This window comes from Ananas comosus, linkage group 1 (genome assembly GCF_001540865.1).
Source record: "Ananas comosus cultivar F153 linkage group 1, ASM154086v1, whole genome shotgun sequence".
Lineage (NCBI taxonomy): Eukaryota > Viridiplantae > Streptophyta > Magnoliopsida > Poales > Bromeliaceae > Ananas > Ananas comosus.
In genome coordinates, this window is record NC_033621.1 from 22125640 (window position 1) to 22236211 (window position 110572).

Genomic DNA, 110572 nt, shown 5'->3' on the forward strand with positions numbered 1-110572 from the left:
ATCCTAAAACATGATAGCATTCAAATTCTCAAATCCCTAATTTTTTTCTCCCCTCTCTCTCTCTCTCTCTCTCTCTCTCACTCTCTCTCTCTCTCAGACCCTCACCCAGTCAGGCAGTCACCCTAGCTCACATTTCTTGCAATTATTTTGTATTTTGAACTATTGGACATGTTGCATCAAATTATAGGTAATGTTCTATAAAAATTAAACTATTGATTATATAATGTCGAGAATTTCAATCGGCTCGTTTAGAGCTCGAGCTCGGCTCGACTCGAAATTAGGCTCGCTCGAGCTCGGCTCGAATTAATTTCAAGCCGAGCTTGAGCCTAGATTTAGGCTCAAAATTAATTTCAAGCCGAATTTGAGCTGACGTAAGCTCGCTCGAGCTCGGCTCGTTTCCACCCCTAGTGAGGGCAAGGGCGAGGGCGAGAGCATAAGGGTGAGAGGCGAGGCGGACCGTTTTCGCCTCCGCCTCTCCTTTCGCTGCTTTCTTCGGTGAGAGAAAAAAAAATGAACGAGAGAAAAGAAGAGAAGAGAGAAAGAGGAGAGAGAAAAAGTAATAAGGGTATTTTGGTCAGTTTGCTGAAAATTCGGACCGAATCTGCAAAAACGAAAAAAGGTGGCCCACTTTTGCAAATGCCCAATATTAGTGAATTGTTTATGCAAATTGGCCTTTAATTTAATTGATTAGATAATAACTTACCAGTAAGAATATAATAATGATGTGATATTTTATTTTTAAATTATTATAGTATTATAAGTCATAATATAGCCGTCAACAGTCATATTTCTTGTATAGATAATTTAGAATAGATAACCCTAGAATCTGGGAGTATGAAATGCCCACCTAAAAATACATTAGTCATTACATCCTGAAATTAATGAGGCACGTGGGATTTTAGTTCTCGAACTTTAATTTGTTATAATAATAATAATAATAATAATAATTTTTGACTATTTTTTTTTGAATTATTCTAATCAAATCTTGCAATCCAAATTGGCTAAATTGCTATAGAAGTGATGTGTAAGTGTTGTCATTGATGATACAATGGTAATTAAGATGCTATATTATTTTTACATTAATAATTTATCAATATTTAGCTAACTAAATTATATTTTGAGAACTGTTTGAAACAATTTAAAATATTTAAATTAAAGTTTGAGGACGAAATTATCAAACTCTCATAATTTGAGGACTAAAAGTGTAATTTACCCACCGTCACTGTGTAGTTGTTATTATGTTCATATTATGTGTGCACCGGGTCCATGCACCAATCTCTCGTCACACCCAAAACCGGTGCCTCGGTTCACAGTTCGAAACGCATAAATACTCGGCCCGTTACAACTCAAAACCCCGCCGCATAATTAAAAAAAAAAAAACGAAAAAAAATATTATGCGCCCCTCCCGCACCGTTGCAAACACTTCCTCGCTCCGCCGCTTCTTCTCCTCGGCCTCCCCGATCCGGGATAACCAATCCCGGAATAATAAGAAAAAGTTATCCCGGAATAAGAAGCGGAGCTCCGTCGCCGACGCCGAGGTGGTGCGATGGAACAAGGCGATCACCTCGCACATGCGCAGCGGCCGCTGCGGCGCCGCGGAGCTCCTCTTCCGCCGCATGCCGCGGCGCAGCGTCGTCTCCTACAACGCCATGCTCTCCGGGTACGTCTCCAATGGCCTCCTCCCCCTCGCCCTCCGCCTCTTCCGCGCCATGCCCCGCCGCGACGCCACCTCGTGGAACACCATCCTCCACGGCCACGTCCTCCACCGCGACCTCGCCGCCGCACGCCGAGTGTTCGACGAGATGCCCCAGAGAGACCCCGTCTCCTGGAACATCATGATCTCCGCGTGCGCCAACAACGGGCTCGTCGAGCTCGCCAGGGACTTCTTCGAGCGCGCCCCGGCGAAGAACGCCGTGTCCTGGAACGGGGTCCTCGCCGCGTACGCCCGGAACGGGCGCTTGGAGGCCGCGCGGGAGCTGTTCGACTCGAACCCTAGCTGGGAGATCGTCTCCTGGAACGCCATGATCGCCGGATACGCCCAAAGGAAGCGGATGGCCGATGCGCGGGAGCTGTTCGATCGAATGCCCGAGCGGGACGCGGTGTCGTGGAACACTGTGATCTCCGGCTACGCGCAATGCGGCGACATGGTGGAGGCAAAACGCCTTTTTGACACTTCGCCGCACCGAGACGTTTTCACTTGGACCGCTATGGTATCTGGGTACGCACAAAATGGGATGTTGGATAATGCGAGGAAAGTGTTCGATGTAATGCCTGAGAGAAATCAGGTCTCATGGAACGCGATGATTGCCGCGTACATACAGCACAAAATGATGGACAAAGCGAAGGATCTGTTCGATCAGATGCCGTGCAGGAATGTCTCGTCGTGGAACACGATGATCACAGGTTACGCGCAGGTGGGAAATATTGAAGAGGCCCGGTCGCTGTTTGACACGATGGCCGAACGAGATTCGGTCTCGTGGGCTGCAATGATCGCCGGGTACTCACAGAGTGGGTTCGGCGAGGAGGCGCTGAAGCTGTTTATAGAGATGGGGAGGAGCGGTGAGAGGATGAATAGGTCGGCGTTTACCTGTGCTTTAAGCACGTGTGCGGACATTGCCGTATTGGAATGCGGGATGCAGGTACACGGTAGGCTTATGAAGGCTGGATACGGGATGGGTTGTTTTGTGGGCAACGCGCTGATCGCGATGTATTTTAAGTGTGGTAGTATAAAGGAAGCTTTAGAAGCATTTGAAGTGATGGAGGAGAGGGATGTGGTTTCGTGGAATACCATGATCATGGGTTATGCGAGGCACGGACTTGGAAAGGAATCTCTCGGAGTTTTCGATACAATGATGAGGACCACAAACACTAAGCCGGATGATATTACCATGGTAAGAATAGACTCGATTTCCTATCGATATCATGAAACAGTTCAAGTTGCGGTGTTTTTACTACAATCGAGAATCGGTCAAGTCTTGAGTTTTTCCCTCTTTATATATATTAATCTAATGCAATGTACTATTGCCTCCTAAATATTTGTTCATTTTATTTTCTTTTTTATTAGGTTGGAGTCTTATCAGCTTGTAGCCATGCTGGATTGGTGGAAAAGGGCATTTCCTACTTCTACTCGATGCATCGAGATTTCGGTGTAACAGCAAAACCCGAGCACTACACTTGCATGATCGATCTCCTTGGCCGGGCTGGGCGCTTGGAAGAAGCCCTAGATCTAATGGCAAAAATGCCCTCCGAACCCGATTCAACTATGTGGGGCGCTTTATTAGGTGCGAGTAGAATTCATCGAAACACCGAATTAGGTGAGAAGGCCGCAAAAATGATCTTTGAGATGGAACCTGATAATGCCGGAATGTATGTTTTGCTTTCGAATATATATGCTGCTTCTGGAAAATGGAATTATGTAGATAAAATGAGGGTTTTGATGCATGAGAGAGGTGTAAGGAAGGTGCCTGGATTTAGCTGGATTGAAGTTAAGAATAAGGTCCACACTTTTTCAGTTGGGGACTCTATTCATCCCGAGAAGGAGAAGATTTATGAATTTCTTGAAGAATTGGATAAGAAAATGAAAAAGGCAGGCTATGTATCGGCGACTGAGATAATTCTGCATGATGTGGAGGAGGAAGAGAAAGAGCACATGCTTAAGTACCACAGTGAGAAGCTCGCTGTTGCATTTGGGATATTGAATGTGCCTATCGGAAGGCCGATTCGGGTGATTAAGAACCTTAGAGTGTGCAAGGACTGTCATAATGCGATCAAGTATGTGTCTGCGATCGAGAATAGGCTGATTATTTTAAGGGATTCTAATCGGTTTCACCATTTCAGTGGTGGGTCTTGCTCATGTGGCGATTATTGGTAGAGTATTTCAGTCCAAAAATCTTCTGACTTTAAGATTATGTCCTGTCAGCGGAGAGCATAAAACGAACACAAAAGGTGGCGTGTAAATGAGAAAGATCGAGTTGGAAATTCCATAGCAGTGAGAAAAGTAGTGTTTCAGAGCTGCATCAACAATGCTGGCTTGATGTGGTTTTCACAAAGTTCATCTAGATGGATATGTTACTATTGATAAGAGAGGGTTTTTATGGTTAATTTCCTCTCTATTCTGACCGGGGATTGTACTATGTAATGCATGGCAATGAACAACTTAAAGAGGGCCAAACTGATAATAAACAGTTCCGAATCAGACTGAGCTACTGGAATCGCCTCGAATTCATTTCCTTCAAAGCATATTTTCATGCTTTGTCCCAGCTGATGTATTTTACAAAGTTGAAGCTGCAATTGAGCAATTTTGCTATATGAAGTACATGCTTTTTACCTGGCAGGTATGTTTTTTGTAAGAGAAAATCTTACAGAGACAATTTTAGGCTAAATTGCAAAAATTACCCTCGAAGATTGCACCATTTGCACTTTGCTTTGTTGAAAGTTGAAACCTTTAGCACTTAACCTAACCCTATTGAAGCAACATTTTATGTTCAGGAATTATTATTAGGTAGTCTTAGAATATGATAATGAAATACCCATTATACCATTTGTACTGTGAGCAAATAATCATATTTCATTATTGAACTGAAAATGTGTCAGGCAGAGAGTTTAGTGCTAATAGTCTAAACAAAAGGCGCTAATTATAGGCTTTCATATCTCAAAGAGGGGAAGTACAAATGGTGTTATTTCCGAGAGGATTCTCTGTATATGAAACATGCAGCAGCTTATCGTTAATTTTTGTATGTTTTCAGACACTCCAGACTGAGACTGCAGATATTCGGAAGCTTTTCGAGCAATTTGTATCATAGGTATGGTAAATATCAGTTTTCTGCAATCTGTAGTCTGAAAGAATCATGAAAGCATGTCATGTCTACAGTGTGTTTGTTCGGAATGTGTGTGAGATAAAGAAAAGTATCCATATCACAAATTCATTGTAGTTTGTTTTGTTAAATCTTTCAGCTTGAAATCTCCTCGCTGTCCTATGCTCCCGCTGCCATGAGCAGGGTTTCAATTTTTGCTGCTACTCTCCATCCGAGATCAAGCTGCACTAAAGGCCAGGTCTGTTCCCCCTCGCACCAAACCTCCAAGGGTGGGTCCTTTTTACGAAATAATGGTCGCAGAAAGTGTTTTTTTAGCTGAAAGTAGAGCCTTCTCCGAAAGAAATTTAGTGAACTAGCCTTTATATTGGTGACGTGTGCGAGCTGTCCTACATCCTCCTTGCCACCGTGCCGCCGTCCTCCTCTCTTACGTCCTGTGTTGCTGTACTCCGCCATGCCTGCTTCGTCAACCATCTCATCCCTTGCTGCAAATTGCAGTTGTACCGTTCACCGCCTTCAATGCACACTCACTTCATCTGCATTCTCAACCCCTCTGCGACAAGCAGGATTTGTGCCAACCCTAAGTTGGGGCCACAAACTTTAGTTTATAGGTGTAGATATAGAAGTATGGATGAGTGATGGGGCGACGTGGCCTAGCCATATGTCGAAGTCTCTACAGAAGTGTTGTTTGAATACATTTGTTCAATGAATTGTTAGCGGTTATCTCATTATTATTGCTTGGATTTTGGAGCAGATAAAGTTGTTCTCAAGGCCAAAACAAACAAGCACTTTATCCACTGAAAGAGCTACCTAATTTGCACAATTAATCATTTTAATGGCCATAAGTTGATTGTTTCAAACGAATTATGATAGGATGGTCATCATATGATTATAATAAACATCTCCAAACTCATAATTTGGCTAAGTTAGAACATTTGGTACAGTCTAGTTCGAATTTGGACTAATGAGACCAACACGTAATACAAAAGTATAATGAGGTCTTTTTTTTAATCCTTGAAATAATATGATTAAAGGGAAATGAGCAAAAGAAGAGGACCAAAAAAAAAAGATAGAATGAGCACACAAAATTTTATTCTAATAATTTAGTTTCTGCACAATGAAGGAAAAGTAGAGAGGGGAGAATATACAAACAAAGGTGCTAATTGCTATAAAATCAAAAGCTGCACAATATTAAATTATTTCTAAAACTAGTGGATTTATTCGAAAAAGGTGAAATTGGACAGGGAAAAATGTCAAGGAAAAAAAAAAAAACTTGCAGCTAATGACAGTTAAAACAATTGTGTTACTTTTTATTGCCGAATTTCCCCGCAATAATGGGTCGAACGTCCTCGGCATTAACGAGGGTCTCCAGGAAGGGAAGTAGTTGAAGCAATTCGGTGTCGGACGGGTCGTCGTACCAACTCTTTATAGGAATGCCATTATTCACTTGCAAATGAAAAACCTGAAATTCATACAGAAAGATAAGATTTAATCACTACTTTTCTGATGCTTTTGGATTATTTTTGTACTTTCAAACAAGTAATAGTTACATGCTACATACTTATTTTATCTTGGGTGTTTTTAGTAGGTTAAAAATGTACCTAGAAATGAGGGAACAATACAGGAAAAGGGTAAACTGCAATGCTGAGTCCTTAACCTTCTAGCTAGAGACAATTTGATCCTCAACTAGGTTCAATTTCCATTAAACTCCTCAGTTAAAATTGACAAAGATGTCCGCATATAATCAGCATGTAACACTGAATACACGACTTTTGCTCTTCTTATTTGTGGGGTAGTTTCGACTTGGCATAGATGGCGCTTACGTAACTGTGCTTATGTGGTCATCTCTGTTTAATTTAACAGATAAATTTAATACAAAGTGCATGATTGCAGATGAATGTTAAGTTTCGGGACCCAATCCTTAAACTAGAAAAGTTCGAGGATCAAACTGAAACTGTGATAAAGGTTGAGGACCGCGGTGAAATTTGTCCTCTAGGTAAACATTCTAGTAAAAATTTAAACTTGATCAAAATTTGACAGTGCACGGGAGGAAAACAGCTGCATGGTTATACATGTGCATCTTGGAAAGGTGCATAATGCAACTACAAGAGAAAAAAAGCAAAAGAATAATTTGAGGAACTTTGAGATGGTACCTGTGGGGAATTATCAATTATGGCAACTTTTGCGAGGTCGACCCCCAAAATCGATAGGTCTTTTGTACAGCAACCGTCAGTAAATATGCATGATTCACGAGAAAAGCACCGAGAAACTAATTTTCCAGCTGGGTCCAATCTGCTGAGTACATTTTCTGCATAGGTTCTTTGGCTCGCGGTAAAAATAACAATCTCAAACATCTCAGCCACCCTCTCAAGGAACATTAGCAAGTAAGGCCTCTTTTTTACATACACTGGAGTTGGCTTCATGTCTGAGAAAACTGGAAATGTGAAGTCTGCACCGTCGCAATGCTTCAGAGTAGAATGAACCAGAGTTTCTGCAGAAAAAAATATAAAAAATAAAAAATAAGGTGGCTTTTTACAAAAAATGAAGAGAGACAACAAGGATGGAACAAAAACAACAGAAAGGGGAATTTGTGAAATCATCTATTTGCATATATACACTTGTAAAAACTGAATTTTCACGCGCACCTCTTGGAAGTACAGATTCTTACAAAATATCCACATTTAAGTTGCAGAGCTTTATAAAAAAGGATCATCTAAGTACGAATGCAAATGCACAAATAATTTAAGTTTCGGAAGGGTACAAACATAAATCTAGATTTTTGCTAGAATATAAGGTCTATTGATAAGTATTTCAGTATGGAAAAAGTAGGTTTTGCATATGACGGCGCGCAATGTGTTCATTGGTATGACAAGCACAATGTGCACACTGGCATGGTCAGAAACAATATAATGTTCCAATAATTCATATGCATAGTTCTTACCACAAAATGTTTCGAGCATTTAAACCTTGGACAGCTCAAAAAGGATTGCTATTTATATGTACAGGATAACATGAAGAAAATTCTCATCGACATACCATCTAAATCGAGTACAAGTGTGATAGGCTTCTTTCTTTCTTGCGATTTTGGCAGCTCAATAGGAGAAATTGGTGAATTTGTCTCCAACAAATCAGGCAATTCATCCAACATTAAATGCGGATTAAAGCATCCAATCCCGCCCAAATCTCCAGAATGCCAGCTTACTTCAAATGCTCCCCCAAAGAAAAGGGGTATGCTCGGGTCGATCATTATGTCTAAATTTTCACATTTATCACAAAAATAATTGATTTCATTTGAGAATTCCATCAAACTGTCAAAGGGTAAAGCGGAAATGTTATCGGACATGCAATAGTCCATCAGATCACAATGTTGGAGATCAGTTAAATCACAATTTCCATCATCTCCATCGTCGGCCGTCAGTTGAGACAACTTCAAAATTTCCTTGGCATCTGCAAAAGGAAAAAACACGAAATGGCTAACAATCCAAGAAATTAAAGTGAATTGAGGAGAAACTATTGCATGGAACTAGGCCACCACATCAGCAGTGAAACTCCCGTCCCTTTTCCACCCAGTTAGTTAGCCTTTTCTTGATTTATGAATAATTTTCTTAGAAAGCAAGTTGGTTGTTGCATTGAATGCATAACAGTAAGATAGAGGACGATCGGACGGATGGTTCACAGCTTATGTACTGGTTCAGATCCAGGCAAATATTTCTGGAAAGGAAGATTTTGTTCATCCATGTCAAAGACCAAAAAACTACAAAAGTGGATTATACCTGCATTGATGTAAGTTGTTATTGGTTTTGACTCGGGACCACATTGAGTAAGATCAGGTAATGCTGGATCCTGCAGATTTTATTATGTATTTAGTAGAAGAAAGCATTCGCAAATTTTTTGCATAATAGAAACATAGGAAAAAAGGCAAAACTTCAAATAAAGATGAATTTGCAAAAGAAAATGGTATAATAAAAATAAAGGATTAAGGTGCCAATCAGCACTAATCATAGCCACCATGCCGTGGCAATAAGGTATTGGCACAGTATATGACCCTCATGCCGATGGCATAATTCAAGAACCTCTTTCTCCACAGAGTAGAAAGGATAATGAAATTTTCATGCCAAAGTGTGTCGGCACATAGGTATTGTGTCAAAGCTCAACGGTACATATTGGCATGACAGAACATCATGTTGTACCATGCTGACAAGTGCTCGGGACGACTGGGTGCCTCAGTATTTAAATCCTTGAATCAAACATCAACACGACAAGGATTCGAACAGAGCAAATATGCTAACACTTCTGCCCAAACTTTCGTAGTTAATTTGCTGAAAAGCCTTACTTCAGATTTATATGTTCCATAAGGATGATCTCAATCTATAATTAGGGCACGTTTGGTTCGCCTATTTTAGACTATGGAATCGGAATGGAATTCATTGATTCCAGTAGTTGCCGTTTGTTTTATAGGAATCGGAGCGGAATGGGAATGGCCAAATCTATTTATGATCCAATCCGGCTTTGAATCCCGGATTGGCTCATTCCATAGTAAACTATTCAAAATCCTCTTTCACCAACATCTACCTCCTCTCCCTTCATCACTTTCCTCTCTCTTAATCAAAACCCTCTCTCAAAAATTTTAAATTTTCATTCCGATTTTCATTCCAATAATGAACCTAACAATTTTAGATGATTCGTCATTCCATTTCTCATTCCAAAACAATCCAATTCCATTTCCCATTCCTATTCCAATCATGAACCAAACATGCCCTTAGAGTGTATGAAGGACAAGGTATATCAGTTGACCTGATCTTAGGCAAAAAAGGTAGCCTGATGGTGACCATATTGACATCTTAAAATGGCCAGGAAAGGGAAATATTTAAGCCTCTTTAGTTTAATGGTCAAACTGGTCTAGAGGGACATATGTAAATAGAAGAAAATAAAGAGAACATTGACAACCCAAAAGTAATGAAACTAAATGTAGCATTGAAGCCTCATTAGAGGAGGGAAAAAAAAGAGAGAAAAAGATAGGAAAATGAAAATAATTAAAGAGAAAAAGCACAAACAACCATTGCTGCAAAGGATATAGGATCAGATGATAACTGTGACACCCTCAGCCTTTTAGCAGATTCTTCGTTAAAAATATCTTGGAAGTTGTTGGATTCAGAGATTCCCATGTTGTGTTCTGAACAAACTGTACAAACAAAAATATAGATTTCAAAGTCAAGCCTAAATCAGGAACAATCGGCTTCTAAATATCATAAAGACATATACTAAGCATACTACTTTTGAGCTCGTCTCTGAAAAACTTGTTTAAACTGATTTCATACAACTCCTATAATATTTCAGAACTCAAACAATAAGGCAATCATGAGATTTTTTGAAATATGATCTTTCCTCCTTTTTCTTTTTTTAACTCATTTCCTGAAATAGGAAAAGGCAAATGTGAGAGCCAAGCTTCATAAAGATCAGAGCTCTTAGGAAACTCATTAATGTATGAGTTCTAACAGTAAAAGAAGTGTTTTAATTGAATACAAATTACAAAAGAACAAGGAACTATCTTGAGAGGTTTAACACTGAAGGATAAAGAGCATTTAAACCTCCAAAAATGTTCTGGAAAAAGAATTCGGAAATCTATTAGGGATTTAACATTTGAAATATAATCATAAAGCAAACAAGTCCCGATAAAATGGATCTCACTAAGCTCACTTTGGTCAAGAAAAGAACATTCGATGACTTACCATTATGAAATATTTCTTGAGTCAAAGAGTTCAGCTGTGGATTTTGTTGATACGTATCAGTTGGACAGTTTGAAACTTTTTGCTTTTCATTGGATTTAGGGCATTCATGGAGTTCATTTCCAATACAACATTCTGCGAGTAATCTGCACTTCATCCTTACTGCTGGCATGTGCGGAAAGCATGTGATATTTAATACAGTCCCACTTGAGAAACGTATACTGCAACATAGTTCCATATAGAGTTCATTAAGACCTATTAAACGACAAAATCAATAAATCCATATATACATGAAAACACACCATAATCAATAAAGAAGAGATCTCTATAACAACTTCCAATACAGTATGGAAGAGGACTCTCAAAGTGTTTGCTAACTTGGCTAATTCAAGGATCTGGTTTAAAAAAATATAAAAGATCACTGATCAAAACCCTAGTGTAAACTAAACAGTTGTTTAGTACACACCATAATCAATAAAAACAGATCCTATAACAACTTTCAGTACAATATGGAAGAGGATCTCTATAACAACTTTCAAAGTGTTTGCTAACTTGGCATATTCAAAGATCTGTTTTCACAAATATAGCAGATCACTGATCAAACCCTAGGTAAACTAAATAGTTGTTTCAACCATTCAAAGTATGCGGCAAATTTGCAGCTGTAACTAAATATATTGCATAAAGATCTAATTTTGCCATTAATTAGGATCTAGAGAAAATGAGATCTTAGTTAATTCAATACTCTGAGCTACTGATAGTCAGTCCACAAAAACTAAACTCTGTAGCTTAAGAACAAACAAAATATTCAGGACATTTTTGGAGAAAATGAGATCTTGATAATTTTTATTTGCACCAATTTGATTTTTCGTATGCATGCTACATAACTGGAATTGCTTCTCTAGGTCACTATTTCATTACCTGATGAATAATTAACAAGAAGAACTGTTTATGACTTGCTATTAATGAGGCATATTTTAACCTAAAAGGACATACATATATTTTAAAAAAGGGGATAAACAGTAAGAATCTCATTATTGACCAAAGGGTCCAACAAACACCCCTAAATAGTAAGCATCATTTCATTATCTCTTCTAGAAAGTTAAAAATGAGAAAAAGAAATTTTGTGAAACCTACACGAACAAAGCAAAATTGGGCAAAAACCCAATACGCCAAATAACAGGAACGAACATAAAATCCATAGAATTGGAAACCAAATAGAAACCCTAAAAGATTAGGTAACACGTTAACCATCAAAACAAGCTATTTTATCCTTCTCAACTCAATTCTCCCAAATTAAAACATAAAATGATAAAAAAAAATCAAAATTTGATGAATCTAGAAAACAAAACAACCATGAACGAACACATAATAGAAGAAACCGACCTATAATTACTACAAAAAGCCGTTCGAAATTATCAGGAGAAAAACAAAACCTACACAAAATTCAAAATTTAAAATTAAATACCCACACCATTTTTGCAGCAACCAAAATAAAAGCCAAAATTTGGCGAATCCCATTAACAAAACAATCATCAATACAAGCACCCACCAATACCTCTTCACAGAAAACAGTTAAATTTAATCCCCCCCCAACACACACCTCCCCCCAAAACACAGCGAAACCCACAAACCCAATCCCCGAACAAAAGCCCAATTAAAAACCACCCAAAACTCAAAATCAGAAAAAACAAACAAAAAACAACAACACATCGAAGAAGTTCAGCGATCGAAGCATCTTAAGTACCGAAACCCCAAGTTATCACAGAAGAAGAAGAAGAAGAAGAAGAGGACGTACCCACAATTAACCACAGGTCCTCCTCTCTCCCTCTCTCTCTCCCCTTCGTAGCACTCTCCCTCTCTCTCTCTCTCTCTCTCTCTCTCTCTCTCTCTAGGGAGGTGGAAGAAGAAGAGGAAGTGGAGCACAAGCACACAACAAAGAGAGAGAGAGAGAGAGGGAGAGAGAGAGAGAAAAGGGGCGAAAACAAAAACAAAAATGAAAACGAAGATCCCGTAGAACAGCGTCTCCTCCCTGTAGACCTTGTTCGTGTGTTATACAAGGAATGGGACGAGGCGGAGTTGTTCCATGAACCCCGTCCACCACGTCATCCCTCAGACCTCGCCAGCGTCAAAGTGCTCCTTGGGATTTTTCTTTTTCGTTAAAATTACCTCCCTTAATTTTCAAAAAAATTTTGATTTATACTTACTTTACTTGTTAATCGTTTAATTTAATTTATTTTATTAGTAGTTTTAAAATTTTGTTAGAATTTGACACGGCTCTTATTTTGATTTTTAACAAAAGAAGCGAAATTAAATAACTAATAAATAGAAGAGGTGTAAATTAAATTAAAAAAAAAGTTTGGGGGGTCAATGTCTAAGGGACAGTGTCTATACATTTTAGTCTTTTTTTTTTCACTTGTTGGAACTTATACCATAAACAATTAGTGATTAATTCAGTTGATTAGCTATTACTCTAAGGGACTGTTTGATTGCATGTATTTTCAACTGCATTGCAGTTGAAAATGCATGAATCTATTAAATTTTTATTTGGTTTGGTGTAATTAGGCTCAACTGCTGTAGTTGTATCTGCACGAGAAGGCCCAACTGCAGCGGTTGTTCTGGAGTTGACTCACCAACTAAAAAATAAATAAAGTGTGATTTTTTTTTGTACGCTTCTTTTTTTTGTTTTTTTTTTTCAAAAATACCTCTTCATGAAATCTGCTAGGGTTTAATAATGTCTATTAGGATCAATAATTTTTTTTTCATATGCTTTTTTTTCAATCTGCTAGTTTAATAATGTCTTTATTTTTGTTTTCACCAAATCTATAATATATTTGTATTTAAAATTCATTAAATTCATACATAATTTTATAATATATAAATTATATATAGATATAAAAGTCTTAATTAATAATTAAAATATGATTACATTATATTCAGAAAAGGTAATCTCATCTTTCTATCTAAAAATTGACAAAATTTATAAATACAAATTTCAACTATAGGCTATCAAACAGAAGAAATATAACTATAGCAGTTGTAACTGTATAAAACCAAACAGACGAGGTATAATTGTAACTACAGTATTTGTAATTCCATATACTTCTAATTACACTGTTTTTGTAACTATATTCAACCAAATTGTCTCTAAAAGAATTTTGGAAAGTAGAATATACAAAAGGAGGTTTAAGGCACGGGGCCTCTAGAAAAAAAAAATTTAAAAAAAGGAAAGGTATATCAGATGTTTAAACCATTTATTTACTAAAAATGCATTAGCAGAGAATTTAAACCATTGGCCTTGAATATTTTAGATTAATAATTACATGCATCGGCAGCATCGCTAGCCCTAGTTTGTCCAAACTTAAGTTTGAAAATTACTTTTGTCAATTTTATTTTTCGTATTTTTATAAACAATGGATTTAATGGTTAGACTCATGTTTATTTATTTGGATATTATCAACATAATATTCATCCATATCTTATTCTTTGAAGATGCTGAGAAGAGTACCCCATGTGAACATTTTTTATTTTATAAAAGGTCAAAATATGAATTTTTAAATGACAAAAAAAAAATTACAAAACGAATATTTATAGGAGAGTCTTATATAATTTAGCCCTTTTTTTAACTTTGGAATATCATAAGCAATTATTATTACTTTGGTTGCTGCAAAGTTTTGTGGCGCGGTCTACTAAACCTGGTCCAGGAGATCTATTAAGTGTGAACGGACCACTCGCTGAGCGACACATGGCCACCGCCGTCCTAGTCAGCAGCCTCGGGTACGTTTCTCACGTGCGGGCAATCATAGGGTCGCACGCTTCGATACGACACGTCGCGCCATTGGCTCGTCGACACGTGTCGCTTCACTGGCCAAAGCGGCACGACTTTCAAAGGACACGTGTAGGTATATGTTTTGTGTATTTTGAATAAACTATTTACATTAATTTACCTATATTTATTTCTCTATCATTAGGAATCTGGTTTAATTTGATAATGACATGATTCGCCCTAATTATAGTGTTACAATCCATACTCTCATTTTAATATGAACAAAAAAAAAAAATTTAAAAAAAATCAGTTGAACTCAGTATTCATGAAAAACTATGGATTTGATTATTTTTAATAGGGAAAACTTCAAAAACCCCTCCTATCGTTTCGCACTTTTTCATTTTAGTATCCTGTGATTTAAAGTATATCAAGCTAACACCTTGTGATTTCGCATTTTCTCACTTTGGTACCTTGTGATTTAAAGTGTATTAAGTTAGTACTCTGTGGTTTTATTTTTGTATCAAGTTATTACCCCGTGGTTTTATTTTTGTATCAAGTTAGTATTCCGTGGTTTTATTTTTGTATTAAATTAGTACCCTGTGGTTTTATTTTTCTCTTAATGAAATATTAAACCACAGGGTACTAAAGTGAGAAAGTGCGAAACCACAGAGTACTAACTTGATACACTTTAAACCACAGGATACGAAAGTGAGAAAATGCGAAACCACATAGTACTAACTTGATACACTTTAAACTATATGGTACTAAAGTGGGAAAGCGTGAAACCACAAGGGGGTATTTGAAGTTTTCCCTTTTTAATATAAATTTGATTATTTTTCGGATTCCGTTAAATCTTTCTCATAGTAATTTTCTCCATTATTTTTGGCAAAAAAGAAATGGCACAAAATGCGAAAAGCCATTAAGCTACTATTTATTTTCCTTTAATCACAAAAAATATAATAATAGAAGTAAAGCCACATTTTATTCATACATTAAAAGATGATAGATAGTGTTTTCAATTTCTGACAATTTTATTCAAACATCAATTTTCAGAAATTTCCGCCTAGCCAAATAAATTTCTAAATCCTGTGAAAAATGATTTGAGCGCCATGCTGAGGATGCAGAGTTATAGCAGTGTAAGGAGCATGAGCATAAGAAGGCGAAAGCTCGAAGGAGAATTGTTGGAGAATTCTCGATAGCGCCATCTTCGCTTCGAGCAAAGCGAAACCTTGGCCAATGCAAATCCGAGGGCCTCGGCCGAATGGGAAGAAGACGCCCTGAACCTTCGACGCCTTCGAGATCCCCTCGCCAAACCGATCGGGCCTGAACTCGGTCGAGTCAGGCCCCCAGAATTCTGCGTCGTGATGCATCGACAGTATCGGCAACACGAGGTGCACCCCCGCCGGAAAGGTGATATTTCCGACCTGCATTTCCTTTGTAGTTTCTCTTATCAACATGCTTGCCGGAGGGTATAGTCTAAGAACCTCATGCAACACCATTGTCACCTGTTACATTGAATTGGAAGAGTTTAGGATTCATCTTATTCCAATTTTTGATTTGTATAATCGAAGATTTTGAAAACATTGAACTGATTTTAGCTTAAATATTTCGGAAAAATTCGATTGAATTAATTAAATTATCATGCTTGGACACAAAAAACAAAGTTTTGTAACAGGAAAAATTTTGATTCTGCTATCAAAATTCAAAATCCAACTGTGCAATTAAAGTAAGATTTAAAAGCATGAGCACTACAAATTGCTCTTGAAAACTAACATGCTACTCACATCTTTTAGCCTGTTTAATCCCTCGTAATCCGGCTTATTTTTCCCAAACACTTGCGAGACCTCGTCCCTGGCGCGCGCTTGCCAGTCGGGATGCATGCTAAGCGCGATGATCGTCCACGTGAGAAGGACCGACGTCGTCTCTTGCCCCGCGAAGTAGAATAGCTTACACTCTTCGATCACTTCTTCGATGGTCATATTGTTTCTGTATCCTCTAGTATCTGGATAGTCCGTCATATTCGATTCTAGTAATAAGCCCAATAGATCATTGTTTTTGGCTTCTCCCTTTCTTGTGGCTTGCACTCTTTGCTCAATCATGCTTCTTAGTATATCTCCAACCTCTTTGCTTATTGCCATCATTTTCTTATTCTTCTTGGTTGGTAAGTATCTACATGCACATGTAAAAGTGGGATTGGAAAAATATATATATTAGTTTTCTTTTTTGTGAAATTTATTACTATAGAAATTAACTTTATTTGATTAAAATCAAGGGAAAACTTCAAGTATCACTCCGTGGTTTCACACTTTTTAACTTTACTACTATATAGTTTAAAGTGTATCAATTTGGTCCTCTATAGGTAATGGTTTCGCACATTCTCACTTTAGTACCATGTGGTTTAAAGTGCATCAATTAGTACCCTGTGATTTTATTTTTCTCTTTTCGTCGGCTCCTCTATTAATATTTCATTAAATTATATACAAAAAAACTTCAGATATCCTATCTAGGTTTATCAAATATTTACTTTAGTATGATTTAGTTTTAACTTTTTCACTGATTTTTTTTTCCTCCGTTAATATTTCGTTAAATTATATACAAAAAACTTCAGATACCATATCTAAGTTTATCGAATATTCATTTTAGTACCTTTTAATTTTAACTTTGTTACTGATTTAACGAAAAAAATTAGTAAAATAGATAATAAAAAGAGAAAAATGAAACCACAGTGTACTAACTTGATACACTTTAAACCACAGAGTACTAAAATGAGAAAGTGTGAAACCACGGGGGCTAACTTGATACACTTTAAACCACAGAATATTAAAGTGAGAACGTGTGAAACCACAAGAGGGTATTTGAAGTTTACCTTAAAATCAAAGAGCTTCTACATGTAATATACAAACTCATTAGGAGACTCAAAAATGTGAGGTTATATTTTTGAATTATTTTTGACACCTCGTTATTGAGCACAAGAGAAAATCAATAGATGGAGATAATTTAAAGAGTATAGTGTTAGCAAACAACGGGACTTATGTAACTTCTATTACGGCGAGAATCTGAAATGAAATTCTGAGTTCCAAAAGTAAAAAGTTTCTAACTCTATTCAGAGTTTTCGCTTACGGTGCTTCTTTTAAAAGCACTATTAAGACAATGTTTCATTGAAAATTCAGAACCTGTAGCCAGGGATGTATAGGCTTTGAAGCACTTCCATGACAAGCGGAGCTTGCTCTTCCTGCAGTTCGAAAATGCGCCGCCCCTCGCGGTAGCTGCTCCCAAACGCAGCTCGGGAAATCACGTCTCCGGTGAAGCTCTGCAGCTCGGGCCACACGTCTACTTCGCCCGACCCTCTACCACCGATGAGCCCGTCCCACCTATCGATCAGCTCGTCGCAGCAGAGCGAAAATGCGGCCATCATGTGCTTGGAGAATTTTAGAAAAAGAGGTTAATTACAAATTCACTTAACTAAAGTAAAATTTATATAGGGTGTCTAAATAAAAAAGAAATAATAAAAGTAAAAGGAGCATTTTCAGAATTACCTATACTTGAGGGGGGGTTTCCATACATAATTACCTTCAAAAAAAAAAAAAAAAAATTTGTGGGTGCATATATAATACCTTCAGTTTTTCCAAGTGAAAAGCAGGATTGATGATTCTTCTGTGTTTGGTCCACTTCTGACCTTCATAAGCTGCGAGTCCGGATGCCAGAAGCCTCGCCAGGGGATTTCTGGGCTTCTGCAAGCAGCCGGATTTATCCGACAGCACTTCTCGCACCAGCTCCGGATCCATTAGAGTCACTCTCGGGTGCGGCCCGAACCAAGTGAACGATGTTTTACCTGTATATATATACATATACACATGCATTTTCTGTTGGATGTGGCCCACATAATATATTCAAGGCGATCCATAAAGATACAGTCAATCTATTTAAGTTGATCTATAAAGATATTTTAGATCTTACGGTTAGGATGTATCTGGACACGTCCTTGATGGACGGACGTGATTTAACATCTATAAATATGTAACATACGGGAGTCTCGGTCTAACCATAATCCAATTGTCTGTGACGGCTCCATCTCCGGTGATAAGAAAATTAGACTCGAAACGTCCCGTCTTCTTGCAGATCACGAACGAGGACGAACCACGAGTAAGGATCGCAGTTTACAAATTGGATATAGAAATCGAAATCATGGCAGAAGGTACGATCTAGTTTCTTATAAAGTTTCTAACATTTCCCAGAATTAAGAATTTAAGATACACATGCAATAATCGACCGTCTCTGACGCAAGTGGCAAAGAGTTCAGTAGTTGATAGCCGAGATCTTAAGTTCAAATCCTAATTGATTCACATTTCCAGCTAAATTTATTTCTAAATGAAATGAATAGCATGCTATCTATCTCTAAAAAAAAAATACACACAATAATTCGCGAATCTAACTTTTCTTTATTTATATTTTTTTCGTGTACGTCAAACTGCATTTTGTGGACAAAAGTTTGTTTGCTTCAAACCAAACTTTGTACACAATTTTTTTTTTTTTTTGAGAGATAGGTAGCATGCTATCCATTTCATTTATTTCATTTAGAAATCAATTAGGATTCGAACTCAGGACCTCGGATATCAACTACAAAATCTTTTGTCACTTGCGCTACCGACAGTCGATTTTGTACACAAATTTTAAAGAGAGAGAGAGAGAGAGTAGATTTAGCCTAGATTTTTTTGACTAAAATATCAGATAATCCTCTTGAATATATTACTTTGCTATTTAACCATACCGATTAATTAAAATAATATGAAAAAAAAAAATTTTCTACAAAACACAAAAGCAAGCTACAAATACTTGTCATCATAAAACCAAATGAGCTGGTCACCGTATCGCGCCATGGCGCGGTCGACGAACGGCGTGACGCGGGGGACGATGCGGTGGTGGAGCGGGGCCGGCTTCGACCGGGCAGCCCTGTTGAGCCGGTCGTTGTCGTTGACGTCGCCGGAGATCGGCCGGTAGGGCGAGCCCTTCAGGCCCTGAGCCCGGAGGGTCCGCTCGATCCTCTTGGGCCTCCACAGGGCCCAATTCAACGCTCTTATGGCCCATATCACCACCACCACCACCACCATCACCACTTCCGCAACGTAAACTAAGCTCACAATGCTCTCACTCCTCATCGTCATCATCATTTTTATCATTTATTATTATTACTATTTCCCTTAGCTTTAGCTTAGAGACACACTTTGGTGTTGTGCATATATATCCATATATAGAAACAGTAAGAAAGAGAGAGAGAGAGAGTAAATACGTAGTAGAGGACGTAGGAGTTTTTGGAAGTTTACGTACCGATCGTTGTGAACGAGAGGGGAAAGAAAGAGAGAGAGAGAGAGAGAGAGAGAGAGAGCCACCGAAAAGAGGGACCGCCGAGGCTCCGAATGGGGATAAAAACGAGGAAAAACTCTAGAATGCAACGGATGTATTGGTGACGTGGCGTAATAAATCAATCAAATATTTTTTTTTAGAAATATATGTCCCATCAAGATTGTAAAAATATATTTTTATTATACTTTTGGTTGAAAAGAAGGAATATGATTGGCTTAATATTGATAACGTGATGCAAGTGTGATAGTGTAGAATTTCTCCAAAACGAAAGAAAAATAGGGTAAAAATTTATGGAGAGTCCCTCAACTATAGGATTTTCTGAAATGGCCCCTCCAGTTATTTCTTTATAGGTGCTTTTTTTTGCTTTTGTGCTCATTATTATTATGGGAAAACTTCAAATACTCCCTTGTGGTTTCACTTTTTTTCACTTTAGTATTCTCTAGTTTAAAGTGTATCAAATTAGTACCATGTGATTTTGCACTTTTTCATTTTAGTACCCTGTGATTTAAAGTGTATTAAGTTAATACCCTGTGGTTTCGCACTTTATCACTTTAGTACCTTGTGGTTTCGCACTGTATTACTTTAGTACCCTGTGGTTTCGCACTTTATCACTTTAGTACCCTGTGGTTTAAAAAAACTACAGAATACTAACTTGATACAAAAATAAAACCACAGGGTACTAACTTGATACAAAAATAAAATCATAGAGTACTAACTGGACACACTTTAAACCACAGGGTATTAAAGAGATAAAGTGAGAAACCACAGGGTACCAACTTGATACATTAACTGGACACACTTTAAACCNTTAAAGAGATAAAGTGAGAAACCACAGGGTACCAACTTGATACATTAACTGGACACACTTTAAACCACAGGGTATTAAAGAGATAAAGTGAGAAACCAAAAGGTACCAACTTGATACATTTTAAACTACAGAATACTAAAATGAAAAAGTACGAAATCACATGGAGGTTTTGAAGTTTTCTCTATTATTGTTGAAATTTTTTGAATTTAAAAGTGGGACCGCCGACGCTCCGAATGGGGATAAAAACGAGGGAAAAATAGGGTAAAAATTTATGGAGAGTCCCTCAACTATTGGAAGTTCTGAAATGGCCCCTTCAGTTATTTATTTCTAGGTGCTTTTTTTTTTTTTGCTTTTGTGCTCATTATTTTTATTGAAAATTTTTGAATTTGCCCCCTCAATATCTAAAATATCCTTACAAAATCTGACCTCATTAGTAAACCCTAGAGAGAAAGGGGATATTTGAAGAAATTTTAAAAATCAATAGAGTATTTTGATCGTCTAGGAATAAATAAAATATTTTCGAAGTTTTGAAGGGCATATTAGATATTATCCCTTTTTTTTTAGATAAACATATACGGTACTTACCTGAACTATAAACTATTTTGAATCAGCTATTCAACATTTCAAAATTTTAATTTATTTTTCAATCTTTCAATTTATTTGATTTAAGTCAATCAACGATATTTTGATTTTAAAATTTAAGCTAATTATTATATATTTTAATGAATTTATAGTTGTTAAAATTTTATAAAATAAACTAACTAAATCTATAAAAATAAACAACGTATTAGAATTTTGAAATCAAACTATCGTCGACCGACTCAAACTAAACAAACTGAAAGATTAAATAGTAAAATCAAAATTTTGAAAAGTTGGTAGTTAATTCAAAATTGTCCATAATTCAGGTAGGTTCTATACATTTTTACCTTCTTTTTAAAGTCCTCAACTTTTATTTTAATTTTTTTATTTTAGTTTTCATGCTTGGTTAAATTAAAATTCTATTAAATTTAGTGGCCCCTGCTAGTTATTAAATAGTTAATTAATTTAGTTTTGTACTACTGAAAATTATTTAAAATTAATAAATTTGGTGATTTTTTTTACTAAAATTAGTTAATTCTAAAAAAAGAGGAGTTGAGACTTGAGAGGGCCTCAAACCAAAAAACAGAGAGAAAAAATAGTTGAGGGGCCTCTTTCAGAAGTTATTATAGTTGAGGGGTCATCATACAATTTTATCCCCAAACAAAGTGAAATCTTTTTTCTTCTTTTTTAACTTGGTAAATATAAAAATGTTTAAACAACCGTTGTACTCTAAAACGGTTGTTTCACAAAGTATCAGAGTAGGAGGTCCTGACTTCGAGTCACGCCAGGCTCCTAGCATATTATAAATAAGCTCAAGTCATGAGCTGACTAAAAAAAGTCTCGAGCCTATACATGAGGGAGAGTGTTAAATATAAAAATATTTAAATACCGTTCTCTAACGGTTTAAGTTTTTAGAATACAACGGTTGTTTCACGTAACTTTTTTTTAAGTTTTTTTTTTTTAAATTTATTTTTTTGTTTAGACAACCTTCACCACGCCATCCGTGGATATCTCCCCTTCATAAAATGGATGCAGTAACTCCCTTGTGCCGTTGTGCGGTCGCAATTCAAGCTGAGACACTGCATATGGTCATATGGATGCAATTGGTCATTTATGTGGTTCGTAATAATGATCCTGTCCTAAACAAGGACTAATTAAGGACTAGGCTGTCGAGTGACGATTGGCCGACGGGTATTGTAAGTGAGGCACACAGTGTTTTTAAAAAATCAACGACAGTGGGCAGACTGTTGTACTTTAGCATGTCTATAAAACACCAAAGACATTGTTTGTTTTACCGAAAATGAAGAAGAAAAAAGTGATATTCTACTGTAAAAATTCACTCTCATTGTTTGGTTCATAATAACTTCATCTACCGACCGTCCCTTGCGCAAGTGGCAAAAAATTTAGTGGTTGATACTCGAGGTCCCAAGTTCGAATCCTAGTTGATTCATATTTCCAGCTAAGTTTATTTCTAAATGAAATAAACGAAGCGGGTAGCGTGCTACCTATCTCTCAAAAAAAAAAAAAACTTCATCTCTAATCGAAACTCAAATTCTCCGAAATAGCGTCTGGTCGAAATTAATTACGAAAAAAAATGAGAAAAAAATAAAATATTAACCCATCATTCACACCTCCAGGTTTTACGCCGTTCATTTCCTATCAACTAAACAGTAAAATCGGTGAAACTTTAGTTCTACAACTGTATAAATAAATAGCTGATAAAAATAATTTTTGCCTGACTTTTAGTTTATCTGAAAGTCTATTTCAATCCGAACTTTGCTTTCGATAAAACAAATATGCTCACCTATCATACTCACTACTATTACTAATATATGATGCGTACATCACTAGCTCGTCATTAGTTTTCTTTCTTTCAAGCCTGGCAACCTCAATATTGATTCTTCAATGCAGAATAATTCAAGACTCCTGATGAGTGTATTTTTATCTGATACAGTACAACGAGGGTAGTTTTAAATTTGATTATACTTTCTTCAAAATAAGAAAATTAAAAATAAAAAATAATAAACAAAAAAGAAAAAGAGAGAGGGAAAAAAGAAAACAAAAATGTTTGTTTGACCAGGTCTACAAACCAGGAGCAGGCAATGACTTGTAGGTGGTTGTGGGTTTTCATGCAATTTAGATTTGATTTGCATTGACTCCCTTTGACTTTCTAGAAGCTTTTGTAAGGAATTAGTCAATGTAGGCAACATAGGCTAGCTAATAATGATAAAATTTCAAGGTATGTAAAATAAATAGAAAATAAATACATACCAAGATTCAGGATCATAATAAAATAAAACAACTCACAGAACGCCATAGAAAAGAAATTCTTGATCAATCTTGCGGAAGCATGAAGTCCGGCTATTATCTGAAAGTCACGAACCGAACTTGGGTGATTTGATTTCTCCTTCTATCTCAGGCACTCTACCGTATGGTGTGGAACCGATGGTAATTCTTCACCAGAATGCGTATAAGAAGGTGGCAGGACCAATACCCCTTTATGTCCAGATCGACTTCCCATCAAAGTCTGATTAGGATGCTATTTAAACTTTGAAATAGATGGGATAGGGATAAAATATACCATATCAAGTAGTTCTATATCTGTTAGGATTGACCTTTATCTATAGCAAATCCTAATTTAAATATGATTAATTGGGCCACAAAATATGGAAATCCTAACAATCTCCTACTTGGCTCATATTAATCATATTCCATTAACGGATTTTCTATATTCCAAACTTTATTGCGCATTATTGAAAACTTTATGGTCAAATACCTTAGAACTCACTTGATCTTTAGCTCAAACTAAAAGACTACAATGATAGGAACTATGGCGGTCCACCTCTTCATAACGAAATTTTCCTTCCATAATTACCGTATCATCTTCACCTCCTAGCCGAGTACTTTATATGGCATAACTTTATGAATGAACTTAAACTGTATGTTCATTCGTTAATAGACAAAATTTTATGTCTATTAAATGGGCCAACACAGCTGCATTAAACTTTAACGAAAAAAAAAGATAGATGTTACAATTTTATACATCAAAAGAACTAATCAAACCCATACTTTTAACACAATCTGTGTAAGGTACCAGACTTCTAAAACTATGAAGTTACGGCGTACACTGGTTTAGAGAGCAATTGGAATGGTCCCGGTGAGGTCCGGAAGCATTCGGGCGTTTCGGTGCGCGTAGGCGCTAAAACGGACCCCGCAAGGTCATGTTGGGCCGTGAGCTAAATCCGGCATTAGCGTGGATGGAAAGATGATGAAAACATGCTCGAAAACATATTTGGAGAGTTTCAGTTCGATTTGAAATGAATCGGAGGTCAAACGAGCGAAAACGGACGAAAACGGGCGAAAATGCTGAAAATTTGACTAAGTCCTTGAGGCTGGCTGAAATGCATACGGGGACGGGTCCCTCAGCTAGGGACCGGTCTCTCAGGGACCGGTCCCTCATCCAAGGACCGGTCCCCGTAGCCCGAAAATGCCCAGTTCGGGCTGTTGCAAGAGAGGCATTGTTGAGGGACTTATATGCAATTGTGGCATGGGTTAAGTGTATAGAGAGGGTTAGAACACCTCTCTCTCTCTTTCCCTCACCGTTTCATCCCTCTCTCTCTCTCTCTAAACGAAAGAAGAAGAAGAAGAGAAGAAGAAGAGGAAGGAGGAAGAAAAGAAGAAGAAAAAGAAGGAGAAGAAGATCAAGGAAGAGGTTTTCATTACCTCCATCTTCTTCCTCACTTTGGAGCAAGCTTTGGAGAGGTAAGCATCTTAACCTCTCATGGTAGATCCCTAGATAAATGGTTTTGATCTCTAAAATTGGTTTAATTGGATTCCTAGCAAGCTTAATACATGTTTAATGCTAGAATCTAGAGATTTAAAGGTAGGTTTTTATCTAATTGGAATCTAGGGCTCCGAAATGGAGTTTTGGCAAATATGAGGGTTTGATCTCATTTGACCCTCTGTAAACCTAATTGCTAGGTCTACGAACGCGTTGGCGAAGTCGGTTCGGTGATCCGTTGAGCCGTTACAAAGATATTGAAGAAACGGACGCTTGGAGCTTCGTTTCCGCCTGGAGGGCCGAGGCGACGTCCATAAATCGTGAAATCAGATCCCGAGCACCGTAGCAGCAAGGCGAAGACCTTTAACTCTTGAAACGGCGAAGCGACGCGGTCTTGGGAGCAACTGTGAGATCGGGCCCAAACGGGTGCCGAGTGCCGCGGAAGCCGATTGCAAGTGTCGACAAGCAATCGGAACGCGTGTTAAGGTGGGTTGTGCTTACCGAAGCGACTAGGTCGCTTTTATGTCTAAGATGATTAAGAATCCATATTGATGCATATAAATATAAATAAAGCACGTGGATGATACATGTAGCTAATCCTAAGTAATGCATGTTAATAATATGATGCAAATGCTAAGTAGGTGCATAGAAATGATATAGAGATCATAGAATGCATGCTATGTAATGCTAGATAACTGCATAAATACATGAGTAGCATTGTGAGGATATGCATGTGAAGGGAATTGATAATCTAGAATGAGTAGAGAACTCGACAACGGAAAATGGTAATGTCGAATGCTTGATTGGACAATTACAATGTGAACTAGATCGAGTGGCATCTAACCTAGTGTTAGTAAACATAGGTTGAACAGGAATGATATCGAACCTAGTGTTAATAAACATAGGTCGGACATAGGGATGTTGAACCTAGTGTCAGTGAACATAGGTTGAACCAGTGAACTGTAATACACTGGATCTTAGCAAATCGCAAGATTCGAGTGTTTGATCTGTGTTTGGAGCTTTTCCACAGTTTTTGGAGGGTTGTTGATAGTGTTCCGACCCCCGGCACGCATCCCGAGGATGTTGGAGTGAGACTTGGCACCAAAATTCCAAAATCGGAATTTTTGGACAGCTCTCGGGTAGCCTGCAGCGGGCTTGTACCGGAACAAGACTGGCCTTGTACCGGTACAAGGGTTGATGGTTGTACCGGTACAGCCATCGGGCTTGTACCGGTACAGAGCCGCAGACCGAGCAACCCGAGCCTCGGGTTTGCATTTTCGTCGGCCTTGTACCGGTACAAGAACCCGTGTACCGGTACAAGGAGGCAGATTTCGTGCAGTTTGGACTGCAAGGGGTTTTTCGCGATTGTAGCCTATCTATTAGTAACCCCACGCCCCTAGGGCATCTCCTGAGCTTGGAACCTGCAGGGAGAAAGGTGAGGAAGCCCTCCACACCTTCCTTTGTGATTTCTTTGATTTTGGTTGGGGTTTTAAGAGATTAAACCTTCCTTTTTGCTCCTTTTTGCTTGTTGGAAGTTTTTCCACCATTGGAGCTTGATCTTGGAGCTTGGTGGAGGGAAGATCTTGGGACTTGGATAGTTTAGAGCTTGGATTGAAGCTTCTAAGAGGTAAGCAACTTGTTCTCTCCCTCTAGATTCGAGTTTTATTGGATTTCATGAGATGAAACCCTAGATTTAGGTTTTAGGGTTAATATTGGGCATTTTGAATCTAGGGCTTTTGAAGCTAGATTGATTGGATTAGAGGCTTCCATTAGGTTGGATTGGATGAGCCCTAGCTTCATTTTGGAGCTTTAGAGAAGATTTTTGCACTAGAGGTGAGTTCTTCTCACCTATACTTGTCTAGCTTAATGACTGAGCTATCGATGGTTCGTTTCGTTCGTGTGACGTTTGTTCTTGTACCTCTAGGGTACTAGGAGACTAGAGGACACCCTCGTTGGAGCGCACGAGGAGTTTCGTTGCCATCGGTGGGTTTGGCTTCCTTGAAATTGGAGGAGATTCCTCCTAAGTGGTTAAATGCTTTCATGCTCCTTAAATTCATGCATATTCATGTTTAGTAGCATTTATGAGAGTTTTTGAATGCTTAGAACTCATATGTAGTGCATCAAGAAAATTTACTCTATGTAGTAGAGAGAGAAAGACAATGTGCTTTGTTAATATGCATGCGAAGAATATTCCATGAGATGATAGGAAATCAAGATTCATGCTTCGATTTTGACTAGAACTATAAGTTCTTGAACTTAGCATCCATGTTGGGACAAAATGAGCCATAGTGTCATAAAGAGGCACTTGGACTAGAGAATTATTAAACTGCAACATAGAGACTTGATAATAGGCCACATTGACATCAAACTAATATTTCCATATTGAATGATAATGAATGAAATAATTGACTTGGCACGGAGGACATTTACTAATATATACCCAATGTTATTAGACATCGAGCCTGGTAACTTGCGACAGATCCGTTTGACTTACGTTGCACATTGTGCTCATTCGGCACATGCTGTGAGAGGTCGCTCCCTAAAAGCCGCACTCCGGAAATGCCATCGCGATAACATATTCGCGCGTGCGTGATTGGGCCGCCGAAGTGGATTGCCCGTGGGACGGCTCATCCTAAGGTGGGATGAGATACTACGGGGCCATTAGGCTCGGCCCAGGGGCCAGAACAGTCCCTACGGGTGGTCTCAGGGCTAACACCTTCGGCGTGGGTCCTTCAGATTTGACTTCGAGTATTCATGATGACTTAGAGTATTACTTATGACCACTTGACTCAATAAGTAAACACGGCATTTTACTATACTGCGCATTGTGAACCATTATGATAGTTGGAGACTATTTAACTTCAGCATAGTTGCTTTCGTACTTGCTACCTTTATGCAAGTGCAGACTTTCTGCTATAGTAATTATATTTTACCCTTACCGTCTTAATTATTAATTACACTATGTTAGTTACACTCAGCCTCTTTTGTAGCTTTGGCCTTGTGGTGGGCATTCACTGAGTCAAGTATATGGCCCACTGGGGAACTATTTCTTGATAGTTTCTCAACGCCCCCATGTTGTTAATGGTTTCCTTTTTCAGAGCCTTCGGCATTCCGCGGCGGAGGTACGGATCGCGCAAGGATCGCTGTAGCTAGCTAGCGAGGACGTTCTTACTTAGGTGGTTCTGCTCATTCTTGTATTTTGAGAGCAGTGTTGAGATTTTTGGTATCCATGTATAGAGACCACCTATGTAACCACACCTATAGCAACGTGTATTTGGGATTTCCTGATTGTATCGCTTATGTTTTATTTAGTGGATTTACATGTTTCATGCCTTATCCTTGTTGTAACATTATACAATTTATTATCCTCTGATACTCCCTAGAACCTCTTGTTACTAGCTTTATTATGTGTTGTTTTTCTAGACGGCCTTATATGTTGTAGACATATGGCGGTCTGGGCACGCCGGACGGGCTTCCGCTGGTCCGGGCGTTGACATGACCTAAGAAGCTGAGACTGAAGTGTATGGATAATAGAACTTAGAGTTTTTGGTAACTCTAGTGTTGTGATATAGTAAACCTAGAGTAAGGCTTTGAAACCTACGTTTGTGAGAATAAGTTAGCGAACCACTAGGATGTTCTAGGTCGACAGCAAGGGTTGGTGTAGAAGCCATCGACCTGTGGAATGGATTCGCGAATCCCGGAATCTTTGATAACCTTGGTTATCAAGGCTAGGCGGTGTTTGGCACGATTTCGCCGCACGAAGGTTGATACCAAGGATTGATGGGAGGTGAGTGCACCGAGATCACCGCCCGGGCTGAACCAATAGTCGTGGCGTGTGCGACGATTTTCGCCGGCGCAGATGGTTAAGCCCAGTGTAGTGGGATTCATGCCGTGCTTGATCGACTTGAGCCATTGTTGGGTGAGGTGCGATTCGTTCGCCGCCAGATGGCCAAGTCGAGGGACTTGAATAGATGGCCAAGTCGAGGGACTTGAACCAGTGTTCGGCGTGTGCAACGACTTCGCCGCCGGCTGGTTAAGTCTTAGAGGGCAGCCAGTGCGCGGACTATCCGCGGATGATTGACTCGAGGCCGAGTCGGGTGGTTAGCTTGATTAGGTTAATAGAAACCTTGAAAGCCAGTGATAAAGGTAAGAACTAAGGTAATAGAGACCTTAGAGGCAAAGTGAACTTGAGTTGTGAACTGAGGTAATAGAAACCTTAGAGTAAAGAAATGTGAGCTAAGGTAGCTAAGTAAAAGTAGAATTCAAATGATCTACTAGATATTGCATAGAGTTGCATGACTTGCATATTGCATATTGTTAGGCCTAACATGTATTTCAATTGAATATATTTGTATTGTATATTGTTGAACTAACATATTGCAGGGCCTACTTAGACCTAATGGTCGAGTTTTTTCCTTGGGTGGCCGTACTCACTGGGAACCATGGAGTTGGTTCTCACCCCACGTTGTTTTGAGGTGTTTACAGGTTCGCACGTGAGCGGCACGGCGGCGCGAGGAAAGGGCGTAGCTCCGTAGATAGCGCCCTACCCCAGAGACCAGAGCTAACAGTACCCCGTCGACATAGCTTAGGGGTATAGGCAATGAAAGCAAGCAAATGTATCAAACTTGTAATAAGTAAATATTGTAGTAACTTAGATTGTAATTGGAAGTCAAATGTTAAAGAATGGAAATTGGGATGTAAAAGCTATGGATGTGAATGTATGTAATAACATAGGATGTGTTTATGTTGTATGATACCTTCCTTTTGCAATCTTGATTGATATCTGTTCCTGGTTGGAACTCTGTACATTGTATTGATTACGATGCCTTGAATGTACAGGGAAGACTCTGTCCGTAGTACAGGGGAAATCCTGTCCATTCGGCCCTGTCGGCACCGCGACCTCGGCCAAATAGGCGGGTGGTCGCGGGCTGTGACAATCTGTATATGACCCAGGTGCCGGCCGCTTGGTCATTGGGTTTGCAATCATACACTTGGTACTGATGTACTCAATTGCAACATAACTTTTCTCTATTTTCTCTCTCACAACAAGATATTTGGTGTCCAAGTGCTTACATTCTGCTGTAATCTTGTTGTTATTGGCAAAGGAAATCGCAGCTGAACTATCACAGAAAATCTTTATTGGATAAACACCGGAGTCGACAATTCTTAAGTCTGTGATAAAATTTCTAAGCCAAAAAGCCTGTGACGTGGTATCGTAACATGCAATATGATCCAAAATTTCCTTCATATACTTCATAACCTTCTTAGTAGCCTTCCAATACTTCATATCTGGATTACTTTGATACCTGCTAAGTAATCCAACAACAAAAGCAATATCCGGACATGTGCACGTCTGTGCATACATAAGACTACCAACTGCAGAGCCATAGGGTATGCTTTTCATCTGTTTAATTTCTAATTGGTTCATGGGATACTGAAAAGTATTAAGCTTATCCCCTTTCCGGACAGGAGCAATACTGGGCTTATATGCAATAGCCCAAGATCATTACTGGCAAGCAAAATATCATCAACATAAAGGACTAAGAAAATTATTTTACTCCCACTAACCTTTAGATAAATATATTGATCAACAATATTTTCCTTAAAACCAAAGGTCAAAATAGTTTGTTTAAATTTTAAATACCATTGTCGGAAGGCCTGCTTTAGTCCATATATTGATTTTTTTTTAATTTCCATACCAAATGGTCCTTTCCCTTTTGCGAGAATCCTTCAGGTTGATTCATATACACCTCTTCATAGAGATCCCCATTTAAAAAAGCAGTTTTGACATCCATCTGGTGTAGCTCGAGATCAAAATGAGCAACCAGAGCCATAATAATACGGAAAGATTCCTTTCTAGATACTGGAGAGAAAGTCTCTTTATAGTCAATACCTTCTTTCTGAGTGAATCCTTTTGCCACAAGTCGGGCCTTGTATCTCTCTATGTTACCTTTGGAGTCCCATTTGATTTTATAAATCCATTTGCATCCTACGGGTTTAACTCCTATAGGTAACTCAACAAGATCCCACACCTTATTGTGGTTCATGAATTTAATCTCATCCTTCATGGTATTGTACCATTCCGTAAAATTATTACTATTTATGGCTTCGGAAAAACTAAGAGGATCATCTAAACTCTGGCCAATCTCATAAAGATAGACGATATAATCATTGGATATAGCCGGTCTTTTCTGTCTTGAGGATCTTCTTAAATCTATCTGATTATCCACTTGTACATCTTGATGTGGATTATCAATGATAGGTTCATAATCACTTTGTGGTTCCAAAACGACTTCTTGTTCTACTGGAATAAGAACCATCAAATCGTGAGAGATAATAGTGGGTCTGTCATGTACAGAATCCGAATGCTCTTGAATTTCCTCAAATTCAATGAATCGAGGTTCAGAGCTCCCACTAATTGCACTATCCTCAATAAACCGAGTTGTTTTAGTTTCTGCAATCTTTATAGGAAGTGATGGACAGTAAAACATATACCCCTTGGATCTTTCTGAATAACCAATAAAATATCCTGATATGGTTCTAGGATCTAATTTCTTTATTTGTGGATCATACAATTTGGCCTCAGCTTGACAACCCCATGCATGAAAATATCTTAAGCTGGGTTTCCGACCTGTCCAAAGCTCAAAAGGAGTCTTAGTAACAGCCTTAGTAGGGACCCGATTAAGAATATACAGGGCAGTTTTGAGTGCCTCACTTCACAATGATATCGGAAGGGTAGAATTACTGATCATACTCCTGAGCATATCAATTAATGTGCGGTTCCTTCTTTCAGCAACACCATTCTAATCAGGTGTCCCTGGCATAGTGTACTGTGGAACAATTCCGCACTGCTCCAGAAACTTAGCAAAAGGCCCAGAAATTTGGCCTTTATCTGTTTTTTTACCAAAATATTCACCACCCCTATCTGATCTGATTACTTTTATCCTTTTCTCGAGTTGATTCTCTACTTCAGCCTTATATGCCTTAAAGGCATCTAATGCTTCAGATTTTTCTTTAAGTAAGTAGAGATAGCCATATCGAGAGTAGTCATCAGTAAATGTGATAAAATATTTATGGCCAGTAATTGAAATAGGAAGAGGTCCACATATAACAGTATGAATTAACTCTAATGTTCTATCAGATCTTTTAGTACCTTAGAAAAGGTTTTGGTCTGCTTTTCCTTTATGCAGTCCACACATATTCCAAAGTCACAGAAGTTTAAAATCATTTAAAATGTCTTCTCTTATTAATCTTTGGATTCTCTGTTTCGAGATGTGTCCTAACCTCTTATGCCATAACATGGATGACCTTTCATTATTAATGCCACGTTTTGATCCAATATTTTCGTGCATGGTAAGAAGGATTTCACTATATGAATCATCCAAAAATAATTTATATAGATTATTTTCCAAAACACCAGAGCCAACTATATGAGATTTATTAGGATAAAGAAAAACTTTATTATTAAAACTGAAACTATATCCCAATCCAACAAGTTTCGAAATAGAAATTAAATTCTTAGAAAAATTTGGAACATAAAATATATCAACTAAATCCAAAATGTAACCAGTAAAAAGAACTAATCTAAATGTTCCTACAAATTCTACTTTAGTTGGATTTCCTTCAGCTGTATAGATAGTCGCTTCATCTTTACTGAGTTTTCTCCGATTTTGAAATCCCTGCACGGAATTTGCCACGTGGCATGTGGCACCAGAGTCAATCCACCAAGTATTAGACGGAACTGAAACTAAATGCAACTCATGCATCAAAACCAGAAATTTACCTTTCTTCTGGAGCCATTTCTGATACTTTTGGCAGTCCTTCTTTATATGACCCTTTTTCTTACAAAAAACGCACTTGGGAGTCCAATTACTTGATTGGCCTTGTGAACCAGATGGAACTTCCTTGTTCTTTCTTTTTGAGTCATTCTTGCCCTTGCCATTCTTTGGACGCTTTATTTGTCTCTTTTGAGAAATAAAGTTGACTGCATTTTGTTTCTCTTGTATTAATCTGCCTTCCTCTTACACACACATGGTCAGCAATTCATTAATTGACCATTTATCTTTATGTGTGTTATAAGAGATCTAAAATGGTCCATATTCAGATGGCAAAGAGTTCAAAATAAAGTGCACTAAGAATGAATCAGAGATGGTTAGTTCAAGTGCGGTGAGTTGCGCTGCAATATCTCGCATTTCCATAATATGCTCGCGAATCGAGCCATTTCCAGAGTACTTCATGGAAGACAGTTTATTCATTAAGGTGCTCGCCAAGGCTTTATTGGAGCTGACAAATTGCTCCTCAATGGCCTTTAGATAATCCTTGACTTTATCACATTCTGGGATTGATCCCCTTATGCTGTTTGATACCCTTGACTTTATGAGCATCAAACTTAAGCGGTTGGATCGCTCCCACTTTTTCTGCGCGGATTCCTGCAGTGGAGTCATTGGCCTCACTACCTTAGGCGGTTGTTCAACGCGCAGAGCCAAATCTAAATCCATATAGCCCAAAATGAACATAATCTGTTCTTTCCACTCCGAATAATTAGAACCATTAAGTATAGAAATAGATTCACCAATAGGAACAGAAAATGGATTCATAGCTGAAAAATAAAATGCATGTTTTATCAATAAAATACGACATCAAAATTACCACACACCAAAAATTAGAAAAATACACTTTATATGACATCACAACCCCTCCTTTGGGAGCAGAATTATGAGCATAAGTATTTTTCGTTCTTTATGCATATGCTTTATATGACATCACAACCCTTCCTTTGGGAGCAGAGTTATGAGCATAAATATGCAATTATTCCTAATGCATATACTTTATATGACATCACAACCCCTCCTTTGGGAGCAGAGTTGTGAGCATAAATATTTTTCGTTCCTTATGCATATACTTTATATGACATCACAACCCCTCCTTTGGGAGCAGAGTTGTGAGCATAAATATGCAATCTCTTTATCAGAGATTAATTTAAACTTTTTGCAGATCGTGATAATTTCAAATTTCCCATAAGAAGAAATTGTCAGCTTTGGCCAGGCAAATTTCTCCAAACAAGTTATAAGAAAATTACCATCCTGCACCACCCATGTACCTTCATGTCTAGACCTCCTTTGGGAGCAGACTAAACATAATATCAGGGTGCAATTTTCGCAAGCATTTCTTTAAAGCAATTAATTTATCTTTTCTTCCGGTCGGGACCGCTTTGGCTTGCACCCGAACAGTTGAAGCAATAAATTAATCTGACTTAGTGCTGCATAACTAACATGAAAATTATCCGGAAGCACTACTTTAAAGTAAATTAAACCATTATTTCTTTTAATTAGGACCGCTTTGGCTTGCACCTAACCAATCAAAATAATAAATTAATTTAACTTAGCGCCAAACATTAAATAATCGAAAACAAATATGATTATTTAATTTTCATGTTCATCTGGTCAAAATAAGAATATAGATATGATAATTTAAAGCATAATATCGCAATCAAATTTAAACTTTATATATTCTAATTTGACCAGAAATAAGATAAATAAATTTATAATAAATTAATATTATATGCAAGATTAAAACTTTATGTGAACGAATTCTTGATGTTCACGAACGCATTATAAAAGATAAAGACTCCAAGGATCGAATTATGAAGAATTTAAGTGCGTTGGGCTTAAAATCGGACACCTACCTAGTACTGATTGGTAAAGGGAACCCAATAGATTAATAACAGGTTCAATCTAAATAGGTTCAACTTTCGTCTATATCTTAATTAAGCAATCCATCACACAGAATAAATCAAAATAATATCATAGCCAGGTTCAAAACAAGAAACAAGTTCTAATTTAATGCAACATCAAGATAATGCATATAATTAAAGCCGATTTGTAATTGGCTAATATTAATCTGAAAAGAAGTCAGGTAATAAATCCACAAAACATGTTTGACCACAATGCATGTACAAAACCACATGCAGTCGAATGCCGCACCTTACAATCAACCCAATTTTCATAGGATTAACGACAGCCGTACATGCACATGTCACCGCCACGCCTCATGTGATCAAAGGATGCTATCAAATTTAATTGTCCCACAAAATTAAGATCGCGTAACTTGTAATATTTTAATTGCCGACTCCGGTCGCAGGCGAGACCGTGGCACTTCCTCTTGCCGTACGGATGTGCACTTGGGGCGCCTTAATCGATCAATTAGCCTTACGGTATGCTAACTAATTAAGCCTTCATGCGCCCCCTGCTGCTGTCGTACATCCTCAAGACCCGGTATATAATTAATCCAAAATTCATCACAATTCGATCTAACTATTTAATGCATATAATATCAACTTATCGCTTGGCTCTGATACCAATTGATAGAATTTCAAGGTATGTAAAATAAATAGAAAATAAATACATACCAAGATTCAGGATCATAATAAAATAAAACAACTCACAGAACGCCACAGAGAAGAAATTCTTGATCAATCTTGCGGAAGCATGAAGTCCGGCTATGATCTGAAAGTCACGAACTGAACTTGGGTGATTTGGTTTCTCCTCCTATCTCAGGCACTCTGCCGTATGGTGTGGAACCGATGGTAATTCTTCACCAGAATGCGTATGAGAAGGTGGCAGGACCAATACCCCGTTATATAGAGTCCAGATCGACTTCCCATCAAAGTCTGATTAGGATTCTATTTAAACTTTGAAATAGATGGGATAGGGATAAAATATACCATATCAAGTAGTTCTATATCTGTTAGGATTGGCCTTTATCTATAGCAAATCCTAATTTAAATATGATTAATTGGGCCACAAAATATGGAAATCCTAACAAATAAATCACAATGTTGATACACATCTTTTTGTTTGTATTTGGTAAGGGAAAATACTGGGTTTCTTGTGATGAAGAAATACTCACAATTGATTCTATCTATGATAATGATTTAGATTATATATAATTAATTACTGTCATTCATCTCATCTCAACTTTCAATTCAATCTGACAACTGCAAATTTATTATCTAAACTCTTTCATATTATCACTTGCAATCGTGCTACTTGTTTACCGCTCTCCTTCCAACAATTTTAAAATTTTTGATATTTAAAACAATTATATTTTGAAAACGGGGGAGAGATTTAAAACAGATGACGATTAAAATATTTATGTAGTGATAAACATTATAGCTAGAAAGTTGAGAAAATAGGCATATTCCTACATTCAAGGAAACTTCTAAGTTAAAATATGACTATAATGATTTGGCCACTTAAAACAGTTCTAGAATAATTTATTTATTTTAATGTAGGAATTTTTCATATTCAAACTTTAGTATTTTCCTCACAAATTGTACCCTTTTTTTTTTTGGTAGGAACCGTCATTTTTGTATTATAGTTTTTCATCTCAGCGTGCATATGAACTAATGTAAAATTTGTAAGTAAGAATAGCATTACTCAATAGATTAACGCGATGATAGCATAGTGGGTGCCGATTCATGAGGTCAAATATTTGAAGGATTTTTTTTGCATTTGGTTCTCTGAAAAAAAATTATTTTAAAAATAGCCCCAGTAAATCTATATTTATAAAAATGATCATAATCCTGTCACGCAGACGTCACGTCAGCACCATGTGAGCGGGATTGAGACAAGTTGGTTAATTCACCGTGTTCAACTTAACACCCCTCCAGCTTGCGTGGCGCTGATGTGGCGCATGCATGGCGGGGATATGGTCAAATTTGTAACTATAAATTTGATGGAACTATCTATAAAAATATTTTTTTTGAGAGGGTCAAATGCAAAAAAAAGCCCATATTTGAATCTCTGCTTTTCGGCTCTTCTTTATGTAAAAAAAAATAAAAAATATATATAAAAAAAATCATAAGCTATTTTGTTTCGTCCATATCAGACAAAGGTTATTTTAGGCCGTAGATGTTACTAGGCCCAATTAAATGGGCGGACCGGTTTTTGTAAAAGTGTCTAACCGGAGCCGGTTTCGTATCGGACCTGATATTAAGCCCGTTTATCCGAACCGGCATTGATCCGAAGCGGATGATTTTGTTATCGGGTCGGATTATAAAAGTCCGGAATCCGCGAACTCTCCCCAACACCGCCTCCTCTCCACTCGTTGACTCTGACTCCTCCCCCCCAAAATTTCCATCGGAAACCCATCGCGACGCCACCGCTCTCTCTCTCTTCTCTCTCCTCTCTCTTCTCTCTCTCTCTCTCTTGAGGACGAAGTCGAAGAACTAGGAGAGAGGAAACCCTAATTGCCAACGAAACCCTAGTCGCGAGGTGCGTCTCGAACCGTACCGATCGGTTCCTTCTCGAATCCACGGCCTCTTTGATCCATCACGGAGGCGACACGCGGAGGGGACGGGGTGGAGAGAGGGGGCGATCTACTAGTATGCCCTGATCGGTTCTCCGAGGGCTCGGCGGCGTGGAGATGGCGCGTTCCGCCGCCGGTGGTGGCGGCGGACGCCGTTCTCGCCGTCGTCGACGGGGCCATCGCGATCGTAGCCTTCTTACAGGTTGGGCCCTTAAACTTGGATCTTGATATGATCGTATTATATTTTTTATATGTATCAATCTTATCATCTATCTTTTATTTGTGGATTTGATTTCTGTTTATTTTTGACGAGTAAATATTAGGTAAAAATGTATAAAACTTATGTCAAAATTTTAGTACATAACCTTCAAAATTAGTTTATTTAATTTGAGCCAATTAGTGACTCTTTAACTTATTTTTACGAATTTAATTAGTATATTTTATACAATTTACATAACTATAAATTTATTAAAATAAATAATTAGCTTAAATTCTGTATCCAAAGAGCCATCAAATTACTTAACGAACAAGTTGAAAGGTTGGGTACTAAAATCAAAATTTTGAAAGATTGGATAGTTGAATTAAAATAGTCTATAGTTCAGGTAAGTTTTATACATTTTTACCTAAATATTATGATGAAAAGTAAAAATAGCGTGCTTTTATAGCTTTGTACTGATTAATAATGAAGAATTTTCTGGGTCAACCCAAAAGAAAGGGTTTTTTTTGGGTCCAAGAAAATTGGAGAATTAAGGTTGTACGCTTAATGATATGTTTTGTAGGGTACAAATCACTTTTTGTCCCTAAAAATTTTATTTTAACGGGCGAATGCTGCAATTTTGTTAGATTTATTTTGAAAAAATTGAGGGTTTTTTTAGTATCATGGTTTGGTTAATAACATCCTGTTGAGGCTGATGCATTATTGAGAGTAGTCATCTCATTTCTAACTATCTCGTGCCATATCATATGAAAGTATGTTATGTACATTTAGGTGTGAATGTGTAATTATATTTAGTCTACTGTTTTAATGGTTTGTATGACTATGACTGACTATATTATCTCTGTACAGTTATTAAGAATTCACTTACGCAATCAACAACTTGGATGGACTCGCCAAAAGGTGCATTTTATCTATCTTTTCTGTTCTTGTCATCAAATGTGTGTGGAACAATCCATGGTACTAATAGTATCTGTAGGCTAGAATCTAACCAGTTGTATTCAAATTTAATGTTTATTATCACTCTTAACTTCTTTAACCAAAAAAAAAATGTAGGTAATAAAATGGTGTAAGTAAACTAGTAAAAATAAAATTCTTATTGGAAGACTAATTAATTGTCTTTAGTTAGTGGTGGCTAGGCACACACCTAAATTCTAGACATCCGGCCTATTTGGAAATGTCTTATTTGGCATCATCTTGGTGTTCTAAGCTTATGTATGGTGCCTAGCCCTTGATGAAAAGAGCATAAAAGAATACCACTTTACTTGAAATCAAGTATGCTGGAACGTTCCGAGTCAAGTCTCTAGTATGTGGTCAATCTTTTCATCCATTATGTGTTTTATTTGAAGCAAGATTAACTTAGTCTTCTTGTACTGTAATTTACTGCTGCTGTGTAGATGCAAAAGCCTGAAGTTATATGTCTGCCTGCTTCCGAGACCCCATCTTTAGCTCCTTCCACAATAATAACTGCTAGTATTCTAAATCCTATTGAGCCATTACCTGAGTATTGTTTCTACTTTTTTCTTTGGTTGTTGTTTAAAGGCTTCTATTGAACATATTAAGGCACCTGTGATGCTGATGCCTGACTTCATTATATAACTAGCCCAGTTCTTCTTTTGGATTTCTAACTGTATGTTAGTAATGAAATACTAAATTTCTAGATTTTGAGAGGATTAGAGAGATTAGTTAAAGTTTTAGTATGTTGTAGTCAGATAGAACTGTAAGTTGTGGCGACCTCCATGCCTTATGCTGTAGCCTATTAAGTTTTTCACTACATAGTATAATTTTTCTTCTAGCCTATTGGGTTCCTTGCTGTATAAGTTTATCTATTATGCTGTGTTGATGGATGTGTGATTTCTAGATATCTAGTGAGAGTTTCATATACCATAGCTTTGTATACCTGTTGAATTTATTAGTTTAATGACTTCATCCTTTGATGTGAAATGCTTAATCTGTCGCAGATATTCCATGTCATGATTGGCTCATCCAACGTAGGTGAGACCTGTAACTGGCATGATTAATGTTCAACTGTTCGGTATTTAGGAATTATTACTCGGTGCTATTTGGGTGCCCTCTTATTATTAGTTTAAGACATGATATGCAGTCCATAAGAATTTTCAGGATTTGTTCCTCTTCTATATGCTTTATCTCGAAATCCAGCCACAAACTGCTACTATTTTTTGTGATGTTACTATTACTGATAGTGATTAAGTATGTTGGTTGCTTTATTCTTGTTGTTGTGGTGTTGGATCAGAATGCAGTGTTTTCTCACTCTTTTGAAACTCTTGAATTTTTTTTTCTTTTAATCTAAAATTGATTTGTTTTACTTGTTTGTACTCTAGTGATGCCTCTGACTTGGTTTTCATTGCAATGTTGGGGCATTACTTCTGCAACACTTAGGATAGTATAACATTTAATAATGCAAAATTTGTGGTTTTTATCATCGATGGAAATTATTTGCTTATTATAGAAAATACATGTAAAGGAGCCAAAATTGTCGTGCCTACACTGTTGCGGAGACTAACCCCCCCCTCCCCCCCCTCCGTGCGGGGAAGAAAAAAAACAAGTTACTTTCATCTGTACCAATAATGGAAAAAATAATGTCTGAATAGCAGGCTGAAATTTTGTTTATGCACTGCAATATAAGTATTGAAAATTATAATGAAACTATTCATTGATTTAATCCTTATATGGACGCATCTCTACGTATTCAGTCATAATAATAAATACTTGGTACTGTGGCAGGTTTTTTGGCATTTTTCTTATGTACCATTGTTGCTACCTGTGAAGGTTGGGGGTGTTGGTCTCATGGTTGTGGGTTTATTCTCATGGGTATGTCATCTTGGATCTTTACGATGGATTTCCTTTCTACAGCACAGGTTTTTTTTTGTCATTTTTAATATAGATTTAGGAGGATAAGTCAACTTTCTAATTGTTTGTTTTGCTACTTTGCAGCTTGTCCACAAATATTGTTTTTAGCTGCATTTCTTCTCCTCTTGTCTTTTTGGTGAGTTTTCGGGTGCAATTTGTTTAGAATATTTCAATAGGTTCATATGCACATCTTATTCGTTCATATGTCTCTTTTTCAGTTAATTGTTGCTTTATATTTTTCATATAAACTATATTTTTTGCTCTGTTCATAAAAGTATAATTTGGGGATATGTTAACGGAGCCTTGCAGCTATGAAGTGTTAATGCATGAGGAAGGAAGAATGTGATAAGTAACATTGGGAATTATCTGAAAAAGGACTTAAGTCTGTATTTATATTCAAAACAATCGTAATTGAGGTTCTACTTTTGCCCCTAGTTTGTGTCTTAGCTGTTCAATTTCAATTGCCATGCTATTTAGAAACTTTTGACTGTTGTTTGGAAATATGGGGGATTTTCCTTATGCTTAAAATTCTGTCACAGGGTTGATCTGTGTCACCAAACAAACGACGAAGAAGAGGAAGATGATGAACATACTTACAATGAAGCTTTGTTGGACAAAAGAAAAAATAAACCAGGTGCGATGCATGCTGATGTTCGTAGACGATGCTGCTCATTTCGATCAATTCATGTTGGAAGCCGGCAAAAGTTTGTGATCTTGGTATTTGTGCTTTTCGCTCCGTGCATGTATCTTCACCATTCTTCTGCTTATGTAGTCACATCTTCACATCTTAATTAGGTGATATAATATTTAGGGGCTTTTGCTTGTATAAGTACTTGCCAAAAAGTCATCAGATCCATGCACAATCTGAATTTTCCTATAAACCCCTTTGAAGTGCAGTCTCTTACAAAATTATGCTTATCATAAACTGCCAATCTACTGCAATTCATGGGGGGGCAACTGGCAAGTTGTTTTAATAGTTTGATGGCTTTTCGCATACAGAGTATTTGTAACAGCACAATGGCACATACATAAGAAACAAAGTTTCTAAGAAGGGCATATATGGAAATCCTGTTGAGATTTTACTCGAAGAAAGACTATCTACATGTGGTATTAGTAAAAATATTAGTAGTAATATATGTGTCAATAAATACTTTAGTGCCATATCTTTCTGAATACATCTCTAATTTTTGTAGCATGTCATGAACATGGTTTATAAATTTGCTTATGCATTTGCACTTTGCACAAACATTTACTAAAGCTAAGCTTCCTTATTCCTTATTTTCATTGTTATATCCCCAATAATGTGACTGAAGTTTTTTTTCTTTTTTTTTTTAAAGGTTGTTGTGCTGATATTTGTCTTAATGGCTGCATTTGCTGTTCTGATCTGGGTTGGTAGAGGAAGAAATCAGATTGATTCCTCGCTCGTGGCAAGGGTAGTTAACTGCAACCACTGAAGCTACCAAACATTTCATGGCATTAATTTTACTGCCTTTTATGTTTGTCAATCCTCATTGTCCTTTAAATTTGTTAAAATAGAATAATTAGCATTTCATCAAAGTGTCACCTGATGGAAATATTTCTGAATAATAAAAGTTCAAACTTTTTTTTGTTCTCATTGTACGCTATCTGAACCATGGAATTAACATCCTAAAATTGCTAAGATTCTTTTGTACTGTTCACTGAAAAAAGATTCTTTTGTATACAATGTGAAAACTTCCCTTATGATATTATGGTAATTTCCATGCAATACAAAATGGTTTACCCATAAAACTTTGAATCAGTGAGATTCGGGCACCTCAGCAAACAATCAGAGAAACTGATAGCATACTTCATGGTTTCCTTTTTGTTTGTTTGATTATTTGTGTATCATTTGGTTATGGAGTTTTCTGGAAATTTGAATCTACATTGCCTTTTTGAACTTTTGGACATAGGTAAATAAGATAAACCTCTATGAAATTTGTCCTGTATATTCTGCAGGTTTATCTGGACATCTTTTCTGCAGCTATCCTTCTACTAGGTGGTGCTTTTGCATGCTATGGTGAGGAACTTTTATCTGCTACAGTGGCAACTGTATATTTTACATTTCCCACTCTTTAATTATATCACAAGCAAGAAGGATGCATCTGTTTTACATATTAGTTTGCTAGTAATGTTGTCGTTTCACTCTTTGTCATCTATCCTGACTTAAGTATTACTCTTCTAATTGCAATTTCTTGGATATTGTGAAACTTGAAAAATGCTCCAATACAATGATGTCTTTTCGTATATTCCTTTATTTTCTTCCACATCTGGTCAATTATGATATCCCAGACTTCCCAAAGTTTAGGTGGTTAATTGAACAGAGAAATATTTGTCTTGTTCCCCAGTCTTTATTATTTATTTAGGTATTCAGCTCTTCCTATCAATGTTTTTTACTCATCGGATAGTGTTTACTGTCAAAGAGAACTAGATTTAGAGAATATTCACATATAAATAATTATGATTTTATCTTGTGATAGTTGATTCCATCAACATTAGCTTCTAATTACAGAGTAGTAGGCTTTGCTTTTCAACCGACAAAGCATCGAAGGAGATGCTCTGTTTTGTGTTGATATTTTTCATTGTATGTTCTTTAATCACAGTGAAACCTACCAAAACTTTCTAGGTCTAGGTGGTTGTCTGGCTAAACCAATGGTTGATTAATGTTATTGGCAGATTTTTATGTTTCTTGTAATTAGCTTTGTTCCGATCTCATTTTGTATGTGGTTTATCTTTTTTTCTTTTTTTTTCAACATCTGCTGTTTCCATATGTTATGAGAGTTTTCACAGATTTGCTTATTTCGCTCTTTAGTGCTAGATAATACACGTGATATTTGTAACTATCTTGATTATGGTGATTTGTTAAGTCTAGATACATTTTATCTTTCTTTTTTTTTTTTAACCTAAATGACTGTTAAAACCGTAACACATTTCTTTTTTCCCCTGTTTTTTTTTTGGCCATGTTCAGGGTTTCTGTTATTCTCAAAGATGAGCAAAGTACGGTCTGAAATGGTCTCAGCTGAAATGTGGAAGGTACTGTTTTTTTCTATCCATATATTTTTTTCCCTATTATCTCTTTCGCCGGACTTATTGAATATTGAGTTAATCAATTGCTTATGAGACACACTATGGAATATAACCTCAAGTACTTGCAATATTATTAGCTTATAACTTCGGGACATTTTGATTTTACTATCTATGCAGGTCGCAAGTTTAGCTGCTGTGTGTCTTGTATGTTTCACATCCTCATCTATTCTAGCGCTTGTTACAAATGTTCCGGTAAGTTCTTTTCTTCTCTCTATTTTTTTTTTTTTTTTCGGTTATTCAACCAGATAGAAGGCAGGTAGAATAATAAAGCAGCCCATTTACTTATCTCAAAGCTTGCATATGTTTAGTTGCAGGTGCTCTCCTATTGGCCATCTAAGCACTTCAACAGCATTGGAAGTTCGGTCTTCATGTTTCTCTATTATCTTTTTGGTAATTTTCCTCCTCACATTTTACTTGAAATAGCAAACCCTAAGATTGGCAAGAAAAGATGCTGCATTAGAAAATAAATATGTTAGGCTAATTGTTTGTATGTGGTAAGTATATGAGAAGCGACAAAAGACATGAATTTCCTGTTAAAGAAGTTAAAGATATTCGATCTATTTTTAAGAGTGAATCTGGGAACATTTAAAAAGCACAAAGCCTGAAGCTTCAGTGAGATCTATTTGAGATATTCAGCCTAGCTTGCGTGTTTGAGACTACTCTTGTGACTCTATACTATCTATTACTGATTTGTGCTTAATATGTACGTATTTTGTGACCGAGAGTCTCTCTAATTTTGTATTGCTTGGTGTGGTCACATTCGAAGTTAATTTTTGTGATTTATCGTGATCCTCTTTTTTCTATGTCGTGCAATAAATCATTCTTTGGAGTTCTCAAAATATTAATAGTTTCCTCGCAAGCATGAACCCTGGATGGAGAATCTGGTGTTTTAATGCAAACTAGCTGTACGGTTCTTGATCACTTCATTAATCATTCGGGCCCTCTCATTTTATGAAAATTTTCTTGCAGGTTCGTCGGTGCCGTCAGCATTTGTGTTATGGGTCATGAGAGATATGCCACCTCGGCTTTCAACGGATATACCGACACACTCAAGGGTGGTAACTTTGTTCACAGATAGAGCTACAACTACACAATATCCTCAGTGGCGGACCGCTGTCACGTCCTCGCAGAGTAAGGTACACTCACAATGCAATGCAATATTTCTTAAAAGTCCTAGACATTGAAATAAGATGTGGACTTTTTGACCCCTCAAAATTCCACAAAGGGGGGGTGTTTACGTGAATGTTCCTGCAAAATCGTCTATTTGCATATTTACTCCCGTATAGTCTGAGTTTTTATGTACAACCCTTGAGAGTGAGTTTAACAAAAATTTCCCATCTTAGATTCTGCACACCCATCAAATTCATGGAGAGGTTTTTTGTATGTATTAGAAAAGACATTTTAAAGAGGCAATTTTGTGAGAACCAGGCTATACATGTAAGAAATTTGAGCTTTTGATTGGCGCATATGGACATTCAAATTTGCAGCAGTATGTCTGTAAATTTTTATTTTTATTTTTTTTTTCCAGGGCTGCTTTTATAAAAAAAATTCAAGAAATCAAGCAAATAATAACCTATCAGTTTTGATCCAACTGTGCGGCATTTTAACTTACTGTTTATTCCTGAATTGATAATTCAATGGCAGGCCCTTAAAGCAAGCCCAATATAACCGGTGAAGCCCAGTGAATGTCGCATTCCCTCTGTGTGCACTATGAGTAGTTATTTTGTACTTCGTTGGTCGATCAGAAGCTTGAAAACCGACGGTCAAGTACGGAGCGAAGAATCGCTGTTTCAGGATGAAAAAATAACTGAAACGTGTAGAAAGGCCTACGGAAGCTGTGGTGTTCTTGTTAGATGGGTTGCGGGTTATGAAGTTAATCCAACGGCCGGAAACCATGGTTTGAATCTTCGATTACATGTACATAATAATAACTGGAGAAGTACGGATGTTCGTGGTTTATTTGTGACCTAACCTAGTTCTAATGGCCATACCTTTTCTTCCATGTTCTTGAAATTTTATTTTGTGCTTCTTAATCATATTTCACTGCTTGGATTATATAAGTTGCTTTTAGAAAATAGTCGTCTACCACCTAATTCTTACGTTGGACTTACTCTGGCATTATCTAACTACTATGTGATGACTGTAGAGACGACCATTTTACTTGTCCTAAACTATGTAGCAATTGACCGTGGATGGGGATTTTAATTATTTATTTATTTATTTATTTTTATTTTTGGGTTTTGATTTTGTATACTTGCCAAGTTGTGTGAAGCTGCAATTGAACTCCAGGGTAAACTGATTAGCTAAGGGCATTATTTCATAGATGTATTGCAATGACTTTGGTAAGTGTACTGCAAAAGTATGCGAAAACTCGGCTCTTTACGGATTGACTGAGCCAAAAAAAAAATAAATAAATAAACAAAGGGAAAAAAAAAAGGCGCTATGATTACTCTTAAGATGAACCAAACACAATAAATGCAGCTTTAGTCGTAATTTGATTAACAGGAGTCATATTTCTAGTTATGTTGAAATAATAAGGAACAATGCATGGTAGAGCAAACTGAAAGAGTATGTAAAACATTCCAAATTGAAAAAGAAAAAAGAAGAAAAAAGAGTCTTCACTAACTAGTACATAGATATCTTGCCATTGAAGTCACCCGATCCAAAGACATAAATCTCTTAACTGAAGTGCTCAACCAGAATTAAATCAACCCTAATCAAACTCCTCAAATTTTAGCTTTCTATTATTAACAAATTAAGATGCATACAAAATAAAAAAGCAGCGAGTTTTGAGAGATAACACACGATGCTCAAATCCACACTTCAAAAATGGTAAGGCTCACAGAGTGAGCCAATAGCATGAATGAGCTTCCTCCTCGGCCCAACTGCGTAAGCACCCATATCCTTGAGCTTGCTCATAGAGAGAGAAACTAGTTGATACATACCAATCTTTTCCCTCTCGAATAACCGAATGAATCGGCAGAGACCCTTCGATTCCAGCCATTTTCTCAGCCCGCCAAGCCCTCGAAGCTTTCGTTCCAACATCATCGCCCGCAGCCGCCTGTTCGCAATGTTCGAGTGGCATATCGGCAGTCTCAGACTAATACCTTCCACTTTCAAAGACCTACCTTTTCGTACATTACGCTGAAATCCTAAATTCCCCTTCTGAACAGCATGACCTGAACAATTAGCTTGATAGTTCGGCACGACGCCGCTGTTCTTAGCTCTATCTCCGAAAGGGTTTAAAAAAGAATTCTTCTTGCTGCTGCCACCATTAATTTCAGCATCACTTCCATTCTTCGATTGCTTGTGATTAGTTCTTTTCGGCGTAAGCGAGCTTCCTCGACTGTTCTTTGTGCGCTTACTTTGGTTACGCCTTCGTACCACGCTTTCAACTTGAGGGTGTTGAGGTGACGGCGGCGGAATCAAAATGGTGATTCTTTGTTTCGTCACTACTACCCACTCGTCGTCTTCATCCCAATTACCGTCATCAATCATCGAGTTTGATGGTTTGATTACGGCATCCTCAGCCATCGAGTTTGGTTGGCTAATGACCTGCATTTGATTTTCTGGGCGCGCAGTTCAGACGTGCTTAAAGGATAAGGTAAACCAATTAAGAAATGTAGTACTACCAATAATGTAGAAAATATATAATGCCGACTATATATTAGGGTTTTTCTCTGTTTAGTCTCGTAATATTCTGAACACAACATGCTCAAATTTTGTCAGAGCATATTCTTCACAAGATTAGTGAATTTGAGCATAGTGAAAGGAATTTTAGAAATATAATAACTAACATACAATATAAGAAGCATAAACCAAACTACTTGAAAGCAAGAAAGCATCAAAAGAAAGCAGGCGCAAATCGAAGTAGTACCGAAATTAGTTAGATTAAAAGCCTTGATATAACTTTAACGTCATAAATGTTCCAAAAATACAGTTTTCTGTCAAGTACTTTCCCTTGATGATCAACTTTTCTGTCCGCAGCAAAGACTACGGATAAAACTAACTACGAAACGAAGTACATGATTGGATTTGGTGTTCTACACTTCGCATGTACTACAGATAAAACTAACTACAAAATGAAGTACGTGATCGGATTTGGTGTTCTACACTTCGCATGTTTGAAACGACATATATAAACTTATTTGTATATGTATCAGACGCTACGGCCACAAGATTTAAGAGCCTCTAACTATCTCGAAAAGCCGCAGAAACGTACTTCATAATGTTTTAAAAAAAGGGAAGAGATTCTCAGAATAGATTTGTTGCAGTGTGAGTTCCACAGTTTGAGACATTAAGAATTACGGCACGATAGGAAGCTATAAAAGTCGAAACCTTCTTAAATAATTGCATATCTAAATCCTCTTAATGAACACTAACTTAGATAATATTGGAAACAGAAATAAGCTTTAATTACTCCCAAGAAACCACACAACAATTACCATTAACAAATTACATGAATTATTGTAATATATATATGTATAGTTGAAAAATAAAGCTGCTGCATTGGATCACTATTATTATGCAACAATTCCGATAAAAATATTAGCAATAATCATTTATCTCTTACAGATGCAAAAGAGCATTGTGAATTCGTGACTATTTCAGGATTAGGATCCAATAAAACAAAGCATCCTCAACTTTATTAGTATTATGTTTTTAATTGGCACAACCCTCAAATTTGATTTTTTGTTAAAAAAATTTGAATTATTCTGGAAAATTAAATTGAGAATGTTGTTAATTTTAATGTCTCTATCAACTACTAGCTATTAATTGTTAACGGAATCTATAATTAAATTTAACGAAATTACCGTTGATTTTTAACAAAATCCCCAATTTAAATCACCAGAGTCATTCCAAAAAAAAAAGAGAAAAATCATAAAATAAAGTTAAGGGGTCTTTTTCAAAATTGGACCTAGCAAAAAGAAAAACAAAAAAACGAGAATTTAACAGCTTCTGACCACTACAGGAGCAAATCCAGCTAAAATTTACATTAAAAAAAAAAACCATAAAAAAGTAAATAATAATAATAATAATAATAAAAAACAGGGATCCATGATCACTGGGGCATCGTTACATCCTTGTATCGATTTTTTTTTTTTTTTTTTTTTTTTCATGTTAATGGGGGAAATGGAGAGAGACGAGTGATCGCACCTAAGGTGGATGGGGAAAGAGATCTCGGGCGAGATTGAGCGGCGAATTCGGCGCCGGATTCGGAGAAGCTAGTGAGGAGTCGGCGACGGATACCCGCCTCACGCCGCCGGAGCGTGGGGATGTGTCCGCATGCGATCGTCCGTAGATCGGTATCCTGGCTAACACGAGAAAAAAAGAGAAAAAGAAAAAGAAAAAGTTAAAATAAATAAAACTACCCTACAGATATACATTTTTGCACTTTAACCCTTCTATCTTTTTAAAATCTCTACTGCGCCCCCTCCAAATTTAAAGTTGGGCACCCTGTAACGCCCCAATAGTCCCGTATACATAAAAATGATTCTGATTAAAATATATGAGACTAACTAGACTTAATCATTTTAGACCGATGATTTGGGCCCAACGAATTAGTGTTACTAATGAGTCAGGTCGTTATAATTAATATCAGAACTGAATACTAGCCGAAAGTGTGAGAATTAAATACTATACGGGACAAAGTGTGGACCCGATGATGCCCCAATAGTGTTAATGAATTAGATTGCGAAATTGCAATTAGATTGTAAGATTTAATTACAATAATTTAAAAAAACTAATAAAAAATTATAACAAATTAAAATTTAAGGACTAAAGTATAACAATCCTCGTAGTTTGAACACCAGCTCGATTTTACCACTCTATGGTTTATAAAATGCACCGCTTCACTTCTTTATCTAAGAACAGGTTCTTACAAAGAATTTAAACAAAACGTGCAGGGGCTAAAATGCTACAGTTTAAACCAAACTTAGATTTCTCAATTTCCAGTTGGAATGTGTAGAGATTTTTAGGTTCCAAATAGCCAAATTTTTGAAGAACAGATCAAGAGAGAGAGACAAGAGGATACAACACATCAGAAACAAGCATTTCTCCAGAATTAAAGTAATAGCCCTGGGATGAACATAACAAACTCTATTTGCTTTCACATTAATCACCAACATAATAAAAGAACAGTTCCAACACTCCTCTTGCTTCCAACCGATTTGCCGGAACCGACATGCTCATTATTATTTTGGATTAAGATATAATAAGAGAAAATGGTATTATTATGAACTATAAACTATCCATTATTTCCAGCAGAGAAAGAAAAAGGGCAAAAAGCTCCTAACTCTCTAATCCCATGCCTGCTACAACTTAATCTTCAAGCAGGAAAAAAAAATGAGCAGAGATTGCCGGCTAAAACATCGAACAACATAAAGAAGCCGCAAAGACTTCTTTCTCTTTTCGTTTGTTTTTTAGTTTTTCGGTCTCTTTTACATCTCATTATCGATAATGTTCTTGATCATCTCTGGCGGGACGAGCCCTTCGGTGCGTATGGCGTCTTTGTTCGGATCCGGGCTGATGAAATACAACGTCGGGAGGCCGCGGACCTGTCAGTTGTAAAGTTGCTTTAGGGTTCGATACCGTCCTAGAACGACAAAAAAAAAAAAAAATTGCAGGTTAATCCAAGAATAACCATTTACCTGCATATCTCTCGCGAACTCGTATTCATCGTCGGTGTCTACCTTGACGAATAAAGCATTATTCTCGTACTCCACGGCGAGCTGCAAGAAATATATAAAAGTCATCGTGATGGTTTTCTATGATAAACGGGGATGGCGGTAGGAAATCATCCAATACATTGTAAATAGCTGAAACAGGAAGACAAATGCAAATAGGACATATAATTTTAAACAAAATTAAATTATTTGCATATCAAGACCTAAAAAAGTGCTCCTTTGTGTTTAATTAGGTTAATTTTTGTTTTACCCTCAAAGCATTTGTACTCAAAGTAGTTCCTAAGCTTTGCATTTGATGTAATTTCAGGTAGCTGGCGTGTTAAGATCAATTAGCCTGAAGAAATAGGAATAGGATTGATTGAATCTGGCTAGTAATATGAGAAAAAGCCTGCAGCGGAGTTTGATTTGCAGAAAGGTGAGATTACTGGAAGACAGAATGAATCAGAAGAGAGGACATAACACGGAAAACACACAAAAATGCGCCACTTCACATATAAAAAACCTTTAAAATGTTTAATGCTAAGAGGCTCGCAATTTTCATATAAAGATCTTAAAAACTTCAATTAGAGCAACTCAAAATAGAATAACATTGCTCGAAATCAAATGCAAAGGAACATATATGCAAAGTAGACCCTCCTTTAATTAAACCAAGCAACCAACGTAAACTTCTACAGCTTCAATATCACTTATACTACCACTAACTATTTCCGTTGGCAATTCACCGCATATTTAGCGTAACAAGAAACTTCAATTACACAAGTACATGAATCAATTATAGAAGTAAGAAAGGAAAAATCCGAAATCACCAGAACCAACAAAAGGTAAGGTTTAAGGAAAAACTTCAAAATGCCTCCCCATGATATGGCGTATTTGCAGTTCACCACTCTAAGTTCAAAGTGTATAGCACATTGCTCTCCTATGGTTTTCGTTTTAGTTTTCAATCAACTATTTCAAATATCACAAATCACATGACTGTAAAAAATTTACCACCACGTGTTTTGTACTTTACCATCCTAAGATTTTGGGTAAACTTTAATTTGCCCCCTTATGGTTTAGTGCATTTTCACTGTACCACCCGGTGGTTCGAAAGTTACACTTACCTATTTGTGCCCATTATAAAGTAATATAAAAAAGCGTACAAACTAAAGGATGGTAAAAACGCAATTCTTAGGGTTGCAAAAAATATTACTTTGCTATCCTATTTAATGGTAAATCTTTACAGTAAGATAATATGGATTTTACCTGAACTATGGGCCATATTGATTTGGCTATCCAACCTATCAAAAATTTGATTTTACTATCCAACCTTTCGATGTGTTTGATTCGAGTTGGTCAATGACATTTTGATTTTAAAATTTGAATGCACCATTTATCTTTGCAGGTTTAGTTAGTATATTTCATGCAATTCTCGCAACTATAAATTCACTATAGCAATTAGTTTAAATTTTAAAGTTAAAATGCCGTTGGCTGACTCAAATCACAAATCAAATAAATTGTGAAAGGTTGGATAGTAAAATTAAAAGTTTGAAAGATCAGGTAGTAAAATCAAGATGGTCCTCAGGTAAGTTTCGTATAATATTTTTACTAAAAATAAAATCATAGAATAATTAACTCGCGCATTCTAATGCGAGTTAGGGCTAATGAGCTAACAAAAGAAGGAGAAGAAGAAGAAGAAGATGAAGAGGGGATGAAAGAGAAAACCATTTCGAGCTCCTGGGCCATGAGAACACAGGGCCCGCACCACGTGGCGTAGAAATCCACCACAAGGGGAACGCTCCTCTCCCCCTTGATCATCTCCTGCACCTCCTTCGCCGACACCTTCCTCTGCTTCCCCCCCCCAACAGAAGCGGAACGCACCCAAACCCAAACAAACACTTAGAAGAATAACCTACGAATCCCAGGCAAATCTATATGTATATATACACCCAAAAAAAAAGAAAAAAACCGAGAAATGGGTGTTGCGCCATTTACCACGAGATAATCCTCCCTGATGTACTTCCCCGGTGGGGACGACGCGGCGGAGAAGCTCCTTGCCATGCCCCTGCTTCTGCTTCTGCTTCTGCTGCTGCTTCTGCTGCTGTTGTTGGAGAAGCGCTTCTGAGTGGAGGGGAGGGAGAGGAGTGATTTGGTGTGCTTCTGAGCGAAGCGGAGGAGTGGGGAGTGGGGAATCGCGGGAGAGGCGAAGGTGGTCGCCATTTCCCGGAGAGGGAGCGAGCGAGTGAGAGAGAAACAGGGGAGGTTTTTTTGAAGGGTTTTGCGTTATCTCTTCTTCGGGTTCGTCGTTCCATTTGAGTTTGTGCCGAGGCGTAGAGGCGAATTATTAAAGTGAACCCGGTGTATCCCAACATCGAGTGCACTCTCTCTGTCTAGTAGGCTAGTACCCGTCCATCCTTCATCGTCTGGTAATCTGCACCGTCAACTGGTTACGAAATGTACGGTTCGATTCGTACGGATGAGCCCGGTGCAGGGAAATGACCGGTTACCCAAATTGGGCCGGGCTTAAATTTGCCCATTTGAGCCGGCCCTTTTTGTTTAACTAATATATTTTTTTGGTTGATCTTAAGTTCGTTTTGAAAATTTTCGAATTTGTAACCATTTTGAGCCCGCGAGAAACTTAGTAAAAGTATTAAATCTTTTGTACCGTTTGGTCCCATTTACCATCCACTTTTTTTTAAAAAAAATGCTGCAGCAGCGCCTAAAATAGGCAGAATACTTTGATCCATAATAGAGCGAGGGATTTGTTTGAGTAAAATTTTTTGTACTAATAACATAATAAGATGTTTTACTCAACAAAGAAATAGCCTTCGATATTACTATTGTATCCGAAATTTTATTCAGTTTTAAAATATTTGAAATCAAAAACTGCAGACAAATTTGGCTAAACTGAAACTGTTAATGAAGCCGCCGGATTCGCCAGAAAATCTTACCAAAACTTCCAAGTGCGAATTTGACTGAACTGAAACAGTTCACTAAACATAAAGATTCATGCACAAAACTTCAAAACAATAAACTCCATGGTATAATAGATTAAAGCTCGTCAGCACTCCGGCCTTCCATCAAATCCGATTGAACTTGAGCAGAGCAAACAAAACAAAAACACTCGACGAATCTGATTGTTACCCGAATCACATGAACAGGTTCGGCCTCGACGCCTTGTAGGTGGTCTTGAGCTTCCTCGTGGGCGGCCTCACCTTCCTGAACACGAGAGGGAACTTGATCTTGGAGTCGTGGAACTGCTTCGTGCTCTCTCTCTTGCAAAGCTTGGCGGGTACGGTGGCGGTCTTGATGATTTGAATGCAGTGGAACCTCACGCGGTGGCGAGAAGCCATCTCGTTGTACATTTGCTCCACGGCGCCGTTGAGGGTGGTGTCGCGGTATTCCTTGTACATGTTGTGGTAGCCTGTCCGACTCTGGTAGCGGAGCCAGATGCCGTAGTTCTTGATCTTGGTCGGCTTCCGCTCAAAAATCTGGAAAAGCCAATTTATGTTAAAAGGGGCGGAAGACTGAAGCAAGCTTATTTGAGCTGATACAGCAGTCCGCAATTGCTAGCTCTACCTAACATTCATTGATATCAACTTTAGGAAATTCTGTATAATTTAACAGCACCATCCAAAAAAGGTATAGACTATCTTCATCAAGAAACAAAATATATCATTAGGTTATAGGACATTCTGGTAAGAAAGCTAAAAAGACCAAGTTCTACAAAGAGGTATTTAAACTAATTGAACAGCTAGGTAATTTTGATATTATTATTTTTTTTAGTAAGGTCCACGTACGTTTACCATCGTGTAATATGTTAGAAAGCAGTTTAGATCAATAGTTTTCTATACATGTTAATGAGCAATGAGAAATCGAACTTAAAAAGAAATACACAAAATTTAACTATTAGTTGATTTTAATGACAAATATATAAAAATTACACGCTACATTAATGTCTTCTTCAAGCAGCTCTTCATTTCTGGGCACTCATAGCTATTTGTCATGTAATCTTCTAATCTATGGTTGAGTTCCCAAGGATCACGAGCACAATCTCACATCAATCGAAATAGTGAAACAATAAATATTGAACTTGAGCATGCTAACGGCCTGACATTGCACAGCCTGACATAGCATTATCTCATCATGTAATTCCAGGAGCATTTAGGATGGATTTGGCCAACTCTCAAAATGTATAAAGTAAATAAGCAACCCAATTTTAACCAATATTATGTAGCAAATTCGTAGGGAGGCACTCTTCTGCCACTAAAGATGATTTGTGCCTCACAGTTGGTTCTTTCATGATTACAGCCAAAGGGTTTTTTTTTTCAGCTATTCTGAAATTTTTATAATTCTGATTCTTCAAAGAACAGAAGTCCACTTGTGAGCTGATTAATCATATTTCGAAAATCATGATCTCGAGGGTGCATATATTGTGCAATTGTAAGCATTCTCCTACATTCTCCATCAAACAATTAATCAAATGGCACTACATGCTGCTACATGCTGAACAAGAAACCCATGCATCAAAACAGTTCATAATAAAGAGAACATATACAATAAAGTAACTCAAATCCATGGCTTCAATGTAATGTACTAATTGGTACACATTGATATTTAAGTCCTAACTTCCATTAGTGGATAAAGAAAACTATCTAATAAAAGAAAGAAGATAAAAGTTACCGATATCTAGAACTTCTAGCCTGTTAGACCAACTAGAACACTCTTGAACCTCACGAGTGTCTATATAGAGACAAAATAAGGACTTTAGGGAACCAACTCTTCCTAAATTGATTGACTGTCATTGTTCATTGACCAATCATTCGAGCCTGAGTTACCAGCAACTCACTATGTCTGTCCGAGCAAGAAACCTATCAACCTATAGATCCATTCTGTAATTACATCTACCTCTCTCTCTCTCTCTCAACCAGGAAGGAATTGTTAAAAATAATACAAAAAACCAAAGTAAAAGAGCAATAAAAAAGACTAAAAATCCTTAAAATAGTTCAATTAGAATTTTTTTCCTAGAGGCGGCACACTAAATGAAACATCCAGCGGAAAAACTTAGTTAACTCCTACAACTATCAGAAACAAATAGATGTGCCGAACTGAGAGACCAAAGTGCACAGCCAGTACATTGCTCACGCTCAATGAGGACACCGGCTTGCTGACAGAAAAGGAAACGCTAGAGATGGCTTGCTCACGATACTCTTCTTGTGGGAACCTAAGAATCAACATCATGAATACCTCTAGCTGGAGTAGTTACATTAAATGAACTGTTTTAAAAGCAATATTTCCTCTCTCTTTAACCACATTATGATGGCTGATACCAGGAGCATCTCTGTACATTGCGCAATAATCGATCTAAAACTTTGGATTGATCTCTGCGTAACCATGTGATGACACTTTCAACCTAAATTGCTATTGTAAGTGTCAGCAAACATGTCCTAAATCGCAACATGCTCGATTTTTAAGCTAAAAGATGGAATAAAATAGATTGAACTAGAAGGAAAAAAAATGAAATTTGATAAGCTAATTAAAAGAAATCGAAAGAGAGGAAAGGCACCTCATTGATCGCCAAAACTTGTCCATTGCTCTTCTTCACTTTCTTAAGCTTCCTCAAGAAGTACCTACAACAAATAACGTTATACATTTGAGAATAATCTCTTCAAAAACCATGGTAAATTCCAAAAAAGATAAAACTCTCTGGGAACCGTACCAGAACTTGGATTTGGCGCGGACCTCGTTGGTCGCCCAAAGCTTCATCCGGTAGATTTTCGGGTGTTCATCCCCCGACGACGGGAGCGCTCTCCCTACGACCTGATACTGATGAAACTGCGCCAAAAACCACAAAAAATCCCCCATCGAGATAGTTAGATCCATGAGATTTAGATCGACGAAACGAAAAGAAAGAGGAAATGGTGGAATCGATGGAAGCGATGGAAACCCCTAGAATCGGTGAAGTGGAAAGGAGAGAGAGAGAGAGGAAGGGGGAGCACTCACCCTGAACGCCCCCATATCGAGATCGCGAAACCCTAGCGATCGCCTTCTTCGTCGTCTTCTTCGTCGACGTCTCCTCCTACGCTCGCGGATGAGGCGGGGCGGCGGAGTATTTATATGGCGTTCGGGGTTAGAAAGGATTGGGCAAAACCCTAATGGGCCTTTAGTGGCCCCTTAATGGGCCTAAACGGTCTACGAGCTTTTAAAATGCCTAGTGTTTTTTCCAAAAAAAAAAAAAAAAAAAAATCAAATCAAAAGAAATAATCGTAACCAAAGACTAAATTTGGTTCGATCATTTTTTTTGGAACTAATATATATCAAACTACTTAAGATCATGTACAAATATAATTAATGTTATCATGATTTTTTTTTGGGAAAACTTCAAAAAACCGCCGTGTGGTTTTGTACTTTTTCATTTTCGTACCATGTGGTTTAAAGTGTATCAAGTTAGTACCATGTGGTTTCGCGCTTTCTCACTTTAGTATTCTGTGGTTTAAAGTGTATCAAGTTAGTATTCTGTGATTTTATTTTTGTATCAAGTTAGTACTCTGTGGTTTTATTTTTGTATCAAGTTAGTACCCTGTGGTTTTTAAACCACATAGTACAAAAGTGAGAAAGTGCGAAACCACAAGGTACTAAAGTAAGAAAGTGCGAAACCACAAGGTACTAACTTGATACACTTTGAACCACAGAATACTAAAGTGAAAAAGTGCAAAACCATATAGGATTATTTAAACCACCGGATACTAAAGTAAGAAAAAGTGAAACCACAAGAGAAGTATTTAAAATTTTTCCTTTTACTTTTTAAGCTCAAACTACTAAAATTTTTGTTTCTTTAGTTCAATAATCCGGTCCAGTTTACTTCGAAGGGATAATTTGAAAAGCAGGTGTTTTTTAAGCTTGGCTTCGTTTAAAATTACCATGAGATTACATTATCTGTAGAAAACACAAACATATTCCTACATACTTTCACCAGAACTTTCTTTTATCAGTACCAAATAGGTGCTAAATAAGCTCAATATGTCATATAGACATATTTTTCCAAATAAATAAGCTTAATATACTGTATTAGCATATTTATGCTTCTTTCAAAGTTTGAAATGCGCCGAAAAGGCGCACAGAATATGCAGTAATCCTTACCACATTACAACAGAAGAATTATTCTACATTTTCAACAAAATGTTTCAACTTGTATCTATACAGTTTCATGGAAAGCAGGTTTAAATTTTTCACAACGAAGGGGTAGAAGAGTTACAGGGCTGTAATAGGAAGGGAACAGCATAATCTATCATCGCTATTTACAAAAATCGAACGGAATTGCTCGCCATCGCAACGGAGAAATGATAATAATTACTCTAAACACCCTCGACCCTCCCTGCTATCTATCGATAAAGCCGATACTTTGCAAATCGGGCACAGGTTCTTTAACAGCAGCCATTGTTTGATGCAGGTGCGGTGGTACTTGTGGCCGCAGTTGAGGGTTGCTATGGTTTCTCTCTCCTTGTACTCCACCTGACAAAAGAACAAGATAAAAAAAAAATTATTTACCGATCGAAGTAGGAATCGATTTGCCAAGTTGGAAAATAACAGAGTACTGATTTGCAAACATGAGTTTTTTAAAAAAAATTCCTTTTCTTTTCTCATTCATGCTAATAGAGAGAATCACTTGAAGGTGTTGTCTTTGGAAGCTGAAACTGGATAGAGGATAACTGAAGCAAGGTGGAGCTTCTGCAAAACTGTTACTAGATTAGAGCTGATAAAAAAGTACCAAACAGTTTCCTAGTAAACCCTCCTAGGGGCTCCTGCCGCAGGAGAAACAGAAGCCTCCAAATTGGAGCTTAAATTTACCCTCCAGAATCATCTCAATCACTATTGTTTTTCTTTAAACAAAATTTCTAAACGATGGAATGCGCCAGTAGATGACAGATCGCTCGCAACAAGAAACAGAAACTAGTAACTTTTTTTTGCTTTTTTTTAAAAAAGAAAAAGAAGAAGACACTATTCCACATATGACCTGCATGCAACACAACCTAACCAGCAATGTCCAAATAGATTTGTGTTTGAAAAAACAAAAAAAAAAAGGCAATGAAACCAAACAAGGCCTAAGGCTTATTAATAATAACTTGCAAGAAAAATATATGTACACCAGAGGCGTTCATGGGCAGTAAGAATAAAACAGACCTGGCATATAACACAAGCTTCATTCTCTCGATCAGATTTGGACTCTTTATCCGAGAGTGATGGTTTCAACCATGGAATGTATTTACTAGTCCTTAAGTTCTTCAAGATGAATTCCTCTGTCAAGCCAGTATTGACGTCTCCTATTTGTTCTTCCAAAGCTAGAAGCTCCTGTAATTGATATTCAATGGTTTCTTTAGGTTCAAACAGATTCTAAGAGTGAAAAACTACGATTATTATATATACAACAATCTATTAGTTCATGTGATTAATTGCAAATAAAGCATGCTAAGGGAGCTAAGAAACAAATTGAAGAACCAACAAGTATGAATTTCCTTTACCTCGTAAGTCATGCTGTCTATATCCAATCGCATGTCTCTGTGCTCATCAACTCCAGAGAACTCCGCAAAAGCAGCATGCTACATAGAAAAGAAGATCACTTTGCAATGTTTTTTATATTTCAGCAAAATTAGAGAGTTTTATTTCCAAATATTTCAATATACACATGTACTCAGAAACCAACTTAGAGCTTTCAAAATTAAATGTGGCTTTTCCAGCTAGTGCCAAGCAAGTATAGAGACAGAATTAAACTACAATAAGATTGGAATATATGTCATACAACTATACAAGAAATTTTCTTGTTAGAGATGCACTATTATTCAAAAAATTGGCAACATTTCTTGCTGCCATGGACCAGAAATTGCCTGTTCCAAGATTAGTTCACAAATATAAAAGACATGTTATGAAACATATGAACCGATTGCAGCACATTTCAATTTATGACATTTATAGCATGCAAAACCTTATGCATGATAATGATTCATCTGAAAAGGGGATATTTTAATTTGAGAGATGTGATTGTTAAATGATCTATTCAAATCTCGTGTGCTTTGTGGATTAAATAATCGTCAAAAATGACCTACACCTCCCATTTCAAGGTTACATTTTATACAGTATTATATATATATATATATATATATATATATATATATATATATATATATATATATATATATATACATATATCCCGGCAAAACCATCTATTTACATATATAGTTCTACAACATCTGAACTTCAGTATGTGTACCCTTGATAGTGCAGCTCCTACATGAGGAAAAGCTGGTTTGGTACAGAAAAGGTGCTCTGAAGAGGGAGATTTTCACAAATACAAGGCTATACATCAGAGTTTGCTGGGACATATACAGAAATAAATCTTTGCAGAGGTAAATATCTAATTATTTCATGTCATATAGAAAGAATGTTATGCAAAGCATAAGCCACTAAATGCTGCATGCATGAAAGAATATAAAACAGAGTGAAAAAGAATTCACCTCTGATGGCACCATCCTCACACTTCCACGGTTGAATTCAGCATTTCCCTGAATTAGATGCCAAGGATTTCTATAAATATGTTCAGCATTGGATGGAAAAGGTGGGAATCTGTGACCTAAATGAGGACCACTATTCGAAGGATTTAAACCTCCGATGAGCAAGTTATGGAAAGGGTGCTGGTAATTGGCAGGCATATCAGTATGATGGACAAGACCATGAGGTTGCATACTTTGTAGAGGTGGCTGATTTTGATGAAAATAAGGTATTGATCCATGATGTAGGCTACCTGGCGAAAGAAAAAGGAATCAAGTTATAATTCCAAACTTCATATTTAAGGAAGCATTTTTGGCAACTAGCAAAATATCTAATTTTGAGAGGTCTAGGTAAGACTCTTATGTGCTCCAAGTTAACCAAAATTAAAGTTGTAGGGACACCCCCATAAGTATCACGATTTTCACATTGTGTCTCAGAAATATCGACCTACATTTTAACCCCCTTAAACTGCAAGTGTTCATTCATCACTTACATCATTCCTTGATGTCCCACTAGACTATTTCTATCACTCACTTATAGGTCAACGGGGGTAGAATTGGGGTTTTTTAAATTTCAGGGGCTACGTGAAAATCATGACATTTATAGGATGGTTTCCTGCAATTTACCAATAATAAATCAAATGTTTTCTCACACAAAAATAAAAGGTAAAAAGCCAGCACCATTTAGGTATAGGTAAATTATCTATTTTTCCATTTATATTATACAACATAGAAAGAAAAATAAAGATATCCAAAGAAATATGACATGCTTACCATGCACATCACTGGTTCCATTAACGTAATTCCAATGCATTCCTCCATGAGACATAGTGTTCCCATTCTGAGCCACCCATGTATTAGTCGAAGGCTGGAATGACTGCCCCCCGTAATTTGCTGGAGACAAGTAGTTATTATGATGCACAATAGGAAGGTCCCTCACAGTTCTAGAATATTCCTCAGGGGGTTGTATATTTTCACCTCCTCGATATTCTAATGGGGTAAAAGTTGCAGCATTTGGTGAAGGAACATCAGATTCGTAAGAGGATGAACTTGAGCTCGGAAATCCATTAAAAGCACAATAGTTTCCTGGAAAAGATTCCATGATTTTCCTCTTGCTAGATTCTCTTGCACTTTCCACCAAATTACCGTTTCTTCCAAACCCATCCATATTAGCAGCAACAATAGCTTGGTGCTCAATGGGAGATGGTATAGCGAAAACTCTGCTCGAAGATGAGGGCCCAATGTGAGGGTTGTAGAAGTTGGAAGTCAGAGAAGAACCCACATCTAGATTTGGAATTGGGTGGCAATTCGGAATATAATTATACTGGTTGCCAGGATACATAGTTCTATTGTGATAACTTCGGTAATGTTGGATTTCAATATTCGAAGCATTGCTTGCTGATATGGAAAGTGGTGCGCTTCTGTTCGGGAAATCAATAGGGTTTCCTTGCGTGTGGCCTTCCTCAGGTTCAAGTCCAGAAATTTGATGAGTGCAGATAATGTTTCTGTATGCCATATGTTAAAATACTGCTCTTTGGACACCAGAGATTAGTTGTGAAGACTGCTCAAACTCTGTGATAATAGTTGATTGTCATCTCTGAGATCTCTGCATACAAAATAAGTAAACAAGGAGTTAGAAAAACTTTTATTTTACAAGATACAACAAGTTAGATGGATTTTGAGTTATGGTTGGATGATGGGATGCTTGAATGACTATCATTTCTGGGATGAAAACTTGGTTGAACTTCTTTCTGACACTAGAGGAGAAGATAATTCATATGTGGAGATTGTTTAGTTCTTAAAGGACCTAAGTACAAAAATTGGAGTTAGATATGTGCTTAAGAAAAAAGAGAAAAAAGCAAAACAGAAAGGTGCAACAAAATTAGGTGCCAAAGTTTCATCGAATCAGGCAAAAGAAATAAAAGATTATTAAAAGAAAAAAAAATAATCAAGAAGACTTCAGCACAGTTGTGATTGCTTTTCTAGGCTTTTGGAAAAGGAAACACATGGAAATAATTTCTGGGGTAGGAAATTAAGAAAATGAAATAGGAAACATATCAAGACACAAATGGCGAAAAAGGGTAGAGGAAAACTTCGAAAATCTCCCCCTTGGCTTAGTGGAAAACTTAAAAAATCTCCCTAGTGGCTTAGCACATTGAAATTGTACTACTTTGTTGTTTCGAAAGTAGCACTCCACTACTCTGTGGTCCGTATTCCCTTTCACAATAAGAATTAGCACATGAGCACCAAGGTGCCTCTATTTAAAACCCACAAACCCTTCAATCTAACTACGTAAAAACTCCGTAGACTCTACTAATTCCTCCCCTACGTGAAGTACTAACTTTCCAATCATAGATCAAAGGAAAGGTTAACTCGTACTTTCCATAATTAGACAAATGTTTATCATGGCATTACTACAATTAATACTTACCTTAACATCACTAACATATTAGTAACTATAACATTTAGGTTTATGTCTTCCAAAGGATTCAATGGAGCGTAAGTATGATACTTACTAGAAGTAAACCTAGTACAGCAAGTTGAGTAATTACTTTGAGAAAGTTAACTTATCAACTTTCGAAATGGACTTACCTATTTACTACTGATAGTTTGTACAACTATATCAATATCCTTGTAGCGCATAATTTAACTAATATTCCATATATCTTATATTTCCCTAAGCACAAGATAAAGAACTCATAAGTGGCACGACAAATGATTTCTCGGTAGCTGACTTGATTACATCCACGAATTCAGGCTTCACCGAGGATGATGATCTAACAAGGAAGTCGTCGACATTAGATACGGCAGCCAGCTTCCACAATTTTCTCCATTTATAGAGCCTCCGTAAATGATCATCATCGATTGTACAACCTATTAGCTTACATGTTCCTAGAGGCACCCTACTATCATTTAATGTGCTTCATTAACATCAGTTGAAGTGGCAACTTTGTTAGTTTCAATCATCCAATAAAAAAACACTATTTTCCCAACTCGGGGTGTGATTTGCAATTGCTTATAATTATGCTTCAAGTATAGTTTTTTTTTTTTTTTTACTATGTTGCTCAAAATTTCAACTAACATGCATAGTATTCTAGAGAGTACAAAGTCAAATTTTCTACCTATAAATTCATTCTATTCAATGAATAATATGCACCTTTCAGAGTGTCCTAAAATAACCCAATGAAAAATCAAGATCTAGCAATATCACAGCGCTAACTTCACCGGTGAAATCGCCTACTTCCTTCCAATAATCCTACACAGCAACTTGAAAAATCAAAAAACAATAGGCTCTTTACTAAAGGTAGATATACAAACGGCAAGCTGAGAACAACTTTGATATTTGACAGAATTTGCACAGTTTTCAAGACGCCAATGACTTAGCTGACTTCTTGATTAAATCAATTGCATATCCAGTTTTCGCACACAAAAAACCTACGCTCCGTTGTTGCTTCACAAAGACTAAGGTCCTGTTTGGCGCATGAACATCTTGTTCAGCACCTTTCTTTCATTTATTCAAGAAGCTAATAGTATTTGGTAGATGAGAAGTATGATCAAATGTGTAGAAAAGCATACTATATTTGGCCTCCAAGTCATTGTTATCTAAAATAAAATAAATGACCTCATAGGTAAAGTACACCATCTTACTATATTATGGATATCAAGACCTTCCAAAGAGCTAAAATCAAATTCCTATCTTGCAATCACACAAGAAGCTCTTTCTAGTGTATTAGCTATCCTAAATAACTTGTTCAAACATCCAAATAGGGCTGAAAACCTCGTACAAAGTTGAAAAGGAGGCTTCAACTTCCACGTTGATTAAGCTTTTAGGGCTTGTTTGGTAATAAGGATAAAGGTCTTTTGTGTACGAGGTGGAAATGCAATGGAAGTAATCAAGAGGTCAACCAAGTCATTGGCATCGTGAAAAATGCAAGTTCTACCAAATACTGAAGTTGTTATTAGCCCTCAATTTATAAATATTCCTTTAGTAAAAAGCATAATGCGTCCTGATTTTCAAGTTGTTGTGCAGAGTTGTTGAAAGAAAATAGAAGGTTTCATTGGTGAAGTGAGCTCGAAGATGCTGCTAGATCTTGATTTTCATCGAGTCATTCTAGGACACTTTGAAAGGTGTATATTATTCGACAAATCAACTGACATTGTAGGAAGAAAATTTGGTTTTGCATGTTTGAAAGGACTTAATGTTATTGCATGCTTTGGAAAAAATCTTAAACAATATAGCAAAGAAAATACTATAAGTAAACTTGAAGCACAATATATCACATCTCGAGCTGAAAAAAGTATTATTATTATTATTACCTATGAACCGTTTTGGACCATTGGAACTAGCAAATTGCCACTCCAACTGATATTAAGAGTAGCTCACGAACATGTAAGCGAACAAATTGAACAATCGATGAGAATCGTCAAAAAAGGTTCTGTAGATGGAGGAAATTTCAGAGAGTTGGCTACCCTACCTAATGTCAAGGTTTTCTTGTCGAATCATAATTCTTCGTGGAGTTTGAATTCATGAATATAATCAAGTCAATCACGCGAAGTAATTCAAGACGAGTAACTTGAAATAGTTTTCTTGTCGAATCTGTTGTGATGCTTGAGAGTTCTACGCCATCATCTTCTGCTTAGGGAATATAAAATATATGAAACATTGTGTTTTCTTTTTCTAAGCACTATTGAGATATTGTTATAATTATATTTGTAGAATTATACAATTGTACGTATATATCTATGCATGAATAAACACAAAAAAGACATATAGATAAAACAAATAGAGAGAGATCACTCTAGACGAATAAACTTCCAATAACTTGGTCCTATTTGACATACCAAAGCTGCAAGAAAGCTACAATCCAGAGTATATCTTTTCCTTTTTAAAAAGGAAATAATAACTTGCACAAAAATAGCGTTTCTTTCCACTCTTAGAAATTAGTACATGGTCCTCACAGCACATTCGCATCAATGATAGTAATACTCGGCACTAAATCATCAACTAGAAGAACAATTTGTTGTTAGCTGATTGACTGTGGTCCATGTTCATGATAGCATTAGCATGTAGCGGATATAAAATGAGGAGCTAACCTATTTCACGTGAATGTGAATTTCCCTTACTCTGACGTTCAACCATTCGAAGGTGTGGAATGAACTAAGCCTCTCCACTTTATGTTATTTTTATCTAGAATAAGCTGAAGCATAGCTATAAACATAATAGATTGTCATATCTCAAATGTGGCATTTGCAGGAATGTAGAAAAGCTCATTCAAAGCAATTATATTAGTAATGACATTAGTGTAAACTAAAATTCCATTTGTCTACAATCTTTAGAGACATCTGTATTTTAATAAATTAGTTTCATGCTAAACACATCAGCTACTACAAGCTAGTAGCTGTAATGGCCCTTAAACATTACTAGCCAAGGAGAAGATGAAAGCATAGCACTTAGCACAGAACAAAAAACATATATATATATATATATATATATATATATATATATATATATATATATATATATATATATATATATATATATATATATATATAAGATAATAAGAATGAAAAAAGATAAGCAACGAAATCCATTGACATAGTCAAATAGATAATTACTGAGAAGAAAAGAGAATAATCTTGGGCACTACAGTAAAGTCTAAGAACATAAAAGGAATAAATTGTGTTGGCCTGATAGGCATGAAACACACACCCACGAGTATTGTTCAAGTAGGAGGTTCATGATAAAGGGATGAGAGGGGAGTAATATGTGACAAAAGGTTATAAATAAGATTAACAGGAGCAAATAAGATGGAACAAAAAATTACTAGATAGTGGTAAGAACAGATTTGAATCAAACATCTAAACTAAGATGTGCAATGAAAGCAAACTTTGTTTTTAGGAACATAGTGACTTGAGCATGCCTGACTAAAACAACCATAAGTTTAGTCCTTCAGAATGCTAAACCATTTCAGTGACTTCCTATGCTAGCAGAATTAGTACTGGATAAAGTTAAACTTCACCCCCCACGGTAACACCAAGTCGAGCACACTTATCATTGTTCAGCTTGTACACCTTGAGAGAATAATTTCAAACACATATGACCACCTAACTTCAAACTATACTTACCATAGTTATAATTATAAACAACATGAACCAAAATGGATAGGTAACATTTCAGTTAAATCACTACAACTATAAAGAGGAAAATCTAACTATATAGATCTAGGATTATTCATACATTTATAATGGGATTACAAACTATCCCTAATCTAATACTAAATAAAACATATCCCACATTCAAAAATAAGGAGACATGATTTGTCACATCTCTTTGATTTGATAGGAAAATCTTTTCATCTAACAATCTAACAGGAAAAAAAAGCCTTAGTTTTGATGATCCAGCAGTGCCCATCCGGTACACAGCAACCAAGAGATTCATGGTGCTAAGTGGTTTGTGGCCACAATCTTTAAAATTTTATTGCTAATTTATGTTGGAAATAATATGTATTACTAATTACTCAAGCTTTTTGCTGTGAAGTTAGTAAAGTCTCTATTAAAAAAAAGAAAAAAAATTAAGAACTATAATTCACAAAACCCAATACGTATAATCAGAACTATTAAAGAACACATGATTTTAAATATCATACAGAATAGTAGTAATATCGCCCAAAATATGGTACTTAATTCTTTAATCTAGACACTACTGAATTCAAACACATAATGACATGGGCATTATTCCCTATCTAATGAAGTTATCTCAAATCCAAGATTCTTGAGAGTTATAACAATGGAGCAGAGTGAGGAGAAATATATATAAAATTTCACAAACTTTTTGTTTTAGTAAAATAAAATTTCACAAACTTGTGAAGCTAATACGGCAAGTCATAGATCATTACAAAAATATAACACAAACTAACTCATCACACCATCTAATGCATTGCAGTTTCAAGTTACACCAATGGAAAAAAAACAAAGAGAATTTCTTCGTACGGCGAGCGATAGATCATCACCAAGATGTCTCTCCGTCTAGCGCATCCATGCTTGCATATCCCAAGAATAAAAAGCAAACAGAGGATATTTGCACAATGCACCAAACCTACAAAAATCACTTACTAAGAAAAAGCTTTTCTTTTACAGTCAAAGAAAAAACAAGAAAAAGTTCTTCACTGCTGTTCTCTTATAGGGTGATAATCACATAATTTGCTTCAAAAAAAAAAGCAAGATATACGAAATAACTACATGCAACAGTCGAACTATCATATTAGATTAATGCTAATCCAATTAATAGCCCCATTACCACATTACCACAGCAACAGCCCCTAAAGATGATCAAATCCAAGCAAATGCTCCCAATCATCCCCTCATTACCCACCTTTGTCCAAATCAGAGCATCCCCAACGCAATCCAACAACACCACATCAAACCCCCACACCAATGCCCTACGAAACGCCCTTTAAAAACCCAAATTTTCTCATAAGAAACCAATTTTTCCACCCCGGCGCACATGGAAAGATGCCTTTTCATCCGCATAAAGCAAGAGACACACAAAAAGAAGACCAGATCGCGATAAAAAAAGAGAAAAATAAAACCCAAAAAGGGGGCGAAAATTCCCCAAAAAATTATACCGAGAAATTAACCGAGCGAGGAAAGGAATCGGAATTCGTGCTCGGGGAGCTCGGGATCGCCTCCGATTGCGCCGCGGATCTCCGAAATTGCTTCGATTCGAGGGTTGGGAGAGGGGATTTGGGGATTCGGGAGTAGGATTTGGGGGAAAAAGGGGGGATTTTGGCGAGGACGATGGGGGTGAGAGAGGGGAATAAAAAGGGGAAATTTTGCGACACGGGGCCAATAAGATAACATAACCCCCCTTCGCTTCCTATCACGCGCCGAAACGGACTAGGACAAGTGCCACGTCATATGCCACGTCGGACTCAGGTGTACATGTTGTGCACCGGGTCTTTAGCTCCTGGAAAAGCGTCATGAAAAATTATTTTTTTTATAAAATTATATTTTTAGATACAATTTTGAAAAAAAATAAAAATACTAATTCTTTATAAAATTTAAAATATATTCAAAAATTACATTTTTTAAGAACCAAACAGAAGAAAAACGGTAGTTTTGCCAAAAAAAAAATTTCTTTTCTAGGCTATTTTTTAGAAAACCATAGTGACTGAAATATGAAAAAAAAAAAAAATACTATACACTTATATCTATCTATATCTATCTATACTATATATAAAAGCACGTATTTTAAATTTCTATCTATCGACAGATCCATTTTTTATCGGAAAAAAAAATTAATTTCACTTTTCTTACGTAAAATAAATAACGTAATAAAACAAACTTTTAGTTTTTCTTTTATCTCTAAAATAGAAAAAAAAATATACTTATCCAAAATTTTGCCAACCGAAAGATCTCTAATGTGAATCTGTATTTTAATTCGAAATTTGTTTAATTTTTTTATATCTAAAATAGGAAAAAATTTATCCTTATCCAATTTTTTGCTAAAATATCTACTGTAAATCTATATTTTAATTCAAAATTTAAAATTAATTCTAAATTTTAAATTTTAAATTTTGGGATTATCAACATATTACAACAGAAATAATTTAAAAGATAGATTGGTTGATAAATTTGTAAATCTTAATTTTGAATTAATATAATGTACAAATTTATGATCAATTTGTAAAAATTGTCTAAAATAAAAATGAACGGTTATGATCAATTTATTAAAAAAAACTTTTATACCCATCTATAAATTTAATTCTACGAATGGTCATGATCAATTGGTTAAAAATATTTAAAATAAAAATGAACGGTTATGATCAATCTGTTAAAAAATAATACTTCTATCCGGCTATTTTATATTAAAAATTAAATTTGAATTTAAATGGTGAAATAAATTTAATTTTTTATTTTTGATATCAAATCTATCCATCTATTTTATATTAAAATTTAAATTTGATATATTGTAGATATTTTCTAACAAAATATTACATATAAATTTACAAAATATTTTGTTCTAAATTTTTGAATAAATATAATTTATAAATTTTTATTTATTTGAAATAAATTAAAATAATTGTTACGTGCGCACGTACGCTCAACTAATAATTAGCTAAGTGGATGTGTAATGCATGTGGCATATATTTTAAAAAAGCATAATATATTTAAAAATTTTTCTTTTATTAACATGTTATATTTTTTGTCTGAATTATAAGATATATAATTTAAGCTTTTATAACTTGATGTAAATATCCAGTTGATTTCTACACTTTTTTGTATGTAGATTTAGTTTGGTATTGACATTTATTTGACGCTATTAAATAAAATAAATTTAGTGTAAAAGTATATAGGGATATACTTTTGCGTTTTCCGGTGGAACCCCGTAAAAAATATATCATAACCGACTCATCATAATATGCGAAACACTGTATTGCGTATGAAAATAAATATAATATATTTCTAACATACTTTTTCACTGCATGTAATGTAATTTCAAATGAAGCCTTACTATAAGATAAGTATATCGGGTGCTAACAATAATTTCTCAATTAAAATAAATTTGAGAAGATAAAGATAAACTAATTTCTATACCCAGTGCATATTTACATATCATACAAGACTTTTTGAATTATAGCTGAATTATAAAATTAAAATATGTTTTGGGAGATATGATATGAAATATAATGGAGCATAATTAAAAATATTTTTGGAATATAAATTAAAAAATATTTTATCTATCATCCATCTAATTGATGTAATGGTTAAAATTAAAATAGAGAATTTAAAAGTTAGAGGACCAAATATGCAATGTTCTAACTTTGTGGGGACATATATGCAATTATCCTAATCATAAAAGTGAAAAACGTTCCCTCCCTCTGCGAACGGAGCCCTTCACCTTCTCCTCTTCGACGAGAACGCTTCGGATGGGCGACGGCGCAACGGCGACGATAAACCCTAACCCTAACCCTAATGCCAAGCCGAGGCCCTCCTCGACCGTAAACCCTAACTGGGAGAAGCTCCAATCGCAGCTCAAATCGCGGCGCCGGGCCCGTCATCCCAAACCCTTCTCCGACCCCGACGCCAAAACCCTAGCCCCCAGGATCCTAGGGAAGCGCAATGAGAGGCCGGAGGACGATTCGTCGTCTCCTCCTCCGGCGATCGTCCTCGTCCCGACTTCTGATGATTCCAGGTGATTCTACTCCTCTTCCGACTCCGACGACGACGATGATGATTTGAAAGAGTTTGATCTCTTCTCGCCTTATTTGTTGTTGTTGTTGTTGTTGTTGTTGTTATTTGAAGCTTGACGAAGGTGGTGGCCATGGATTGCGAGATGGTCGGGGTGAGCTCGCAGGGGAACAAGAGTGCACTTGGGAGAGTCACACTGGTGAGAAATAGAAATCCATCTTTCTTTATTTATTTTTTTAAAAATTTTTCGTGTTCTTTGATTTTGATAGGTAAAAGATGACTCTTTTATATGTTTATTATTGCTTATGATCAAATTGGCAATATATATATATATATATATATATATATATATATATATATATATATATATATATATATATATATATATATATATATATTGTATAATATGCCTAAATTGGTCGAATTAGATGGTATTTATGTCCAATTAGATAAATGCATTTGTTAGAAAGTGGAGTGGTGTGGAAAAAACTGCATTTTACTAAGAAAATGAATATGGAAATAATGGCTGGTTTATCTTGTGAAGCTGAATGCTCTAGCATGTGAGGAGATGGTATTTATTTTTCAAAGGCTTAAACGGCTATGTTGTAAGGGAGGTATCTTGGTTGAAGAAATTTTTGGTCATTTGTTATGTTGATGCTGTGAGAATTCATTTAGTTCAATTTGTGTTTATATAAAATGTGCATGAGTAGATGGGATTACTGGGAAATTAGCAGGCTTTAATGATGGACCAGAACGGCATGGGTGGAATGCTGAGATTGTCTAATTGCTGTATGCTATTTATAATTTGCATAAGTTACGCATCGTCTTAAGGTGTTGATTGGAAAATTTTTAGCTTTTGTAAAAAAAAATAGAAATGGATGAAAGTACAAGTCATAATCAAAATGGATGAGGGTACAGGATATAATTTTAAGTGAAGTTCCGTCCTTGCAATTTTAATTGAAGCAGTGCCCACTTTTCATTTTTATACTTTTCTCATATAATCTGAAAAAAATTAGGATGATGATTGAGCAGAACTTAATGAGAACTGTTCTTATTCCCTATAATCAAAATTTCACATGCCAAATTAGTTTTGCAATAAGTAGCCGTTTAATGTGGTAGCATATATTACTCTTGCTGAAATGTCGGTGCTCAGCTTTGTAAGGAAAGGGACACAATTAGCTGGTGGTCGTGGGTGTTGCCATTACCTTATCTTTTTATTCTTGAATGGTCAATTTTGTTTTATTTTCAGGTCAATTCATACGGGAATGTTGTATACAATGAGTATGTTCGACCAGTAGAGCGTATAGTTGACTTTCGTACAAGTATAAGTGGGATCCGTCCCAAACACATGAAAAAAGGTTGGCACTTCATTTGTTCTATTTTAGCCTTTTATGGAATCAATGTTCTTTTATGTGTTTATGGGAGGGGGATGCGCTTTTACATCTATTTTCCTGCAAATTCATCTATTTATGTAAGGCTTTTTCTTGAAGAGGGGCATTTTTGAGATGCAAGGTAATATATGGATAAGGAATCATGTTTCTAAAGAGCATGTATGAGAATTCCAATTTTGCAGATTTCTAGGGGAATACATGTAGACTATGTCTTTGTCCCGTGATGATTAATGCGAATGTGCTGTTCTATCCTTTTGTTGCTATCAGCTAAAGAGTTTTGGATTGTTCAGAAGCAAGTGGCTGATATAATCCAAGGACGAATCCTCGTGGGTCATGCTTTGCACAATGATCTTAAGGTTTCATAAAATCCTAGTTGCATTGCCTGAGTGGGTACCGTAATGTGGTTAACAAATTGGAAAAAAACTCTGATTTTGTAGGTATTATTACTGAGCCATCCAAAGAAGGCCATCAGGGATACCTCGGAGTTCGAACTTTTTCGGAGGTTAGATGTTCCTGTGTTCGTTTTTGTTACTTGTATACTATGAATGATTTGCGCGTGTCAAATTTTCATTGGACTGCAAATGTATTGACATGTACAGCTAATACATTAGGGAGGGACGGCGAAGGGCTTTGAAGGATCTTGCAGCTCAAATTCTCGGTGCTAGGATCCAACTAAAGGAGCATTGTCCTGTAAGTGTGATTCTATTTCACAGCAGTATATATTGTTCGATAAATTGAAACTTGTCGCTGGAATAAGTAGTGTTCTGAATCTGTGCCATTTATGGTAGTTACACTGGTGGTACATATTTACAAGCATCTAATAACCTACTTTGGTGCATACTGTTATATGCCTTTTGGGCCCAGCTTCTATAAGAGCTTCTCTCCTTGAGAAGAAGTTGGGAATCTGACAAACAAAATATTCAGGGATTTTGTAGCAGTGCTGTTTGAATGTAGCTATTTGAAGAAGCCTTATTGGCACTCTTTCTAAAATCCTCCAACTTCCGGCTGCAGCTCCCATGAGTTATTTTTGGCTTTGTACTCCACCAAAAGCTCTAGATCTTTTGTCTGATGCATGCAGGTTCTGCTTCTCTAAGTGAGAAGCTGTTTTAAAGGCCAGACAAATTTAGATATTTGGCTTACGAATCTTTATTTCATGTTATTTTCTTGTGTTGTTAGATTGAGGATGCCCGAGCTGCAATGTTTATCTACAACAAGCACAAAAAAGATTGGGAAAAGAGCATGAAGTCACAGTTGCGGTTCAAGGAGAAGCACAGGAACCGGCGAAAGAAGAAATCAAGGGGGATGGCGAAGGTCGATGTTTCGTCAACTCCTGCCTGAACACACAAAACAGTTTGCTGGCGAACAAAACCCTACAGAAGGAACCAACATGTTAAATGCAAATCCCAGAATTTAAGTACTCCACTATAATTATCATCAGAGTAATAGCTTAATTTGGGAATTATGAGAAACAAATGCCTTTTCCAGAATCTTTGTTTAGATGATGGCACAAATTTTGCCCTATTTTTACCTCGATGATGGCTGTTATTTGTTTGTAGCTTTAGTGGAGAGAATGAGTTAGATTTGTTTATGGTCTTGTCCTTTTTTTTGTTCTCCTTTGACGTGCGTACTTTCTGAGTGCGATTGAAGTTCTCTGTACCGCTCTATTCTCTGTAAGAAAGCAAAGTATGCTTCAGTGACATGTTGATGCTTCATGTTGAAAATATCCTTCACTGTCGACGCCTCTTATAATCGTGCCATCATAGTATTGAGGAGCGCGTCAGAACCTGTGGTCTGATGCTTCTCTTGGCCATTTTTCTGGCCGCGCCCTCGGCTGCACCACTCAGAAGGCCGGCCGATATCAGTAGCTATCTCAATCGTCTCCTTTTCCCTCATACTGCTGCTGCTGCTGCTTCTGTGTAGTATCAAACAATGGGTGTCCTGGTACACTTCTGGCTTTGGCAGAAGCATCAAGTCCTGGTGGTTTCAGGGTGTTTCAGATCTGACCTAAAAAACTAAGCAAGCTAGGCAGCTGCAAATGCCATTGTTTCCGTCTCTGAGATCCGAATGAGCGATCTCGGTTCGGATTATCGCTCTCTGGCCAAGCACTCAGAGCAGCCGGTGCTGGGCCGAGAAGCTCATCGGGCTTCATTGATGTGGCAAACATTGTGGAGCTTAAAGTAAACAGCACTCTTAAATTCTGTAATGGAAAAGTTATCAAATGAAGTAATCAAATGGATCAAAAGATTAGGTAGCAAAATCTAGGTCATAGCAGATAAATTTCATACATTTTTACCAAATTAGTATGCATATATAGTTGCTACAGAAGACATGCGAGCTCCAACCAAAACAGAGCTCTACATAAAAGTACAAATTAGTATACATAGAGGCCATAAAGAAGCTCCTTTAGCCAACACCAAATTGAAAAAAAAAAAAAAAGTTGCAACGATTTATAAATCGAAAGTATTTTTCCAGGTCTCAGAACTCTTGATAGAGAGACCTTGTGTATGAAACAACAGGTATAATTCATGGCATTACACAATTAATTTTCATTTAACGGGCGAAGAACTCTATATTTAGGTCTTTGCTCGGGAAAGGCCGGCGGTCGCTGATAAACGACGGATGCGGCATGGATTAGGATGCGCGCGGTAAGACCCCATATGGTAAATTTCCGGACCCCTGTTTCGAATTCAAAGTAATGTATCATAAACTTCTCCCCCATCCGCTCCCGTTCCTCGAACCGCCGGTTCTCATCCTGTTTCCATTATAAAACAAATTATTGGACGAAGGAAAATTTAATGAAGAGTTTGTTTTGGGCACAAACTTAGGGATAACTTTCGGGAAAAACTTCAAAAACCTCTCTCTAGTTTTATTTAAGAATGTGCTGCTAAAATGCACTTGACAAATGATAGGGGTGGCGCAATGTGCTTCATTTCAGAACCACAAGGTGGTGAAGTGCAATCGAACTAAACAGTAGTGGGTTTCTAAAGTATTTGTAATATTTACAGCACTTTAGTGAGACAAATAATTGTCGCGTGCTCACCTTTTAATAGCATTTTAACGGTGGGTACTTCCAAAAAAATGGGAACAATAATCAACAAAGGCGCCGTGCTACATTTTTAACCACATGGTCGTATAGTGGAATAAGGCTATTTACCATAGGAGGTTTGTTGAAATTTCCCTGATTTTTTTATCCTCGAGTTATTTGACAATGTCAGGACAGTCGAGAACAAACCCAATTTTGCTATAAGGACAACATAACAGTTATACGAATAATAAGAGGTATGGTGAGAGACAACTATTCAAGAGGGGTCGGAATTGTTTTCTCGTATTACCCTAGGATAACTCGATTTGAGCAGGACTACCATTACCTGTAAAACTTTATTGCATTTGGCAGAATAAGAAGGACAAGTTATACACCCTCCCATTCCCAAAACAAATGTAGTCTCAATAGAAGTAAAGAATAAGTTTATGTAAGACATAAAGCAACGAAGACTAACCTTGAGAAACATCTCCAAGGGCGCATCGAATATTGCTTCGACCTCGGCGGCGTTAAGTACAGGCTTAAATGCTTGTCTGTCGGAAAGTACGCCGACAACGGGAACAACTCTAAGAAGATGCTGCAGAGCACACGGGAAAATGAAAGTTAGCTTCAATTTTAGGAAATTAAACAAATAATCGATTCTCACTCAAGAAATGACAATATGATGTCCATATCATATTTCGGTTCACTGAGTAGATTCAAAATTGTCGTGGAGTTATTTGTCATCAAATAATGAATGAAAAAAACCCTCCTTGCCAAGAGGTTTAAAACTTCATCAACCACACCGATATAAGAGGGCGCTCTTTTCATTTGTTCAAAATTATTTGCGATAAGTGCAGGCCTAGGTGTCCAAAGAGAAGCTATAAACTGAATTATAGTGATATAAGCAGATAAACTTAAAAGGAAAACCAAATATTGCAACAAATACTGCAATAGGGGCCTCTCTGTTCATAAACTTGCTCTTGAATGTGTTTCAGTGCGTTTCATGCGAATCCCTTATTAAGTAATTTCAGTTAATAAACTTCCCCCTGTTCTTTCTTGTTGTTCCTCATCGAGGCTGATAATTTCATTTTTGCTTTTCAAAGCAGCTTTTTCTCTCCGCAGACGCTCTACAGGAGCCTACTAGAACCTGAAGCTGAAATAGAAGCAGAGCAAAACATGGCCGCGAATTCTTCTAACCCCGATAATTTCTAATTCCTAACACCCTAATGCTGTCACAAAATGAGATCACTTGAACTGCGTCGTGAGATCAATATTATGAGTGCATGACAAGATTCCATACAATGAATAAAAGGAATAAAAATGGACTAAAATTCTATTCAAACCCAATTAAAAGATTACCTTAGACAAGAAAGGTTCAAGAACGGTGACGACGGTGACGAGAGACGGATCAAGCCCGATCTCCTCCTTCGCCTCTCTCGTCGCCGTGTCCGCGTCGTCTTTATCGCCCTCCTCAGCCTTTCCCCCCGGCAATGCCACCTCCCCTGCATAAATATGAGAGATCAAAACCCTAGAAACCTTGAAACCCTGAAAACCGCACCTTTGCAATGCATTTTGACTCAAAATCCTAGAGAGATCTCCCAGAAACTGAACCCTCGAAACACGAGGAACTCTGCAGCGCCATCTCCCCTGCATAAGAGGGATCGAAACCCTAGAAACCTGAAAACACCTAAAAACCCAACCTTTGAAACGCATTTCGACTCAAAACCCTAGAGAGATCTCTCAGAGACTGAACCCTAGGAATCCTGGGAACTCCACAACAGCGATCGGAACCCTAGAAACCCCAAAACCCCTAAAAATCCGATCTTTGCAACGCATTTCGACTCAGTACCCTCGACAGATCCATCCGAAAGCCCGCGAACCTGAGTGGGTGGAGAGGGTGGACGCGCGCTTCGTGAGGATCACACGCAGCTCGCCGCGATCGCCCTCGAAGAGGCAGATCAACACGGCCGCTCTCCTGGGCCGGAACCGAACGTACCCGGCGCGAGCCGGCCGAGGGACCGCGTCGCCATCATCGTCGTCGTCGTTTTCGGGGTCGGAGAGCGCGGAGGAGGGAGGCGTATAGAGGCGGAGGCGTTGGATGAGCTCCGTTAGGGCGACAATGGTGGTCGTCGACTCCAAATCCAAATTCAACTCCAACTCCATTGGAGGAGGCGGAGGAGAAGAGGGAGACGAAGAGGGAGGAGGGGGATGGTCCAGCGAGGGGGCGCCATTTGTTTGAGATTGGAGGAGTAGTTGTTTGAGTTTAATTTCCCTGGTACGGTCGTACCATGGACAACGATTTTACGGCGTGCACCGGGTCCACACCACGACGCTGTATTTAAGCATATCTATCTATCCTTTCGGTGGCTGTCTTTTCCCTGGACTAAGCCCACCACGTCATCTGTGGACAATGAAGCCTCAGTCCTCTAGGGGTGCAAATGGGGCGGATCCGGGGCCACGATGGGTTTCCCACAACCCGCTCCCTTTTTTTTCGGATTGAGGAGTGAATTAATTTAAATTTATATTTTTATTCCTTTCGCACCCTCTATTTGGGGGATTGAGACTTATTATATATATATATATATATATATATATATATATATATATATATATATATATATATATATAGTAGGCTAGTATGCTTATGGAAGCACGGAGCTCTTCGTGCTTCCACTTTGTTTTCGATGTTCGGACTTTCGAATCGACGATTGGCTCCGTTAGAGTTGATCTAAAGTATTTGAAGTACCTAGAAAATAAATTTTATAATTTTTCGATATCATTTGCCTAGTGATCAAAGAGCTCAAAATCAATAATTTTAATGACCATGGTGAGCCGGTTGCAAGTTTAACGGTGTAGAAATATCCAAATCGTATGAAATTTTGATAGAAAATTCTTTATACCATATAAAACAAGATCAATAACTTTAATCTAAAATTTTAATGTCATATCCTCGTATTTTGTAAGATTTTTATTTTCAGCCGTTGATTTTGAGCTACTTCGATCACTAGGCAAATGATATCGAAAAATCGCAAAATTTATTTTCTAGATACTTCAAATACTCTAGATCAAGTCTAACGGAGCCGATCGTCAATTCGAAAGTCCGAACATCAAAAACAAAATAGAAGCACGGAGCGCTCCATGCTTCCATAAGTATACCAGACGCACTATATATACATATATTATATATATGTGGTTTGATATAAAGAGACATAATTAGCTTATTCAAGATTATTGAATATCATGTTGCATCACATCATATTTGTATAAATAAAGAGACATCATTAAGGGCTCTAACCAACCCAATTAAATTATGAAAAATACAAGAAATCACAAGTCATCAAAGAGGTCAAAATCTCTCGTGCTTCTGCGAGTGTTTCTCCTCAGCACAGAACCTCACTGAACAATCCCTCGGTGCTTAATATGGTGTGTAATTTGATGCTAGATTTGGGGTATTCATCTCTACCACCCTTCTCGGTATCTTTCGATCATCCTCGGAGGAAAAAAGAAAAGAAAAAAGATGTCCGCGGAAAAATGAAAGATGTTCCACCTCTGTAATGTGCCCCTGCAATTGATTTCTGGTCATTCCCCGTTGCGATAAACAATTTGGTTAAGCTGTGAAACTCATTATCCTGAAAGAGAACAACAGAATAATATTAGGTATTATCCTGCTTCAGGGATTTTTTTTTCTTTTTTTTTTGTGGTGGATATAAATCTTCTTTCTAATCCCAGGATAACTTCATAAATTTAGTGATTTTTTGCATAATAAACACGAAGAAGTGATGGAAAATTTTAATCCAAATAATACAATTAGCTATGGAAAATGTTAAGGCAAAACAAGCAAACTAGCAACTTCCACAAAAGAAGTAGAAAAGGAAGAAACTCAAATAATAATAATAATAATAATCTATTACCTCAGCATACAAATCTTATGAAAGTGAAAATATTAGATAGTGAGGCAACGTAATGAGATCAATGTTTAAATACGCACAAAACTTACCCTGCACTTATGTATCTTTGGGGCCAACATCAAATTTTGCAATGAAGAAACCAATAGTATCGATTGAAGACGATGGATCAAATCTCTGAACAAGTTCTGCTTCGCTTTTCGTCAGCCATCCCCTGTTACGACAAAATAGCATAAGGAAACAGTTCGGAGATGACCAAAACCAGACGAGGAATCTCTACATTAAGGTTTAATTGGGCCTAACTGCAATAATTTTGGAACATGTTTAGTTTAGGCAAAGTTAAATGACAAATTAAAATTTGAAATTAGTATGTAACATACATAAAAAAAATATAGCCTTTCAATCCAGTTAACTGTTAAAATTTGATGATAAAATTCCACAGAAGTGTAACAAGTAATCGGCTAGATAAAAGGGACGACCAATCAGTTATTCTCAACAAACATTAAATCTCCAATACAAAATAAATATTTCGTGCATAGCTCAACAAGGAGACTTATTCAAGAAGAACAAAGACATAATTGAACAGAGCTGTGACTTAACAAAAGAAGACAAAAGGAAGAGAAAGGAACTCACTCCACATATGTTTCTTTGAACAACTCGCAATGACCAACAATTCCGGGTCCTCCAATTTTTGGTTGCTGAAATTTCATGATCACATGAAAATTGAGAAAGAAAATAAAGGGATTAGGCAAGAAGTTCAAAAGTGCAAAGGGGGAAAAAGAAAAAAAAAATCAGAGAAAGAGAGAGAGTACATTAAAAATTATTTGGGCCCTGACACATGCATTAAACATATACCACTATATAGCTGCTATACAATGTTATGACTACAATATCGCCTATAACTGACTATATATATATATATATATATATATATATATATATATATATATACAAAATAATAAATAAAGATAATGCCAAGTAAGAGATGGTGTAGCTTCTCATGAAAGTTAGCGAGTGAGCTTACTTGTGATGCTAGTGAAAGAAACTTGTATGTATCCAATGCATATCTAACCAAAGCCTCATTCTCCCCTGGGTTTATGGTACATCTAAAAAAAACCATAAAGCATGATGTAAAGTTGCTAATAATAAACTCAGTCAAGATAAAAAAACAAATTCAAGCTTTGAGAATGAGACTCACGTTGAATATACAATTACACCTCCTGCACGAACTAGTTGAATGGCTTGATCGAACATCCTCCTTTGATATTTAGCATGATTTCTCAATGATTCCAATGTTTCCTACCAACATGCAATATATCGTTCATCACTTGGACAAACCATAGGGTTATATATGTAACTAGATTTTTACAGGGATATAGATGTAAAAGGTCCAAAAAGAATCTTACCTCTCCAGCAAATAGTCGAGGTCTCAAGCCAAGCGCAGAACATGGAGCATCAAGAAGAACACGATCAAAACTATTAGGCATAAAACCCTTCGATTTTTCAACTCTGCCGCCCATGCTATTATTTCTTCCTGGTCCATTTTTCATTTTTCGAGCATTCTTCATAAGGTCAGCCTTGGAAAGAAGCTTTCTATCTGAAACGAATGTAGCAGTCTTGAAAACTAAAGAGCATGAAGGATTGGTTACTAGTAATAGGCCAAGCAATACAAGAATCAAGGACTCAAATTGAATTATTTAACGAGTGATATAAGGTGTTAGTTCATTCCATGGTGTAGAAAACTCCAGAATTAGTTGTATTCTTTTTTCAGCTTCATTTTTGCTAGGTTATATTTTTACCCTCTTGATCAAGTTTAATGACTGATCTTCAAATGAGGAATACTATCATCCATAATAAGATTCTTCAATTTACAAGTGTTTATTTGATACACTACTTAAAGCTTGAAACTTCATAGTCTAGATTATGTCTAATGGAATGAATCACCACTTCGAATACCATGGCATTGAATTTGAGGTGGAAGAGCACCAAGTGCTTGGTGTTTCTCAGCGCACCCAGCATAATGCTGTACATTCTATTCCTATGCAGATGGTCAGGCATGCTTTAGAGAATGTATATGTCACGCCCCGAGACCGCTACCAATTTGGTTCGATCCGGGCGCGTCGAACAGACGCCGGACGGACAGCACCTCCCCTGTCCGCCCAAGGCTAAACAACAGGATCATGTACAACAAGTTCCCAGGAAATCAACTTGAATACATACATGATTAAAACAATAGCGAGGGCACAACCAGTGCCGAACATTACAAGAGCAAGCATCACAAGCATAAACAAGTGAATAAAAGAGAGATATAACTATCTATTACATCACATTTGACATTCAACATTTACATCCATTCAACCTTTAATACAACTTGATTACATTTAAGCTTCCAAAATGAATACATAACTGATATCACATATACATAATGCTAGCTATCCAAAATACATCATATCATCTATAACATGCACACGAGGGTGCTCTAGTACAATAGGAAAGCTCTACTAGCTAGCTAGGGTGCTACGCCCTTACCGCGATCACCTGCCGGTCGCTCACGTGTGTACCTTACCCCAAAACCACACGGGGTGAGAACTATAAAATATAGTTCCCAGTGGGTTCGGCCGCCGACTCCGCCGATCTTTCCCACTAGGTCTAAGCTGGCACAGTAGATAGATAGATAGAAAGATAGATAGATAGATAGATATTGAACTGCAACTATACTCTATTGTGCCATCAGATGCAAGCAATGCATGAATATCAACTTAGCAATAAGCCTACTATCATGATAATAGCTTCTTGCTAGTTGATATTCATGCATTGCTTGCATCTGATGGCACAATAGAGCCATAGTTGCAGTCCAATATCTTATCTATCTATCTATCTATCTATCTATCTGTGCCAGCTTAGACCTAGTGGGAGAATCGGCGGAGTCGGCGGCCGAACCCACTGGGAACATATATTTTTATAGTTCTCACCCCGTGTGGTGTTTGGGTACAGGTACACACGTGAGCGGACCGGCAGGTGATCGCGGTAAGGGCGTAGCCACCTAGCTAGCTAGTAGAGCTTTCTATTGTACTAGAGCACCCTCGGTGCATGGTTATAGATGATATGATGTATTTTTGGATAGCTAGCATTATTGTATATGTGATATCATTATGTATTCATTTTGGAAGCTTAAATGTAATCAAGTTGTATTAAAGGTTGAATGGATGTAAATGTTGAATGTCAAATGTGATGTAATAGATAGTTATATCTCTCTTTTATTCACTTGTTTATGCTTGTGATGCTTGCTCTTGTAATGTTCGGCACTGGTTGTGCCCTCGCTATTGTTTTGATCATGTATGTATTCAAGTTGATTTCCTGGGAACTTGTTGTACATGATCCTGTTGTTTAGCCTTGGGCGGACAGGGGAGGTGCTGTCCGTCCGGCGTCTGTTCGACGCGCCCGGATCGAACCAAATTGGTAGCGGTCTCGGGGCGTGACAGTATATGCACCCGCTTGTGTTGATCAGTTACGTACACAAGTAGCTCTAGACAGTTTAAAATGAGAACAAAACTTAGGAAAATCATAATAAAGCTTCTGCATGATCTCAAAATTTTAAATCAACATTATCAAAATGCATATAGTTTTCAATCATGAGATCTACAGCAAAGTATCTACATGATCTCCTTTTGCAGAATCAAGATTATTAGAACGCATCTAGTTTGCTGTGAATACAAACAAGAAATTATAAAATTTAGATGCTTTTACCATTTTGTTCAATCTTTGAATTGGGGCAGCATTTTTCTGTATTAGACACCTGATCACCAACTGCAGGCTTATAAGATTTATCATCTTCTGTTACAGTAGCCTCAACATCAGTTTCCTCATTAGTCCTCCGCACAGATTTAAGAGCATCGAGTTTATACGCTTTTATGCAATGTAGGTCCATCTCAGCAGCCAACTTCAAAATTTCCATTACCTGAACATTGCATGTTTCATGATTTAATTAAACAATTACAATATATAATAATGTAGAAAAAACAAGTAATTTTTTCTCCCTATATATCGTTCCAGGTATTAGCCACTCAAAGTTAAAAAAAGGAGGTAGTTCTTTAATGGTGAACCACTACAAGACTAATTTCAGATAGATTTTCATAAATATAAACACAATACTTTTTTTTTTATAAGATTAAGCATCATTAAGAGGACAGAAAATTCAAGATCTTAGAGGAGCAATAGGTCTACCTTATTGTGAGATCTATCAATGGCAACCACCTCTCCTTTGTCCCTCATAAGGATAGCAATTGCAGTTGTTTTTCCTCCTGGAGCCGCACACATGTCCAATATCCGCTCTCCTTGCTGTGGATCTATGCCAAATAAGTAAAGTCAAATAAAACATGTAGACAATAAGAGAGCCTATTTAATCCATGATGACCATAAACATCAAAAGGTACCTATAAAGCAATAAATATGCTCAGGTTATAGATTTACAAATATCATTAATGTTGCATTCCTGGAACTTACAGTCACCCATTATGTAATGTAGAGCAACAATGTGAAAGATGCATGCTGACAAGTAATCTATCACTTGGGAAAAAAGAATCATACACTTTCCCCTTCACATGTAGTCTCTCCTGGCAATTGAACTAATATTAATTTGGCTAGATATGCATAAAATAATAAAACATCCATCAAAGTATTTATTACAGAATGTGTGCCTACATTACTTTATAGTACGTGAACAAACTAAAAATGCCAACTCCCTGTCCCAGTCAGTATACAGTTGACATCGGACACTTGGATGGTAGACCCCCAATGCTACTGAGAAGTGGACACTGTAAGCTTGTTAAGGGCCAGTCATGAATATCAATTTGACTAGCTCAAATGATGTAGCTTCTAAATAACATAAAGGATTCGTCAAAGAGATCGATCAGCAAAAGAGAATAACAATATCTAGTCTCTGGCAGCATGAAGTTCCTCATTATCCATTCTAAATCATTGTTGACAGTAATAAGGTGCTTTGGAAAGAGTATTAGCACCATGTTCTGTTAATTGAAGATAATCACCACCCAGAAAAAAATGAGATATCATAGCAAAGAAATTCAGAATAAGGATCTTAAAACACAGCAGCAGAGAATCCACTTATGGAGGAAATTAAGATAAATCTACCAACAAGAAAAGTACATAAGAACTCATAGGCGAATTATTTTTCAATTCATACCTAGAACACGAGCAGTTATAATGCTGGGCAAATTTTGAAGAAATATTTCTCCTTCAAGCACATCTGATTAAGAAAATGAAGCACGTCACAGAAAGATTGAGTAGAATACAATGTGAAATGTTTACTGTTTTCTTAAGGAGAAACTTTGGAAACATAAGGTGAAACATAGATTAAAGAATGGAAGCTGTTCTGTATTATGAAAAGTTCATACATCAAAATTTCAGTCATTTATAGCGGGATTATTTATAAACAATATAACAGTGGAAATCTTCAAAAATCCAGTAAGTGCATACCATTAAAGGATGGAAGTTTATATACTCTATCTTCCATTTCTACTCCAACTCCTTCAGATGCACGGAAGATGCCAGCCCTCGACATTGAAGTGACTCCTTGCCCAATGTACAGGCCACTTCTTTCTCGGTAAAGGGGATCTGCCATATTTTAACAACCAATTAGATATGATCAGTTTAATATACATAGACAAGTGACTCACAGAATAAAGATGTGTTCTATGATTGGCGCACTCACCAACAACTACAGAGAACAATAACTGCTACTATTTTGATATTTGCTTTTAAATTTTAGTGGAAGGCACCTGATTGCTGGATTTATTTGTTCTACAGAGAAAAAACTTAAATTCGGAAGAACGTTTAATTTGTTATAGGTATCAACATATTAACAAGAAACGAAATTGATTAATTTAATTAGATAAGTCCCCAGCAACTCTGGCAATTAGTGGCTAGAATCACTTGCCTGATTGTAGTCCCTGTAGAACAGTCCCACGCGTAAAACCAACCGACCACCCACCATACTCAACAGGCTGTTCAATAGCCACTGATACTGCAACCTTGTCCCCTTTTTCAACATGTGAACTACAAGCCAACACACCTGGCACATATACCTGCACATAAAGCACAACCACCCAAAATGCCAAGACTCTTCAAATCTTCAGAAAATACAGAGATGAATTTCACATTTATAATATGGCTATTAATTTCATAAGATATTTATGAATATAACACTAGAAAATTATCTACTTACCTATATTCCTGCAAAATTTGAATTTTTACAGGGAAAAAATAAGCCAGATACCCCTGACAATCAGCGCAATTGCAGATTGTCACACGAGCTTTAAAGTTTAAAATAAACTGGGCAAAACTTCGTAATTACTGTCAATCAACCATCTAGCCTTGAAATCTGTTAATTTTCCTTAACAATCTTCCCTTTTATATACGCCCTTCCAAAAACTTGCAAAACTTGTGTAACACAAACCAACTTTCCCCCATGAATTTGATGCCTAACCAACCTAAGACAATGGTAAAACTGTAAATAATTGCTAATTTGATGCCTAACCAACCTAAGACAAGGGTAAAACTGTAAATAATTGCTCTTGCGAAGGGTATATATGAAATTCAGGTTTTACGGGGTTATATAGAAATTTTGCAGGGACGTATACATAAAAGCCCCTAATTTGGAAATACTTTGAAGGACATAGAACGAATTACTCGCTAAGAGAAAATAGCATCTATGATTCATGAGTGACAAGGAGTCAAACAGGCATATAGATTGGCACAATCACCCTTCTTAAGCCACATCAGTGGCCACAGTGCAATTAACTATGAACAAATAATAATAAGGGCTGACAAGAATGGGGCCCACCAGATGAAGTGGATGGAATTGCCCTTCAAATCTGATCATAATATAGTTGCCTTTTTGAATCATTTGTGCTGAGTGAGTAGATACAACGATTGAAATTCTGGACACTAATGAGTAAAAATCTCTTAGTAAGAGTTGAGCATATAGATAATGAAAATATTAAGTCCTAGACATGCACATAGACTACCTGAGAAGCATGTACTATTGTACATGCATAATAAAAAAAACCATAAATTACATATCTAAGTATAACTTGTTTAATTGATGATGTAATAAAGTCATGTCCTCACTAAACATGGCATAGCTCTGCTCATATCTGGAACATATCACATAGTAATACTTATCAGATGGCATTGGTATGAGTCAAATTCTTCTCCAAGAATTTTAATTTTCAAAGAAACATCGCATACATCTAAAATGCATTTCAGATACATCAGCATGGCTCTAGATATTTAACAACAACTATACAACTAATGCCCATAAAAGAACGTGACAGAGGGAAATTTTACCAAGCAAGCATAATTTTCAATAAAAATATAATTTACAGGTACTTAGATTGCAACACAATATTACAACAATTAAATTATAGCTAAAAGATATACCTGAGCCCCTCGGAGAACCGCTTCAGCACATTTTCGACTCACGATTACTTCCTTCATAGGCTCGCCGGTAAGATCATAGCACAGAATGTGTGGACCCGAACCTCTAACCAATACAACATTATCAAGACCGGGATATTGGCATTTAGATATGGGAGAGCTTCCTAAAAATTGAATAGGTGTTTCTGCTTCCCCGGAAGTGCTGTTACAATTAGACACTCTTTCTTGATTATTTACTTGATTAGCTTCAATACCATTACACATGTCATTTCCATCCAGAATGTTCTTTAGCTTTTCCACAACAGCATCGACAGAGGACTTGAGAGTGTTCACTCGGATACAAGAGTAGCAAGATGGTCGCCTAGCAATACACATTATGGCACACAATTATAGATCAGATTGTTGAAAATGAGACTACAATGCCAAGTTCATTTCACTAGGATTTACACCACCATTTTTTTTATATGCTGATTAGTTCAAAAGCTTACAGATGTTCATATTTTGGATCCCCCAATCTGATTCAAATCTACCATGCAGTAAATGAGCTAAAAAATTAATATCCAAAAATTGCGAAAAGTGAAAACATAGAAAACAAAAAAAATCTGTTCTTTTATAACATACTAAAAATTTAAAAATAAGGGTTTTTCTCGATCTGCGCTAGAATGTAGGTGCTAAAATGCCGTTAAACTTGTAATGTTCCATAGGCAACTTTTGCAGCGAAATCATGTAATCATACATGAGTTATTCAAATCGCTAATTCCATCAGTTTTGTTGTTTGATTGTAATCACCGTCACCCTTACTCATCTCTCCCCACACTACATCCTGAGCGTAAGTACATTACTAGAAATAGCAAAAACCCTAAAATTGTCATCTAAAGTCCTAAAAATACATCCAATAATCGACTCTTTGAGGAGAAAAGAGGAGATAGAACGGATTCACGAGGGTCGGCGCTTACGTTAGGGCTTTGGAGATCCGGGCGAAGTGCTCGGCCCCGTAGGCGTGCGCGAAGTACGCCTCCACCTGCGTGTTCCATCGAAGCTCCGGGTTGTAGCTGTATCTCCCCTCCGCCGCCTCCTCCGCCACTTTCGCCATAGAAGAAGACGACGACGAAGAAGAAGACACCATATGTGGGAACGATGATCGTCTTAAGAAGGAGAGAGGGGCGGCGGCGGCGGAGAGGCGGCGGCGGCGGCGGAGGAGGAGGAAGGTTCGGATTCCGAGTAGGGAGGAGAAGAAGCTCGCGCTCGCTCTCTTCATTCGGAGGGCACGATCCGACCCGACCCGACCCGCCGCTCGAGTTTAAGTTTAAACCCGAATCCGACCCGTTTTATAGCGGATCGGGTAAGTCACCGCACCAGTTCCACAACACGATCCAATAGAACGACCGGTGTTGGACTTGAAATTAGGGCGTGTTTGTTCACCCGAGCTCGACCCTAGGAAAGACGGTGAGAGTTCCGTCCGTTCAGGAGATCTAGACTTTATGCGTAACGCTCGCGAAGTTGACTCTATGAAAGACAGTGAGAGTTCTATTCAATCAGGTGAACTTGACTTTGCGTGTAACGATCGCAAAGTCATGAGTTCACGCCCACACCCGAGCTCGCCGCCGTGTGTGACTGTCTCACACATGCGGATCGTGTCGGTCCTTACTGACTACCACTGACTACCGAGATCATAGCGTCATCCAAATGCCGGCGATCTCGAGCTCCACGAAGTGGCGACTTCAACATGGAACTCGCATGGAAACAAACACACCCCTTACCGAGTGAAATCCGAAATCAATAACCTTTCTCTCGTATGGAATCTGAAGCTTCAAGCTGATGCCTCTATTTCTCAGGCTCTCAACACATCAGTTCGGCTTATTACTTAGCAGAAATTTTAGATGTATTCTATTTTTAAATGCTTGGAAATTATTACCGCCAAAAGCAGAAACAAAAGAACAATCCAAATATGGTTATTTATAAGGATGCACACGGCTTTGTTCAAAACCAAAAATCAAATTCAACCAAAACAAATAAGACTATCGGATTCGGTTTCAAAATTTACTAAAGTTCAGTTTTCGGTTTGAATACATTTCTTAACCGAACCAAACCGAAGACCAAATAGTAATATTTTTTTTGCATGTTTTATCTAAACTATTTATTAAAATTTTAATATACATGATCAAATCTTGATTATATATATATATCAACACATTTTTCAAAATTTCATATTTATAATTAATTTTTTTTTGTGTGATTTCATTATAATTCAATTTGTAATCTTAGATTATAAATTAATTCATAAAAAACAAAAAAAATTAAAAATTAATTGCAAACCTAACCAAACTGAATTAATTCGGTTTGGTTTGGATTGGTTTCTGTGTATAAATACCGAAAATTTCGGTATAACGTGGAATTTGCCTAAAAATCGGTCCGAACTGAATCGATTACACCCTGATTATTTGCTCCTATGGCCCAACTTGATCTTTGGAATCAAGGGACCATTTTTCTTGGGCAAATTAGGGCAATGTGCTATCCATGGATCTAATTTAGTTGTATTTGCCTAAATTTGCCTAAGTTAGCTCATATTGGATCTGTTATTAAGGACTATTTAGTCACATCTCCACATGAATAATAAGCATACTAACATCAAATCAGCATATGCTTGATTTGTCTTGTCGAACAGCTTCTCTATAACGAGATATTAATGATCGAATAAAAACAAAAATAATCGGTCGAAATGGCCCCAAAAACGTTATCCATAATTCGTACCTTTTTTATAACTATAGATGGAGATTGTTGTAGTTATTATATAAATGAAAAAGCTATTTGAATCTCCTTGGCCCCATTGAAGTTTCTGTAAAAGTGTTGTTACAAATAAAAGCCCTCTCAAAATTTGATGCTTCTATTTTTTAAAGTTTGGAATTTTAATTTGGATTTCTTGGGCTCTAGTCTTTATCAAATACAAATTGAAAAATGTAATATAAAGCATAAGTAAAATATGGGACCAAAGTCCTCAAATAGGTCCTTTTGGCTTTTTAAAATTGACATTTCAATTCAATCAGACACTTTCAAAACAATTGATGTATTATCCCCTAATTCCTATAATATTATTTTTTGGAAAAACTTCAAATACCACCCTTGTAGTTTCGCACTTTTTCACTTTAGTACCCTGTGGTTTAAAGTGTATCAATTTATTACCCTGTGGTTTCGCACTTTCTCACTTTCTCACTTTTGTATCCTGTGGTTTAAAGTGCATCAATATAGTACCCTGTGGTTTCATTTTTCTCTTTTTGTCAGCTACTCTGTTAATATTTTATTAAATTATATACAAAAAACTTCAGATACCCTACCTAGGTTTTTCGAATATTCACTTTAGTATCCTTTAGTTTTAACTTTGTCACTGATTTTTTTTCCTCCGTTAATATTTCGTCAAATTATATACAAAAAACTTCAAATACCCTACCTAGGTTTATCGAATATTCACTTTAGTATCCTTTAATTTTAACTTTGTTACTGATTTAACAAAAAAAATTAGTAAAATGGATAATAAAAAGAAAAAAATGAAACCACGGGATACTAATTTGATACACTTTAAACTACAAGATATTAAAGTTAGAAAGTGCGAAACCACAGGGGCTTACTTGATATACTTTAAAACACAGGGTACTAAAGTGAGAAAGTGTGAAACCACAAGCGGGATATTTGAAGTTTACCCAATTACTTACTCTACTCAAAGCAGCATTTCTAAGACTGAATAGAGCTAATATTGATGGAGAATAAGAAAGTTACTCTTGATTCACGATCATCTTCTATGAATGGCGGAGCTTATCATCTGATTTTTCAAACTAACGGTCAAAATTTGGCATCAACACTACGTCGTCAACTAACCAATATTTCATGCGAGGTACTGCATGTGCAATCGACGTGCAATCAAACACCAAAAGTTTTCAAATGCACATTCATTACCTTTTCAAATAAGTCTATTCAAATAATGCTTACATCGTGATCGATGCAACGACAGCATTTCTAAGACCGAATAGAGTTTATATTGATGGAGAATAAGAAAGTTATCCTTGATTCACGATCATCTTCTACGAATGACTGAGCTTATCATCTGATTTTCAAACTAACGGTCGAAATTTGGCGTCAACACGACATCGTCAACGAATGAAATATTTCATGCGAGGTGTTGCCTGTACAATCAAAGTACAATAAAAAACACCAAAAGTTTTCAATTGCATATTCATTACTTTCTCAAATATTAACTCTATTCAAATAAGTACAGTGTGATTGATGCAATATCTTATGAGAGATACACTGAGTGCAATCAAAGTGGAAACACACTCCAGGGCTATTAGTCAAAATGTCATGCATTCCTTATCCTCCCTCCAAGAGATAACTAGTGTTTGAAATGCTCCTACATAAGATTGGAAATTGGAAGGATTTGATATTTAGGCTTAAAAGAGGATGAGACATATGGATTGATTTGATCCCACAAAATTATTGGAGGTTCCATTTGGTGCATCAATATTTTCGATTCCATATAATTTAACGTGATATCAGAGCAGAAGATTTTAAATTTGAGTTATGTCAAATTCTTAACATAAATAATTTTCTTTCATTTAATTTAAGTCCGTGTCTTGAATCTAATAAAAAGTTTCGAGCTCAAACGTAATGAAGAATGTTGAATATAGATATTAAAAATATCATTCTCTGATAACTTAAAGCTTTTATTAGTCAAAATGTCATGCATTCCTTATCCTCCCTCCAAGAGATAACTAGTGTTTGAAATGCTTGTTCATAAGATTGGAAATTGGAAGGATATGATATTTAGGCTCAAAAGAGGATGAGACATATGGATCGATTTGATCCCACAAAACAATTGGAGGTTCCATTTGGTGCATCAACATTTTAGATTCCATATAATTTAACATGATATCAGAGCAGAAGATTCTAAATTCGAGTTATGTTAAATTCTTAACATAAATAATTTTCTTTCATTTAATTTAAGTCTGTGTCTCAAATCTGATAAAAAGTTTCGAGCTCAAATATAAGAGAGAATGTTGAATATAGATATTAAAAATATCATTCTTAATCTTGATGAAATGTTACCGACCACAGTTTATTTCAAAATCTGGGCAATGTTTTGATGAAAATGTTACCGACCACAGTTTATTATAGATTTTGATGAAAATGTTAACAATATCATTCTTTATCTCTGTTTTGTTAACATTTTCATCAACTTGGGCAATGTTTTGTTAACATTTTCATCAACTTGGGCAATGTTTTGAAAACAAGAACCGATTATGATCTGAAAATGTTACCGACCGAAGTTTTATTAATGTTAAATATAAATTTACGCAACATCGTTATTTGACTGCTTAAACTTCTTTAAAGAACAGCTACTTCACTTTGTACAATAGCAAGAGGCCATTGTTATGACTATTTTCTGAGTTGTTTTTTTTTTTATCATATTGATATTTTGGGTAACATGGTATCAGATGCAGTTTTAAGTGTAAACAACGAAAAACTTAATTTGCTATTGCATGCGGTGTCTTTTTCCTTAGATTTCATGTCCTGAGTTTGAATTGTCTCATCTCTGTTTCTATTTATTTTTCCACGATTATTTCAAGTTAGGTATTGAACTCAGATGCAAGATAAAGCATATAATATTAGATCGTAAAACACCGCTATCTAACATTTTAAGTTTTTTAGAGAAAATTGATTATTTCATGGTTGAATGGTTGAATGCTTAGGGTTTAGGGTTTTAAACTTGGTCTTAAACAATACTAAACTTGGCCTTAAAGGATCCTCTAGACCAATTTAAGAACAAAGATACAATACACTAACCATGAGTGGCCAAAATAAAAGGAATCATGTGAGTGTTCATTAGATGGCTCACAAAAAATTGTAGAAACTAATTTTCTAAGGGGAAAAAAAAAGTTTATGCAGAAAACATTCTTTCCATAATTTTTTATTTTTTTGGATAAAAAATTCAAAAACTAAAAAAAAGACTTTTTAATAGAATCTATACAAAAATTTTGTAAAAAAAATATTTTCTTAAAAACCAAACGGACAAAAAATATTTTTTTCAACTGCAAAATTATTTTCTAGAATATTATTTTTTCTAAAGGAGCCAAACAACCACTTACTCTAAACTCACTGTAAAGAGAGCCCCTCAATCCTTTATAAGATAGAAAGTATGGATAGTCCCTGTACTATCCCAACTTTGCAATTTGGTCTTTGAACGTTTCAGTTGACAAGTTTAGTTCCTGATCTTTCATATATACTTATGTCGGATCGTTGGCGCTAACCATTAATTCCAAAAGCTCGAGCTGTTAGAAATACACAATCAATTCACTTAAAGCGTACAGAAACAGCGCCCACGGGTCTTGATTGTGACTCGGCCCACCTGGCCTCACGCTACTTCGAACATGACTCGGCCCACATGGCCTTCCGCCACAGGGCAGGATGCTGGCCCATTTAAGCCAACAATCTCCCCTCCAGTACCTGCACACATTTACAGTATGCAGGAATCGAACCCGTGACCTTTGGCTCTGATACCACTTATCGGATCGTTAGCGCTAACCATTAATCCCAAAAGCTCAAGCTGTTAGAAATACGCAACTAATTCATTTAAAGCGTACAGAAACAGCGCCTGCGGGTCTCAATTGTGACTCGGCCCACCTGACCTCACGCCACTTCGAACATGACTCAGCCCAACCTAGCCTCACCCCATTTCGAACATGACTCGGCCGACATGGCCTCCCGCTACAGGGCAGGATGCTTGCCCATTTAAGCCAACAACTTACGCTCAATCATTTTTTTAAAAAAAATCTATATTCATGGAGTTTTATTGTAATAATAATTTTTCTCTTCTTTGAAATAACCTGAAACAAGAGAGTTAGAAACAACGATGTAAAATGGTCATCTCTCGTAAAAAAGAAAAAAAAAAAAAAAGTAAACTTTGTTCCACTAACAGAAAATTAAAAAAAACAGAAAAAACTTCAAATACAACTCATGTGATTTCGCACTTCTTCACTTTAATACTTTGTGGTTTTAGTTTTCTCTTTTTGTTATTCATTCTACTAATTTTTTTTATTAAATCACTGACTAAGTTAAAATTATATGGTACTAAAGTGAATATTCGATGAACTAGTTAAAATATCTGAAGCTTTTTGTATATAATTTAATGAAATATTAACAGATGACAAAAAGAAAAAAATGAAATCCTAGGGTATTAACTTGATACACTTTAAACCACAGATTACTAAAGAAAAAAAGTGCAAAACCACATAGGTGATATTTAGAGTTTACCTTAAAAAATATTTAAGTTAAAAAGAATAAAGACCAAATCGCAACATTTGAATAGTACATAAATATCCGTACATTAATACCTGACTTAATTCAGTATTACAATAGCTTTGAAACAGAGAGAATAAATTCATTTGGCATGATTGTACTATACCATATTTTCATTCTTTTGTTAAAAAAGAGAACTATAGTACCACCACATATATGTAGTCCTTCAATCTAAAATCATCATTCAAATTGAATCTACTGCACGCAAATTAACGGCTAGTTTATTTGAAACATGAAAATTGTCCTGCAGCAGACAATGTTAGAGAAGCGAAGCTTCGTACTCTATTGTAGATCGTAAGCGCTAATCAATTATTTCAAAAGTACGTGCTGATAGGAAGCACCCGACACACTTAAGGGCTCAACCACAGCGTTTAGAGGTTTCGATTTGATTTAATTTATCTGGGCGTTAAATCTATTGTTGGGCCTCTTGCCGTTAGATCTCTTGTGGACTGCAGCCCCGCTTACCTTATTTGGCTCGTTAGGCTCACCTAACTCAACTTATTAATCTTCTGAGCCTACTGTCATTGAATAGAAAGTTGGACCTATTTTAGCCTACTACAACCTGCGCAGCGAACATCCCATACCTTTAAAAGAACAAATCATACATATCTTACCACTAATTGTACTACAAATCTTTTCTATCATAATACGAAGCAAACAATAAGGGGACCAGACTGATACAACTAAGCTTCACATGATCTTTCTGTTTGGCCAGCAGACATCCATCAGGGACCTGATTGGTGACTGGACTGCCTGCTGCCTGCACAATCACAATGCATGTTGCCTCCGAATTTTCAGGGATTTATTCTTCGAACATGGACCAATTTCGCAAAAATCACAAGATTTCGATCATAGTGGATGTGAAAGAGAGGGCCTAGTGATACTGTCGAAATCGCATCAATCTGACTTGTTTTCGTGTTTTAATCTATTCATCTTTCCATGCATTTGTCGATCCGGTACTCGCCGTTTCTCTGAATGACACTACATTCAACATGAGAAGACACATATGCTCTATCCTGCTAAGTCCTTTGAAACAAACATTATGGTTTCTTTGGACTATGTCTCCTACTCATTCCAACTTCAAATGAAATCCATAGCTCCACTTAAAAATAGTGGAGTTCCCACCACCACCACTCAAATAATTCCAAACGTTTTCGAATGTTCCTCGCTTCTGTTTCTTCTGTTTTTTTCGGTATCCAGTATCTCTTTTTTCTTATGACAAGACCAATCCTTAAACCATTTTCCAAAGTCACTTCTCTTAACCTCTTGTGGCCTCTCCAATTCTACCTTACAGTATGATTTGAGCATACATTCACTGTATAATCCTCAGAGATAGCCTCCAATTGCCTCCACTATAAATTGGGCCATTCTGCCACCTCTTGCCAACGCAAACCTCGGCCTTCGCGCTTCATCAGATCGCAGCTGTGTCGACGCACTCCCGCAACATGTCCTGCTCGCCGCGCTTCTGCCCCGACGCCTTCAGAATCAAAATCAGTAGTGATACCCTTTCCACTGACTTGTTACCATCCCTTGGAGCAACAATTAATCAATCCAAGAAGCTCAGGAAGTACATCATTTCGCCTTACAATTCATTTTACAGGTAAAAAGCATCTGAATACATACATTGACTAAACTAAACACTCCAAAGAACTCGTTTTTTACTTGATTTCTTTTTTGTTTTGCAGAGTATGGGAAATGTTTCTGATTCTCCTTGTAGTCTACTCAGCCTGGATATGCCCACTAGAGTTTGCGTTCCTCAGATACTTACCAAGCACTCTTTTCCTTGTCGACACCGTCGTAAACGGCTTTTTCGCCGTCGACATAATCCTCACCTTCTTCGTGGCTTTTCTCGATCGTAAATCCTATCTTCTTGTCGACGATCCAAAGAGAATTGCCATTACGTCAGTATTCAACTATTCAGATAGTATTCAGAGTTTATTTGTTCTATATGATCCTCATGAAATTTATCCTTTCTTTTCGAATGTAGGTATCTATCCTCATGGTTCATCTTCGATCTGTGCTCGATGGCTCCATTTCGATACATGAGTCTCTTACTTAACAAACACGAGAGCAGGCTTGGTTTCAAGGTCCTAAACATGCTCCGGCTTTGGCGGCTCCGTCGCGTTAGTTCCCTATTTGCAAGGTCAGTGGTTTGGCAGATCCCAAGTACGAAGTTTCCAAACCCAAAACGGAACAAAATATCGATGTTGCTAGTTTTTCTGTCCTCAGGCTCGAGAAGGATATCAGATTCAACTACTTCGCGATTCGGTGCACAAAACTCGTCTTGGTAAAGCTTTTCCTTTTCGTGATTGTTTTTACCATGCAATGTTTTGATTTGCTCTCGACGTAAACTTCGAATGATGTTGCTGTCGAAATACTGCTGCAGGTCACTCTCTTTGCAGTGCACTGTGCTGGATGCTTCAACTACATGATCGCCGACCGATACCCCGACCCGACGAGGACTTGGATAGGCGCGGCGATACCGAACTTCAGAGAGGATGGTCTGTGGATAAGATATGTCACAGCAATGTATTGGTCGATTACGACGCTCACTACAACTGGCTATGGTGACCTGCATGCCGAGAACTCGAGAGAGATGTTGTTCGATATCCTGTACATGCTTTTTAATCTCGGATTAACCGCGTACCTGATCGGAAACATGACGAACCTCGTCGTTCATGGCACGAGCCGCACCAGAAATTTCGTAAGTTGTTTAGTTCAACATTTAGAAGATTTTATAGGCTAATAAAGCTGATGATGCATTGGACTGAGCTACAAAATAATGAAGCTTTGATACACTAAAACAAGAACATGAATTTTGTGATAGCAACTAACACTCTAATCATGATGCTCAAATGGGTACATGGAAAACTAAGAAGGGGCAAAAAAATGACAATAATTGCATTCTTTGCACTTCCCCCTGAAAGTTTAGATTCTTTGCTCTTAACATCCTCCTGCGACAAATTTTGCGCAAATAAAAGAACAGAGACATATCCAGTAACTATGAAAAGAAATGGCATACTTACAAGAACTCACAGGGTGAAACTACAGCCAATATAACATTGTTGTTTAATTGAGAAATAGTAGTTTCAATTCATTGTTTTATTTATTTATTTAGCTATTTTATCTTTTGGGCACTGCAGAGGGATACAATTCAAGCAGTTTCAGAATTCGCAGCAAGGAATCAATTGCCAATGCACATAAAGGAGCAAATGTTATCTCACATATGCTTAAGATTCAAAACAGAGGGATTAAAGCAACAAGAGACATTAGATAATCTCCCGAGGGCCATTAAATCGAGCATTTCGCGATGCTTATTCTTCCCCATTGTGCACAAAGCTTACCTGTTCCATGGGGTTTCCTGCAATTTCATCTTTCAATTGGTAATTATACTTCTTGATTAAAAAGTCTCACTGGGGCTTATAGAAAAATTTGGAGTCTAAAGTGATGTTGATTACAAATGATAATTTGCACAGGTAAATGAAATGCAAGCTGAATATTTTCCACCCAAGGAAGATATAATACTTCAGAATGAAGCCTCAACTGCTCTATATATCCTTGTATCAGGAGCAGTGGTTAGTGTGACTAGTAATTTAAGCAGCTTTGTACCTAACTAATAAATTAGTCTGATTATTTGTTTTATTCCAGGATATAAGGGAATTTACAGATGGAGTTGAAAAGGTAAGAATCTTTTTCTCTTAAAAAGGTACTCTTATATATATATATATATATACACACACATAATCCAGCAGAAATGAATTAAAAAAAAAAAAAAAACTAAATTGAATTAGGTTCCCCCCTCTATCCACTGTCTAATATGGTGTTAAAATTCAGATGAAAACAAAAAAACTAATTGACCAAAACAGACCTTAAAGCTTGGATATGCTGAGGCGCGATCTCGTTGAGTAGCTTCTTGACAAAGTTGCGCTTCTGCAAAATATTCTACGCGCATACATATCCTCGAAAAATATTTGAATTTATACACCGGCGTTACTGCTATAACTAAGTCCCCAAAAGATTGTTTCAAATTAAAGACCAACTTGTAAAAGTGTACTTTTGTCAGAAACTGCACTTTCAAAGGGTAGAGAGGAATATTCAGATATTGCTGGGGCATGAATGCAACTAATAAATGATTCAGCAGGGATGTTTACATGTAAGAGACCCTATTGTAAAGTTTTCAAAGAAGCAGAACAAAGGGAAATCTAGTATGCAACTAAATGGAAAATCACTCGTGCATTTTAGGTTCATGGAACAGCAGTTGCAGGAGAGGTGATTGGGGAAATCGGGGTTTTATGCCGCAAACTGCAACCATACAATTTCCGAACAACCGAACTCTCACAAATCCTAAGGCTCAGCAGGACTACACTCATGAACATTATGCAAGAAAATAGGGAGGATGGGAGCATAGTCATGAACAATCTTTTGCAGGTATAAATGCATGACCAAAGCGTAACGCCTCTAATAGTCCCACATCGGATGAGATACTGATTCCAATCAGTTTATATGAGGCCTACACGCTAGTAATAATAACTAAGCTTAAGCATTTTGAACCGGTGGTTTGGACCTAACGAGTTATTGTTGCTAGCGGGTTGGATCGTGACATAAAGTATTAACAATTTTATTGTAACTGCAAGAAGCAGAAGCTGATGCCTCTAATTCTCAAACTTTTCCAGAAGCTGAGGATGGAAGAGAGTGTGCATCCTGGGTTGCATCATACAGATATTTCCCCGCTGCTGAGTGAATGGCATAAGGGTAATAGAGAATTTCAAGCAGGTGAGAATAATATGATGCAGAGGGACAACAAAAGAGTTACCATTCACATGCTTTCTGAGAAGAAAAATAATGCAGCAAGAGAGAAGAGGGGTGTAGTGATAAATTTACCTGTTACTATGGAAGAGCTCCTCGGGATCGGTCGTAAGTATCTTTTAATCCGAAAATAACTGAAAATAACATATACATGTTTGACCTAGCTTCTGAAATAGCTTCTTACTTCAAAAAACATAAGCTTTAGAAACTCGACACTCTTAGAGACAACAGCCTCTGTAATAAAGAAAAGCTCTAGTTTTAAGCTGCTTCTGCTACAGCAGAAAGCTGTTGTTGCTTGAGGGAAGATTGCAGAAACTCCAATCAGACCAAGCAGGCACAAGTATACATTCTTGATTTAATTTTTAGTCTTACGTTTCACGCATATCGAGAACAAATTTTGACTACTAAAAAATATGATCTTTAGCACTATGTTTTACTCAAATTTAATCATCATATGTGTGAACCTCATAATATGCTGGAATATGCAGGTGAGAAGTTTATGAGCCATCATCCTTTGAAGGTGGTCAACCATGAAAATGCAGAAATAGACGACATTAGCGTAATTCGGGATGGAGACCAATTATTTCTTCTTGATACTTAACAAGGAGAACAATGATTAAAATTATTGTTCAAAAGTTAAGGCTCCAGTCCAAGCATATGATTAGTGCTTTCAACTAGTGTCTGTTGAAGAAAGAAAAGTGCTTCATCACTTAATTTGAACTCATAAACTCCAACTAGCTAATTGCTGGACCCAAATTTACGACTTTTTTCTCAACAAAATACAAGCAAATCAGAATTATTTTCCGCAAACTTTCCTAGCAAGCTTCAGTTTTTTCACACCACAGCGCTGATGGGCTACATATAAAGACAATGTTTGCTCCTAAGACCCAAAATGCTAAAAGAGCAATGTCACACCAATTACAAAAGACTAAAAAGTTTTAATGATTCATGGGAACCCTTTTAAGGGGTCGGCGGTCTTCCCGGACCTCGCATCAGTCCAAGCTTTCGCGATTGTCCGTTTCATTTCATCATCACCTTCCTCATACATGTTCTGCAAATATATCGCCGTAACAAGTTGTCAGGTGTGAAGAGAGAAGAATTTTGAATAAAAGAGAGGGAAAATAAACTCTACCTTCATTAAATCCATGATTCCGGCCATCGGGTCTTTTTCTTTGTCCACGCTCGGCTTGAACTATCCAATAATAAGCAAAAGTAATAAAAAAATTTGAGTTCTACGCGGCAAAGATAAATTCTTAAGAGAAATAAAGGACTATAAAAGGGTAGGATCGAACCAGATAGTTTTTATGGACCATGATACCATTTGCGTTATTCACCTACTCAAATCATAAGGAGTAGAGAACATTGAGAGTACCTTGTCGTCCTTGAAGTGCAGATCCAACCAGGTCCCTTTCGAAGCTTTGAACAACGTAATCAAAACTTTCGTAGGCTTAACAACCACCTTACATTTCTCTGGATCTATTTCCTTGTGCAGTTTCGGAATGGCACATCGGTAATTCTTCCCCTTGACATCATGGAACTTAATATCGATCGACGTAGGATTAAAGGAAGCCTCCACCTTCTCCTGCTCTACTCCTTCGAGGAATATGTAGATCTGAAGAAAGCGACAGCAGAAGAGAATTAGATTGGTCCAAAAAGAATTCAAGTAGTGTTTACGAAAGAAATCAAACTTCAAAATAAACAAGAACAGGAAAAATACCCTGATCTTATCATTATCTTGATCCCAGCTGAAAGAACTTAATGCGGTGTAATTCAAAACACTAGCTGCAGAAGAAGGGGCCTTTTCAGTAGAAACCGTGGCCTGCGCTGCTTCTTTTGCGGCAGTAACAGTCGACAACTATCAAAGAACCATACACAAATCAGCAAAACAATGTATCAAGAAGATAATGTTGGAAATAATCATTTAACTAACTTGAAATCATAATAATTTATAACAATAGTAGAGGGGTTACATATTTACATGAACCAACAATTCTCTACACATATGAAGTGACGTATCACACTCCTATTTGCTCTCCGTATATAGGCCTTGCTTTAGGGCTCATCAACCCTAATGAGCACATTGCTATTACCGCACGTATACAATGCGTTCCCCGATCATTCTCATTGTGCGTGAGCAGCGATTAGTAAGAATGCTGTGCATAAGGGCACTCAAAACTCGATCTCAATTCACTATTCTAATTGATTTTACCATGTTTATGCTACTTACTAATGAACACATCTTGTCCCACTTTGAAGAATTAATTGTAGCAACAAATTACTGAAAAACACAACACCGCCTCGCTCAATTCCTAATGAGGATAACAACATAAGCCACCAAATTGGGATCATTTCCACATCAAAATTCTGCTAGAGAAAGGGATTTGTACGGCGATCGCAACAAGCGTTACGCCTCTGAAGAGATCGAAATCGCTGAATTAGGGCAAAAACCTTGGCGTCGACATTGCGGATCTCGGAGGCGAGGAGGGAGAGGACGCGAGGCCTCTTGGCGATGCCCTCGAGATGCCTGAGCTCCTCGAGGTCCAGCTTCAGCTGCTGCTCGTCCGCCATAGTCGTCGTCGTCGTCCTCCTCCTCCTCCTCTTCCTTGGGCGAGCTTCTAGGGTTTCTTCGAGCGTGCGAAATAGCGTCGTGGGAACGAAGAGGGCGTTGGTGGAGGGAGTGAGCGAGGGTTTCGAAGGGTTTTTCTAGGGTTTGGGGGTGGGAGCTGGAACCTGAACGAAGGTTCTGGAAAAGGAGATATTGGGATTATATATAAAAATTGAAAAATAAAAAAATATATTTACTAAAAAAAAAAAAAGCCAATTAGCACAAAAAAAATTCCTATTTTTACAAAACTAGACCGCCTTATTCGATTTTACAGCTTCGGATCGAATTTCAAAAAACTGATCAAAATATCATTATTCCTTTCTCCCTCTCCTTTTTTTTCTCTCGTTCTTTTTTTCCCTCTACGAATAGAAAGGCCGAGGCGGAGGCAGAGGTGGAGGCGGTCCGACTCCCCTATGCCCCCCACGCCCTCGCCCCTGACCGCGCACCACTAGTCCTTTTAGCCTCTGATCTCACCAAGGCTGCACTCGTCGCCACCTTTTAGGACGCCCTACCTCGCCTTAGCCCTATGCGCCCTCGCTTGCGCCTGCTCACCCCCAACCCTCCTCGCCTCCGAGCCCTTTGAGGCTGCGTCGTGAATCTCGTGATCCTCCTTTTTTTTTTCCCCGAATCTCCTCCACTGCCTCCGCGGCCCTTTGCAACCCACCTCCACTCTATCTCCATTGTAGCAGATTTTTCACCAACCAAATCCATTTATTGAAACCCACCGTCCTTATCACCACCATCGATAACGAAAAGGAAGTGCTTCTTGGCACCAAGCAACTCGCTAGCGAGGGAGGGGGCACGTGACCCACCGCGCCCACTCGGGGGTGGCGACATGCGAGGTGGGGACGGAGGAGAGCGCAACGATGCCGGAGAAGAGAGCGGGGCGGCGGTGAGTACGGCGTCCCAGAGGGGAACGATAAGCGCGGCCTCAGCGAGGTTGGAGACGAGGAGGCGGGTGCACGGAAGCATCTCTAGTCAAGCACTTTTGTTTACTTAAAACAAAAAAAAAGCTAAAAATTAAAGACTAGAGAATAAGAAAAAAAAAGCTAGAGAAGAAGCAAGAAAAAAATAAAATTATACTGTTAAAACAAAATTACAATGTCTTAGAAGAATATTATACTATTATAGACGTAAGTTGTACTCTTTGAGATATAAATTGCACCTAAAAAATGTAATTTTCATCTTAAAAAGTACTCTTTGGGAGGAGAAATAGTATAACTTTCTTCCAAAGAGTGTAACTTTCGTTTAAAGAATATAATTTTCATCTTAAAGGGTGTCGATTGTCGATCTAGAGACTCCATCATCGAAAATAAATGGGTAGCAATAGAATCTGTTTGAGAGTTGAGCTAAAATGCTATCAATAGCAAACAGGCTTCGTTGCTACCCTTTTGTTTTCAATGATGGAGCCTCTAGATCGACGATCGGCACCGTTGAACATGATCTAGACCAGTTGAAGTATCTAGAAACCAAATTTCATATTTTTTCGATATTATTCTCTTGTCCATCAAGTAGACACAAAAATGAACGGCTGAAAATGAATATATTTTAAAAAGTGATAATAGGAGTCTTGTAATCGAGATTAGGAGTATAAATCTTGTTCTAAATAGTTCAAAAAATTTTCTCACAAAAATTTAATTGATTTGGATATCTTTATACCGTTAAACGAAAAATTTTTTCATATCAATCATTAAAATTACAAAATTTGAAACTCTTTGCTCATTAGGCCAATGATGTCGAAAAGATTTGAATTTTGATTTCTAAATATCTCAAGTGGTATAGATCATGTTAAATGATGTCGATCGTCGATTTGGAAACTCTGTTATCGAAAACAAATGAGTGGCAACGAAGCCTGTTTGCTACTAATAGTATTCCAGCTCAACTCTCTCTCTCTCTCTCTCTCTCTCTCTCTCTCTCTATATATATATATATATATATGTAGTTGGTCTAGGATACTATTGATAGTAAAATGTCTTTTTTGCTATCAAATTTTTAGTCTTTGGATCAATTCCTTTCATTATTTCTAACCATTGGATTAAATATTATAACCCAATAGGGACCACTCAACCCTAGGGGGACTACTCAACCCTAAGGGACTAATATCATCCTAATTCTATAATTTCTAATTCAAAGGTTAAAAACTTGATAGCAAAAAGGACCTTTTACTATCAATAGTATTCCAGCCTAGCTCTCTCTCTCTCTCTCTCTCTATATATATATATATTTATGGATTAATTTCATACATGTCTCTGCAAACATAGTGAATGCCAAATATTTTCCCACAAAGTTCAACTTTCATATGTTGTCCCTGCAAAATCCTAATATTTTCAAATATGTTTCTCTGGTTTGTTATCGCTAGAGAACGGTTTATATTTTTAATTTTGCCACCACAAATATATTCTTCCATAAGCCATACTAATATAGTATAAAGGGGTGAAAATGTCAAAAACTAACTATGGTTAACTAATTTTTTCTAACAGGTTCTAACGGTAGGGACATATTTGAAAACATCAGTACTTTTGCAAGAACAACATATAAAAGTTGAACTTTGTAAGGATATATTTGCTATTTACTATATTTATAGAGACATGTATGAAATTAACCATATATATTATCATTTATTCTTTATATAGACACTAGTGCAGAGACCCGCGCGATGCAGCGGGTAGATAATAGAAGTAAAATTTAAAAATTTTAATAAATTTTATATTTACGATTTATTGATATATAGAAAGCTATAACATATTAAGTACAGTTAATTTGTATGACTAAATTTACATAGTAAGTAGAGGCCCCCGTGCGGACCGACTCAGCGAGCACTTATATAGGTCGCGGCTCGGCTTCGCTGGACGATGCTTCTTGAAGGAGACAATGTTCTTCAGAGGCTCTTCTTCTTCTTCTTCTTCTTCTTTGTTAACACAATGAGAGAAAGAGGGAGATGAGTGCGCAGTAGGAGATTAGACGATGATATTTTTTTATGGTGCATGTAAAAGAGTTACAAAAGAGAGGGGGTAGGAGATTAATTAATGGAGGATGAGAGTGGTGCATGTAAAAGAATTACAAAAGAGAGGGAGTGGAAGATTAATGGAGGAGGAAAGTGGTTAAAGTTATAAAATAGAATCTTAATATGGTGCATGTAATTAAATATTGCATGTAATTAGAGTAGTGGTGAGGTGAGTTAGGCGTTAAGAAAAGAAGAAGATGGTTTGATTTAAAGTTAGATTTAAAGTTACATATAATTAAATGTTGTAACTTACATATAATTAGAGGAGTGGAGAGGTGAAGAATTGAGAGTTGAAAAGAGGAGAAGGTGGTTTGATTTAAAGTTGGCTATGGAAGTAAGAATAACATGCCACGTGGCAAAAAGTATTATGGCTTCATATAGGTTTATAGATATAGCTAAATATCTTATTTTGATAACTAATGAATCGTGCTTTCGGATCAAACTTGGACATATTCAAATTGACACAAAATATTTTTGGGCTTAAATTTTTAAGGCCATTGTGGACCCAAAGTTATAATTTTGATACCCAAAGCCCAGTCCATACATGGGCTATCGGGTCGGGCCTTGTTTAGGCCTGAACCCAGTTCCACCCCTATACATGAGAGAGAGAAAGAGAGAGAGGTTAAAATCTAGAGAGAGTAGAGGATAGCAACAATCCAGTGAATGATATTTCTTTTGTATTGAATATAAATAAAAAATTAAAATTTTTAAAAAACATTCTTTTTAATATAAAAGTTGTTGTTTATAGCTATCTTTTTTAGGTTTCGTTTGAGATTGCGGAAAGATTGTGTTACGTGCGATAAAAAAGTACAATAAAAAAAAATATCATATTTATTTCTATACGTAATATTGCGTTCGGCATATCATGATTAGTTGGTTACGATATATTTTTTTGCGGTTTCATCGGATAACGTAGAAATATATCCCTATATACTTTTATCAAAATTCTATTTTATCTAATAGCGTTACTAGTCATGTCACAGTAACTTATTTATTTCCTATATCATACGAGAGATGAGAAATAAGAAATTCTAAATTATTGTGTGCATGTTTGGACCATAAAAACTTGATTTAGTTCTATTTTAACTTTCAAAAAATTAACTTTTTCATATTATTTTTATATATTAAAGTAATAAAAAATTAAATAAAGTTTAATGGCTTATACAAGATGAATTTATGACTATTTGATCATTCGTATATGATATTTTAAAATTGCAAAATTTAATGACTATAAAAGTCTATATTATTTTGAACGTGGTTAATTCATATGCTTAATATCTAAACTAATGTGAAATTATATGACTCTTCACAAAACGAATTTGAAATGAAAATATATAAAAATATAATTCTTTATTTTCTAGTGAGATTATAGAAAATATATATAACAAACTTATTACAATATATGAAGGGCGATATTGATATTATGTACGGAGATAAATAAAATATTTTTGATTGTATTTTAAATATATTTTAATTTTACTATACGTACATATTAAGATTAAATATTTAGAGTTATTTTAAATCATTTACATATTGGTTCAAAATACCCTACCTGCTTAACTAACTTTTGTTCACTTCGCGCCACGCAACGTTGCATGGGCCCCACATGTCACTCTCTCATTACGTCCGTTATTGCGTGCACCGCCCCTTACACGAAACACCGAATCCTCCTCCCCACGAGCGCCACGTGTCCAATCTCAGTTTTTCGACACGCGTACCCCAAAACGTCCGCGGCATAAAAAACCGGAATAAGAATATAACCCGACCCGTTTCGTTTCGGCATAAAATTCAATTTTTAATTATTAATTAAATAAATTTCTTTTTATAGGAGGGAGGTGAGGGAGCTCGTCGATTCCTTTCCGTTTTTGGCTCTCTCTCTCGTATCTCTCCTCTTTACTCCTCTATAGAGAAGAGAACTGTTTAGTTATTTATTATTATTTATTATTTTATTTTATTCAATATATATTAATATTAATTTTGAAAAAAAGTTGGTGTGGGGAAAATAATAATAATAATAATAATTATATTATTATTGTTTTTATATACATACATTTTAAAAAGGGAGGGGTTTGGGAAATGGCGGAGGAGGCGATCGAGATCGCCGGAGATCGCGGCGGGCGAAGGGCGGCGGCGGCGGAGTATAGGAGGGAGGTGAGGGAGCTCGTCGATCTCCTCTCGAACCTCAACCCTTCCGCGGAGGAGTTCGTGCCCTCGTCGCGCTCTTCGCATGGCGGCGGCGGCGGCGGCGGCGGCGGGAGGAGGACGACGAGGAGCGGTGGAGCGCTCTCCGCCGAGGCGGCGCCGCTGTTCATGGCGCCGCACGATTACTACGCCGCGCAGATGATTAACGCGTGGTTTCACGATGCAGCGGCGATAAACGATGGGGGATTGAACGATTGGGGATTGCGAGATCAGTATTCTCGGAGGGTAAAAGCGCCGATCTCTCCGATATTTTACTTTCTTTCCTGTTTTTGTTGATGCGTGATTATGATCCATGATGCAATCAGAATGTTATAGGTTTTAGGGTTCTCTAATCTTGTTAATTTGTGAAAGAAAAGTATATTAGTTCATTTATTCTCGTAATTTTTACAGAGTAAAAGTAGTTACAGTGAGAGAAGGAGGAGATCGAGTGTTAGTAGTATTCAAAAAGCTCAGAGGGAGGACTCCATCAAAAAGACTGTTTATATATCCGAAATCGATCGGCAGGTAAAGAATATTTCTTATTTCGATTTTGATTATTTTTAGTTTTTGTTCATATATCTCCATGTATGTCTCATCTAGATGTTTGAATGGTTATCTCAGATCACTGAAGAGCAACTCGCGGCGTTATTTAGTAACTGTGGGAAAGTAAGATCCTTCTCACGATTAATTGCGCATCGATATATATATTTTTAATCTGTGATTCTCTGAAAATTATAAATATCTTTCTTTTGCAATTTGCAATTTGCAATTATGGGTATTCAAGATATCTCTACTTATTCCCTTTTCTTTTCATCTTCCAGAGATTTGTCTTGATTGTTCCTAATTTCAAGAATATGTGTACTTTACTTCTTGAATTATGAAACTTACTTGGAGTATTAGATTTGCAGCTTATTGCATAGCGGAAATTCAGGGTATTCATATAAATTCCAGAACCTTTTTCTTGTAGGGTTCTACATATTTACTCTGTGGATAGATTTCTTATTAGGTATTTCTAGGCAACTTTTTGGGGGTAGATTCCTTCAAATTTTAGATTTCACAAGCTAGGTTGCTCATTATCTAATCATTTTACCCATGCTAGATATGTGATTAGTTACTATTAGAATCTGCATGAGAGTTATCTGATAATTCCGAATTACTCGTGCTTTGTTTTTCTTTCCTTTTTTCCCCCCCGAAAGGTAATTCCTAATTTTTCATGCTGAAGGTGGTCGATTGCCGAATTTGCGGGGATGCAAACTCAGCTCTTCGATTTGCATTTGTAGAGTTTGCAAGTGAGAGTAAGTCAGCCTATGGACTGAGACGTTCTCGTGAGAAAGCAGATTTTCTGGCCTCTTTGGCCCAGCTGCAGCTATAAAACTGTTTATTAAGTAGTTCTAGCATAAGCAACAACATAACAAAACTCTCCTTAGTAGCTTCTTGCTGTAACAGAAGAGCAGAAGAAGAAACTTCATAATTGGAGCTTCTTTTTTTTTTTTCGGAAATGCTCGTTTCCCAACGGATCCAAATAAATTTCTAATAATTCGCTTAAATCGATGACACCAATGGATAGGTCTTTTGTTTCCATTATAAGCAGTCCACCTGCATTTGCATTAAATTTTGGTTTGTTGTTAATCCTCATCTGATGAAATTATCCATTGATTTTGAGAACTTTCTTTGAAATTGCGAAGTTATTCGATCAGTAAGCTACATATGATGTGTTACTGTGCAATCGTATTAGTGCGTGTCAAGATGTCGGCATGGCACCATGCCTTGTTGTGCCATGCCGACTAATGATCCGCATGACTTTCGTTTCAAGGCACTTGAAACCTTGTATGGAGTTTTCTTCCTCTAGAACAGAGAAGATGTTTGAGAAACTAGGCTAAAACTTGAAACCTTGTATGGAGTTTTCTTCCTCTAGAACAGAGAAGGTGCTCGAGAAACTAGGCTAAAGAGGCACTACATTCTATACTGGAAGTCGTAATCATGAGTTTTTATTTGTTTTTTTTTTTTTTTTCAAATTAGATGGTGCAAGAGCTGCATTAAATCTTGGCGGTACTATGCTTGGTTACCATCCTGTCCGGGTCTTACCTTCGAAGACTGCCATTCTGCCCGTAAATCCTACATTTCTTCCACAGGTTAGCATACTGAATTTTCAATTTCACTGTTGTGTATGCCTATAATTTTCCCCCTTGTTTTCTTTGTTAAAAAATTTCTTTTCTGATAATCTAAGTGTTATACAGTCTGAGGATGAAAGGGAAATGTGTACAAGGACAGTGTATTGCACTAACATTGACAAGAAGGTGCGCTAGACACTTCTCACTCTTGAGTCGAGCTTTTTGACACCTGTTTTCAGAGTTATTTCCGTACATACTCATATTGTCTATATAGTCCCTAAAAAAATCTAATTTTCATATATGTACTTCGAACTCCAATTATATATATATATATATATATATATATATATATATATATATATATATATATATATATATATATATATAATCGGCTGATTACCCATAAGGGTTTTTTTTTATGTAAGAAACTATGGTTTCAAGAGGCATGTCTGAAATTTCAGTTTTTCAAGGATGCATATTTGAAATAGATGGTTTTGGGAAGTATTCTTTGTCTTCCTGATTGAATGCACTTCTCTCCGTTTAATTTCAGTTCTTTGTTGTTTCGTATGTGTATTTTGAAGGTTACGCAGAACGATTTAAAGTCTTTCTTTGAGTCAAACTGTGGTGAGGTCAGCACAGGATCCCCTCAATAATTTCTGATTCAGTCATATAAGATGGCCATAACTGCTGGGCTTCCCATTTCTGAATTAGTTTGTTGCATGCAGGTGTCCCGTTTAAGGCTTCTTGGAGATCGGGTACACTCAACTCGCATCGCATTTGTTGAGTTCGCTGAGGTAAATCTTCATACTTGAATTGTATTTTTATTAAAACAGATTCCATCATTTTGGAGTCAATCCTTCTTTATTTGCACCCAGTTTAATAATTTAATATTATCATCTTATCATTGTGAGGATCAATATCATTTCCGCTAAAGCGAAAAATAATTTCTTGCCGCTATGAATCCCACTTTAGAACTTTAGTAGACCCAAAGTAAATGACTGGAAAATTGTGACAAGTCACTAATTTAGGCTTTCACTGGGTCGGAGTCTTGTGAAACACTATTCTATTGTTGTAAGCATATATTTATGCAGATGGCCGCTTGAACTTCATAAAGTCAAAACACGCTATTGAACAATCCTTCCAGTTACGTGGTAGAACATTCTATACCGTTCAATCAACCACCTATTCCTTTTTTCTTCGTTTTTTCCCATAACAATGATTAGTCATATGACAGCAAAATGGCACAGATACCTGTAAACTAACCTAGGCATCAACATAAGCAGGGTAACAATTTAACTTGCAATGATTATTTATTGTGACGCCCTGCTTTCGAGAGGTTTACCTATGCTATACCTCATAAGCAGGGTAACTCTTTTAATATTTTGGACCTAGCCATCACCGAAAATACTATAACTAGGTTAAGAGGTTTAGCCATACTGTTTTTATTTATGACTATTTTAGATTGTAGGGGTGTCATATTTGTTGTCGCATGCTAACATGAGGGGTAGATAGTTTGGGTAGTTTACATTAACTTTTCCTGCAAAAGTGTTATAGTTCAAGTCGGCTGCTGTATTTATCCCCAAAAAACTCTTTGATTTTGGGAAATGGTGGGGTTTCAATAACTTTTTAGCAACCCGCCTCCTTCTTTGTCTCTCTCATGCTGATGTCTCAACTTGTTGCAGGCAGAAGGTGCACTCGCAGCTCTGAGTTGCAGCGGCTTATTTGTTGGGAATCTTCGTGTCAGGTATGATGCTTCTTATGCCTACTTACCGTTTTTCCAATTTCTAGTAGCAGTATATTTCTTGAGATACCATCTTGACTCTTTAAGGATATTTCAGGGTAAGCCCTTCGAAAACCCCAGTTAGACCCCGCACGCCTCGCTCGGCGATGGCGGATTAATTTGAAGGTTTGATTTATTCCACCATAGAGTCGACGTCGATGTCGACCTTACTCTCCGAAGATCAATATTACCATCATCATGAGCAATGTGAGCTTTTCAGCCGAGGAACGGTGTTGCTACCGATTAATTCTGTTATTTGCCAAAAGTTTGTCGCTTTGAATCTATTTTTGATTTTTGGAGTGGATTATCATCCTAATTTTATTCTTCTTTTTTTATTTTTCTTTTGCACCGAAGAACAATGTTTTAAAAACTTTCTGAGTTTCAACTCTACTTAGTTTCATTTTCCATTTGCATAGTAGGGTGAGAAGTCCATTGAGGGGTTGGCCCGAGGTTTTCTCTCTTCTTTTTCTCATCCTTTTCTCTTTTTGTTTCGTTTTTTTTTTTTTTCAAGATATAAGGTCAGATCATTGCCAGTTTGTAGACTGAACCTTACTATTATTTTTTTTTATCTTTATTGCAAAAACTTTAAACCATCTATTGTAGCTATCTGTTATTGGTGTTAAAGCGTTTATTGCTGCTGCTGCTGCCACCGCCACCGCGGCGATTACCAGCTGCTGGTATATGTAGTTCAAGTTGTGCTCCCAGTTGCTACAGCAATGGCAACTTTGGCCTGCTGCCGCTATTGAGTATCGGCGACTGCAAAACAGTAGCCGTAGCTGCCTTGCCGGTATTGACATTGCCGGTATCGACAACTGACGGCTTCCGCAGCTTCACACTGAGTGTCGGCCGCCAGAGCCCGCCCACACTAACGGCCGGGCACTTGCCACAGCTTTTATAATGCTCTCTCGAGTACCTTTGGTGAGCACTTAAAACAATTGCCTACTCTTCTATGATTGATTTGTACTCTTTTTGCAGTTGATTTATTGCGACGAACCATTTTAATTCCTCCAGCATGTGAAAAATGTTGAAATTTAAATAACCGTTGCTTGCCAGTGAACAAACTGATATTAAGGCCTTGTTTGGAACTACATTGTTAAAAACATCTTCGAAAGACAGAATCTAAAAAGTGCTTATAGTCTTTCTGCCTCCAATGTTATAAAATTAGAAGTTGAAATCGCCCCATGAGAAAAACCCATTACAATTTTTTTACAATAAGAGAGAGAATATTAAAAGCGCTTCCCAATT

The 110572-nt window shown here is 36.9% G+C and overlaps 14 protein-coding genes across 23 annotated transcripts; 5 read left to right on the forward strand and 9 right to left on the reverse strand.

Annotated features, from left to right (window-relative positions):
* On the forward strand, positions 1224–5542 carry LOC109721030 (pentatricopeptide repeat-containing protein At4g02750). Its single transcript, XM_020248432.1, has 4 exons — positions 1224–2891; positions 3065–4334; positions 4746–4802; positions 4954–5542. The coding sequence occupies exons 1-2, from the start codon at positions 1239–1241 to the stop codon at positions 3869–3871; spliced, it is 2460 nt and encodes an 819-aa protein (XP_020104021.1). The 5' UTR covers positions 1224–1238; the 3' UTR covers positions 3872–4334; positions 4746–4802; positions 4954–5542.
* Positions 5889–12484, reverse strand: LOC109719220 (CTD small phosphatase-like protein 2-B). 2 transcript variants are annotated; one of them, XM_020245779.1, is made up of 7 exons: positions 12333–12484; positions 10541–10758; positions 9869–9993; positions 8585–8654; positions 7848–8258; positions 6965–7302; positions 5889–6273 (listed from the first exon to the last, which is right to left on the reverse strand). In XM_020245779.1, the coding sequence occupies exons 2-7, from the start codon at positions 10707–10709 to the stop codon at positions 6115–6117; spliced, it is 1272 nt and encodes a 423-aa protein (XP_020101368.1). In that variant the 5' UTR covers positions 10710–10758; positions 12333–12484; the 3' UTR covers positions 5889–6114. The 2 variants fall into 2 exon arrangements, with proteins under 2 accessions (XP_020101368.1, XP_020101361.1); XM_020245772.1 differs by having other exon boundaries at positions 10541–10792; positions 12333–12465.
* On the reverse strand, positions 15261–19649 carry LOC109708758 (cytochrome P450 72A15-like). 2 transcript variants are annotated; one of them, XM_020230589.1, is made up of 5 exons: positions 19626–19649; positions 17915–18132; positions 17474–17718; positions 16085–16469; positions 15261–15805 (listed from the first exon to the last, which is right to left on the reverse strand). In XM_020230589.1, the coding sequence occupies exons 2-5, from the start codon at positions 18083–18085 to the stop codon at positions 15380–15382; spliced, it is 1227 nt and encodes a 408-aa protein (XP_020086178.1). In that variant the 5' UTR covers positions 18086–18132; positions 19626–19649; the 3' UTR covers positions 15261–15379. The 2 variants fall into 2 exon arrangements, with proteins under 2 accessions (XP_020086178.1, XP_020086172.1); XM_020230583.1 differs by lacking the exon at positions 19626–19649 and adding an exon at positions 19165–19589.
* Positions 37263–45383, forward strand: LOC109710576 (tobamovirus multiplication protein 1). 2 transcript variants are annotated; one of them, XM_020233282.1, is made up of 13 exons: positions 37267–37340; positions 38205–38255; positions 39314–39347; positions 40098–40184; positions 40308–40359; positions 40763–40940; positions 41561–41656; positions 42201–42261; positions 43210–43274; positions 43446–43520; positions 43637–43718; positions 44298–44459; positions 44973–45383. In XM_020233282.1, exons 3-13 carry the CDS (start codon positions 39326–39328, stop codon positions 44978–44980), a joined length of 888 nt encoding a protein of 295 aa, XP_020088871.1. In that variant the 5' UTR covers positions 37267–37340; positions 38205–38255; positions 39314–39325; the 3' UTR covers positions 44981–45383. The 2 variants fall into 2 exon arrangements, with proteins under 2 accessions (XP_020088862.1, XP_020088871.1); XM_020233273.1 differs by lacking the exon at positions 39314–39347 and having other exon boundaries at positions 37263–37340; positions 44298–44464.
* Positions 45880–48675, reverse strand: LOC109710589. 3 transcript variants are annotated; one of them, XM_020233310.1, is made up of 2 exons: positions 48486–48675; positions 45880–46883 (listed from the first exon to the last, which is right to left on the reverse strand). In XM_020233310.1, the coding sequence occupies exon 2, from the start codon at positions 46860–46862 to the stop codon at positions 46152–46154; it is 711 nt and encodes a 236-aa protein (XP_020088899.1). In that variant the 5' UTR covers positions 46863–46883; positions 48486–48675; the 3' UTR covers positions 45880–46151. The 3 variants fall into 3 exon arrangements, with proteins under 3 accessions (XP_020088899.1, XP_020088890.1, XP_020088883.1); XM_020233301.1 differs by having other exon boundaries at positions 45880–46897; XM_020233294.1 differs by having other exon boundaries at positions 45880–46919.
* LOC109706919 (thioredoxin-like protein CITRX, chloroplastic) lies at positions 49413–52302 on the reverse strand. 2 transcript variants are annotated; one of them, XM_020227943.1, is made up of 4 exons: positions 51986–52302; positions 51716–51841; positions 49979–50059; positions 49413–49885 (listed from the first exon to the last, which is right to left on the reverse strand). In XM_020227943.1, exons 1-4 carry the CDS (start codon positions 52208–52210, stop codon positions 49769–49771), a joined length of 549 nt encoding a protein of 182 aa, XP_020083532.1. In that variant the 5' UTR covers positions 52211–52302; the 3' UTR covers positions 49413–49768. The 2 variants fall into 2 exon arrangements, with proteins under 2 accessions (XP_020083532.1, XP_020083535.1); XM_020227946.1 differs by having other exon boundaries at positions 51716–51838; positions 51986–52299.
* On the reverse strand, positions 52938–56139 carry LOC109706931 (60S ribosomal protein L18a-2-like). Its single transcript, XM_020227955.1, has 4 exons — positions 55994–56139; positions 55710–55825; positions 55557–55620; positions 52938–53481 (listed from the first exon to the last, which is right to left on the reverse strand). Exons 1-4 carry the CDS (start codon positions 56006–56008, stop codon positions 53140–53142), a joined length of 537 nt encoding a protein of 178 aa, XP_020083544.1. The 5' UTR covers positions 56009–56139; the 3' UTR covers positions 52938–53139.
* Positions 57135–67362, reverse strand: LOC109706899 (RING finger protein 44-like). 4 transcript variants are annotated; one of them, XM_020227937.1, is made up of 7 exons: positions 67158–67362; positions 60511–61138; positions 60307–60426; positions 59500–59786; positions 58510–58587; positions 58172–58339; positions 57149–57502 (listed from the first exon to the last, which is right to left on the reverse strand). In XM_020227937.1, exons 2-7 carry the CDS (start codon positions 61046–61048, stop codon positions 57341–57343), a joined length of 1353 nt encoding a protein of 450 aa, XP_020083526.1. In that variant the 5' UTR covers positions 61049–61138; positions 67158–67362; the 3' UTR covers positions 57149–57340. The 4 variants fall into 4 exon arrangements, with proteins under 4 accessions (XP_020083509.1, XP_020083526.1, XP_020083523.1 ...); XM_020227934.1 differs by adding an exon at positions 66543–66628 and having other exon boundaries at positions 60307–61138; XM_020227928.1 differs by adding an exon at positions 66523–66628 and having other exon boundaries at positions 60307–61138.
* On the forward strand, positions 69416–72837 carry LOC109716990 (RNA exonuclease 4). Its single transcript, XM_020242631.1, has 7 exons — positions 69416–69727; positions 69838–69922; positions 70973–71081; positions 71382–71470; positions 71552–71616; positions 71726–71804; positions 72291–72837. The coding sequence occupies exons 1-7, from the start codon at positions 69462–69464 to the stop codon at positions 72450–72452; spliced, it is 855 nt and encodes a 284-aa protein (XP_020098220.1). The 5' UTR covers positions 69416–69461; the 3' UTR covers positions 72453–72837.
* Positions 73359–76382, reverse strand: LOC109717001 (nudix hydrolase 15, mitochondrial-like). The gene is made up of 4 exons (XM_020242642.1): positions 76017–76382; positions 75496–75638; positions 74612–74731; positions 73359–73866 (listed from the first exon to the last, which is right to left on the reverse strand). Exons 1-4 carry the CDS (start codon positions 76297–76299, stop codon positions 73654–73656), a joined length of 759 nt encoding a protein of 252 aa, XP_020098231.1. The 5' UTR covers positions 76300–76382; the 3' UTR covers positions 73359–73653.
* LOC109720809 (putative methyltransferase NSUN6) lies at positions 77337–86780 on the reverse strand. The gene is made up of 13 exons (XM_020248137.1): positions 86453–86780; positions 85500–85857; positions 83995–84142; positions 83535–83672; positions 83242–83304; positions 82266–82387; positions 81789–81999; positions 79448–79638; positions 79240–79340; positions 79066–79147; positions 78675–78739; positions 78134–78255; positions 77337–77765 (listed from the first exon to the last, which is right to left on the reverse strand). The coding sequence occupies exons 1-12, from the start codon at positions 86752–86754 to the stop codon at positions 78141–78143; spliced, it is 1896 nt and encodes a 631-aa protein (XP_020103726.1). The 5' UTR covers positions 86755–86780; the 3' UTR covers positions 77337–77765; positions 78134–78140.
* LOC109721871 (potassium channel KAT3-like) lies at positions 93415–98283 on the forward strand. Its single transcript, XM_020249676.1, has 11 exons — positions 93415–94440; positions 94526–94741; positions 94828–94983; positions 95070–95127; positions 95227–95544; positions 95984–96223; positions 96317–96415; positions 96489–96521; positions 97083–97268; positions 97514–97754; positions 98135–98283. The coding sequence occupies exons 1-11, from the start codon at positions 94286–94288 to the stop codon at positions 98245–98247; spliced, it is 1815 nt and encodes a 604-aa protein (XP_020105265.1). The 5' UTR covers positions 93415–94285; the 3' UTR covers positions 98248–98283.
* On the reverse strand, positions 98411–100395 carry LOC109721878 (calcyclin-binding protein-like). Its single transcript, XM_020249688.1, has 5 exons — positions 100095–100395; positions 99364–99501; positions 99019–99258; positions 98779–98838; positions 98411–98697 (listed from the first exon to the last, which is right to left on the reverse strand). The coding sequence occupies exons 1-5, from the start codon at positions 100212–100214 to the stop codon at positions 98593–98595; spliced, it is 663 nt and encodes a 220-aa protein (XP_020105277.1). The 5' UTR covers positions 100215–100395; the 3' UTR covers positions 98411–98592.
* Positions 105101–109922, forward strand: LOC109721908 (polyadenylate-binding protein-interacting protein 11-like). Its single transcript, XM_020249729.1, has 10 exons — positions 105101–105682; positions 105848–105961; positions 106058–106102; positions 106659–106731; positions 107456–107568; positions 107674–107733; positions 108129–108176; positions 108273–108341; positions 109230–109291; positions 109386–109922. The coding sequence occupies exons 1-10, from the start codon at positions 105332–105334 to the stop codon at positions 109444–109446; spliced, it is 996 nt and encodes a 331-aa protein (XP_020105318.1). The 5' UTR covers positions 105101–105331; the 3' UTR covers positions 109447–109922.

Bases quoted from the DNA above. Each gene is read 5' to 3' on its own strand.
- LOC109721030 (XM_020248432.1), top strand. From the start codon at position 1,239: ATGTTCATATTATGTGTGCACCGGGTCCATGCACCAATCTCTCGTCAC. The intron at 2,892-3,064 runs GTAAGAATAGAC...CTTTTTTATTAG, and splicing joins AGCCGGATGATATTACCATG to GTTGGAGTCTTATCAGCTTG.
- LOC109719220 (XM_020245772.1), bottom strand. From the start codon at position 10,775: ATGGAACTATGTTGCAGTATACGTTTCTCAAGTGGGACTGTATTAAAT. The intron at 8,259-8,584 runs GTATAATCCACT...TTCCTTTTGCAG, and splicing joins AACAACTTACATCAATGCAG to ATGCCAAGGAAATTTTGAAG. The intron at 7,303-7,847 runs GTATGTCGATGA...TTTTTTCTGCAG, and splicing joins ACTTGTACTCGATTTAGATG to AAACTCTGGTTCATTCTACT.
- LOC109708758 (XM_020230583.1), bottom strand. From the start codon at position 19,477: ATGATAAAAATGATGATGACGATGAGGAGTGAGAGCATTGTGAGCTTA. The intron at 18,133-19,164 runs GTGACCAGCTCA...ATATATATACAG, and splicing joins CCGCGCCATGGCGCGATACG to GTAAAACATCGTTCACTTGG. The intron at 15,806-16,084 runs GTGAGTAGCATG...TCAATGTAACAG, and splicing joins GATTAAACAGGCTAAAAGAT to GTGACAATGGTGTTGCATGA.
- LOC109710576 (XM_020233273.1), top strand. The intron at 40,185-40,307 runs GTATGTCATCTT...GCTACTTTGCAG, and splicing joins TTGTGGGTTTATTCTCATGG to CTTGTCCACAAATATTGTTT. The intron at 43,275-43,445 runs GTACTGTTTTTT...CTATCTATGCAG, and splicing joins TCTCAGCTGAAATGTGGAAG to GTCGCAAGTTTAGCTGCTGT.
- LOC109710589 (XM_020233301.1), bottom strand. From the start codon at position 46,889: ATGCAGGTCATTAGCCAACCAAACTCGATGGCTGAGGATGCCGTAATC.
- LOC109706919 (XM_020227943.1), bottom strand. From the start codon at position 52,210: ATGGCGACCACCTTCGCCTCTCCCGCGATTCCCCACTCCCCACTCCTC. The intron at 51,842-51,985 runs GTAAATGGCGCA...GGGGGGGGGAAG, and splicing joins TCAGGGAGGATTATCTCGTG to CAGAGGAAGGTGTCGGCGAA. The intron at 49,886-49,978 runs GTAAATGGTTAT...TACAACTGACAG, and splicing joins AGTTCGCGAGAGATATGCAG to GTCCGCGGCCTCCCGACGTT.
- LOC109706931 (XM_020227955.1), bottom strand. The intron at 55,621-55,709 runs GTACGGTTCCCA...TATTTGTTGTAG, and splicing joins CGCGCCAAATCCAAGTTCTG to GTACTTCTTGAGGAAGCTTA. The intron at 53,482-55,556 runs GTGCCTTTCCTC...TGGCTTTTCCAG, and splicing joins AAGTTTTGGCGATCAATGAG to ATTTTTGAGCGGAAGCCGAC.
- LOC109706899 (XM_020227920.1), bottom strand. From the start codon at position 61,048: ATGGCATACAGAAACATTATCTGCACTCATCAAATTTCTGGACTTGAA. The intron at 59,787-60,306 runs GTAAGCATGTCA...TTCTTTCGCCAG, and splicing joins TGGAACCAGTGATGTGCATG to GTAGCCTACATCATGGATCA. The intron at 58,588-59,499 runs GTGAATTCTTTT...TTTTCTATGTAG, and splicing joins TGAGGATGGTGCCATCAGAG to CATGCTGCTTTTGCGGAGTT.
- LOC109716990 (XM_020242631.1), top strand. From the start codon at position 69,462: ATGGGCGACGGCGCAACGGCGACGATAAACCCTAACCCTAACCCTAAT. The intron at 69,923-70,972 runs GTGAGAAATAGA...TTTTATTTTCAG, and splicing joins CACTTGGGAGAGTCACACTG to GTCAATTCATACGGGAATGT. The intron at 71,617-71,725 runs GTTAGATGTTCC...CTAATACATTAG, and splicing joins GAGTTCGAACTTTTTCGGAG to GGAGGGACGGCGAAGGGCTT.
- LOC109717001 (XM_020242642.1), bottom strand. From the start codon at position 76,299: ATGGAGTTGGAGTTGAATTTGGATTTGGAGTCGACGACCACCATTGTC. The intron at 74,732-75,495 runs GTAATCTTTTAA...TGTGCTCTGCAG, and splicing joins TTGAACCTTTCTTGTCTAAG to CATCTTCTTAGAGTTGTTCC. The intron at 73,867-74,611 runs GTTAGTCTTCGT...TAATGGAAACAG, and splicing joins CCTTGGAGATGTTTCTCAAG to GATGAGAACCGGCGGTTCGA.
- LOC109720809 (XM_020248137.1), bottom strand. From the start codon at position 86,754: ATGAAGAGAGCGAGCGCGAGCTTCTTCTCCTCCCTACTCGGAATCCGA. The intron at 83,673-83,994 runs GCAAGTGATTCT...AAAATATGGCAG, and splicing joins TCTACAGGGACTACAATCAG to ATCCCCTTTACCGAGAAAGA. The intron at 78,256-78,674 runs GTGAGTTCCTTT...TTGTCGTAACAG, and splicing joins TTCAAAGAAACATATGTGGA to GGGATGGCTGACGAAAAGCG.
- LOC109721871 (XM_020249676.1), top strand. From the start codon at position 94,286: ATGTCCTGCTCGCCGCGCTTCTGCCCCGACGCCTTCAGAATCAAAATC. The intron at 94,441-94,525 runs GTAAAAAGCATC...TTTGTTTTGCAG, and splicing joins CCTTACAATTCATTTTACAG to AGTATGGGAAATGTTTCTGA. The intron at 97,755-98,134 runs GTAAGTATCTTT...TGGAATATGCAG, and splicing joins AGAGCTCCTCGGGATCGGTC to GTGAGAAGTTTATGAGCCAT.
- LOC109721878 (XM_020249688.1), bottom strand. From the start codon at position 100,214: ATGGCGGACGAGCAGCAGCTGAAGCTGGACCTCGAGGAGCTCAGGCAT. The intron at 99,259-99,363 runs GTATTTTTCCTG...CGCTTTCTTCAG, and splicing joins AAGATAATGATAAGATCAGG to ATCTACATATTCCTCGAAGG. The intron at 98,839-99,018 runs GTACTCTCAATG...ATTATTGGATAG, and splicing joins TGCACTTCAAGGACGACAAG to TTCAAGCCGAGCGTGGACAA.
- LOC109721908 (XM_020249729.1), top strand. From the start codon at position 105,332: ATGGCGGAGGAGGCGATCGAGATCGCCGGAGATCGCGGCGGGCGAAGG. The intron at 106,103-106,658 runs GTAAGATCCTTC...TTCATGCTGAAG, and splicing joins TATTTAGTAACTGTGGGAAA to GTGGTCGATTGCCGAATTTG. The intron at 106,732-107,455 runs GTAAGTCAGCCT...TTTTCAAATTAG, and splicing joins TGTAGAGTTTGCAAGTGAGA to ATGGTGCAAGAGCTGCATTA.